Source organism: Microtus oregoni, unplaced genomic scaffold (assembly GCF_018167655.1).
Source record: "Microtus oregoni isolate MIOR12 unplaced genomic scaffold, Mior012 000052F_ref0000163, whole genome shotgun sequence".
NCBI classification, from domain to species: domain Eukaryota; kingdom Metazoa; phylum Chordata; class Mammalia; order Rodentia; family Cricetidae; genus Microtus; species Microtus oregoni.
The window spans coordinates 11879416-12023594 of NW_024543828.1; the positions used below are offsets into that span (position 1 = coordinate 11879416).

Consider the following 144179-nt stretch of genomic DNA (forward strand, 5'->3'; position numbering starts at 1 on the left):
TGAGTAATAAAAACTCAGAGACAGATATTGGGGTTCAATCTGAAGACCAGAAAAGCAAAACAGCCAGCCACTAGCTCTTACCTCTACTTCAGTCTGAAATGGCGATCCTGCCTCCAGGAATCTCAGAATGAGACTGAGAGCTGTCTCTTCCCATTCTATAATCCTCTCTAGTTCTGGGATTAAGGGGGTGCACCACTACTGCCTGGTTTCTATGGCAACTAGTGTGGCTACTGGGACAAAGGTGTGTGTGATTGCTACCTGGTCTGTAAGACTGGCCAGTGTGGCTGTTTTACTTTTCTGATCCTCAGGCAAGCTTTGTTTATTAAAATACAAATGAAATGCCACTACACTTACACATTTTTATGCAAGGTTTTATACTATGCAAGGCCCTTTGGTAGTTTTTATCTCATTTGCTAGTTAACACCATGGAGTCAGCACAATGACTCCTTAGTCACCATCAGTGATAACAGTAGAAAGGGGCAGAAGAAGATCAATAACAAAATAGACCTGGGGACGATGGTAACATGTCTGCAATCCCATCTCTCAGGAGGCTGACATAGGACAATCATGCGAGCCCCAGGGTTTGGAGCCAGACTGAGCAACACAGGGGTACTGTGTCTCAGAAACAAAACAAGATCAAAAAAGGGCAGGGAGACAAAGGCCCTAGAATCAGACAAATTTGATTTATATCATAGATCTGGCACAACTAATCTATGTGACTCTGGGCAAGTTAATTTCCTTCCTCTACCTTTTAATTTTTATTTTATTTAGTGGTATCACAGGTGTGTGTGTGTGTGTGTGTGTGTGTGTGTGTGTGTCCACGTGTGCATGCCTGCACGCAGGGAAGTAAATGTTACAACTTCAGCATGGAGGTCAGAGAACAAGTTTTAGGAGGTCTATGCTCTCCTTTCCCTGTGGCTTCTGGAGACTGAACTCATTGGCAGGCTAGTGTGGTAAGAACTTTTATCAATTAAGCTGGTCTAAGTTACATATCTTTCTAAGCCTCAGTTTCTACCTCCATAAAATGGACCAAAAACGTTCATCCCAAAAGCTATAAAGCTATAAGGAGGACCAAGATGTTATGGACTAGACACTCAAACCTATTATTTGTTACTAAATGAATAATTTGTAAGTGATCGAAGAACTTACCCAAGTCCAATTGCACATAGATCCAGTCAATCTTTTTTAAAAGGGGGTGGGGCTAGGGGTGGAAGAGCGCAGGGCATGGGCATGAGCACATGTCTGTAATCCCAGCACTGAGGCAGCTGAGGCAGGAGAATTGACATGAGTTTGAGCAAGTGTGGACTACACAGTGAGTGCCAAGCTATCCAGGGTTACATGGAGACTCTTTCTTAAAAGAACCAAACCCAAACGGCTACTGAAGAGTGGGGGTAGCTTTAACTACCGCCTGACATTTGGAACCCAAATCACCAGTTTCTATAGGTGAGTACAGAAATAAGTCTCAAGCATTTGATTCAGCAAAGCACAGTAGATGTTCATACTCACCCACGTGTGCTTTCTACCTTGTATTGGTGCTCACACATCCATCCTATTGTGCAAGTTTGTTTCTGTGCCACCATTCTGCACAGAAAAGAGGAAGTCGCAAAAGGGCCAGAAAACTGCGTGGGAGGGTAGAGGACTGGGGAGCAGGAAGTGTCAGCCAAGAACCCTCAGTTCCTTTCTGTGCCTAAAGATCACCTTTGCCCCTTCGCCCTGCCTGTTATCTAATCTCATCCCTGTTGATATGCAGGCACAACAAACTGAGGGAGGGCAATTTAGCTTGAAAGCTCTTTACTACATTCTCCACTCACCCACCCTCCTGTTCCCAAGACCACATTCCAAAGAACAGATCTTAATAAAACAGAGAGTAGAGGGCTGGGAAATTGCCAGGTCAGTCCAAGGCCTACTGTTTTTAATGATGGGAAAACGGGGAGAGAAAGCAATCCTGATGTTCCACAACAGTAACCTAAAAACAGGTAAGACCACATGACATGCTATTTAGGCACTAAGTGCTTTACGTATGCAGACTGTATTAAGTGAAAAATATAAGACTGCAACATAATGTAGCTTCAAACATTGCATCTATGTACAGCTAAAATATATGGACATTAGTACGAAGAGAAAACTGTAGCAATTAGAACAGTTTCACACTGGTTTTGGGTTAGCTACTGTGCATATCACTAGAACTCCTTTATGACTCTGATAATTTCCACACCCCCAAATCCTGCTTGATCTCTCATTTTTATTGCATAGTGTAACTGCAGCATTTTGAAAATGTCAATTTCAAATGAATGGCTCTGCCTTTTACTAGCTGTGAGAGCTTGGACAAATCATTACCTCTCAATTGCTTCTTTTTTAAAATGGGGGAGAAGTTGGTTGGATGTTAAGTCTCAGTGGCTTTGAGGTATCATGCGAATCATACTTAGTTTTCCTGCCTGGGAATTCAGCTCAGTCTACTGACCACAAAAGTGTCAATTAACGGATTTTGAAAAGGACAGTGAAGCCACTCTTGGTGGTGTGTGCCGTTAATCCCAGTACTCTGGAAGCAGAGGCAGATGGATCTCTGTGAGTTCAAGGTCAGTCCAGCCTAGAGAGTGGGTACTAGGACAGCCACTTGTATGTAGAGAGACATTGTCTCAAACAAAGAAAGAAAAGAAAATTGCAAAGTGCCACTGGAGGACACTGTAAGTGACCTCCTACTATGAAGCAGCACACACATGAAGTCTGCTAAGGCAACTGTTCATATTTCCATGACTTTGGAGACTCTACCCATAGCTCTCCCTTTCTACCACCTTCACAGAATTGGCAGTGACTGGGGTGGAGGGTGAGGAATGTAACTGGAAAGAATCGGGGTCAAGGGAGCTGAAGTGAACCGCTGACACTCTGTACTGTGCTATCTCCAAGGCCGAAGGAAAATGCGAGCCTACACTGTTTTCAGTTAGCATTCAAGTAACCTCGCCTTCCAGGGGCCACAGACAAGCTATCCTGAGCGGGCTGGAGGAGTGTGTTCCGTTGCAGGATTGGCCTTAACCTCTGTCTCGTGGCTCTGACCTTCAGCCCAGCCTGTTGCCTTCCTCTCTGCCAGCAACTGCCGAGGCTTTGGACCTCTGGCTCACTTTCCGAACTGCACGCTCTCTCTAGAGAGAGCCTTTCTCCTCTTCCTGTAAGATCTAGTTTCCAGTAAGGCTGCCTCGGTGTGTGAGGCTGCCTCAGTGTGTAAGAAGTTAGGGGAAGAAGGTTCAGATGTCTTGATGGCGGGGGTGCTGGCGGAGAGTCATCTGTTTAGAGTCTGTTTGCTCTGACTTCTGGCTTCTGCACAAGAAGGACAAGCCTGGGGCAGGGGCCGGCTGTGAGAAGGCCCACAGTGCTTTACCACCGCCCCTTGTGAACAGACTCTACCCTGTCCTGTTTCTGAAGGAGGCTTTCTCTTCCCCAGTAGCTGAGGGAAGCACTGGCTCTCTGGGAAGTTCCAACAGTTTTTTTCTTTAAGAAAGATTCCAGCAAGTGAAGGACTCTTATTTGCAATTCCCTCCCCCCCCCCCCCCCCGCGCCGCTGAAAAACAAGCCTGTTTGTTAGAGAGTTACCCACAATTATTATTCTTTGCCTGAAAAACTTGACCTCCTGTCTCCAACTGCAAAAGGTCTCAGCCACTATTTGCATCATAAATGCTTGCTCTCTAGGCCTCACGCTTTTCCTAGCAGATAGCCAGGTGTAGCACCCCCACCACCCAAGGCACACAAGAATATCATTAAGGCCCTGGGGTGTGGGAGCCACAGAAGTCTTGTAGAAACTCCTATCAGGGTAGGGTCGGGAGGTGGAATTACTTATTGCAATCTGAGCTATGTCATGTATTAGCATTAATAACAGTTGTTTTGGGCACGGTGCCCCATCCCTCTCTGAGTGCAAGATCATCCTGGTCTGCCTAGCGAATTCCCGGCTAGTGTCAGGGAGATATGATGAGACCCTGACTCAAATGATAAGTGTAATGGGGGTGTTTCTCCTGACTTCATACTATTATTGGCAAGAACAAGCGAAGCTATGCAAATGAAGTGTGTAGTTCGGTGCCTACCACAAACAGCCTGCTAATAGCTACTGTTTTAGCACTAGCCGTCCCTTCACATGGATTCCGATCTTTTAAATCAACCAATTAGAATTCCAGTGAAAAAGTTATAACCAACTGCCATTACTCTCGTATTACAGAGGAAGAAACTGAGACTGAGGGCCACCTTGTCCTAGGGTGGCTACACCGGGTCCCGCACCCAGAACTGTTAGGTTCTAAAGCCTACACTCTTCATCACCCTGCATTGGATAAATAACACGTTTGGGAGCTTTACAAGCCAGCCAGTGTTACTCCCCTTGCTAGTCTGTTACTAAAATTTGAATGCTTATATAATGACAGCATTTCTCCCTGAACCAATTTCCTCCAAATGTCATTTCCTCCTTCTATAAACAGAACACATCCCTGACTCACATTTGAACAAAGCCATTTCACATCTCAGATTTTCTTTCCCCTGCAGTCAGCCCTATGGCAATTCCACAGGTCCTGGGCCAAGTTCCAGCTCGCAGTGGAGGACATGTGAATCCTGTAGGCTAAGCAAATAGCATGAGAGCAACTGAGAGATCCCCTCCCTCTCCCCCCCCCCCCCGCCGCCCGGTGCTGCCTTACCCAAACTTTTCCCAGCAGGTCAAGGATGAAGACATAAATGAAACATATGGAGATGGGAAAATGCATATGTTAGGCACCCTGGGGCCCATGTTCCTATTGAATACACACGCTGGGTCATTTTAAAATCATGAAAACACCACGAAGCAGGCTACCTAAATATGTCCACAGAATCAGGATTGAAGTCAGTGCTTTGTCTCACACCTCTTCCTTCTGGAAGGGACCCCCATCAACAGGATGCTAGCACACACTTCTCCAGAAGAAATCAAAACCGGGTCTGCCTTTCCCCGCACCCACACCAGGCAAAGAAAAGAGAAATAACTGTTAGTTCCAAAGGCCTGAATGGTTTCCATTGACTTAATTATACTGGCAAATTTCATCATCATCCACAAAACTTTGCTGAACATAAACCACACAGAAAGCGCTGTACTGGCCATTAAGGAAAACTCAGACAAGAAGTTGCCCCCCAGGCCAGTAAAACTCGCAGAAGTCCTATTTCTTTCCTGAAGTCTCTCAGGTGGACTGGTTTTTGGCCATCCCCCCTTCCCACCATGGATAATATAGATTTCGTGGTTCATTTAGCCTTTGGTTTAGGCTGCCAGGCACTGGTTTTAATGCCCTTCTTCCTCTGGTTCCTCAATCTGCTGGAAAAATCCAGAGTTTAGGAGTCAAATCATGCTGACTTTGAATACCTGCTGAGAGGAGGGGGAAGGGAAAGGATCAAGATGCAAAAGCTTTCAGAGCAAGGTGAATGCCTGGGAGGAAGCCTGGAGAAAAGAGTCTAGAATAGCAAGTAAGGGCCAAGCCCTAGGAACCTTCACAGAAAGGCTTGATGGACAGGCAGAAGTGGGGCTTTGACAGCTTTGCTGCTTTTCTTTGAGTCAAGTCATGTCCCCAGTCTCAAATGAAAACGTGAGGATGAAACTTGTAGCCTTGCCAGACGAGTCCTAGCTATGACATTCTGAGATCACTCTCTCCCAGTAACAGCTGAAACTAAAGCAATACTTTTCCCGAGAGCAAAACACGTTTAATTTACCCACTAACTCCCGAGAACAGGAAAATACATTTAGTTTACCCACTAACTCAAAGATAGCCTTTGCCTGTCCTCTTTTCCTTCCTCCTCTGCCTTTGGTCTTCTACAAACTCTCCTTGCAATCTTGGAAGGCTTGAAAGGGTTGGCTGTGGGGCCAGCTTGAGCCTTAGAAGCAATTGCTCCATTTTGTGTTTAGTCCCTCACCCCATATGCACAGAGACCAAGGGTACCTATCAGTGAAACGCGCTTCTGATATTAGCTGCTCATGTGAGCATGACGATGGACCACCAAGTCCTGGGGAGTGTGGGCACAAGTTGATTTATAGTCCTCAGCCTCTTTGTTGTCTCCCCAATTACACGGTCTCAAAATAGATCCTCCAACTGACCCTAGAAAAACAACTCGTTTTCCAGGGAAGTCTTTCAGCGGCAGAATTGGATCCGACCTTTGGCAATTTAAGTTTTGCAAATGGAAATTATCAAAAGCTGGATTTGTAACACTGAAATTAGTTTCAGCTTGTGTCTCAAAGTTTCTTAATGATGACTTTTTAGAACAATTGGATATGTAACTATGGATGGGATTCCTTTCATCCCCATAGCTTCTAAACATCCAGAGCAATGCTTAAAAGTAGTAAGCCACTCCCTTTGCTGTGAAGGCATCAGGCATCTTTGGAACAGATAGCTTAGGAGCAGGGGGTGGCAATAAAGGGGAGCTGAGTTCTGTGGGTGAGGAAGTGTAATCTACTTTCAATCTGACTCAAGGCCTTCCTGGGAAACCTTCCCCTGGAATCTCAGGGAGGAGTCTCTTCGGGCTTTTTTGTTTTTTTTTTTTTGTTTTGTTTTGTTTTGTTTTGTTTTTGTTTTTGTTTTTAGAGACAGGGTTTCTCTGTGGTTTTGGAGCCTGTCCTGGAACTAGCTCTTGTAGACCAGGCTGGTCTCGAACTCCCAGAGATCCGCCTGCCTCTGCCTCCCAAGTGCTGGGATTAAAGGCGTGCACCACCACCGCCCGGCCTTCTCTTCGGGTTTTTGACTTAGTAAGTGTGATATGAATATATTTCCCTTTCCTATTGTTCATTTAGGTATCTCATCTGAAAATGGAGATAGCATGGGATAGCACATGTGATGGGCAAAAATAAGGAAGCCTGTGTGTTGTGTGTGCTAGACCAGACTCTTTCACGGTGATCCTGGGCCTCTCATCTGCCTACTTTGTAATGTGCTACTTTGCTGTATGATGCTCATGGCAGTGATGTCATGGTGACACCTTGGATTTGGATGCACCCCGGGGTGAAGCTTCTGCCAGCTATCAGGAAAAAAACAAATGAAATATTCAGGATATATAAAGCACTAGATATGTATTCGCTTCACGCTTTTAGTATTTCTCCATGCCCAAGTGTCATGGTGAGAAGTACTATGATGTAACTGGCATAACACTAAGCCTTGTTCAGTACCCTTCTTTAGGGATGCGTGTTAAATAAATAATAGCATTCACAACACCGGCAGCTATGAGCATGGAGCCCAGCAATGTGGATCTTAACAAAGCATCTTGATTCTTCATTTTCCTCCATCTGTATTTTACCTAGTTTTAACTCTATTAAAAATTCCAACATGCCTTTAAACGGCATTCCTTGATATTTTATGCTTCTTGGCACCCTATGAACCTTCCTTTATATTTCAGGACTGCTTTTAGAATAACAGTGTTTATTCTACTTTATTTAAAGTCAAGGGGAAAATGGGGGTGGGAAAGGGCCATCTTCTTGCCCCTTAATTTTAAGTCTAGACCTTTTCAACACCCCAAGAGACCATCACAAATATTTTCATTTCTTCCACTTTGGTATCCAAGGCGGCTTTTTCATTTATTCAGCAAATATTCCTGGAAGGATAAACAGTGTGATAAATGTGCTAATTTTCCTTCGTGCACATATTTTGAAATGAGGCCCAATATTAGAGCTAAGCCTTTCTAGAAGGGAGCTCCTTACGAAGAGTCTAACCCATCCTCGTTGCCAGATGGATGCTAAACTCTCGCTTTTAATAATTTCTTATTCAGTAGCTTGAGTTAATTCCATTGCAGGCTTGTGGGACAGCTATGCTGATCACCTGTGTTTGGAGAGGTCGTTGTAGAAGTGGCGACTTTGAATAAGCTCAGGACCCAGAGTTAGGACTGGATCAAGACACACATGGAAGGCATGGCTTAGGAAGCAAGTGTGCCCTCAGACTTACCAACTGAGAAATCTGGAGGCTTGGTAAAAGGAATACTTGCCTCAGAAAGAGATAAATATAGTCGAATCTTGACCTTAAAATTTGAGCAAGTTAGTTATTCTTCTGTGCCTGCTTCCTCGCGTGTCAGATAGGGGTGATGATGGAAGCTAGCTCCTAAGTTCTTGTATGAATTATGAGAACTACTCCATGTCAGACCTGTAGCATTGTGCCACCATCGAGTGCTGCACAACGGGCAGCTGTCTCCTGGTAAGTATGCAAGCCTTTCCTACAGCTCAAGTGGATCTTCACTGCTGCCACACCCTTCCTCTCTGAGCCTATTCTATTCTTCATTTCTATTCGCCCTTGATAGTACTGATGACCAATTCTTCCCCTTCTCGTAACTCCACTCTTCCTACCCCGATGAGCTCGGGTGATGAACATCAGCCCCTCATTTCAGGAACGATCAGGCACTTTCTAAAAGGCATTGGCACAAGAGGAGAGTGGCTGAAATCGGAAACAAGGTCCCCCTGGTAATCCATGCACAGAGAACAGGTTGGAGTTAGGGGTTACAGTTACTGTTGTATTTCTGGGGCCGAGAAAACTGCTATCAACCAAGTGGGAAATGTCCACGTCCAGAGGTAAGTGTGTAACACAGGCAGCAAGGTGGTGTAGATTTGGACAAAGGCAAAAAGTGTGCGGGCAGGTGGGGCAAGAGACAAGGCCATAAGGAGATATCATTTCCTGTGCACCCGATTCAGGGCAAAAATCAGAGATGACAGAGGAAAGAACGCAAAAGCAGAGCCTGGTCCCAACTGTAGATGTCATAGATGAAGCTAACAGGCAGTTAGGATAGCCAGAAAGTGCCACCTTATCTCTGGTAAAGCTTACCGGTCATGCCACAGGACTGAGCTTGTGGCCGCTTTGAGGCAAATGTGTCCGAGTCAATAAGTTGTTCTGGATGTTTATTCGATATAAAGTCATTTTTTTAAAGCTTCACCTTTACTTGGGGAAAAACGTAACAATTCTTAGGCGTATCACATGGTTGTGATTTTCTGAATATATTTCCTGCTAATGCAAGATTAGAGGGGAAGACATTTTTGTAAGAGTCAAAAATGAGCAGGATTCCAGTTTTCTTCTGCTCACAAGGGAATATACACTTTCCAAATTTGGGGAATAAAGGAGAGGCCCTGCCAAGGTTCTTTGCCAGTTCTGAGTCTGTTTTGGCTCCCAAGTAAACTTTGCTCTCCTTAAGCTGGCAGCCTTCAGTTCCAATCTTTTTCTGAGAAATGTACAGCATAGTTGGGGCTCTGTTGGGAACTGTTTCAACCTCAGGAATGAATCATTAGCTAGATTCAGCTTGAGATTCATGGATCCTAGAGGGAAGGGCCTCCTTCCTTGCCTCTAGATCTCCTTTATAGGCAGAGGAGGTGGGCAGTAAAAGTACAATTGAATGATTCACCTCGCTGCATGAAAATCGAATTTCACAGCAGTCTATCAAAGACCGTTAGAGCAAAAGGTTAGATATAAAATAGAACATGCTTAAAAGGCATATCAGCGTCTTGCATGGTGGCACACAACTATATAATCCTAGTACTGAAGAGGCAGAAGCAGGAGGATCACAAGTTCAAGGCCAGCTTGGACTGCAAAGTGAGATCCTACATCAAGAAATAAGAGAGAGGGGGCTGGAGAGATGGCTCAGTGGTTAAGAGCATTGCCTGCTCTTCCAAAGGTCCTGAGTTCAATTCCCGGCAACCACATGGTGGCTCACAACCATCTGGAATGAGGTCTGGTGCCCTCTTCTGGCCTACAGACATACACACAGACAGAATATTGTATACATAATGAATAAATAAATATAAAAAAAGAAATAAGAGAGAGGCATATCAATTAATGAAACATAAAGACCTTGTTTGGATTTCTAGTCAAACATTAAATAATGAGAGGATTGAAAATCCTGAACACTAGTTATAACATTAGATAACTTTATGTGTCCTGTAATGTTTTGAAAAACTGTAAATGTCATCATTTCAAAATAAGGGATTCAGAGCCTGGAGAGCACTGTTTGATTTTTCCAGAGAAGCTGAGTTCAATTCCCAGCATCCAAGTGTCTGTAACTCCAGTCCCAAGGACCCAATATCTTCTTTCTTACCTTTGCAAGCTCTGCACATACATGGTGCACAGACATATATGCAGGGTAAAATCTTCATGCACATAAAAATAAACAGATACTTAAAAATAGATAAGATTTGTTTACATTAAAATCAAGATTCCAAGTAGGGCAATGGTGCCACATGCCTTTAATTCCAGCATCTGGGAGCAGAGGCAAGTGGATCTCTATAAGTTCGAGGCCAGCCTGGTCTACAGTGCTAGTTCCAGGACCACCAGAACTGTTACACAGAGAAATCCTGCCCCAGAAAACAAACAATAAAAAACAGATTCCCTAGATTAGTTTGAAAACTGGGGAGTTTGGGCCACAAATGAACCCATCTCTCACTCAGCTACCATGGGCTTTAATGAAGGCATGTTTACTCTCCATCTCAACCTCAGGACCAAAGTGTCACACTTTTCCTAAAGCCTTTTTTGGTTAACCCAATCACTGCTCATTTCTCATCCATATGTCCTCTGAGAATACATTTTAATTATCCAACTAGCTCTTCACACATTGTCTGCTTGGTTCTTTACAAATGTCTTACCTTCCTTTCAGCATGCTGGCTAGCCTAAGGCCTCAAGAGGCTATAAACACCATAGAATGATGCATTGTGTTGCCCTACAGGTAATTCCCAAATTCAAAGTGGTGATATGGAAAATAAGCTGAAGACAATCTCTAGATTAAATAAAAAAGCAAACTTGGACTGGAGAGACAGTCAGCAGTTCAAAGCACTTGTTGCTCTTACAGAGGAGCCGGGTTCGATTCTCAGCACTTCCGTGATGACTCATAGCCATATGTCACTCCAGTGACTTCTTCTGACCTCTGTGTGCACCAGACACTCGTGTGTTGCACATACATACATGCAGGCAAAACATCTAGACATATGAAATAATGAAATAAGAAAATCTAAAAAAAAAATTAAGAAGCAAACCTACAGAGGAGTTGAGAGAATAGGAAAATTAACTGCATAGATCTGCCTAGACTTTTTTTAAAAAACATTTTGTAGTATTTTGTCATAGTGGATTTTCCCCCCTAAACACTTGACAGTATGTATCTGACATGGAATTGTCACCCCTAAATTCTTTAGCATTTTTTTAAAGAAAAGTGGCATTTTTCTATATGGCTAAAACATTATTTTCACAGCCAAGAAATTTGAGCTTCTTACAGTGTTCAGTTTATATTTGAAGTTTCCTGACTGTCTCGATTATAAATGCCTTTTTGTGCTCAGTGCTGAAGACTGAACATTCCTACTTGTTAGACAAGAACTCTACCACAAAGCTGTGTCTGCAACTTCATAGTGAGCACCGTGAACACTATTCTTAAATCCAGCTCCGCAGCAATGTTCATATATTGTTTTTGGTCTGTTTAGCCTCTTATGATCCAGAATAACTCCCTAAATTTGCAGTCTTTCATTATATTTTATGTCAGCCTAGATTTGTATAAATGTTCCTTCATTGCTAGATTTGGGTTTGGGCTTTTAAAATCAAGAAATGACAAAGATACTTTCATGTTTTGCCAGATGGATTGTGAAGCTTGTATTTGTGCATGCGTGTGCACAAATGTCCTTTATTAATGTCCTCAGCATAGGTGTGTCATATTAATAATCATGGCTACCATAATGCATCTAGTACAAAACACTGTATTTGATGAGAAGCAGATCTTTGATGCTAAAATTGATTTCATGCCCCTCAATAATTATTATCCACTGTGTGTGTGTGTGTGTGTGTGTGTGTGTGTGTATGCACGCGCGCGTGCGTGTGTCAGATTTGGAGGGACACCATGTTGTTTTGTGGCAACTGTCATTTGTGTTGACTGCTGAAGAATTGGAACGGTTGTTTTATATGTTTAGTGGTCATTTGTGTTGTCTGTCATTTGTAGAGGCCTGTACATGTTCTTTGACCACATTTAGAGGCCATAAATCTTTGTGCATTTTAAGTTATAACAGTCTTTAAATTTTTTATTTCTTTCCAAAAGATTTATCTTTGTATTCAAAGTATATGTATTGTTGGGGGAAGGTGTGTATGAGCGCCAGTGCTCGTGAAGGCCAGAAGTGTTGGGTCACCCTGGAGCTGAAGTGGAGCTCAGGTCCTCTGCAGGAGCTGTGTATTCTCCCCCACTGAGTCAGTCATAACCTCCACATCACATTTCTCTTTGCTCTTTGAATTGTATTTCTTCTTTCATGTTATTTATTTATTTTGAGACAGGGTTTCACTACTTAATAGCCCTGGCTGTCATGGAACTATTTCTGTAGACCCGGCTGACCTCGAACTCCTAGAGATCTGCCTGCCTCTGCCTCTGCCTCTGCCTTCCAAGTGCTGGGATTAAAGGCCTGCGCCATTGTTGATCGCCCTGCTCCCTCTCTCGTTTTTCACTCTCATGAAACTAACTCATCTACGAATAAAAACACAAGGCTACTCTAGGGAAATGTTTAGTGTCCAAATTCCAATACTGTCACTTACTGTGTGACATTAGACAAAAGATTCTCTTTAGTTTCTTTGTCGGTATGATGGGGACAGTAGAGGTACATGCTTCAGAAGATAGTAGGGGGACTAGTAATAAGTTTATATTTTATTACAAGTGCTAAGTGTCATGTTACAGAGTTAAACATGGGTGGCCACTATTAGTTTCTTCCCTTTATAGCTCCCATATCATTTCAAGATGCAGTGAGCTCGTCAAAGTGCTTATTTTAGAAAGAGACTCTTGCACCTTACCTACTACCTCAACCCTAACCTGCCTTCCTAGGACCATGAGTCAACATATACATTAGTTGTCTATGACCCCCTCCCATCCTCTCCCCCGAAAACTGGGCTTTTCATGTAGTGTTCAAAGGTGGTAAATTCATAACACAGGAAGATGATTGACAAATAACCGTTAAATGATTCAAATGAACTTAAGGATAGTGAAATACGGACTGTGACAACGTAGAGGTAGAGGTGACAAAAGGAAAGAACGTTCGTTGCTCAAGTAGGCAGCTGATTGGCTGGTGTCCAGAATGCATCACTCTTGAGCCTCAAATATACGAAACAAAGTTAGTCGCTGTCCAGCCAGTGTAGTGACTTGGCAAGTGAAAGCTAATGCTACCTAGATTGAGGGTCTTCGGGCAGAGCGGGGAGTCCCCGAGCCCCGCCCCGCCCCGCCCCCCGGGGTCCCAGCCAGGGCCCCGGCAGAGGCAGAGGCGGCGCCTGCGCCCTGCCTCCCAAGAACCACTAGTGGTTCACAACTCAGCTCCGAAGATGGCCGACCACGCTTTTGCGGGTACCAGTGGCAACACATCTTTGCGGGGTCTACGAGAACGCTTGGGTGAGTGGGCTGGGAACCCTCTAGGGGGATAGGAGCCCTCATAGAGTACTGGGGCTACTGTAGTCCCAGGGACCAGCAGAGTAGCTTGGCTGGGCAACTTTTCAGTGGGGAGTCCGCTCGTCCTATCTGGTCTGTGTCCCCTCATCTCTCTGAACACCCCGGGTTGGGACAACAAAGATTGGAGGACCCGGGCGTGGAGGCGAAAAGGTTGGTCAGTACTGTCGGTGGCCCATTGGCCACTGCTGGGCGGATGCCATCGAACCCGGGCTTCATCCCCGCCTGCCATCAGGCACCAGTGACACCCGCGCAAGGATGAGTGGGCGCTGGCGCGTGCTGGACATAACTGAAGTTGGGGTGGTCCTGCCAAGATAAGGAAGTTTGGGGTTTCCCTGCATCCTAAGATGTTGGTACTTTCCAGGTCAAGGTCAAGGGAGAAGGGAACTGGGACTTAGGGCTTAGAAAGTTGGGAAGAGACTTGTTTCTCTGCAAAGTTGCCCTGCACTAGCACGTGACTTTGTCTCTAGGCTAAACGGAATGAGAATCTGCACCTAGTAATGTTTTCTCCTCAACAGGTCTTATAATCAAAACTTTTTTCCGTCGGGGTGCGGGGGGGGACCTGGCGGGGTATGTTAATCTTACCAATTTTGTCAGTACCTGCTTAATTCAGGAAATTGTGTGAGGAGGTAGTATCTCTTGTTGGCTGCTTTCAGCTTGCTAACAGTCTAGTTCCCCCAGATATGCCTGTGAAGAAGACGCTTTTGATTGCTATTGAAAGCCTAAGGGAATTTTAAATTGTAATCAAAAGGTTAATTCAGATTGGCTGAGATTCAAAGACCATATATTACTGAAGAACACTTTGAATCAAGTCTCCAAAAAGTGTCAGAAGCAAGTACATACATTTTTGCCATTCCAAAGGGGGCAAATAATATCCCTCGAGCCTCTAGCCTATTTTAAACTCTGGAGAGTTTGCAATCAATTGCTATATTGTTTATTGACTTTTATAACTCTCTGATATTAGTTCAAAATAATTGAAATTAGCTAGCGTGTATTCCCATATCTTGAAGGAACTGGGGTCTGATACCCCCTAGCATTATTTATTTATTAAATGTTGGAAAATAGTTAAAGTTTTGAGGTGGTTGTTTACATTTACAGGACTTCAAACTATTAAAGACAACTTTAAGCTATGCAAAGAGGGGGAGGGGATTTAATCCTGATCCATTGTTTACATCCTAGCTACTACATTAGGTTGAAAACACCACATGTTGAATTTGCACAGCTCACCAGTTTAACGGCCCTGCTGGTTCCAGTATTTTCTGTAGGAGTTAATTTCATCTCCTGCTGGAATCCCAACTGCATGAATTAAAAAGGTGTCCTGAATAAATAATCTCTGTGGGTGCACAGTACAATTTACATGCATGTATTTTACAAATGTGTAGGTGTATGTGTTTGTGTGGATTAACACACTATATATATATATATATATATATATATATATATATATGAACTTAATGGTTTTTCTACACATTGTAGTATGCTTATGCTGTGTACTGAAGAATTATATTATTTTAACAACCCAATTCCTATTTTCTACACAACTGTTTTAAATTAAAACTGTTCATCCAGATGAGTATGAAAAACTTGTAACTAACGTGTTACTTTCCTCTTCTTGTTTTTTTTTTTTTTTAATTCACACATGGTTTCTCAGTTGAGTACGGCTTAGTCACAGACTGGGTCCCATAAATGCAGGCAAAGCTACTGAGGCTGTGAGCCAGATTATCAGCATTTTAAAGCTGCAGACACCTTCAAGTTAGTCTAGCAGCCAGAATCCCAACTCAGAAACCCTGAGCAGCTCCCACAGCTTGAATGTGTGCTGTGCTGGACAACCCAATATTTGTGTTACTATTTGGAATGGTAATGTGCTCTTAGCCAGTGTGGTGCTGGGCACGAAGACTGCAGCAGTTTCTCACCAGCCTTTATCTGTATGCTTTCGGTAGCCAGTTGTTCTCCTGGAATCAATTGCTGCAGGCCAAAGAAAGTTTTGAAAATGTGTTCTTCTTTAGAGAACAGTTAAAAAGAATTTGTGCTAGTATGCTTTTCAGAAAGAACGTGGCGACAAAATGCCAGTAGTTTAATTATGAGTAAGGCGAGAAGAATCTAATATTTAAGTTTATTTAACTAGGTCATAGTTTATCCGAACTGCTAGGTCCCCAGGGCGTACAAACAAATCCTTTTTCTTTTTTTGAAATGATGAGCCCTATAGTAGCAATTGCAGGGGCACTTTCAAGGTTACACCCTAAAATGAATCCCAGGTAACTTTTCCCCAATGCAGCCAACATCACAGAACCCATTCATTCTATGACTGCTAAGGCAATCCCGTTAGCACCTTAATTATTTGAGCTGTCTGTTTTGAACTGTAATAGATCTCTTAAGAGTTAATAATCAGACCTGTGAGGTGTGACCTGGAGCATATTTCCTCTGCTTTTGCACAAAGGTAAAAACACTTAACCAGGCAGTGGTAGTATAAGCCTTGAATTCCAGAACATTAGAGGGAGGCAGGCAGAGATCTACAGAGCAAGTTCCAAGGCAACCAAGGCTACACACAGAAACCCTTCCTTGAAAACAAAAAACAAAAGAAAAGCAAAAACAGTTTTTAATGTTCTCCAAGGCCGTTGTCCAGAATTGTGGGGAATTTTAGATGCACCCATGCATTCAAGGTTCAGAATTCTCTAGAATCCTTCTTAATGTATATTATCTTTCACGTTTCCTCTCTTTCCCTCAATTTACCTTATTGATGTTTACTTGCCGCATATATATTTGGTGCGGTTTATATATTTGCCTTACGCGTTTTAAAACTAAATATACATTAAGAATCCTTCTTAATGTATATTATCTTTCACGTTTCCTCTCTTTCCCTCAATTTACCTTATTGATGTTTACTTACTGCATATATATTTGGTGCGGTTTATATATTTGCCTTAAGCGTTTTAAAACTAAACATTGGTTGTCCTTGCATCTTCATAATGCATTAGAATAGAGCCTTAGGGGTGCTGAGGGTATGGGGGTGTGGCTTCATGGGGGAAGGGTACATTGCTTAGCATATTAGAGCCCTGCAGTTCAATCCCAGTTACCACAGAGAAAAGAAAGAAAGAAAATGAGCTACTTTTTAAACCGTTCCATAGGGGAGGTTCAGGCTTGTTTTGAAATCCATTTAGGCAACTAGTGTATCAACAGCCTAGAAAATAGCTGATTGGTCATTTATAAATGTTTTATGATATTTGGCTCAATCTCTGGGTATCTACTTGTTAGTACATTGCTTCTAGATTTGTGTCTATAAATATTGTTTAGAAGATTTTGATTTTATTTATGTGAATGTTGTGTCTGGTATATGTAAATACACCCCACCACTGGCACGCAGTGCCTGTGAAGGCCAGAAGAAGGCATCAGGGCCCCTGGAAATGTGAATTTAAGACAGATGTCAGGTGCCTTGGGTGTGTGCTGAAAACTGAGCCTGAGTCCTCTGCAAGAGCACCGAGTCAGCTCTCCAGCCCAAATTCTTCATTTATTCTTTTGACATATGGTTGAGGGCTGCTGTCCTTGTATTAACTGTTAACTCCAACCTTTTCCCTGTCTTCCTGTGTTTTAGTTGCCGTAGCTCAAGAACTAGCTGAAGAACGGCGACGTAAACGTGGTATTAATTCTTCTGCAGTTACTTCTAAGAGATCGTCGTGTACACCTGGTATACTTTCAATGTTTTGATATATCAGTGTTGTAGTTTTATAAGCCGGGTGGTGGTGGCCATGCCTTTAATCCCAGCACTCAGAAGGTAGAGGCAGGCAGATCTCTGTGAGTTCGAGGCCACCCTGGTCTACAGAGTGAGTTCCAGGACAGCCAAGGCTACACAGAGAAATCCTGTCTCAGAAAACATAAATATTTAATAGAATTAATATCATACTTATGGTTAATTTTTTTTGTAGTTTTAGATGGTTCCGTCCTTAAAAATGACATCAAACAACAATTAGCCAAAGAACGCAGGGAAGAGAGAAAACGCCAACAAGAAGGTAAGCATGTTGGATATTTCCCTTTATGTATAGCTTATATATTTTGGACTTGGGTTTTTACTCACGTTGCTTAATCTGTTTATATGCTAGACTGTAATTTTATTATGTAAAATATTAAGTTAACTCCATTTACTGACCCACACCAAGAAGACCCATGAGGTACTGTGACCAAATTATTTAATTTTTGAAGGAGTAGTTTCAGTTATCTGAAAACGGAGGCCTGGAACTTTCTTCAACAGTTGTAGAAACAAGCTGGATAGGAGTTCAGTGAAAATGGGATTTAGAATAAATTAAGACTTTCTACAACTTGGTTTAAATCAAGTTTATGCAAGTGGGATGCTATAGGTGATCTTCATTGCAGTGGCAGAGATAGGCAGTAATGTTAGAGAGGTGTTTGTTTAATTAATTAATTAATTTATTTATTTATTTAAGGATTTCTGCCTCCTCCCCGCCACTGCCTCCCATTTCCCTCCCCCTCCCCCATCAAGTCCCCCTCCCTCATGAGCCCGAAGAGTAATCAGGGTTCCCTGCCCTGTGGGAAGTCCAAGGACCTCCCACCTCCATCCAGGTCTAGTAAGGTGAGCATCCAAACTGCCTAGGCTCCCACAAAGCCAGAACGTGCAGTAGGATCAAAAACCCATTGCCATTGTTCTTGAGTTCTCAGTAGTCCTCATTATCCGCTATGTTCAGCGAGTCCTGTTTTATCCCAGGCTTTTTCAGACCCAGGCCAGCTGGCCTTGGTGAGTTCCCAATAGAACATCCCCATTGTCTCAGTGTGTGGGTGCACCCCTCGTGGTCCTGAGTTCCTTGCTCGTGCTCTTAGAGAGGTTTTTAAAGCTTTATTTATTTATTATGGATATAGTGTTCTGCCTGCATATCTGCCTGCAGGCCAAAAGAGGGCACCAGGTCCCACTATAGATGGTTGTGAGTCACCATGTGGTTGCTGGGAATTGAACCCATGACCTTTGGAAGGGCAAACAGTACTCTCAACCTCTGAGCCCTCTCTCCAGCCCCTAGGGAGAATATTTTATAACTGCACAGACACGGATCCTCTGCTTGCAGTCAGAGAAGACCTGAATATCGTAAAGCATACTGGGTCGACTTCTAAGTCTATTCATGAAACACCTGCTTATCGAGTAGCATCTGGAGAGCTGAAGACGTTGAAAGAGGTTTCAGAGTAGATTGAAGCAAAATATAGATTCAGCCCATGTGTCCTTTAACTTGTATTTTAAAACACATGTTTCTCTGATGCAGTTTGTTTTTAGCTCAAACTAGCAAACTAACCGCATAGAAGAAAACATTTCTTCCTACTTTGGAAGTTTAGTTTGCATAGGCAAAGAGTCATCTGGCTTAGAAATGCCAGCTCTTCACAGTTCAGTGACCACCTTGTAAAAAGTGGTTCTTTAGTGGCCACATGTGTTTACACACATGAATTGTGCATGTTCTTTACTGCACCTGGTTATGTTGCCTTAAGAATGATAATGAGACAGATTAGCTTTTTTTTTCCTTCTTTGCGTTTAATGTGGAAAACTTTTCTTGGCTTTAACCCCATGAAAATGTACTTGGAATATTTCAGCCAACAAGGAGAAACAACTGCTTGAAAAACAACAGAAAGCGAAGCTACAGTATGAAAAACAGTTGGAAGAAAGACACCGTAAACTGAAGGAACAAAAGGAAAAGGACGAGCGACGCCGAGTATCTGCAGAAGAAAAAAGAAAACAGAAACAGGCGGAAGATAAAGTATGCAACTTCCCAGGCTGTCCATTTAGTGCTGGCATCGTGTGCATCTGAAATATTGTTTAGCCCTTTTCTGTATTTACTGGCCCTGTAGAAACGAAGGGAGCAACCTCATCTTCTCCTATTTGTTTTCCATTTTTCCTTACCTTCAGTCCAAGCGCTTAAACACTAATTTCAAGGAAGAAAGAGGAGGCATGAAGGTCCAGAAACCAAATTCTATTGGCCTTTAGAGTAGTGCACTCCACAGCGTACCTTGGTTTGGGGTTAGCTGAAAACTACTGTCTACCACCTGCATAAGGACTCTAAACATACCACCCCACCTCTCTGGCAGGTCTCATCTGGCAAGCTGATTTCTTCCAAGTTACCCAGTCTTGTGACTTCCTGAGAGAGAATGAATCATTAGAGACAATTTTAAGAATCAACAAACAAAACAGGAAATAATACAGATTGTGTGTGTCCGGGGGGGGGGTGTTGGTGGTCCTTGGTGGACAGAGACAGTCCAGGACAGTGCCATCTTAGTAAAAGAGGAAGTTGAGAGAGAGAGAGAAAAAAAAAACACAGAGCGGAACAGAAGCAAATGTCAGTATAGACAGAAAGGGAACCAGAAACATGGCAGGAAAAAAGATGGCAAAAGGGCATCAACTCCAAAGAGCTAGTGGGTGTGAGCCCAGTCCCAGCCTGGCACATAGACATTGTAAAGTAGGCTAACACGTTTCTCTTTGGCCTAAGAAGAGCAGGGTGGGCACTGGAGAGGTGCTCTTGTTGGGTGACAGTTGCTGCTAGGGGATAAAACAAAACCCTCTGGGCCTGAAGTTGATTTGCTCGCTGGAACATAGTCGGGATATTATAGTACAGGAATGAAAAACCCCCGAAGCAAAGAACTCATTTCTAAACTTGTACTTATTCTGCCACATTATGGCATGTGATTTGTGTGACTGTTATCCTGGCCAGTTCAGGCTGCAGCTGAAGTAGAGATAAATACACTGCTTGCCTTTAAAAAAAATTCTTACTTAGCACCAGGATTTAAGCTCTTATAGAAATGAACGTAATAGACAAGAAAAAACTTTGGCATAGATTTGACATATTACAAACTAGACTACAGCATGTGGTTAAAATAAATGATTAAGGGATCAAGCAGAAGTGGAAATGGAAGTGGGCAAATATAGTGATGCGTAGATTAGCATGCATCAAAGTACACCACTCAGTCTGTCCATTTGCCACACAAGTTTGGCTCTAAGTTTCCTAATGATAGAAGTGAAAAGAGAAGCGTGGTCAATTTCTCCCCCCTCCCCATGGTCAATTTCTTGATGTAGTACCCACAAAATAAAATACGAGTAATTCAGGGGCAGCACTGGTATTCAATGATGAAATTAAAATTTGTCTCCCAATTCTTTTAAACTTTTACGTACTTGATAAAGAAATGCAGCGATGGGATTAGTTTTAGAAACAATAAATAAAATTGTGGTGATATCATAACCATATAAAATGGCTTGGCATTTCTTTTAAACAGGAAAAATTTAAGGCGGTAGTGTCCCGTACAATGGAGAGGTGCAACCGTGCTGATCAGCGACAGAAGAGGTGGTCGTGGGAGGGGAGTGTGATCAACGCTGACAAATCAGGTAAATAACAGTTGTAATTTGGGCAGGGGCGGGGTTTCAAGACAGGGTCTCTCTGTGTAGTCCTGGCTGTCCTAGAACTTGCTCTATAGATCCGGCTGGCCTCAAACTCAGAGATCTGCCTGTCTCTGCCTCCCGAGTGCTGAGATTATAGACATGTGCCACCACTGCCTGGCAATAGTTGCTGGATTTAAGTTCACTGATATCCATTTTAACCATCAGTTACTGTTAGAAGGCTGTAATCTGCGATAGGATCTACTCCCTATGTCCTATCACCTGACAAAGCAGAAGAGATCAGAATACACTAAACTTTATTTAAATTTGCAATCGGCACAAAAATGACAAATACAAGGATTAACCAATGCTTTTTTTTAAATAAACTAAGTCCAAGGCTGGAGAAATAGGTCAGTCAGTAAAGCCACTTGCCTTGCGAGTTATAAGACCTGAGTTCGCTCCCCAGAACCCACTTAAGAATAATCCAGGTGTGGTAGGTATACATGCATATTTCCAGCACTGGAAAGGCAGGGGTTGATTCAAAACAGCTGTTGCCATTACTTTAGTATTATTTCTTGAAGGATGTCAATGGGAAAATTACATGACTTAATCACATGACTTACAACTCTGGGGCTATGTTCATCACATTATCAATGCAAGGTATTTCCACATGGCATAATAGTGCACCTTTAACAACAACAATGTATACTTTATTTTACAAGTCTTAAAGAAAAGGAATTCTTGTTTAATGCCTGTCTCAGTATCCTGAGCTAGAATATTTCAAATAAAATGGGAAGTATTTACACAAAGCCAATTGTTTTCTCTTATTGTTTTGTTCCCTTGTGACATCTATAGCAAATTTAAATGGATTTTCTTTAAAAATAGTTATAATTAAATGATCCATTCAGTATTTTTAGACACCATCATGGATTGTGTTTAAAATTAAAGATTAAATATTCACAATTTAAGATTGATGTTGTCAATATTAGACATTTTCCCTATTAATTTTTATTGGTGTTTGTTTGTTTGTTTGTTTTTCGAGACAGGGTTTCTCTGTGTAATAACCTTGCTTGTCCTGGGACTCACTCTGTAGACCAGGCTGGCCTCCAACTCACAGAGATCCGCCTGCCTCTGCCTCCTGAGTGCTGGGATTAAAGGTGTACACCACTACCTAGCTAATGGTTTTCATCATTTTCTAAGTAACTTATTTTCACCTCAAATAAGATAATGAGTAAATTTTTAAGTTTGGGGTTGTAAACTACATAATACTTGAAATTAGATAAATTCTTGCAAGTAAGAGTTGAAAGAACTTTAAACTGTTTAATAAGATGTGCAATCCACCTGAAAAAATAAAAAGGAAAGTAAGATTCCTATGTACTTGATGTTTAGGGAAAACGGAAAGTAAACGAAGCTCTTCTCTGAATAGAAAAGACAATGAATTACATCCCAATGTTGATGAGGAACACGTGGACACTACGCCTGGTAAGTAGTTAGTTCCAAGGTACTGGTTTAAACCACAACGTGTGTGTGTGAAAGTTAGAGGACAATTTGTGGCAATCGACTTTAACATGCAGGGGTTCCAGAGACTGAACTCAAGTCCTTAGGTTTAGTGGCAAGTGTCTTTACCCACTAAGCCATCTCGCAGCCCCCTCCCACTTCTTATTTTATAGATGTCACACTGCAGTCCTGGCATAGTTCAAATGGCCTTGACCTTATAACAACCCTCCTGTCTCGGCCTCTTGAGAGCTGACATACTGGCATCAGCTAGCAAGCCTAGCTTTAAAGTGGTTTCTCTCTTTTATTTTATTTTTAATTTTATTTATTTATTTATTTATTATCTTTTTTTTTTTGGTTTTTCGAGAAAGGGTTTCTCTGTGGTTTTGGAGCCTGTCCTGGAACTAGCTCTTGTAGACCAGGCTAGTCTCACAGAGATCCGCCTGCCTCTGCCTCCCGAGTGCTGGGATTAAAGGCATGCACCACCGCCCGGCTTTTTTTTTAAATTTTGAGACAGGGTGAGTTTCTCTGTATAGCCCTGGCTGTCCTGGAATTAGCTAGCTCTGTAGACCAGGCTGGCCTCAAACTCAGATCCACCTGCCTCTGCCTCCCGAGTGCAGCACCACCACCTAGCTTTAAAGTGATTTCTCTCTGACAGCTTTTCTCCTCTACCATCTCCTTTGCCTCTTCCTCTTGCCTTTGCTTCATCCTGCCCTAGTTTGCTGCTTTGTTACCCTGATGAAACACTAGCCGACAGCATCTTAGGGAAGACAGGGTTGCTTGCAGCCCATCACTGGAGGAAGCCAAGGCAGGTACCCAGGCAGGAGCTGGAAGCAGAAACCACAAAGGAATACTGTTTACTGGCGCATTCCTGCTCGCTTTCTCCCATATGCTTCTTAAGAAAATCAGACCCTGCATCAATCAGCAATCAAGAAAATGCCCTCCAGACATGCCTACAGGCATGTGCTGGCGGCAATTGTTCAACTGACGTCCATCTTCCCGGGTGTCTCCGGTTCATGTCAAGTGGATGGTAGAAACTAAGCAGAATACATAATGATCCATTCTACGACAGGAGACTTACATTAATTGATTCAGGTGAAATCCTTTGGGAAGAAATGCAATTTGTGTTAGGGATCTTTATAAAGATTTAAACAAAATATTGACCCCCCCCCCAAAAAAAAACCCACTTTTGACAAGACCATTGTGTTCAGTCCCAGGACCTGGGTTAGGTTCTCAACACCCACATGGCAGCTCGCCACTGTTTGCACATCCATTTCTAGAGGATCCAATTTCCTCTTCGGGCCTCTGAGGGCACCAGGCATGCAAGTAAACACTCAGGCACATAGGAGAAAAATAAATAAGTCTTTTTAAAATGTGGTTGAGATTTTGAAACACAGTGTGATTCAAATAGAAACCTTTTGCTACAAGTATCCACTTTCCAGGGACAGCTGATTTTCATTTGTAGTGAACCATTGTGGTTACAGTAACTCTGTTGCTGATGTCCCTTCTGTAATACTATATTTCGAATGGTTCTACTCTCAATGATATACCTCACTGACCAGTTCCTGTACTGTGTAAAATGCCTATAATTTCCTATTAAATAGCGCTTTTCTATTGTCATACTGTGAACATGGAGTGTTTTTATCTAGTCAAATTCCTGCCTTTATGTGGACTTTTACTCTGTCCTCATTCACTTATAGGCATGACCAAATATGTTTTCCGCTATGTTACTGCACCAGTATTTACTACTGAGGGGCTAAAGTCTTCCGCAATATTCTGTAAGTCATCATTAAAAATGCCACTTCCAGCCAAATTAGAAATCACACCCACAAAGAAAATCGCAACATCTCTCAAGGAAAACATGGAAAGACCAGCAAAGGCGAATGCAGAAATGCCACCCAAGATGAACATGGAAGAACCCACACAGGCAAACCTGGACGGACCATCTAAGGCTGATGTGGAAATGGCACTCCGAAACATAGCAGACATCTCTGAAGTTAAGGTGGACATTTCCCCCAAGGTGAATATTGAAGGCCTGGCTGATAGGAACTCGATGAAGCACCCCGAATCAAATGCTGAAGAATTCCCCCAAATGAATGTGGATACTTCTTCAAGTGTTGAACCATCCCCCATTGTGAGCGAGGATTCATCCCCCGTTCTGAGTATCGGATCATCGTCTGTTGTGAGTGTAGAAATATCGCCTGTTGTCAGCATAGATAGCTCACCAGAATTAAGTTTGGGCTCTGCAAGTGCTGTGCCCTTGGAAACACTCATAGAAACATCTCAGACTTCTCTTAAGACCAGCGGGGAATTAAACCTTGAGGCCAGTATGAAAGCACAGCCTGAGACAAATGTTGAAGAACCACCCCAGGTGAGTGTGTGAGCACAGCCTAGACAAGGTGAGTGTGCAAGCATGGCCTAGCTAAAGAGAGAGTAGGAGCATGGACTACGTAAGGTGCTTATAGACATACAGCCTAGACAAGGTGAGTGTGGGCACAGGCTAGACAAGGTGAGTGTGAGCACAGCCTAGATAAGGCGAGTGTGAGCACAGCATAGACAAGGTGAGTGTGAGCACAGGTGAGTGTGTAAGCACAGCCTAGACAAGGCGAGTGTGAGCACAGCATAGACATGGTGAGTGTGAGCACAGCCTAGACAAGGCGAGTGTGAGCACAGCCTAGACAAGGCGAGTGTGAGCACAGGTGAGTGTGAGCACAGCCTAGACAAGGTGAGTGTGAGCACAGCATAGACAAGGTGAGTGTGAGCACAGGCTAGACAAGGTGAGTGTGAGCACAGCATAGACAAGGCGAGTGTGAGCACAGCATAGACAAAGCGAGTGTGAGCACAGGCTAGACAAGGCGAGTGTGAGCACAGGTGAGTGTGAGCACAGCCTAGACAAGGTGAGTGTGAGCACAGCATAGACAAGGTGAGTGTGAGCACAGCCTAGACAAGGCGAGTGTGAGCACAGCATAGACAAGGCGAGTGTGAGCACAGGCTAGACAAGGTGAGTGTGAGCACAGGTGAGTGTGTAAGCACAGCATAGACAAGGTGAGTGTGAGCACAGGCTAGACAAGGTGAGTGTGAACACAGCATAGACAAGGTGAGTGTGAGCACAGGTGAGGGTGTAAGCACAGCATAGACAAGGTGAGTGTGGGGACAGGTGAGTGTGTAAGCACAGCCTAGACAAGGTGAGTGTAAGCACTCCTTGAGGTGATAGTGGGAGTTTCTCGGACAAGTGGAGGAATGCCTCTCATGACGTGAGAACAGCTCCCAAGGCTAAAGGGGCAGACTTCAGAGATTTGTTTAGCAGTTAATGTGAAATATATTGAGGAAAAAGGCTTCTGAGGAATGTTCTGGACTGTTCAATGAGGTCGAGAAATGGAATTAGATTTTGAAATAGAAGATTTTTAAATGCATTTCTGTGATATACTTGCATTGCGTAACTTCTTAGCCTAGAAAAAGAAATATCTAATGTTTCATGAATTAAAAGAAAATTAGAGGTTTCGGGGACTGTGACTCTATAGTATAGTATAATAATTGCTAGTAAGTTTCTTCTTATCTTATTGACTTGGTATGTTCAGAACTCAGAACTGGACAACACACGAAGTGTAAACCTTACCACCAAGAAACAGCAGCCATCACACATACCGTGTTACAGATGGCCGTCATCGCCTGCAGTCGGGTGGCGCCCACCTTCTCCCATGAAGGCTGTGTAAGTAACTTATTTGCAGTTCCTTCTGATAGGCATTTTATTGGAACAAGTGTCATATCAGTGTTTCCTAAAGGAAATAATATAACATGCAAGGTAAGCAATTGCAAATGGGAAAAGTGAAGTAGCTTTACTCTCTCCGTTATAAAAATGTCCAGTTTGTAATTACTTATAGTATCAGTGCATTGCATCACTCATAATTAAATACTGAAAAGTAATCGGGACACATGTGTTACTTTTTCTCAGCAGGCAGAATCAAAAGATTCGACCACCATCGCCTCTACCAGTCTCAAGAATATCATCGAAGACTTCTCTTTCATATAAAATAACCCCAGTTCAGAATATCCTGTATGTGCCGAATGCATTAGGTACAATAACAAAGACAAAAGAACCCGTTCAAAAGCGTATGATCAACAGAGGTAAATTCTTTCCCTAAGTATTTTAGCGACACAAAAATCTTGAAGTACTTGAGAATCATAATTTTATTCCCTAATTGATGGGGCTTTGAGAGTTGTCTTTCTTTTAGATAAAGAGAATTAACCAAGCACTGGTTCACTGGAATGCTGCTTCTCTGCTTGTTTACCCACCCCTCTGTTCAGAAACTTTGTTTTTGGAGCCATTGCTAGAAGCTTAAGTTGGATGAGAGGGTTGGGCTATGATCTTTGTGGGCCCTTCCAGCTCAGATATTGGCTTGTTCTTTGTAGTATGAGGGGGAGTGGGCAGTGTCCCGCTGCCTGGCTAGCTTAACCCCCCCCAAAATAACCACACGGAAATTGTATTAATTAAATTGCTGCCTGGCCCATAAGCTCTAGCCTCTTATTGGCTAACTCTCACATCTTGATTCAACCCATTTCTAATAATCTGTATGTCACCATGAGGTTGTGGCTTACCAGGAAAGATTCAGCATGTCTGGCCTGGCAGCTTCATGGTGGCCCGGCTCTATCTGCTGCTTTCTTCCTCCCAGAATACAGTTCTGTCTTCTCCGCCTAAGTTCTGCCCTATCAGGCCAAGCAGTTTTGTTATTGATTAACCAATGAAAGCAACACAAATACTGAAAGACCTCCTCCACCAGTTCTTAGAGAGTTTATCCAGCGACATGTGCCTGAATAACTTTTCATCAAATGTAGGCCAGTTTCCGTATACATTCATGACTTGTGACATGTCCTGATTCGTGCTGTACCCACGTTCACACTGTTACTTTGCCGGTAACATGCATTTTTACACACGTCAGTGCTATTGGCCTCAGATGTCCTGAGAATTCTGTTTTGAAAAGAAATTCCAGTGAATTATCTATATCAAATGATCTTTTGACGATGAATTAGTCATTCTTAGTGTCGACAAATTTTCATTTCTATATAGTTTATCTAAACAACAAAATTAGTTATATAAACTTAATATTATAATATTCCTCCATGTGGAGCCAGCATGGTAGTGCATCCTTTAATCCCAGAACTCAGGAGGCAGAAGCAAGTGGATCATTGTGAGTTCAAGGCCAGTCTGGTCTACAGAGTGAGTTCCAGGACAGCAAATGGTGAGGAGGGATAGATAGATCCATGTAAAATATACCTTATTTTAATGATAGTGTTGGCTTCTTTTGTTACCTACAGCTACCATTGTATGGTAACCACATGTATATGGGGTTGTCAAAGTTTAGGTAAACATCAATAGAAATGATGTACAAATCCCACACATATACCAAATATTATTTGATTTGTTGAGTATTTTAAAAAGTTTTTACTCTTCATTTGGATCAGGCATAATCTTGGCTTCAGCATATTTTAGTCTTTCATCATAGAGTCCTGGATTTACCTGTCTCTAACCAGTTAAATCAAAGTAGAAGTACATCATTGCATTTTGAATATTTCAATATGCATTTGTTTGAGAGACAACATGCTAATATTTTGTTAGGGATGAGCTGGCATTGTGAACAACTCCCCTAATTAGCTTGTGATTAAATTTTGGTCTGTGCTCGTATGTTTTTAATGTTTGGGAGGGTCTCATTTATTTGTGGGCTTGAGAGGAAATGGGTTCCCTAATCAACTGTTTCACATGTTTCTTTAAACTAGAATCTGGTAATAAAAGTGTGCCAAGCAGTGAAGCAGCTATGAAAGTTTCAATAGAGATACGCCATGCGGATTATGAACAAAAAGGCAAAAAGGAGAAAGAAAGAGACCAGCAAGAAGAGACAAAGCAAAGGTAATTACAGAATAACCATTCTCTCCCTAATCCTTGGTGGGAGTCCAAACTTTTTTTGCTCTCAAATTCTAGGTTTCAAAATGGCAATTAACTGTTTTCTATGGTGAGAAGTCAATCATTGCTTTCTAGTTAGATAAAGAAAGGAAGAAAAGCCAGGTGGTGGTGGTGCATGCCTTTAATCCCAGCACTCAGGAGGCAGAGGCAGGCGGATCTCTGAGTTCGAGGCCAGCCTGGTCTACAAGAGTTAATTCTAGGACAGTCAGGGCTACATAGAGAAACCCTGTCTCAAACCTCTCCCCTTTTTAAAAAAAGAGAGAAAGAAAGAAAAAAGGAAGAAAATAGAAAACACTTAGAAAGCTGTTCTAACTGGCTCAGCGGAGTGGTAACATCTCAGCTCCTAGATATTTCTGTTTGCCTTCACTGGAATGACAGGGGCAGGGGTTGGTGAGGAGACAGATATACTGAGATTCATCTCTATGTCGCCAAGGTCTCATATAGCCAAATGAATTAGTTCTAGAAGGTTGTCCCGGACAACACACAAAGAACATTTGAACTTGAAATGTTCTTGCTTGGTCATCTTGAGACCCATTTTGTGTTGTATCTTGTAAACCCCTGTCCACTGCGGACAAAGGATACTGTAGGGCTGACTCTATTTCCAAGTACCAAGTGTTTCAAGCACAGTTGCTTGGGAAAAAGGGGAAGAAGATAGTTTGGACAGGAAACAGTTTGAAACTTGGGCATTATTGCTCCTTGTCTCTGCAAACAGAGCCGATTTAGCATTTGAAAGCACTGAGTCCTGGCACACCATTAGACCCTCCTCCAGATTACCTGTCATCATCCCTAGGTGAGATTGGGTGTGTTCACATATAAGACCTTAAAGAATCTGTCTCTCCATGACTAAAGGCTATTTCTCTCTTGCATATGTGCACATATGTGAAGTAGTCAGGTACTTCTTAGAAATCAATTAGTACGCCCAAAGGTCTCATTTGTAAAAGGTGACTCTTGAATAGCAAGAAAGCTATCTTCCATAAATGCAATTGTATTATTATATCCAAGCAATTTCGCCATAATGCTTCTATAGTCTTGCAAACTATATATGCTAGCAGCTAAGAAAAATACTATCGTTCTTTAAATACCCTCAGCATTTCTAGAAAATCAGACGGTATGGTAGAGAGAGTGGATAAAATCCCAATAGATGAATCCTCACCCTACAAAGACGAGCAGCAAGAAAAACATCTGACAAGGAGACATTTTGAGCCACTGGAAGACCAGAAAGAACGGCTACAGGTTTGTAGCCTTACCATTGCCACTTCTGCTCAGAGAACCTGCTTAGAAAGTGCAGTTGCCAGTGGGAGGTGGTGGTGCACGCCTTTAATCCCAGCACTCGGGAGGCAGAGGCAGGCAGATCTCTGTGAGTTCGGGGCCAGCCTGGTCTACAAGAGCTAGTTCCAGGACAGGCTCCAAAGCCACAGAGAAACCCTGTCTCGAAAAACAAAACAGAACAAAGAAAAAAAGGAAGGAAGGAAGAAAGAGCAGTTGCAATGCAAAGCCGCCATCGGGGCCACTGAGCAGACCCAGCTTTGTCTGGCTGCACCTCTTTGCAGTCTCCAAAACCTACATGGCCATAGCCAATTTCTGTTCCCAGGTTTAGTAGATCATTCCTCAGAACTGGTTACATCTAAATCTCCTTAAATCATTGTGTATGTTTGTATTGCTTGGCAGGGAACCCTCACAAATTTTCCCATAGCTTTTGAGGAATGTAAGAAACTTGACTCCTTGCTGTGTTAATACCTCAAAACCACACGCTTTGAAAGCAGTGCTTCTCACCGGGCTTTCATCAGAAAACACAGATGTTTACATTGCAATGCACAACAGTAGCAGAGTTACAGTTAAGTAGCAGTGAAAGTAATGTTATGGTTGGGGTCACTGCGACATGAGGACTGTGTTAAAGGGTCGCAGCAGTAGGAAGGTTGAGAACCCTTGAGTTAAGGTAAGGCAGGCACGTGTTCAGATGTCTGAAACATTTCAGACAACATCAGCCTCAATCTGTGTTTTTGAACAGGCTTTGAAAATGGATAATACATGTGAGAAATGACCACCAGCCTTGCAACTGTTTGATTTTTTTTAAGCTAAAAAATTTCTTGTCATCCAGATATTTTGAAATTAATGATATTTTTGTACCAATTTTCTAGAAAGGGGACACCACCAAGATGAAATCTCAGGACAGTGCTCAAAGTGGGGACACCACCATGATGAAATCTCAGGACAGTGCTCAAAGTAGACAGAAGGAACAGGAAAGAATTACGTTACAAAATTTGCAAGAAAGATTAGAGAGGAAAAAGGTAATTCTCTGTTTCATGTGTTTTGTGTTAATGGTGGCTGCAAGCTAGCAACATTTCTCTGAAAATCCTCAACCAGGTATGTGGTAGTCCCTAGCTGTCTGCCCACTGTGGCTGTTTATCCTAAGGTGCTGACTTCTATACAGGAAGTTATCCTCTTACTGGCGGTGTTTTGTACCTCACGGTTGGCATTGTAGCAATGCCTCAATATAATCAAACCTAGAGAATCAACATTTCTTTTAGCAGGATGACTCCAGACTGACAGGTTAGTAGAAGTTTCTTCTAAACTGGGCTGTAGCTGGCACTCCATGTGGTGGGAAGAAGGGGAGGCCTCTTAGAAAGGCCAGTGTTTGAATTATTTATAAGGTAGGACCTGATTTGATGCAACCCCACGTGGTTTATCTAGGAGTCCCTGCCTGCCCTGGACTACTGCCAGGTCTCTGTCACAAGCCACAGCTCTCCTCACCTTATGTCGTGGAGAGAATTCTTATCCCACCCTAGAGTACATCCTTCCTTCCTCAGCCTTCTGTTGCCTTAGGAACATAGCATCGTTGAAGTGCATTATTTTCATTAATGTTTGCTGCAGCCATGGTCTAGGAGTTCTAATTAGTTTGCAGTGATATGTGTTGAGTCTCACTGAAAGTAGTCTGCGTAAAAAAGGGAACACGGAATTACCATTTGAGTCTCTGTTATGATAGGAAGGACAATTGCTGCCGTTCACAGTATATTATAGCTGAGACCAGAGACAGAAGAGAACCCCAGCTGCTGCCCCAAGACTTTCATTAAGTCTGGGGTTTGGGGACAATTCCAGGCATTGCCTGCGATACAGTGGGGGTAATCACTATTTTTTGAAATCTCTTTTACGTTTTCATTTCCCTTTGACTAGAGGGTTGAGGAAATAATGAAGCGGACGAGGAAGACAGATGTGAATACCTCAAAGGTAGTCTCTACCCACCAGCGTGCATATGACTTCCTCTCGCTTCCTGCTCTTGGCATCTCTTCATTTTGACCAGTCTGGTGATAATGAAGTCTGGTGGCACCTTTGCAGTTCCCTGGTCCTTAAAAGCCCAGAGCTTGTCTTTCTAGCTCTAGTTTGCTTTCATGTTCTCAATGTGAAATGCTTGCTTGGGTCTTCTTGCCTAAAACAGCACGGCTGGTTTGTCTTCTAATTTTTTTAGCCAGTTCTTGGAATGTTCTAGACCCTGCTTGTGTTGTTGAATTCGTATCACTCTCCTCCCCCAATCGTCTTATTCTCATTTGCTGCTGGGGAGAAGCTCCCGGTGCTAATGTGGAATTTATCAGCATCTTCTGCTAGCTTAAGCGTTTTTTACACCCTTCCTGAACACTTGGACATCTACTTTGGTGACATGCCTATCTGTCTCTTGTGTCACCTGCCTTTTCTTACTGATTTACAGGAGTTTTTACCTACTCTGAGCAGAAGTCCTTTGGAGGTATGTGTTCCAATCTTTTAATATAAAGCTTTTTGTAAACCAGTGCTCTTCATTTCAGCCAATGAATTCAGGCCACCCCCCCTTTCCGTGACTGCTTTCCGCATCTGTGTTCCCATTGCTTCTCCCAACATGTCTTTTGAGTATGGCACATGCACTCAAGGCTTGCTGTTCTCTCCATTCGGAGCCACTGACATTTGGTTACAAACTGCTCTTTTCCCTGGTCTTAGTTATCCGCACAATGTCTGATAGCAATGCCCCTTCTGAAAACTCTGTAGAGTCACAGGCACAGAGCTCATTCAACTCACTGGCCCAGGGCCTTTGGCGTCAGCCGCTGCTCCTGAGTTCATCTGGCTCATTGCTGACTCTTGCCACTCTGGCTGCACTAGTATTCCGAGCAGAGGATGAGTGGGAGCTGAGGGCTGTAGGCTCTGCACTCTTGGTCCAGGAAAGAGTTCATTCTTGAGTGTCGCCCTAGCTGAAAGACGGAACTAAGGCCAGCAGCCCATCATGAGGCCAGTTAAAGAAACTATTTTTTTTCTACCCTTTATTCAAAATGCCAAAAATTAGCCATCAGTCTAGTCTTTTCTTCTTTGAAATACTAAAATAGGATGGTTAAATGCATATAATCATGATTTTCTGTGCTAACCATAGACTTCAGAAATATCTGATAATTGCCCATCAGAAGAGGATGAAGCAGATGATGAAGGAGAAACAGAAAGTGATGGGGACTCCCTGGAGATGCTTCCATCAGGTTTGCTTGTTCCTCATGGTGACACATAGGCGCAAACACTGGTACTATCAAAATGAGGACTGGGTTTAAGCAGTCTCGTGAGAACCGGGTCAGACACAATGACTAGAGCCCCCAGGCTGCTTCTGAGTCATGGGGGGAGGGGAGGCTGCGGACAGTAAGGATATTTGAAGTAAAAGCAGATTCAGAGGCAACCAAGGGCAGGAAGCAAGGCATAATCCTGACCTTTGACCCATCAACCTTTGCTAGCAAAGAAAAGAGGAATATTCTTTGAAGAATATTCCCTATGGCCGCCACTGAATTAAGAGTTAGGCAAATTAATGTGCATGCTGGACAGCCCCTCAGCTGGCTTGCTCAATCAGGCTTGACTGGGCCTGGTTCCCCAGAGCATTGCCTGCTTGGCCCTTCTTGCCTTAGGCAGGGAGACACACACACTATCACACCAGGATTAGAGGGTTTGATTTCTCTTGTCTTTGTTGATGAAGTTCCAACTTGAATTCTCTTCTCCCCACTCCAGGAATGAATACGGCACTTAGCAAACTGAAAAAGGTTCACAAAAACACCAAGAGGAAGCCTCAAAAGCTAGTGTTTATGCAAGCAGGATCTGATGAGCTTGACTCGGAGAAAAAAGTCTATTTCAATGGGAACAGGAAAGCTTTCAAACAAAACGACCCAAAAGAATCTACAAGTCAAGGAAAGGGCACTAAGTGAGTGACTTAGCACCTTATTTATCCAGACGAATGTGGGAGACATATGAATGCCATCCTTAGAATCCTGAGCAATATTAATTACTGCTTCAGTGCTTAGTTTGCATATACCAAACATTATGTCCAGTACCCTACTTAATCCTAATGGAAACAAAATAGAGCCCACAGCAGTCTTGCTGGGTCAGGATCTTCACCCCCATCTTTTGTTGGTTTGCTTTTCAAGTCAGGGTGTCTCTGTGTGGCCCTGGCTGTCTGGGAACTTACTCTGTAGACCAGGCTGGTCTTGAACTCAAAGAGCTCCACCTGCCTCTGCCTTCTGAGTGCTGGGGTATGCCACCACCAACAAGCACCACCATCTTCTACAGACAAGCCAAGCAAAGCACACAGAGGCTTTCGGCTTTATTCACCAAATTCAAACCCAGATTCATGACACAAAATTGCTTGTGTTTGCATGGTGAATGAATGTGGTTTCGTTTATTGAGGGAATACTCAATATTCGAAACAATGAGAATATGATCTCCTCGTTTTCACTGTTATGCAGAGATTGATAATCCTCTTCTCATTTCACATGAGTAAGTAGGCTCCGAGGTTAAGTTGAGAGAGTAGGAACTGTTTGTTGAAAAGGAACACTGCCCAGATGATAACCTAAAACAGTCTGAACTTCTGATGCCCACTGGAGTCATGGTCTGCTAAGAGACTAAGTTGGTTCAACTCTTGTGCCTGTTCTTTAGTTGCTCCTTACCGTCTGTGTCCTTAACTGTCTTTAAGAAGGGCAACTGGGGGGCTGGAGACATGGCTTAAGAGCACTGACTGCTCTTCCAAAGGTCCTGAGTTCAATTCCCACCAACCACATGGTGGCTCACAATCATCTGTAATGGGGTCTGGTGCCCTCTTCTGGCCTGCAGGCATACACACAGACAGAATATTGTATACATAATAAATAAATAAATTTTTTTTAAAAGAAGGGCAACAGGGATCTGCAGAGATGGTTCATTTGGGTAAGGGCACTTGTGCAAGCATTAGGAACTGAGTTCAAATCCCAGCATCATACCAAAAAAGCCAGGTGTGCCTGGGTAGTGGTGGTGCACACCTTTAATCCCAGCACTCCGGGAGGCAGAAGTAGGTGGATCTTTATGAGTTCAAGGCCAGCCTGGTCTACAGAGCAAGTTCTAGGACAGGCTCCAAAGCCACAAAGGAAAACTTTGCTTGGAGAAACAAAAAATAAAACAAAACAAACAAAAAAGCCAGGTGTGGCCATGCACTCACCTATAACCCCTGAGATGGTATTGGGGGTTAGAGACAGGAGGATCTCTAGGGCTTGCAGGCTGCCAGTTTCCTCCAGGTTCAGGTAGGATACAATTTGAAAGCCAATGTGGTCTGTGATCTACACAGTCCTAGCCTTCTCATTCTAGGATGTGGAAAGTTAGTTTATTATATCCAAGGCATTTCTCAGAAGTTAAATGATCAAAAGCTCCTTTCATGGTTTTGGAAGAGCCAGGATTCTAACTACAAGATTTCATTCCAGGACACTTACCAAAAAGCAACCTACCAGAACAGTGAGAAGCAGAAAAATAAGAGACGCCAACCCCACCATGCGATCTTCAGTGAGTGTCACTACCAATCAGGAGTGGGTCTGTGACAAAGTTATAGACCTTAGTCACACCATCGAATCACCTGTCCCAAAGACCACCACTGAGAGCAACAAACAAGATTCAAAGGATTCGGTGACAGCTCGCCAAGGTCCTCAGGTACCGCTGGATCCTAAGAAACGGAACAAACCTGTTCCTCTGAAGAAAGTGTTCTCAAGCCTCCACTTAGCTGGAAGTTCAACCGAGCTTGAAAACCCCTTTGTCTCCGGTTCCTGGATGGCATTTGGAGGAAGCGAAGAAGACAGTGGTAAGTCTGTAGGAATGATCTAGAAGAATTTTTCATTAAGTTATATTTGAGAGAATATATAACTTGAAAATGATTTCCATGCCCTACATCTCCTGCCACATAAAAAAAATATTAGTTCTTTTCAAACTCTGGCTTCATCGGCTCCCCTGCTCCCCTAGCTGCTGGACAAGTACAGGGCAGGGCAGAGAGCAGACCTTTACAGTTTGTCTTTCATCCTGTGTTTCCCAAACCAGAGGGTATTGTTTTTCTCTTTAAGAAGTTATCGAGGCTGGGAAGATGGTTGTGGGGCAAGCTTTAGGACTTGACTTTGATTCCCGGCACCCATGTAAAAAGTCAGGTGTAATCTCAGCGCTGGGGAGGCAGAGACAAGGTAGTCCCTGAGGTTTGCTGGCCAGCCGGTGTAAGCTGAGGCACTTCCAGATCCAGTGAGGCCCTGTATTTAAAAAAAAAAGAAGAAGAAGAAGAAGAAGCTACTGGACAGCTAACCGTGGCCTCTACACTCACTGGGACATAAGCATGCATATGGGCACATGTGCCGCACACGCATCTGCGTGCATGCACCAAAACCAACTCTCCTTGCCAAAAGCAGTATGGGTTCTTCAGGTGTTGTTGGGGAGAGCATTTAGAGAAGAGCACCAGAATGTTTGGGGGCTTGGTCAAGGAGTCACCTGAAAGGGAGGCTGAGCTGAGTTGCCATGACACTGTGAGCACCTGCTCTATTAATCTTTCTTTTCTTTTCTCCCCTGACTAGATACATAAACCCCTGTGGAGCCTGGGCGGTTGTCATCTTCCACCCCATATTAAAACTCCTAAGGCAAGACTCAAAAAGTGTCTCCTTCATACTTGAAACTGGCAACGGAATTTACAATCAAAAAGAAAGGAAAACAAAGAATCCCATCCAATAGTCACCTCAAGACCTACTTAAGAGAATGTTAATATCACCTTGTTCTCTAGAAAGAATTTTGAGTAAAGAGGTTATTGTTTTCCTTAGAAAACATCTATATTGTCTCTTCGTTGATTTTTTTTCATTAAATGATCATTTTCAGTCCTCCAAAAAATTCTATTAAAGGAATATCTCTATTCCAGGATCTATTTGAAACCCTAAAATAGTGATTCTGGTTAATGGTGACACTACGTCGCCAACTAGAAACAATCTGATCTCACAGAGAGCAGAAGAGGAATTCAGAGTGCTCACTAGAGTTGGGTCAGAGTCTTCCTGATAGACACAGCCCTGCCTGTACATATGTACGTACGTACATAAAATTCAGCTCTCATCCCTGGCCAGTGCTGAGACTTCTAAATGTCTGAACCAGAAGATGTAAGCTTGAAACCATCGATATCTTTCATGCTCTCATCAGTGATTCGTCTCCAAGTACCTAGCAGGGTTCATACACCAAATGCGCATTGTTTGGTCGCAAAGGTACTTGGCTGTTGACTCACCGAGTCCAATTAATTCCTTTAAATACTGTGAGTTTACAGCTTTATCCGCCTTGCTTCCCAGGCCTGTCCTTCAGTATACACTGGGGCCTGGGACCTATCAACAATATGTGTTTGTCTCTTCTAGGCACTTTCAACAAGTGAAGACAAGAGCAGGGCTATTCAGTTCTGGTGACAGGCACATGGACATACACACGTGTGTATTCACACATGTAAGCAGAGGCATTTCAATTGTATTTTAATAAATAAAGACTGCCTGGATATCTGAGAATAAAACAGCCACACTGGCCAACCTTACAGACCAGACAGCAATGACACACACCTTTAGTCCCAGTAGCTACACTAGTTGCCATAGAAATCGGGGGGTGCATGTCTTTAATCCCAGAACTAGAGAGGATTATAAGACAGGGGGAGACAGCTCTCAGACATAGTCTCCTTCTGAGATTCCAGGTTGCAGGATCACCATTTCAGACTGAGGTCGAGGTAAGAGCCAGTGGCTGGCTGTTTTGCTTTTTGGATCTTAAGGTTGAACCCCGGTTTTTATTAATCGTGCTTCATGTATATGTACACACAAAGGTGATGTAATTTCACATTCCTTGTCCTAACACCGAGTTTGGGTGTTTAATCACAAATTGTTTAAAACAGGTTCCTTTGGCCACCAATCTTGAATTCTCAAAAGGAAATAATTATATTATCTGATGCTTGGGCCTTTGCTCCATTTGTTCTGTGTTATGGCAGGGTGCCTTGGGTTTCAAATCTAGTTTTAGATACTTGTTCTTAAATGTAGACAGCAAAAGGCAATCATCCTGAAAGATGAGCTTTTGATATCTTTCTATACAAATGTCGTGTGCCGCAATACATTTTGTAAGTAGGTGCCATATGAAATAAATGTCCTGGATAAAACCAGCTTTGTTTTCGTTATAGTAATAAAACCACACTGGTGGTGGTATAGAGGTGATACCAAATGTCAAGCAAGCTATGAATACAGGCCACTGGCAAGTCTAACCAACAATCCAATCTTCATCTTTCCTAGTCATCTGCTTGGTGATTTAGCAGAGTTCCAGGTTTGGAACAGGAAAATGAAACTTCAAACTGATCTTTTTGTTTGTTTTGGTGTTTTTGAGACAGGGTTTCTCTGTGTAGACTCAAATTGTCCTGGAACTCGCTCTGTAGCCTAGGCTGGTCTTGAACTCACAGAGATCTACCTGCCTCTGTCTCCTGAGTGCTGGGATTAAAGGTGTGCGCCACCACCGCCCAGCAAAGCACTGGTCTTTTTTCTTCCTATGTGAGCTGTTATAGCTGAGGCACACCGGTAAAGTGGGTTTTTTGCTATTATTTTTTTTACTGCAGTAAATAATGTAATAAACATGTATCAATTATATTTTGTTTATTTATTTATTTATTTATTTATTTATTTATTTATTTAGAGTCTGGATCTTGCTGTGTTGCCCAGTCTGGTCATGAGCTTATGAATTCAAGCTGCCTTCTGGCTTAGCCTCCCATGTAGCTGCAGCTACGAGTCACTTCACCGAGTTAGAGAGCACCACTTAACCCAAGTATGTATTCACAAGGTCGTGCAACCATCCCCCATTGTCTTCTTTCTAAGCATTCTCTAGAAAGAAACCCATTCCCTACACCCCTGGCCCTTTTAACCCTTAGATTTAGTATTTTCCTCTGATGAAAACATTTTTACAACAGTTATGGGGAACATATGTATGGCCATGTGTGTGGACATGTGAATGTGGGGGTTTGCACACATATGTATATCTACATGTGGAAGCCGATGGTCAGTTTCCCAGGCCATTCCTCAGGAGCCCTTCCCTTTAGGTTTTGAGATAGGGTCTCTCATTGAGACCCGACAGGCTTACTCATTAGGCTAGTGCACCAAGCTCCAGGGATGTGCTGTCTCCACCTCCCTGGCACAGAAATTACAAGGATGAGTCTAGTCACATCCCAAGGTTTTAGGTGGGAGCCGGGGATCAAATTCAGGTCTTACACTTAAAGAGACAAACACTTTACCAAGTGAGATATCTCCCCATCTTGTAACTCCCTCCCCCTTATCTTCTTTATAGATCTGAGGCAGTTTTTATGCTCATGTACACATTTCTTCATGGCATTATTGTGACTGCCTATGTCCCGATATGCCTGCGTAATTTTTTGGCTTCCACTGTCATCACCATCACCGTGAGTGTGGGAACAGGCATTCTATAGTGTGTTCATCGAGGTCAGAGAACAACTTTTGGGAGTCAGTTCTCTCCTTTCACCTTTACATGCGATCCAAGAACCAAACTCAGATTATCAGGTTCTCATACCAAGCACTTTAGCCAACGGAACATCTTACTGGATCAAGGTTCTACCTTTTTGTTTTGTTTTGAGACACGGTTTCTCTGTGTAGCCCTCTGGAGACCAGGCTGGCCTCAGATTCACAGAGATCCACCTACATCTACCCCCCAAGTGGGAGGATTAAAGGCGTGCACCGCCACCAACTGGCTCCAAGGTCCCAATGCTAAAATCTGGTTTGTGCAGGTGTTGTAGCACAATGCCTGTAATTCTAGCACTCCAGGACACTCAAGCTGGAAGATGGCAATTTCCACTGAACAAATCAATCAGTTAATTCAATCTGTCCATCATGCTTTAACATCACTAAGTTTTGCTTTTAATGAAGCTAGGCCCGTATTTATTCCCTAGTGTTTGTCATCTGGTGTTGATAAAGTAGCGGCAGCCATTCCTTGCTTATCATTCTAGAGCTTTTTTTACATTTCTTTCTTTCCTGTGGCTGGGGTGGGGGGTCTCACAGCAGGCATGTGGAGGTAGATCAGAGGACAAATTGCAGGATTGAGTGCTTCCACCCTGTGGGGTCTGAGAATCCAAGTCAGGCCATCTGGTTTGGTAGCAAAAGTCTTTAGCCACCTGAGCTATCTTTTGGCAACATTCTAGCATTTTCTATGTATATTTGAATCAGCATAATCTAGACATATTTCATTCCTGTCGGCACCAGGTCATATCAGTCCACCTGATCAAACCAGTGTTCCGTTCACAGCTCCAAGGTGACAGACTTCCAAAGATCACTTTCTAGGTTAGCCTCTTCACAGTCCTTCCTACTATTATGTCTTGTCCCCTAAGGGACACAGATTCTCGGCCACATCCAACAGATTCTTCAGGGCAGCACACTTCCTGTGCCCTTGTTACCATGGCCACATCATGCAGAATGATTCTCTGAACACATAAGTACTGTAAGGAATCCTACAAAGGACTCCAAAGACTGAACCCCTAGCTGAGGCGGCTGCCAGTTTGCAATGTGTGGCCCCAAGTTCCCTCCCCTCTGAACCTTTTTCCTTATCAATCAGGTGAAGGGATTGTTACTGCAATCCATGGGCGTTTTCATTCCCAAAAAGCCACATACTCTATGGACTCTGTGGCCAAAGCTAGGGGATTGAGAGATAAGCTTAGCTAGTAGCAAAGGTCAACTGCTCTGTGTGTGTCACTTTCAGTGACTTCCTTAATTAGCCAAAGCAGTAGCCAGGTTCCCTTTCCCAGCATTCTTGTTTCCTCATGGGTCCTAGCCACTCCTGGCCTTCCAACTCCCGCAGCTGCAGTGCAACTGAAGTCTGGGATCTGCATAGGAAGTGCCAGGCTCTAGGGAGGCAGCCCCTGCAGTCCTCACAGCATCTGAGGCACGTGTGGATGTTTCTACCTACAAAGACATGGTAATACATAGACGCTGACGTTCAGTTCAGTCGCCCACCTAGAAAGCAGTGGCGCCAGTGTCCAAATCCAAGTCCGGCTGACTTGGATCCACCCCCTACCACGGTTCATGAGTGCTATAGGGTGACTTGTAGGTAGGGTCGAGCACTATCAGTGTTCAGGACAGAAGCCTTGCTAACACTGATTGTGTATTTACGTGGTACCCGTTACCGCCCTAAGCTCTCCTGTGATCCTATCACATGCATACAATTTTGAAATGAGCCATTCTATCTCATTTTAAGAAACAAGCTTAGTGAGTTGTTGATTGCCCAAGATTTGAACCCAGACAACCTGGCTTCAGGTTATCACCCTGTTAGCAATAGGTTACTGTGTTCTGATCCAGATGGGGCCTGTCTGCAGACAGTGTAGTAACTAGATATGTAACCCCATTTCTCCTGAGCCCTATCATGCAATAAACAAGTGTCTTCTAAAGTCGTGGATATCCTGATCAATTTCCTCATTGATATGCCACTTCTGTGCCGTGCACTGTCCCGACACACTAGTAGTATGCCCAGACCGGCCTCTCCCATGAGCTGTGTAGCTTTAGGAAACCTTCATCTCTCTGAACTTGTATTTTTCTCACCTGGAAAATGGGCCCAGCACTGGTTGAGGCAATTAGGCCTGGTGTGAATGAAGGACGTTTGCTTCTGAAGATCAGTGTTAAGGGCAAACAGCACAGAGGCAGATGCCCAGTAGGCCTGTTCCTTGGGTAAGGAAGGCAGGTTTTTTGGGGAGGTGACTATTGTTACAGACTATGGAGTGAGTGGGAGAAATGGTTCCGGGCATTTTAGGCAACGCAGCTTTTTGTTAGCGTAACTCGAGAGCAGCTAAGGTTTTCCCAGTCAAGGCTTGGTGGAGCCAAGGCCATGGGAGAGGAGCTCAAGTGACAGAAGCCAAGTTCAGTGCAGAATGGGAAGTAAAGGTAGGAAGGGACTGAGAACAATTAGAGAGGCCTTGGACTGGAGGCCACATAACTCATTCTGGGGAGAGACTCTGGAATTCTGGGAAGGGAAGGAATGCTGGGCAGAACAGCAAGACAAAAAGCTTGCAGAGGCGGATGGTGCCGGCATGGAGCAAAGGCAGGACCTTAGAAACCTAGATAGGTTCTCTTCAGTGGTTTCAGGGTGTGGCCACAGGCAATCTCTCTAAAAAGGAGCATACCCAAAGGGGACGTTCACATTCTTGATCATAAGAGGCCTGGGCTCAATCTACAGCAAAATGGAAAAAAGGCTTGAGGTCAATTCTGACAGGCCTCAACCCTTCTCAGATGGCAAATGCTTCAGCTGATGAAGACCACTCTGACCCTAGTATCTCTCAAAATTCTGATACCCACAAAATAGAACCATTTTTTATTCTGCCAGGGGGCTTGTGAAGGCCTAACTGCTACCCCTCCAATCTGCGGTTAGCAGACACGTAGCGTTAGAACAAGAAGTGAGCACAGCTGGCACCCATTGCCACTGCCATTGCTGGTGGCCACTTGGGCCCTCTTTTTTTAAAAATATTTATTATGTATACAATAGTCTGTCTGTGTGTATGCCGAAGGCCAGAAGAGGGCACCAGACCTTATTACAGATGGTTGTGAGCCACCATGTGGTTGCTGGGAATTGAACTCAGGACCTTTGGAAGAGCAGGCGATGCTCTTAACCACTGAGCCATCTCTCCAGCCCCCACTTGGGGCCTCTTAAAATAACCTCTAGGGTAGGCGAAGGGTGGATGGGTAAGAATATGAGCTTCAGGAGTTCCAACTCCACAGAGGCTCAGTATACCAGGCCAGCCTCTCCCTCTGCTCTCCCATCTCTCAAAAGGAGACAATGGCCCAAAGCACTAGGGGGGTGCAGGTAGGAAGGGCAGATGGGAAAGACACAATGGTGCATGGATCCCAGGCTCTAGAGGGCCGAAGGGAAAGGAATGAAGGAATGAGGGGAAAGCAAGATTCCTTCTGAAATGGCCTCATCTGGGAGTCCCTTCCTGCCTATGCTATCCTGCCCATGCAAGCATCATTGGCTCTTGTGAAATGCAGAAATCTGGGAAATACTTTGAGGCTTTTTTTTTAAATACAAAACAAAAGAAAAAAAGAAAAAAACTGGACCGCGGTGGTGCTACATGTTTGTACACTGCACTGAACTAAGTATATCCTTGACGCCAGGAACAAGGTCCCCAAGTTTCTGAGGCTGCAGCATTATTACACACCCGTGCTTGTCTTGGGCATAATAATAAAAAAACAGGAGACGTATTCTTTCTATGCTGCTTTTATTTTTGTAAGGATACACTGAAACGTTAGATGGAAACAGCTAATGACAGTGTGGAAGTGAGCTGGCGGCATCTATGACCACTGCTACAATAATATACGAATATGTATTTTCATTACATGTTTACCTTGATATTGTCTCTTTATATATGTAATATAATGGAAAATACAGTTAAGTAGGTATTCTGTGTTTCAGAGATGCAGGAGGTGGAAAACCAGTCCTGCCTGGGGAGGATGATGACCACCCCCAACAGCCCCCGAGACCCAGCTAAACTCTTGAGGGAACGTTCTAAGAATCACAAGACTTTGTGGTTTTCTTGAACACAGACAAAGAGCAGACAACTATGTCACAAGGGAATCAACTTGTCACGGTTTTGACATGTCATATTCTTGTTGATGACAGACAGCTGTCTGTGCCTGCTCAGCTGCCCCTCTAGAGTTTTTGTCTCTTCTATAGGATGGATCCCAAAACTGCAGGGATGTCTGAGGAGGCTCAAATATTGTCATGCAAGTTTCCAAACCCATAAACTATTTTTACTATTAATTAAAACAAAATTTTAAAAAATGAACAAGGACAGGAGGGTTAGTTTTGTTAAGCTTCCAGAAGTCACTGTGACGATGTCCTGAAACAGGCTCGTTTCCTCAGATCTACTTACACTCTCCAAATCACCTGTGTGCTCCATGCTTCAAAGCAGGAATGATCAGAAAACACGCCACGTGGGGAGTCAAACGTTAGTAGGGGGAAAGTCAGTTGAGAGTTACAGCTAGGTTCAAAATGTTAATTCTCTGCAAATTCGTGTTAGCATTGTGACAGCACAAAAGAACAGAAGGAAGGTCAGAGTTTTGATGAAGTTAAACCATGCATTCTGGCAAGTTCTACTGCTCACAGAAGAAGGTGAGCAGGGAGTTGGAGCAGCCGCTCCAACTCTTGCGCATCAGTCATGTGACAGCATAGAGGGTCCCAGATGAGCCCTGGAAGGCATCTCAGTGGGAGCCTTATCGCCTATGCTTCTTGCTTACATCATGAAGTGGCTACATGGTTAGCACTTTTCTGCTCTATGAGAAACATGCAGAAGAGTCTATCTAAGTTTCTGTTTTTTCCATTGCAGCAAAAGAGAAATTATTTTTGCTGCAAGGTTGCTCTTTGCTAAATCCTAATATGATCACAATATGCCCTTAGTTGAGTAATACTGTAAAATGGGAGAAAGGACAGAAGGAGCAACTTTGAAGGTGGAAACCCACTCCTCCTCTATGGATGGTAACAGAGCGAGTGAGCAAAGGACACAAAGCATGGTTCAAATACCATTTTACAGGACAGGAGCCCCTGTCAAGTTACAGCTTTTTGGCACAGTCGGGGCAATACACCTGCTCATTATGAAACACAAAGCGCTTGTTGGCCAGATTCACGGAGCATTTTTTGCAGTGGAAGCAGTAGTCGTGCCAGGATTGTCCTTCATAGGCCACCACACTGGAGCCTTTACCAAACCCTGTGGGAAAACACAAGAAAACAGAGAGAACAGCTGAATGAAGACAGATGAGGAACCCAGGAGTCAGAGATAAAATGACAACTTGCCCGATCATAGAGTCGACAGGCACACAGTCAGTGTCTGCCGGGCTCTCTGCTCCCCTCTACTCGACCGCGCATTGTCTCCCACCGCGCATTGTCCCCCGCGCCGCCACTGTCCCCCGCGCCGCCGCAACCCTTCTATGGCTGTCAAGGACCTGAAAAGATGCCAGAGCTCAGCCAATGGCTTCCCTGATTTAAAGAACCCCTGTTCCCATGCCACCACCACTATAGCTCTGTGACGCGCACCGACCTCCCAGCATAACCAGTGTCTTTTAAAGTCAGGGCCATGGCATCAAAGTGGCCACCAGGAGGCAAACTTGGGCTGTTTGTGGGGTGTGCACTTACCGGGCCTCGAGGAGGAGCTGCTAAGCTTCGATTTTTTCTATAAAGAACCACCACCCACGAGGGACAAGTCCTCTCTCCACCCGGATGCCTGCCCCGGAGGTTGGCGCTGGGAAACAGGGTGAGAGGCAAGCGTTTCCCGTGGCACACTGGGGGCTTCCTAGCTTTAGAGACTGGGTGGCTCATTCTTGACACAGTCCTTTTCCCTGAGGATGGCAAAAGTCTTCTCAAATGTACATTTCAAGGCTCCCCGGGGAGATGGGAAAATTGGAGGCAAGGGAAAGGGCTCAGGGCACGTGGATCGCGGCCGCAAGATGAGGAATGAAGTGATTAGCTTTGCTTCTGATCACAAAAAGATTAAAAATACTTAAAAATGACCCCGCTAGCAGGTCCCTCTGCACTAGCCTTCCACTATGGAGTGGTATAATGCCAGCTTTTAGTTTTCCAGCCTCCCTAGCCCTCCCCATCCCCTCTTTTCACCCCCTCCCTCTCCTGGCTCTCCCACCACTAACCCCCACCCCTTGTGCCTGCCCCACCCCCACCCAATTTCACCCCTGTGCAGCGCTTGAACTGGCATGGCTAGTTGGTCAATAGTAGTCAGGAAGTGTTCTGCATTGCAAGGGTTAATCTGGCCTGGGAGATAATCAAACTATTTGGGGGAGGCCTTTGGGGCCACCATTGTAGGGGCATTGTCTAGGGGCCTTTGTGGATGAAACCGACGCCAGGAAATGAGAGATGGTTACCATGCACAAAAAAACTAGCCTGGCAGACTTAGCAAGGACTCTTTAGCCTACCAGTGATGGGGTTCTTGCATCCAGCACACTTCTTGGCCACAAAGTTCTTGTAGCAATCCACGCAGTAATGCTGGTCCTCCACAGCGGTGAAACGCTGCCCAGCCAGCTTCTTAGAGCAGGTAACACACACAAAGCACTCGGCATGCCAGGGCTGATCCTGGTAAGTGATTCCTCCAGATGTGATGGCCTAGACCAGGGAGTGGGGCACCGGGATTCAGATTCAACAACCAGGCACTGAGCTGGGTGCTTTGGTATACAGTATCTCATTTAATCACCATTACAGCCATGGGAGGCAGGTGCTATTATTATCCCCAATTTACAGATGAAGACACCAAGGCTTAGAGAAGGTCAGCCTCTTCAGAAGCCAATGAAGTAGAGGAGGCAGGGCCTCCAGAGCCAGGGCTGCCCGACTCAGAATGGAGGGGCACATGCTGATGACTAGAATCAGCTGTGGCACTGCTTTCTAACCCCAGGCTCCTCATCTGTAAAATGGGCACAATAATTCCAACGTCACAGGGCTATCATGAGGATGGAATGAGATAGTGTGTGTGCAGTGCGCTGCAAATTGTCCAACACCAGGGAACGATGCTCGGTGCACAATTACCACAACATACCTTGTTGCACTTCACGCAGTGCTTGGCAAACTTGGTCTCATGGCAAGTCACACAGTAGAAGTCCTCCCCTTTAGGGAAGAAGCTTCCGGTCCCAATGACTTGCTTGCAGTTGCTGCAGGTGAAGCAGTCTTTATGCCAGATGGTGCCCTTGTACTCCACGTTCTGGTCTCCTGCAGAGGGAAGCAATCCAATAGCCACACTGACAGGCTCTGCAGGGTCCTGCATCCGCTCAGCTCCCCAGCCCCTCCCCAGAGGCGAGGGGATGCAGGCCCTGCAGTCAGTGGCCTCCCTCAACCTATCCCCATGTGTTACTTGCAGTCATGCCAACGGAGGGTTCTGTTACAGGTGGGGATGAGGCACCTGAACCCCCACTCCCCCACCTCCACCCTTGCAATAACTGAAGAGCTTTACCTAACCCCAAATGCCTGAGGGAGAAGCATGCACCAGTCACTTAGTACACCCAAAGGAGAAAAAGCTACATACTTTTCACTTCATTCTCTTGCCAGACTGTTCTTGCCAGTGTTCTTTAGTCTCCGAGTGTGTGCGTGTGTGCGAGCATATATGTGTACGCATATATACGTGTATGTATATGTGTACATATATATGCCAAAATCTCAAAAGCAGCTCACAGCAATGTTAGCCCCACCAGGACAAGCAAGCACACACCATGTCTGCCCTCAGGGTAGCAGGGGGCCAGTACCTGCCACAATGGCCTTGAAGCACCCTTTGCACCTGGGGGAGTCCTCCCGAGTGGCGCACTTGTTGCACAGGATCTTGCCATCCTTGGACACAAAGGTCTCGCTGGCCAAGGGGTGAAGGCACTTGGCACAACGGAAGCAGGTGTCATGCCAGTAGCGATTCTTATAGTGCACCTCCTGGACATCAAGCAGAGCAGGGTGGCCACGGTGAGGGGTACTGGGGGCAGTGGCAGTAGCCTTACCATCAGACACCAGGTTCTCCAGGGCCGGGGAACTACTCACTCAGATGTCAGCCCCTTCCATGTGGGGATGCCCTGTGCTTTTAGGAGTAACAGAATACTGAAGTGTAGATGAAAGCCTCAGAGCTCCCAAAGGACATAAGAGGAGAGGTAGGAGAGCCCTCAGCACAAATCTGAAATCCAAACGCTTCAAAATCTGAAGCTTTTAGAGGGTTAATAGATCCCACAAGAAGAAGAAGAAAAGCACATCTGGTCTCGTGCTGGGTCACAGTCACAATGTCAAAGCGCAACACATAGTTTATCCTGCATCTCTGGGGAAAACAAGACCTTTCTGGTACGTTTAGCTATAGCACATAAACGTCATTCCACACACAATTACTTTCAAAAAGTAACAACGATAAAAGAAAAGGAGGCCAGAGGCCATGAATTTGAGAGAAAGGGTGCAGGGGCTAGGGAATGCCCAAAAGGGCTAGAAGGAGAAAAGGGAAAGGGGGAAATGATAGGATTATGTTTAATTAAAAAAAATAAAAAACATTGTATAAAATCACCTTCAAATTATGCACACAGAAGATAAATAGAATGCGAACAAATTTTGTGTTTATACTTGGGTATTGTTATCAAAATCTTTCATTAAAAATGTCCAAGAATTATAAAATAAGAAAATCCAAACTCAAACACTTCTCTTGCCGAGCATTTCGTTAAAAGCCATTCAACCTGTCCAACTCAAGAGCTGCAAAGGCCTTAGTGGGCCATCTAGTCCAAGGCCCATATTACTCTATTTTAAGCTAGGGGGCATGAAAAGTACCCTAGGCAGCATAGAACCTGTCTCAAGTACTTAAGGCTGCTGTGACGAAAACTCAAAACGGTGCGTGGCTGCAAGAAAGCACATGAAGCCCAGCCCGCCCTGTTCCCCCTCGGGGACAAAAGTTACCTTGGCATCCGCGCTTATGGGCTTGCGGCATTCCACGCAGGTGTTGGCACAGAACTTGTTGAAGCACTTCAGGCAGCAGTGGTGGCCATCCTTCTGCACATACTTCTTCCCCTGCAAGGGGTCCCTACAGTAGTGACAGTCGAACTTCTCAGACATGGTGCCCACCTTATAGCTGGAGGGACCTGGAAAGGCAAGCAGGGAGAACAAATGGGCAAAGGGAAATACAAGGGTGCCCTGTCACAGAAGGCTCCGGAGGTTCTTGCGCACTGCTGCCATGGAGCTAGGAAAACCCTCTAGTCCTCAGGGCCTAGCTTCCACTTGAGCTTGGCTAGTTACCAAGTGCCACGACAACTGATACTTCACTACGGCTCCCAGGAAGAAAATACCTCTGATTTGAACACTAAATGCCACATGTCAAGGACCAGCGACTCCCTGCGGACATGTCAGAAATCACTCTGCTGACTCACAGAGGACACTAAGGATGGCAAGAGGACCAGTACTTATTCTAAGGTAGGATTCTGGGAGACCCATCTGTTGTTGAACCAGGAATGGAAAGGTGAGGTGGGACAGTAAAGAAGGAAGACTCCTGGGCAAGGCAACCATGAAGTATCTGTCACAGTGAGGTGACGCTTTGTGACGCAGCAAAATCAAATCTTTTCTCAGGTCAAGCCAGTAAGGACTGGGCTATTCACTGACGTATTACCTTCTGGTATGTTTGCTGCTCTAAACAGCAAAAGTTTCAAGTTGAATCTGGAAAACTGACTTCTGCAAAGATTCAAAATAATTCCAAGGACCTCCTCCCTCCATCCCCTTCCCATGAACAAACTCCCTCAGCTATGGCCCTAGATAACCATATATAAGAGGTCTGCCAAGTACCAGAGCCCTGCTAAGGTCTTCCGTAGCCCCTCTGCCAAGTCATTTAGTAGAGAATCCTGCCACCAGGAAGGCACCAAATTTGGGTTTCTATTAGTTTCCAATTGCTATACACATGTGCTAATTTTTCCTATCACACTTAAAAAGGGGAATTTACAGGAGTAAACAGACAGCAATTATTTGTGTTAGAAGTACAGGAACTGAAACTATCTGAACCCAAACTATTCATCCACCATGTAATTTCGAGAAAGAATGGAGGAAAGAAACGAGCAGTTCTGCTACTCACCGCTGCTCTTCCACCAACTGAATGGCCCACACTCCTGCTTTGGGTTCCATTCCCAGTTTTTTTTTTTAAATACAACCACATGTCCAAGTTGTTTGGATCCTGTTGCCATTCGCAACCAAATAGCAGAGAGTGAGCTAAGGAAACCACACCCTTTGTCTGGGAACCCGCTTGGGCGGCTTGGGCAGAGGCTGATGAACTCTCACTCAGACCTGTCAATCTCTGTAGTCTGTCACTCAACAAGGGAAAGCCGGCCATGGAACACACACAATGCCTGCTGCTTTCCACTGCCACCTCCCAGGCCCCTCATCTCAGAGAGCTGACTCGGGAAGTAAATGAGTGATATTTCTGTACCACAACAGTTGCCTGGCACAGTTCTGTCACTGTCAAATCAATAGGGAAGAGTACCAGGGAAAGTCCCTTGTGTGCCTATGTTAGATACAATGTGCGTCCAACAAGAAAGCCGGGCCCATCTCCTGGAGTTACTCAGCTACTTTGCGCCATCTGTTCAACTTCCTATAGCCTACAGGTACCAGTACCCATGGCCATTAGAGCCTGTGGGAAAATCACTCTCCATTTGTTCTAGCTGGTCTCTCCCATCTCATAGAGACTCTTGTTTTCTTCTCCATGTGGCAACTGTATAACAAAGTTTTCTTGCTAAAGGCTGATTTGAGGAACCAAGTGATTCTTTAGTAAGGGTATATGCCACATCAGCCTGGTGGTACAAACCCGCAACCCCTGTTATAACCTCAGAAGACTGATACAGGACCACAGGCTCAAGGCTTGTTTGCACAATAGAGTGAGTTCAAAGCTAGCCTATGCAATTTAGCGGAACTGTCATCTCATGATTTTTATTTTAAAAAGTTTTAAAAGGCTGAGGATACAGCTTAGTGGCAGGATCCTTGTCTAACACACACAAGTCCCGGCTTTTAATCCTTGGTACCACAAAATAAATAAAATGCAAGAGTTAACTCCAAGGACCTCAAATGATCAGTGGCTCCTTAGTACCAATGGCAAGGAAATAGAATTTGTACAGCACAAGCGCCCTGATGCAATTAGCCTTTCAGATCCTATCACCTAGGGCCACATTTGAAAAGCGATCATTCTCTCTTACTGAGTTGCCTTTTTCTTTTTACTATCGCTCTTTTAATGTCTAGAAAAGCAGTAGTGAATTCTAAATATTTCTATATCCAAGAACTATACTGACCATGCCTAAAAGGAGCTGCCCTACCTTTTGATATTGCTGAGCTCTAATTTTATGGTTAAAATATAGGTGCTGGGGCTGGAGAGATGGCTCAGAGGTTAAGAGCACTGACTGCTGGCTGCTCTTCCAGAGGCCTAGGAGTTCAATCCCCAGTAGCCACATGGTGACTAATAACCATCTGATGCCCTCTTCTGGAGAGTAGGCATACAAACACACATAACACTGTATACATAATAAATTAATCTTTTACAAAAAATACGTGCTGATGTCACACAAAAGGAAAATATACTAGAAAAGACAGAAAATTCCCTTTCTAGCTATCTCTAGGAGTTTTGTTTTGGCTTTTCTTTGAGACAAAGTCTAATTCTGTAGTCCAGGGCTGGTCTTGAACTTGTGGTGAACCTTCTAGTTTGATCTCCTAAATGGTGAAATTTTTATAGGCACGAGCCACCACAGCTAGCTGGTGCCTAGAGGTTTTCAAGAGAAAGCCTACAAAAACTATGGTTTATAGTGCCAGAGATGTACCCACCGAGCCTGCTTACTTTACAAGCATTTATTCTGAGCCAGTCCCACCTTTTGTCACTGCTCAGTCCCATAGCTACAGAACATGACCTGCTCAGCTTCTAGGCGAGCAAACGACCAAAGAATCCACAGCTCACCAATGAACACAGAAGTATTCAGGGGCAGGGTTCCAACCTTTTGACACTGTGATATGATGTTGTCATCTACAAATGTGTTGGGCCCCATTTGTAGCTATCCTGGGATGCTGTGGGTAGTCTGTGCGTAGCAGGCTGGACACGCCTGTACCAAAGTGTATTGAATACACACACACCCATATCATTCCTTTAACACGAGGTCTAAAGCATACCATGGAGACAATAGATGAGCCAACTCTAAGTTAATGGTACCAACAAGGAAGGTTTTGGGTCTCAGTGCTTTCATGTTTTTGCTTTCGGCAGAGTACGACTTTTTTGTTCTTTAAAACCAGGAGGAATCAGGATCACCTCAGATTCCCCAACACAGTATGCTTCAGGCCAGACTCTCCATACAGCTGGAGAAAACAGGTTTCAAAGGGACTATTTTAGGACTGATTTTTAACAGTTGACTTAAGTCATTTCTATGGGTGGAAACACCTATTAATCAAGATAAAATAGCATGTCTAGGAATGTTGGTTTTATTGCCTAATGCACAAACAAGCTGAAATACTTAAAAGTATGTTAGTAATGTCAAATTTGTGAACTTTAATAATTTTTTTTATTTTATGTGCATTGGTGTTTTGCCACGGGTGTCGGATCCCCTGGAACTGGAGTTACAAACAGTTGTGAGCTGCCATGTGGATGCTGGGAATTGAACCCTGGTCCTCTGGAAGAGCAATCAGTGCTTTTAACCACTGAGCCATCTCTTTGGCCCTAGAATAGACAGATTTTTTACGTATGAGAGCTCTGTCTACAGTTATGTCTGTATGCCAGAAGAGAGATCAGATCCCATTATAGAGAGTTGTGAGCTACTATGTGGTTGCTGGGGCTTGAACTCAGGTCCTGTGGAAGAGCAGCTAGAACTCTTAACCACTGAGCCATCTCTCTAGTCCTTAATAATTTTTTGTGATAAATCTAATGGAAACTTTGGGAAACCTGGATTATCCAACCTCATTTGTCTAACTGTGTAATTATAATTACTTGACACAAAACTATCCCAAAGCCTCATAGCATGTGCTTTACTACAAAGCTGGAGAAATATATTCCTATATTCACCACACCAAAACCTCATATAAAATATGGGTAGTGTGCTCAAGACTGGAACATTCACAGGAATTAAGGATGTCAAGAATCTATCTGAAAAAATGGCAATGCCTGCACAGAGGTCCTTAAAGGAGAATACATGTCCTTAGTGGTGGGGACCATGAAAGATGGAGTTACACCAGAATTCATGGGAGGAGAAAATCTTCCAGCCCTGCCCCAGCCTCCATTAGAAATCAGCAGATGAGAAAGAAAAAAATGAACCTCTCTGCGGGGAGAGGGGCTCTCTCTACTCTTGCTGACCTCATACTCTTCAGTGTTTATCTCTTAAGATATCATTTTACCTCTTTAGCAATTTTCAAGTACACGCAATGTTCAACCTTTTATACTCTACAAGTTCCCAGACACATCTGCCTTGACCTAGGGTGGTTTTAACACATTAAATGAAAATTTTGCTGCATGTGATTACAATGCTGCCTCCCTTATTTCCTCTTCTATGAAGGACACTGTGTTCCAGGGTAGCTCCTCTGATGAATTTTAATCTCATGTGGCCTTCATTTGTACATGGTAGTGCGGTTTCTGTCACAGAAACTTCTACCACTGTAATAGAAGCCCAAGGACCTAGTGTGGACCTGTATAGAAATCTTTCAGTGTGCCTTGCTGGTAGACAGGTAGAGAAAGGTTGCCACTGTTAAGCTTCTAAACTTCACTGTGTGGACAGGCATTCACAATGGACTCAGATCCAATGAACTCAGTCTCTATTTCTAAGCAATATTGATTTTCCTTCTGAGAATTTTTTTTCTTTTATGAACCAAATTCTCTTCTGCTTTCACAGATGAAGGAACCTAATACAATGCAAAATACTATGTCCTGATTTCAAACCTCACCTCCCATTATCCTAGGGTCTCCAAATCTAAATTATACCTCCCAGTCATGTGAACTGTGATCTGATTTTTCTAAGATATCTTTCATATAAATGTATTTAAGGTAAGTAACTCTGGATGCTTAGCTTAATCCAGTGGGAAATGTGGCTGGGTGATCAAATGCTACCTATCTATCCTAGGTTGGCAGGCTGATTTTCTTTCTATGCCTGCGTCAAAAGACACATCATTCTTCACTTAATAAGGAAGCTTCCTATCAGGAAAAAAAATATTTATTTCCAGTGTGCCAAGAGGTGACTACAGAAACCTCAATGTCTCAACAACAAAGGATTGAAAGGGGCTGGGGGCGGGGCTCAATCAGTAAAACGCCATTGTGAAAGCATAAGGAGCTGACTTTGGATAGCCAACGCCCAACTAAGAAGACAGGCACAGTGGTGTGTGCCTGAGGAAGAAGTGACAGGAAATCCCTAAAGCTATAATGACCAGCCAGTCTAGCTCAACTTGTCAGCTCCAGGGTCAGTGACAGATCCTGTCTCCAAATATAGGATGGAGAGTGACTGAAACCCCAACACTGACCATGCATGTGCATGAGTGCACACGCGCACGCACACACACACACATCTAAGCACTCTCACACAGAGGTATAAACATACAGAAGAAAAATGAACTAGCTTCAAATTTAATCATATACCCATCCAACTAACCAAGAAACAAGGTAGGAACTTGCATTTGTCCCTCAAACCAAGTAGTTCAAGTTAACATTTCAGGAGAAAGTGGGTGTCATATGGAGGTGACTTTCTTCTGTGCGCTTTGCTGGACTGCTCTAACAGCACAAACACTGAACACCACCCAGTTGGAAAACAAAGCCCAGCTTTTCCCTACTGTTTACGGCTCAGTGCAGCACATCGGTGCCATAGCAATAAAGGCTGGCTTCCAAAGAAAAGGACATACTGCACTCCTGAGGACATTCAACAAATATGGAAGGATGCCTCAGCTGATGAACAGGACACTTGTGTCACAGACATGCTAATACACCCGGAAGTGTCATCAGACATTTGAGAACACAAACCTAAATACCCTCAGGGAGACGGAGTTTATGAGTCATAGCTAAAAAGCAGTCTATCAAATATCATAGAAAAATCAGCAAGGGTTATTTATTTTTGGCTTAAAAATAGAACATGAACACAATGATTCAATGTTCCTAGCAATTTCTCTAGAATGCCACATTTGGTAAAAAAATTAGAAGCTCTTTTGGGTAACTGATGTGCAACTAACACCATTTTAGTTTACGTCTGCTGTCGGGAGGGTTGGCTATGGTATCATTAAATGAAAACGTCTCTGCTATTCTTTCAGCAAAGTCATCCTACGACCACTCTTAATGTTGCGCACGTCGCACGCAGCATGTCATGGGAAGAAAGTTCGTGACCAGTGGCCATGGGACGTGTCTTTTTAATTTTTCCAGCTGGGGAAAAGTGGTAGGCAGTCATTTAGTGGTCATTAAGAATACAAAATGTTCCCCTGGCTTCGCCCAGTGTTTGGCTGTGGGTCTCTGCATCTGCTCCCATCAGCTGCTGGATGAAGCCTCTCTGACAACTGGGCTAAGCACCAATCTATGAGTATAGCAGAATATCATTAGGAATCATTTCATTGACTTTTTTTGCCAGTCATACTTGGTGCTACGAAGCCAGGGGAACCCCACAAAAGATGGGCCCTTGACTTGAAAGCAAAAGGGTAAAAGGAATTGAACTGCTGTTTTAACAGATAAGAATGTTCAATGCTGAATGTGCACATTGTCCTTAAAATGTCTTCTGATGTGTGCATGGACACTAAAAATGAGCCCAAATCCAAACAGCCAAACCTTCATTTTGCTCAAAGGAAGCCCATTTAAGAGCAACATTGATTTTCCTTCTGTGAGAGCTTCTTTCTTTTCTATGGAACTACTTATTCTCTGCTTCTATAGACCAATGAACTTAACACAATGCACACTGTTATTTCTTGATTTGAAAAATCATGTAACAAGTGCAAACAATTGTTCTAACAATTGAGGCATTATTTATTTGTATTATTTCTTATTTTATTACATTATTACTATTATTAACTAACAACTTAGGTATCGTTTTTAGGTATGCCATAAATACCAGCTATTAATCCGACTGTTCTGAGCGTTAATTAGTGATTATGTCTCCCAGCTGATGCGGAGTCAAGTCCGTTAGGACAACTGGTACAGCTGACTGGCAGATAATCACAATCTCAGGCATGTGGCAACCATGTTTGTAAAACTGTCGCTGAGGGTTACAGAGAAATCATCAAAGAGCTTTTAAACACTTAGAAACAAAGCAGGAACTGCACATCAATGAATTAAAGTCAACTCCACTGCTGTATACGTGCTTTAAAACACTGAAAAGGCCATTTCTTCAAAAAGTGTTTCTGTTGTCAAAATATCAACAGGCAATCCCATGTTTCAAAAAATAAAACTCCAAAAAATAAAAAAAAAAGTAAAAGACTACCATTAGTAGTAACTTTGTCCCTTAACCTCCAAGTTGGGAGACCGGACCAAGTTTTTGGTTTCTGCCCATCTATCTTACTTCATCAGCTCCAAGAAAGGGAACTGTTATTTGGGCAGAGGGAAAGAGCGCAAGAGCCACATTCTTGGCTTTGGGAGTGATCCAGACAGCAGGCTAACTTCACAGAACTGACCTTTCATCCTCCAGCACCTATTTCACAGGCATCTTGTTTAGAGCCAAAAGGCTCCCTAATGGCAGACCATAAAACATGAAGAAAATCCTCACTCACTCTTGGTCCTTATCTAGGGGATAGGAAACTTTTCCAGTTAAGAAAAATGAATACCATATTTTTCATAACAAAGAGACCTATAACTGTTTCTTTAGAAAAATTAAGAATATTGTTCAGAAGAAAGACGTGTCAGGTCCTTCATGGATACTTTAAGTTATACATAACCCTTCTTCCCTCGCCCTATTCAATTCGCCTTTCACAAACACCTGAAGTTAGACTTCAAGCATTGTAGAGCTGAAGAGCGCCCTTATAAATGACCCAAAATTCCTAATACTGCCCCCACAAAACAAAGAAAATCAAACTTTCTTCCTCACACCATCTCTTAGTTTCATAAGATAACCTGAAAATGTACAATAAAGTTTAAAAAAGTCAAATGTCTAAACTTACTTGAGAAAGAAAACTTTCATCTTTGAAACAGCATGAGAACAAAATAGGTATCAGCTGGGATTTACTTACCATTTATACAACGCTAAAATCATTCAGTCCAAAATTATCTTTAGACAAATGACAGATTCATTGCCATAAACAACTGTCCTTAAGCTAAGAGAAAGAACAGGGAGTTTTTACCTGAGTGTCTTTGAGAAGCCATGGCTCAGAGGCCAATTTCAGGAGCAGCACCTAGACCAGTCTTCTCTCAACCCCAGATGATAACGCTGTGCCTCATTTGTGAACATACATTTAAGGGGAAGCAGCTCACAAAAATAACCAAGAGCAGATGTCCCACCCCTCCCCTGAGATCACAACCTTAATCCCACTAGAAAATTCTTAACCATTTTAGGTGATCCAAGGGAGAAGAATAGGACCCAGTAAAAATACCACACGCTACATATAAATACCTGTGGGGCTACTCAGCATCCAAATTAGCTTCAGAGCCAGAGAGGCCACATAGAAAGTCATCCCTGTACCGGAATAAAATTTGGACTCAGCTCTGACATAGCTTAATGCTGAGCCAACCTTATTAATTCACTTTACATGCCACAGGAGCTTGCCTTTGGTCCTATAAATCATGCATTTCTGTCCTGCTAATGATAAAAGTAACTGTAAGAGATGGACTTAGGCTACTGGTGTAATTTAAAGGAAGTTAGACACTACAATGAGAGAGATTTAGAGCTTTAAGGACATTTAATGTCTTCCTGGCTATGTACCAGCAAACAGCGGATCACTGAAATGGGGAGCGATTGTGGCTACTCTAACCACAGCACCAGAGAGAATGGTATAGGTCCCACACGTGCAGAGCCTTGCAACATCTACAGTGTAAGATGGTCTCTCTTACTCTTTTTGCTTCCAGGGACAATGATAACACATGAATAGACATCAACTGTCATGCATTATAGTAGCAGCTCCACGGACCATCATTGGCTGGATACTTGGCGATTGTGAACTGGTTCTAAGAAAAGCCTCAAAGTCTGTCTAGGACCTTTCCTTTGCCCTGGCTCCCACTTTACTGGCTTCCTTGCCGTCCCCTGCACTCTCTCAGCACAAAGTCTCTCCCAGATGTTTCTTTTCCCATCTCAAGTCTTCACTCAAGCCACTCAGAGACTGAAGTCACTGACCACCAGCACAGTTCCAACCTGGCCCATCTTGCTCCCATCCTCTCCTGCTACTTTTCCCCAGTTTCCCCAATCTGATGCTCCTTCAGTTCTAAAGCCCTGCTAACAGCAGCCATCAAAGTAACTTGTCTGCTTTTGTTTCTCACTCTTCCCTCTGTTCTATGTTGGTGACGTGATCTAGAATACAACCCAGCTCCTGGGAAGTGTTCAAAAGCTATGCCTTGAGCCGGGCGATGGTGGCGCATGCCTTTAATCCCAGCACTTGGGATGCAGAGGCAGGCGGATCTCTGTGAGTTCGAGACCAGCTTGGTCTAGAAGAGCTAGTTCCAGGACAGGAACCAAAGCCACAGAGAAACCCTGTCTCGAAAAACCAAAAAAAAAAAAAACTATGACAAGCCACCCGTGTCAATTATTCCTCCAAAACACAGTCCCAACTGGAATCTAAAAGGTGGCTTTGTTGCTGGGTGGTGGCGGCGCATGCCTTTAATCCCAGCACTCACTTGGGAGGCAGAAGCAGGCAGATCTCTGAGTTTGAGACCAGCCTGGTCTACACAATGAGTTCCAGGGCAGCCAGGGCTCCACAGAGAATCCCTGTTTCAAAAAGAGTGGCTTTGGCTTTACTATGAACTGTAAGAGAGGTAGCAGAATTTCACTCTGGGACTGACCCTGGGCAAACTAAACTCAACAACCACTAGTGTGTCTGACCACGCATGCTCCAGGCTGGGGGCTAGGGCATTGCTTGCTTTGCTTGTCCTCACATTCCTGCAGCATAGGGCATGCAAATGTGATGTGGACAGATGGGTAAATGAGTTTCCCAGTTTTTTGAACTTTAAGCTTTCAGGTAAAAGTTACTCTCAAAGATAACTAAAATTTCTGCCTACTCTTTGTTATTTAGAGACTGGCATAAGAATAAAAAATTCAGGATGTTTATTTAAAAAAATAAGCCTAAGAGAATAGGTACAAGGCACTGTGCTCTCTTCCACACCCTCCTAGACATTTCCTTGTTCAGGATGATTAAATTATAACAGACTGACCAGTTACAACAATACCACACCCCTAAAATCAACGTACATTTTCCACTTAGAGGAAATGCTCTTACTTTATTAGATGACTAACCTTTACAAGTCCTAAACTTATATTTTAATGAGGCATTCCTTTCAGTAGGGTCAGTGTATTTTTAAATGACCCTCTTAACAGTGCTATGAACAACAAACTTTGTGTATCTTTCTAATGCTGCCTCAGAAGACACCACTTCTAGTTTCAAGCTTGACACTGGGACATAGATTTTATAGTGACTTGGCAGCTCATTTAGGTGTTGGTTCATTTTGAAAGGCAAATAGAAATTAGGGACATATGGCTTCATGAAGTTGGCAAATATACTTGGGTCTATTTTGCCTCAAATATAAGAGAATACACAAAGACAAGAAAGCTACTTTGTGATCACTAGTTAGTCAATAATGACAAGTCTGTGTGATCTGGGTGCTCAACCTACTACTGTACTTGCTCTACTTGCAACACACATCAAGCATGTAACTCAGCTTTCATAAGGCACTTTGTAAGACATGACTAGGGTCTGTTTGGAAACCAGCCTCCAGTGTTAATGTCAAATCTCACAAAATTAGACGTTTTACCAAACTAAAAGCATGATGGGCTATTTATTGTCAATGCTCCTGGTTAACTTACAGAACTTGATGGTTAAGACCCTACTGTAGAAGATGCTGCATACCTGAGTCAGGATATGGAGAAATCAAACTAGTACTCGCCCGGAAGTTCCGTCCCTACTGGCTAGCTTTCACAGTGCTGGGAGAGTACCATAAACACCACCAGAAGAGGAAAGCAGTCATCAGGCTTACCCAGCTATGAACTCTGCAAGCTACAGTGACAACTGGCCTGGTAATTAGCCCCACTGGGGCAACAGTGGTATGATGCTATAGGAGAACCCAACTACTTTAGGATTGTATTTAAGTCCCACTGCACACGATGAAACCCACATTTGGCACCATTACTGGGGCTAAGAACCTGTGGTTAGACAGGTCATAGACGATAGGAGAGAGCATACTCTATTACTCTGCTATACGGTATAGTATTAAACTGACCTCTGATGGCTTATTATTACACCTGTGAATGAGTCCACTTTTGCACCCTCATCAGAGAAACTTCTTTTTGCAGTAGATGATGATTATCATAGAAACCCTGCAACTGGTCAAAGTGTGGAAACTAAAACTGAACAATGATCAGCCCTAAACGAGACATCTCACACCGCATCCCTGTTTCCCAAGGTTCATAGATCATTGTGGAAGATGGAGCAGATTCTAAGAGGCAGAAGCCATAGATGGCCACCAGGAAACAGTGTTTTCTCTGCGCAGTAGGGCATTTTCACACATGAATTCACAGCAGTCAAGACAGTATGCACAAACCCTTCGCAGGCTCTAGCCAGACAAATCCCAGCATGGAGAGGGAAGGGTGGACACCAAATCCAACCACTGACTTAAGAGCTATTGGCAACTGATAGCTGCTGGGAGAGGAAGAGTCAGTTTTCCTTGAGGATGTGGCCCCTGGAAGGTTGACCATGCTTCAGTGGAAGGTCACGCAACTAAGCAGCACAAACTGTATTTAATGGGTTTAAAAAACAGACAACCAAGAGTAAAGGGGGTTGGATTTGGGAGGAGTACAGAGAGAGAGGAGAATATAATCAAGACACATTATATAAAATTCTCAAAGAATTAAAAATGAAGATAAAAAAGAAATAAAAACATTTTTTACTGAGAAAAAAAAGAATTTCTCAGTAAGAACAGTTAATAAATTGTCCCATCTTGGCTCAACTGTTCAGACACTTCAGTGGTTACTTAGCTGACACCCAAACAGTCACTAACTTCACTGGTATTTGTGCTGATCTTGTTATACATTAACTGCATAATATTTAACAATCTCATCAATAATCACTGTACTGTTTTCAAAGCTGTATTGTTTGCACTGTTGGGGAAGCTGGCTGGCAGAGAGTGAACAATTCTCTTCAGAACCTATCCAGGGCTAGTCAGATTAGGATGACTTTTTAGTTTAGTGCTTGGCATCAGATCCCTTCAGTCCCCCCTAGTGGGTAATCCTCTCAAGACCACTGACATCAGAGTTTATTGTAACGGCGTAAATGAATGCAAACAGATTGTAAAATATATACACAGCTTTAATGGGGAAATTAGACTTACAGTACCACGGTTCCCGCGGAGAACAGGAAGCAGAAGGGGCAGCTGCGCATGCCCAGCAGATTTATAGGTAAACATTCGCCTGAGGCGGACACGACCCCTAAGGCTGGGCTTAACCCTACAGTTTATTACTCATCCTTGTCTTCCAACAATCCACGGGTGCATTCTATCTCCTCACTGGGATCTGTTCATCATTCTGCTGCCCCATTTCTCTTACATGACCAACAGCTGGATCGCTGTCCTACTGCTATGTACTACAAAGTGATTTGCTAGGCAGAAAAACTGTTACCTGGATCAATATACAAATTATTTATATGCAAGGCAGAGCATGGTGTTACAGGAAAGATATAGTGTTAACACTACTTATCATTGACAGGAATCTTATCAAGATGGGGCCAGAAAGCACTTGGTATAAACATCGTGGCATCTATACCATGACTGATTCCTGAATAGTGAGGACTGTCCTGTTCAAAGAATGGGAAGGGGTCAGTCAAGACAAAGGCAGAATGTTGGTCAAGTCGTGAGAGGAATGAGGCATGCTCCAGAAGCAGGATAAAGTCTGGCTGGGAGAAGGCTGTTCGGAGCAGAGTGGCAAAGAAGTGATGCAACCAAAGCGAGAAGCAGGAAAATCAGAACACAATTGGTGCAAAGGAAGGGTAAGATTTGAGTGATGTGAGCAGTCTTAAGAGGAGATCTCAAAGGAGGAATCTAAAGGCTGGGAAGTGGCCTTGAAGGGCACTGCATTTGACCAGGTAATATACATGGCAGGGCTAAATGAATATGAATACTAACAATGGGGACAGAAAGACAAGATTAGGTAGAAGGGATGTTAGAGGGCAGGAGAGAGGAGGTATTAGCTGCAGAGGAAGGGATGGAGTCAAAAGCTGACTGCCACTGAAATTCTGGGTGAGCAGGAAAATAGGGGAGACTGTGTGAGGTGGAGCCAGTGTGAAAGAGTGGCACTTCATGCAGCCCTTTACAGTTGAGGTTCTTCTGAGATGGCATGAGCAAACAGACTTTAATGGTACCTAGCATTTCAAGTCAAGAAAGACCAAATGTAAGAATTCTCATACTGCAATATAATCCTAGACTCTACCTCTGAACTACCACTGGGAGGATCACACTTCAAAGTTCAAATGGGTGAAACCCAAGAGTCACACAGCAAATTCAGTGACCCACTTGGCCCATGCATCTCAAGAGCTCCTCTTTCACAGCATGACTTGTGGTCGGCCGGTCTTCTATCTTACTCCATTTTCTTTTTACTCAAGAAATTTTCCAAATTACTGAAAACTCATTAAAACAATTAAAACCACTAGTCATGGCCAAAAGCAAGAACATGATTACAACCTGGAATGGAGGCTTGGTGGTTTCATCTTGAACTTTCATATATTATTTTATTCTTTCCTACTACCAATAAATTAATCCATTGTAAGTTTCTCCCAGAATAATTTTGTCAGGCTACAAGTCCCTCCACCATTTTTCCTGAGTGAGTCTAAACACAAGATTAAAGCATCTCGTCATGTACTATGATATGATGGGATTCAATGATGAACTGTCCAGAGTATTTTTTGCCCTGTGTACTCATGCCAGAAATAAGTCCAGCAGCTTCAGCCATCTCGGGTTCCTGGCAATCTTTAAGGCTGAAGGAACCTTTTGCCAAATGACATGTCCAATTTTGCAATGCCACTTCTTAAATGTCACAATTCCCAGCATACCCATGAAAGAGCAAAATGAAGGAACACTCCGGGATCACACAAGTGCTGCTTCATAACATAAGAGCCAAATGAAAACCCAGAATTCTGCTTGCCCATAGGGCCTCTGAGTCTCAGAGAAAAGACAAGAGTGTCTATGGGAAGGGGAAGACCCATGACAAATGCCATAAGATACACAAAAAGACTATAAATACCAAGGCAACTTGAAAATACCAAGTAAGTCTATTGAAGATAATTTATCTTGCAATTCACCATGGCCTAGGGTTTCTTTATAATACTCACTCAGGGATTACAAATGAAAGTCTATGCCATGCTCTCTGTTATCTGACTTTTAGAAATGTCTTATCATTATTAGTAATAGTTTGTAAAGTTTCTTGTCCCCAAAGTCTGTCCTTTTCCATGTTTTTAAAGACCCTCACCAAGATACAGAAACATCAGAACCACGTCCAACGGCTATTTTTTGTGACTCTCACCAGAAGTCACCATTAGAATAACATTGAACATATGACTATCAAAGGAAGACCCTATGATAATGATATCAGACTTGACAACAAACAAAAATTAGCTAAGAATTTAGATGAGAAATAAAGAGAAAAATGGAACAAAGAAATAAGAATCCATAAAAGTTTTAGAAGAAAATATATAAATATAGATCAAGGGAAATAAATGTCTTTATGAATCTGAGACGCTACTGGTAGGGATAAAGCTTTGTCATATTTTAGGTGTTAAAATTCTCTCCTAGTCTATTTCTACCAGCCACTTGTGATGTATCTGTTTTATTTCCATGTTGCCATGTGCCATGATTCAAAACACCCTTTCAATCATCCCAAGCCCTGGCAATCACTGAGTCCACCTGCTACAGGCCTTCCACGCCCCTGAGATATGAGAGGGCTAAGCGTCCTGTGGCCTTAGTCTACCGTTCACCCAGCTGACGAATATCCTAAACGGCAAGAAGAACAGGCCAAATAAAGCACCCATGCCTTTAGCCTTTCACTGGTAGTGGGGCTGGCATCAGGGCCTTGAACATGCTGGGGATGCACTCTGCCACTGAATTACAACCCTAGCCCTCATACCTTTATCCTTAGTGCTGACAACTATGACTGACTACTTTGATTACAAAGAGCCCACAATTCTTCGTGAGTGCAAAGTATTTAGCCTAGTGACATATAATCCATCTTCCGTTTATTAAAAGACTATGGTGAGTATTTTACAATAATCTGCATTCCTCTGTTCAAACTGTAAGCAGAGCATAGCTGTTAAACTGGATGTTGACATTGAAGAAACTCATGCGTGGTTAAGTAGGTTTGCTCAAAAGAGAATCTGAACTTAATGCGGTGGAGTGTGAGGATGACAGGAAGAAAGACCAAGAAGTCACTCGGGAAGACCCTCTTTTGTTAAGTGCTAGAGTTAACTACTTTGATAATGGAGCCACTCTGGGTTTGTGGCAAACTGAAGAATTGCAGAGGGCTAAAGCTCACTTGGCTTCTTCTATCTGTCTTGTTTGCCCTACAAGTGTCTCAATCTAGACTCCACCCAAGAGAGGTGGCAGCCCACAGTGACTCGTGTTGAGAGCAAACAAGAACAACTCTCTATGAGAAGAGCTTCAGTGCCAGATACTATTTGTGACAACTGATCTACTGGTCTTGGTGTGTGGTCTACCAACAGATTATTGCCCCAATGGGTAGCTTGTCTTCCCTGACAGCCAGTCTATATATGATGAGAACAGAAATTTTGGAAGGATTGTTCCTCGTACCCAGTCAAGATGATTCCAACTAGAGGTCTTACTCATTACAACACAAAGCCTACGAATTAAGTTTGTAGCAAGTGATGATCATGGTCCCTTATCTTTCCTAATTATCAATAGAGACTAATTTGGGTCACTAATCCTGAGCGGGGAATGAAACATGATGGATTCTCTCACGCCACAGCAAGAATCTAGTTGACAAGGCCATAAACTCTAGTTAACTCCAAATTGGTAGTCGACACTAAGTTACAAGATAGAAAGACTAGGCTGAAGGGGGAACAAGAGGAAGCAGACACTTAAGGACAAGAGTAGTTTCAAATCTCCCAGAGTCAAGCACTGTGTTCTCTATGGCAGTTAGCAAGTACATTGAAGAGAAGGAAGAGAACACAAGAGTCAGCACATGGGCCTCACAGAAAGGAGGGCAGCAGAGCTGAAGATAGAACTCAGTAGAACACAGGCAAGGCCCTAGGTACAGTCCATTAGGACATCCCAAAAAGAATCTTAACTAGGTCTACAGTAGCAGAAGCTAGTAAAGGACATACACTTGGGAAGACTGCCACATTAACCTCAATTTCAGCCCATTTGGTTTCCTAAACTTTTGTTTTACATATGTGAATACTTTTTCTGTATGGATGTTATGTTTATCATGTGCTAGTCTGGTACCTGTGGAGATCAGAACATGCCATCAGAACTATGTTCTGATGTTACAGACAGTTGAGAACCACCATGCGGATGCTTGGAATGAGCCCCAGGTCTTCTGCAAAAACAGAACTCTCTCCACTCAAGGATTACCTCTCCAGGCCCATTTCATCTTTACTTTCAAGCAGTGTAACAATGAAAAAGAACAAATATGTGAAATGTGTACCTAATGTTCAAAAACCTGTGTTGCTTAACGTATGAAAAATGAGACAGTAATTAACAGTAATTAGTCTACCGCATCCATGAACTTCAAATAGTTGTGTGGACTGCACAGAACTTCTCAAATCTCTCCATTCAGGGCTTAGTTTTACATGAGATTGGTTCAACAATTAACATTATCTTGAAGATAAATAATTGTGGTTGTCTCCAAATTTAGTATGTGTATACTGATTTTATGAAGTTCAGGTGAGCATAGCACAGTGGCTCACAGAATGGACTCTGGAGCTACAATGTCTGGAGAAGAGTTCTACCTTTATCACTTTCTGGTTGTGTGACATGGGAAAATTTTTATATAATTTCTCTGTAATTCAACTTGCTTGTCTACAAAATGGAAATAATAATACTGTCTATGTGATACCATTCTGATGAAGATCTATGTGATATGATTATGAAAAATAGAGCATGTTTGTAACTCAGGAGAGTGACTGACACACAGCAATCACGATATATTATTTATTTAATGACACTGCAAAAATGTAGCTGTCCCCAAACATCAGCTTCCTGCAGTAGAATTTATTAAGTTCACCAGTTCACAGGAGGTATGTGGAAAGGAGATAAGAGCTCGGGATCTTGGCCAAGAGCCCAGTTTGAAAGACCATGGGCCTGCAAATAACTGGAGAACTTGGAGCAAAGTTGAAAGTCCTCAGGACTGAGAGGAATGGAGGCTGGAACAGAACAGCCCAAAGGAGAGGGCTCCATGCCCAAACATGAGTAAGAAGGGTTTCTGAACAAATGAGAGAACACGGGAGAACAAAGCTCCTTGAATTCTCAAGGGAATGGCTAGGTAGATTAAGGGCACCTGCCTGATCTAGGAGTGAGTAAGGGTTTTTCCTGTATCCTTCCTACAAAAAAAGAACCCAGTTAACAAAGTGGGTGAGGGAGCCTTTCCAAACACAACTTCTGATTATGAACGAATAAGGCAGGTTAACTTTGGGTCACACGCATCTCAGAACTTATGTTCGTTTCTCAGGACCAATAACAAAAAGAGGCTACTCCATAGCCAGGAACCATCTCCAGTCTGCAAAACTACAATTGCATTCTGTAAGCTGATTTTCAGTGCATGCCAGGGATATAGATATGAAAGACCTATTTTATTAAACCAAGTATAGGACAGGCTCTGAAGATCAGGTGAAAGAGTTGCCTTGGATCACAGCTTGGGCAAGGCCTAAGGTCTCAAGTGTTATAAATATTTGCCCTATACATGACCAAATATTCACTGAAGTCAATCCCGCGTATCTATGCCAAGATGAATTTTTGGTTCAAAGGCAAGAAGAATTTTCTAACCAATCTGTGGACAAGACAGATGAAATGGTAGCAATTGTCCTTCTAGACAGCAATCCACAATGAGCCAGTACTTAGAAAAGAAGGTGACTATGGGGAAAAAAGCTATATTCTCAGGCCTCCAGAGATCACCCAAGACTCCTAAAGCTACCCCTTCCCTTCCTTAAACCTGATGACTCAGCTCATCCCAAGAGAACATGAGGAAAGGGACAGGAACAATGCACAGCCCCTGAGAGGTAGTATGATGGAGCAGGGGACAGCTGTGGGGTCAGCTTGGAGGAGAGGGCAGACTGTTCTCAGTGTCTTCCCTAGGCTCCTCTCCAAACTCCCATCGCCGCTCTAGAGGCAGAGCTAGGGAAGACCCACAGTCATAATGTCTCAACCCTTAATTCCAATTAAGAATGCCTTACCTATTTTCCCTATACTTCCACCAATCAGGGATTCATTTGAGTTAATAGTATTCCTCTATAAAATAAAAAAATGACTGGTGAATGGTAGTAAAGGTAGTTAAAAGATATCAAGTCCTCTGGAGTTATCAGTAATAGTACATAAAAATATTTCAGAATGATACTATTTCTTGGGTGGGAACTCAAGAAGCTGTGCATGATTTTACAGGTCACAGTAATTGCTGAAGCTTCCAAGTTCCAGACTTCATCAAGTTGGTCTTTATCTACTCAAATACACTATAAAAAGAACACAAGCTAAGAACCCACCCTGTTAGTGTACTCAATTCAACAGGTCTACAGCATATTTACACAGTTATACAGCCATCCCCACTCTCTAACTTCGGAGCATGTTCACCACTCCCAAAACGGTCTGGCCTTCTAAGCAGTCCCTCTTCTTTCTCCCCACCACCAGCACCCTCCCCACCCTAGGCCAGCCCCTCACAACGACAAGCCTACTTCCTGCCTCTATGGAGTTGCCTATTTCAGACATTTTATATAAATGGAATCATATAATATGTAGTGTCCTGGCTAGTTTTATGTCAACTTGACACAAGCTAAAGACATCTGAGAGGAGGAAACCTCAATTGAGAAAATGCCTCCACAATATCTGACTAGGGCATTTTCTTAAATAACGTTTGATGGGGAAGGGCCCAGCCCACTGCGGGCTGGTGGTCCTGGGTTCTGTAAGAGAGCAGGCTAAGCAAGCCAGTAAGCAGCACCCCTCTAAGGCCTCTGCATCAGTTTCTGCCTCAAAGATCCAGTCCTGCTGGAGTTCCTGTTCTCACTACCTTTGATGATGAACCATGAGCTAAATAAACCCTTTCCTCCACAATGTGCTTTTGGTCATGGTGTTTCATCACAACCATATGGACTCTAAGACAAGTGATATCCTGTGTCTGGTATTGGTCACTGTCTTTCTTCCGTTAGGTATTTTCAAGGATGTTAAACATCAATTACTACTTTGTTTCCCAGCTGAACGCTACCCCAGTGTCCAGATGCACAATGCACTGTTCATCCAGGTGTTGGAGGGCACATGCGAGTCATCTCTACTTTTTGGCCAGTATAAGTAATGCTACTATGAGCATCTTTTTGTGTGAGGGTTTTTTAATATGAGCTTTTAAGTTTTCATACTTTCATTTCTTTATTGGCTGGTGTGTGCACATGCAGAGATCGGAGGACAACTTGAGGGAACTGGTTCTCTCCATGAGTTCCAGGAATTGAAGTCAGGTGGTCAGGCCAGGCAGCAAGCACCTTTACCTGCTAAGCCGTTTCAAGAGCCCACTATATATATATATATATATATATATATATATATATATATATATATGTTTGTTTAAGGCCAGCCTAGTCTACAGAGTGAGTTCTAGGACAAGCTCCAAAGCTACAGAGAAACCCTGTCTTGATACAAAACACAACAAAAACCAAAAAATCTAATTAAACAAAAAGAGGCTATGAATTTGAGAAGGAGTTTGGGGTATCAACATGGGAGGGGCTGCAGTGAAGAGAGGGAGATATTACATATTTTAATTCGTTTTTAAAAGACAAAAGGTAGATTATTATATATTCTACTCTTTACCTTGCTGTTTCTACTTATTCTGTTGGAATTTATATTTGGAGAAATGTCCATGTCAATACATAATGAGCTTTCCCATTTTTCATATGTATATAGTATGTAGCCATGTGGAGATAGATATAGATATGGATATGGATATAGATATAGACAAGTCCATTGTTTATAGTTATGGATTTCTAGGGTTTTCTTTTCATTTTATTTATTTATTCATTTATTTATTTATATCAATCCCAGTTGCCCCTCCCTCCTCTCCTCCCACTCCTCCTACCTTCCACCTACCCCATTCCCTGTGTGCTCCTCAAAGAGGGTAAGGCCTCCTCTGGAGAGTCTGTCCCATCACCTCTTTGAGGCAGGACCAAGACACCCCCCCCACAGTGCCTAGGCTGAGCAAGGTATCTCTCCATAGGGAATGGGCTCCGCTGGTGTTTTGTTATGACAAACAGTGCTGTAAGAAAGCTGGGGTGTACCAACTAAAAATGTAGTGAATCAAGAAGAGCTGGCTGCACCAAATGGATGGCAGTTTTGATCACAGGAAGGAAGAGATGAGCCAGCCGGTGGTGGCGCACACTTCTAAACCCAGCACTCAGGAGGCCGAGGCAGGTGGATCTCGTGAGTTTGAGGCCAGCCTGGTCTACAAAGTTCCAGGACAGCTAGGACTTCATAGAAAAACCCTGTTTCAAAAAACCAAAAGAAAAAAAAGTAATAGAAAAAAAAATAAGATAAGCAAATTGAAATTTCAAATGGATCAAGTAGCTCCCAAAACCTAGTGATGTGGCAGATTTTTTCTGTACATACAGAGAAGATGCCATCTAGAAATCTTATGCCAACTATGCTAAGATCACCTTTAGCTAGTAAGCTATCCAGAGAGTAAGTAGCTTTTGATCCCAAGTCTGCATTCTTTACAGTAAATCAAAGGCAATGAATTTAAAATATCCAACTTAGTAAAACACATCACTAAGCATGTACACACCACATATTCATGCAGAGCCACACCAGGAGGCATTAGTGGCAACTAAGAGCTACTTCTCAATTAAGAAGGTGCCTTGGTGTTCATTAAGTCTTTAGGCTGAGAACCTCTAAAGCACTTGGCTTCCAAATGTTCATGTTGTTTTCTTTATCTATTAAAAAAAAGGAGGCCTCCCAGCTGGGGATTAAAATGTGAGCAACCTGAGCTGGGCACAAGCCCTTCTGGGATGAGACTGGAGACATGTCACTGATGCATACTACCAAGAAAGTGCACAACTCTGAGTCACAGGTCTGACTTTAACCTGCATGCTGGCAAAACAGAGTAGCAGCCCTGTTCATTATGTAAGGCTGTCATGGAATCTTCAACTACATCTACCTCAGAAACTTTTCAGTTCAGCCTGCAATTGTTTCTGCTTCAAAGCCCAAAAGTACCTTGACTTCTAGAGCCTCAACGTTCAATCCTTTCTGAAACAGGCACTGGCTTTTTAAAAGGTCACAGAAGAACTGAAAGAAGGATGGAAGTCCATGACTATCTGTGACTGATTTTTTTTAAAATTTATTTATTTATTAAGGATTTCTGCCTCCTCCCCACAACTGCTTCCCTTTTCCCTCCCCCTCCCCTGATCAAGTCCCCCTCCCTCATCTGCTCGAAGAGCAATCAGGGTTCCCTAACCTGTGGGAAGCCCAAGGACTGCCCACCTCTATCCAGGTCTCATAAGGTGAGCATCCAAACTACCTAGGCTCCCCCAAAGCCAGTACGTGCAGTAGGATCAAAGACCCATTGCCATTGTTCTTGAGTTCTCAGTAGTCCTCATTGTCCGCTATGTTCAGCTAGTCCGGATTTATCCCATGCTTTTTCAGACCTAGGCCAGCTGGCCTTGGTGAGTTCCCGATAGAACATCCCCATTATCTGTGACTGATTAACCCGTTTCTACAGATGCGCAAGGCAAGGAAATGCCACCAGCCCCTTCACTCCAATTTCACAACAAACATTACAAAAAATTAACTGTGGGTGCAAGAGAAGGATTGATGTTTATAAATCAGCGGAACCAAAATTGGGGTGTTTTTGATCAAACACCTCCTCCTCAAGGCTCAAGGATCTATAAGAGGAGGTAGAAAGGTTGTGGGAGTCCAAGACAGTGGGAGACTCTGAGGGAACTCTTTTAAAAGCACACACACTATTTTTTGCTAGACGCTGATGTGGAGTGTTGTAGCAAACCAGGACTATGAAAATACAGGAAAACCTAATTACTCTTATTTCCCTTCAAAGTAGCTCCCCATTTAATGCCACAAATACATATTTAAGCTTATATAGAACATCCCCATTGTCTCAGTGTGTGGGTGCACCCCTCATGGTCCTGAGTTCCTTGCTCGTGCTGGCCTAGGTCTGAAAAAGCATGGGATAAAACTGGACTAACTGAACATAGCGGACAATGAGGACTACTGAGAACTCAAGAACAATCGCAGTGGGTTTCTGATCCTACTGCACATACTGGCTTTGTGGGAGCCTAGGCAGTTTGGATGCTCAACTTACTAGACCTGGATGGAGGTGGGTGGTCCTTGAACTTCCCACAGGGCAGGGAATCCTGATTGCTCTTCGAGCAGATGAGGGAGGGGGACTTGATTGGGGGAGGGAAATGGGAAGCGGTTGCGGGGAGGAGGCAGAAATCCTTAATAAATAAATAAATTTAAAAAAAGCTTATATAAATACATACTTACAACTTATATAAATTACCATTTTGGATCAGGAACTGTACAGGGAAGACATGAATTCAGGAATGTAAAATAAGGTATTTAATTTCCAATCTCTCTGAACAAGTTCACAAATCATAAAAGCAAGGGCTGAGGGCACACACCTATAAATCGAGCACTTGGGAGCCAGGGGCAGGACTGTTACCACAATTTCAAGGATAGCTTAGTATATAGAGCAAGTAACAGGCAAGCTCAGACAACCTCCCAAGACTGTCTCAAAAACCAAACAAAAAAATCAGTTTAAATTTTAGTACAATTAGATTGAGATAACAAGATTGAACTTAAATTCATTTTAAGTTTTTATTTAACAAAATAAGAGTAATGAGCATTTTTTTTCTGGCTTTAGTGTGTTGTACCTAGAGGAGAGACTCCAGTCTTGAAATCAATTTCTCCACAAATGTGATGGTCAAACTACCAAGTTATTTACCAGAAAACTAATTTTCTTTCATAGATGAAATGGTGATATTGATGGCTGTCCTGCTTTCCCTGTATAATTATTTGAGTGAATGGTATGTGCTCAATATTGTGTATCTAATATCAACTCATAAATTAATTAAGCTTTGTTCTAAGTAGATATTCTCATTTTGCACATGACTCACGTGTATCACATGGCACAAACCCTTGAGGTAGATCATTATGAAAAGACCAAGATCTGAAGGAGTTTATGCTATCTCAGGATGCTGAACACAAGCTTCTCTTTGACCTCATTGGGGAAATGTTGGAGTATGATCCAGCCAAGAGGATTACCCTCAGGGAAGCCTTAAAGCGCCCTTTCTTTTACCCCCTTAAAAAAACACACATAGTATCTAGAGTGCTCTGAAAGAGACCTTACAGACTACATTAGTCCAGTTTGAAATACTAAGTTATTTTGTATAGCTTTGAACATTTAAGTTTTTTCGTTGTTTATATGATTTATTAAATACATGGCCAAGCCAAATAACAAGCATCTTTCAGTAATTATAGAATGACTAATTTGGAACAAACTTTGTGCTTATGAATTTAAAAAAAAGGGGGGGGGGAACAAGAATCTCTGTGGTAAGAATCCTCTCCCTCATGCTGGCCCGAACTTTCAAGTCCATTGGATTTAGAAAATAGTAATCTAGTTTTTTTTTAGTTTCAGACAGAGTTGAACTACTCCAATCCTCTTGTACTTAGATAGCATCTGAGTCTTTGCAAAGACTCAAGTAGCTGGGAACAAGTGTATCGAGGCAAGCTCACACAATTTTGATTCTTCGCTTTGATGTACAAATCAAAGCACTCTCCTCTACATACTTGTATAGGGTATTTTTAGCTGCTCTAAGTAATTGACATGCTCCATCCTTCATTCTTTACAAAGACTATAACTTGGAAAGACTTCAACAAGTGAAGAAGTGTAACTACAGTTAGTTGTAAGACTTTTATTTGGGGGAAGAGGCAATAAGTTCTCAGTTGTTTAAAAGGACTAGAGCTTTAGCAACGACTTGAAGAAGTGATTAATCCCTCTGTAACACAGCCAGGACGGGGTTTATTTTCCTACTGTTATGATGGTAACTTAGAACACACAGAACAACAATATCAAATATCAATGCCCTCCAAAGATGTAACTTTCTAAATGTAGTAATTAGTAATTTGTCAAGATTGCCATTAGGCATACAAACAGACACTCACTATCCAGCCATTTGAACTTCTGCACCACCTTCTACGTTAAATCCTCAGATGCTAGCGAATGTAAACCAGGTCCTCTTTTAATGGAACAGCATTGCAGGTGTTACAGATGGATGAACCAAGACATTAGATTAAGTACCTCGCCTTTAGAGAAGTGGGTGAGGTCAAACTAAGAATAGAAGCCCAAGTATTGTCACCTGTTGTAAGCATAAATCCAGAACCCTTACCATCTTCCTACAAGCCCAAATCACATAGTGTAATCAAGTTTTAAATACTTTAAACATATGTCTTATAGATCATATCATTAATCTTTTCAACTCATTTATAGAAATATGGTACTGTACATATGAACTACAGAATACGAAATATTTCTATGCAAACTTTTATTGGTAAAAATAAATCTGACTTGAAAGCTTAATGTACATACATAAATTCTAATGAAATCTTTCATACATTTGACCTATTACAGAAACTAGATATAGGTTAAAACTCAACTCTTACACTATATATAGTAAATCAGTTTTATTATGGGTGATTATGAAGCCATCACAGGACAAGTCAGTCACATTCTGAGATCAAAGGGCAAGTCAGTGGTAGATGAATCAAACATGCTGCAACCTAATAGTCTCTCTCCAGACCTGAGTACACATAATCCCACCATGCCAATGAGTTTTTACAGGCAGGAAAGAGTCATGTGTCTGTTTGAAGTAGTTGGTCAAGTTTATATAGATCTTTATGTATAATTCTTTTAAATTCATGCTCTCCCGACACAACAGAAGCAAGCCTATTTTTCAACCCAAGCAACAGCAGTCGAAACCAAAGAGGAAAGCAGAAGATTAACCCATATAGGAGGTGGGGGGAAAGTACTTAGAAATGCTTTTAAGGGTCTTCCTGCCAGTTCCCTCAAAAGCGCTAGTGAAGACTTCCAGAAGGAAGCATGCCCAGTTAGCCCTATGGGCCAATTGGGGGATGGAATGAGGGACCCACACAGCTTTGGAAGAATAGAGGAAGAGCTCTCTGCATAAACAGGTACAAAACGCCATGCATCGGAACCTTTCATGTCCATCCCGCACTCTCTGCTCAAACTGTAGCAAGTGTTGTTTTAATCATCTGCACTTAACACTCTGACTTTAAGAGCAGGGCTTGGGATTGAATCCAGCACACACCAATCTAGCTGCTCTCCTGCCTTCCAAATGCAACAGGGACGGTGGGAGGTGGGAAGGAACAACATCTGATGACAACAGCTCTTTTAAGGATGATCCTACCTCTCTATAAGAAGTTTTCTAGCTTCTAACTGGAGAAAATGAAACTTGTAAGCACATCCTGCCTCAGTGAGAAGTCAGCAGAGTCTCGGGCACAGAATGAGTTTCAGTTTTAAAATGAGCCAGTGGGGTTTTTATCAACTCTATGCCAGAATTCCAGAAAAACTATTACTTTTAAAAGTAAAGTTGAAGAATATATTTTATTTCATGGCATGCTATGCCTGTTTAGGAACCTTAGTGCAGTGTTCAAAAAGCTAGACTTTGCGTGTATAAAATATCTGAAGTTAACTGCTGAAGAAATCCACTAGCTTTACATTAAACTATAGCCCCAAGTAAAACAGACTGGCCTATAGACATACACAGTATAAACAAGCAGAACACACTGTTGTCACTGGCAGACTACGGATGAAAAATATACAAAATGTTCGCAATCAAATGTTGGGAGAGGTTTATGGTTATATGGTTCTCGGGATGCAGTTAGCAGAGTACTTGCCTCCCAGGCATAAGATCCAATGCCCAGCACAGCCTAAAAGTGCATGTGGTGGCACACACCTGTAAACCCAGCACTGGGCAGGGAAAGGCAGGAAGACCAGAAGTTCAAGGTCATCCTTAACTCTTTTTTTTTTTTAATTTATTTATTTATTAAGGATTTCTGCCTCGTCCCCACAACCGCTTCCTATTTCCCTCCCCCTCCCCCGATCAATTCCCCCTCCCTCATCTGCTCGAAGAGCAATCAGGGTTCCCTGACCTGTGGGAAGCCCAAGGACTGCCCACCTCTATCCAGGTCTCGTAAGGTGAGCATCCAAACTGCCTAGGCACCCACAAAGCCAGTACGTGCAGTAGGATCAAAAACCCACTGCAATTGTTCTTGAATTCTCAGTATTCCTCATTGTCCGCTATGTTCAGCTAGTCCGGATTTATCCCATGCTTTTTCAGACCTAGGCAAGCTGGCCTTGGTGAGATCCCAATAGAACATCCCCATTGTCTCAGTGTGTGGGTGCACCCCTCGTGGTCCTGAGTTCCTTGCTCGTGCTCCGTCTCCTTCTCCTCCTGATTTGGACCTTGAGATTTCTGTCCGGTGCTCCCGTGTGGGTCTCTGTCTCTGTCTCCTTTCATCGCCTGATGAAGGTTAATATTCATGAGGATGCCTATGTGTTTGTCTTTGGATTCACCTTCTTATTTAGCTTCTCTAGGAACATGAATTATAAGCTCAATGTCCTTTATTTATGGCTAGAAACCAAATATGAGTGAGTACATCCCATGTTCCTCTTTTTGGGTCTGGCTTACCTCACTCAGGATAGTGTTTTCTATTTCCATCCATTTGTATGCAAAATTCAAGAAGTCCTTGTTTTTTACTGCTGAGTAATACTCTAATATGTATATATTCCATACTTTCTTCATCCATTCTTCCGTTGAAGGGCATCTAGGTTGTTTCCAGGTTCTGGCTATTACAAACAATGCTGCCATGAACATAGTTGAGCATATACTTTTGTTGTATGATAGGGCCTCTCTTGGGTATATTCCCAAGAGTGGTATTGCTGGATCCAGGGGTAGGTTGATCCCGAATTTCCTGAGAAACCGAAACACTGCTTTCCAGAGTGGTTGCACAAGTTTGCATTCCCACCAGCAATGGGTGAGTGTACCCCTTTCTCCACAACCTCTCCAGCAAAGGCTATCATTGGTGTTTTTTATTTTAGCCATTCTGACAGGTGTAAGGTGGTATCTTAAAGTTGTCTTGATTTGCATTTCCCTGATCGCTAAGGAAGTTGAGCATGACCTTAAGTGTCTTTTGGCCATTTGAAGTTCTTCTGTTGAGAATTCTCTGTTCAGATCAGTGCCCCACTTTATAATTGGGTTGATTAGCCTTTTACGGTCTAGTTTCTTGAGTTCTTTATATATTTTGGAGATCAAACCTTTGTCAGTAGCAGGGTTGGTGAAGATCTTCTCCCAGTCAGTGGGTTGTCTTTTTGTCTTAGTGACAGTGTCCTTTGCTTTACAGAAGCTTCTCAGCCTCAGGGAGTCCCATTTATTCAATGATGCCCTTAGTGTCTGTGCTGCTGGGGTTATACATAGGAAGTGGTCTCCTGTGCCCATGTGCTGTAGAGTACTTCCCACTTTCTCTTCTATCAGGTTCAGTGTGTTCGGACTGATATTGAGGTCTTTAATCCATTTGGATTTGAGTTTTGTGCATGGTGATAGATATGGATCTATTTTCATTCTTCTACAGATTGACATCCAGTTTTGCCAGCACCATTTGTTGAAGATGCTCTCTTTTTTCCATTGTATACTTTTAGCTCCTTTATCGAAGATCAGGTGTTCATAGGTTTGTGGGTTAATGTCAGGGTCTTCTATTCGATTCCATTGGTCGACTTCTCTGTTTTTATGCCAATACCAAGCTGTTTTCAATACTGTAGCTCTGTAATAGAGTTTGAAGTCAGGGATGGTAATGCCTCCAGACAATCCTTTATTGTATAAGATTGTTTTGGCTATCCTGGGTTTTTTGTTTTTCCATATAAAGTTGATTATTGTCTTCTCCAGATCTGTGAAGAATTTTGATGGGATTTTGATGGGGATTGCATTGAATCTATAGATTGCTTTTGGTAGAATTGCCATTTTTACTATGTTGATCCTCCCAATCCAAGAGCAAGGGAGGTCTTTCCATTTTCTGGTGTCTTCTTCAATTTCTTTCTTCAAAGACTTATAGTTCTTGTCAAGTAGATCTTTCACTTCCTTGGTCAGGGTTACCCCAAGGTATTTTATGCTATTTGTGGCTATCGTGAAAGGTGATGCTTCTCTGATTTCCCTCTCTGCTTCCTTATCCTTAGTGTATAGGAAGGCAACTGATTTTTTGGAGTTGATCTTGTATCCTGCCACATTACTAAAGCTGTTTATCAGCTGTAGGAGTTCTTTGGTAGAATTTTTGGGGTCGCTTATGTACACTATCATATCATCTGCAAATAACGAAAGCTTAACTTCTTCCTTTCCAATACGAATCCCCTTGATCTCCTTATGTTGTCTTATTGCTATTGCTAGAATTTCAAGCACTATATTGAAGAGGTATGGAGAGAGTGGACATCCTTGTCGTGTTCCTGATTTAAGTGGGATGGCTTTGAGTTTTTCTCCGTTTAATTTAATGTTAGCTGTTGGCTTGCTGTAAATAGCTTTTATTATATTTAGGTAGGACCCTTGTATCCCTATTCTCTCCAAGACCTTTATCATAAAGGGGTGTTGAATTTTGTCGAATGCTTTTTCAGCATCTAGTGAAATGATCATATGGTTTTTTTCTTTCAGTTTATTTATATGGTGGATTACATTGATAGATTTGCGTATGTTGAACCAGCCCTGCATCTCTGGGATGAAGCCTACTTGATCATAATGGATAATTTTTCTTATGTGTTCTTGGATTCGGTTTGCCAGTATTTTATTGAAAATTTTTGCGTCGATGTTCATGAGTGAGATCAGTCTGTAATTCTCTTTCTTGGTTGGGTCTTTTTGTGGTTTTGGTATCAGGGTAACTGTAGCTTCATAAAAGGAATTTGGCAATGACTCTTCTGATTCTATATTGTGAAATACATTAAGGAGTATAGGTATTAGTTCTTCTTGGAAGTACTGGTAGAATTCTGCATTGAAACCATCTGGTCCTGGGCTTTTTTTCGAAGGGAGATTTTTGATAACCATTTCTAATTCTTCGCGAGAAACCGGTCTATTTAGATCATTCACCTGGTCTTGGTTTAGCTTTGGTATGTGGTACTTATTTAAAAAAATGTCCATTTCTTTTGTATTTTCCAGTTTTGTGGCATACAGGCTTTTGTAGTAAGATCTAATGATTCTCTGAATTTCCTCTGTGTCTGTGGTTATGTCCCCCTTTTCATTTCTGATCTTATTTATTTGCGTGTTCTCTCTCTGTCGTTTAATTAGTTTGGATAGGGGTTTGTCGATCTTGTTGATTTTCTCCAAGAACCAGCTTTTGGTTTCATTGATTCTTTGGACTGTTTTCTGTGTTTCTATTTTGTTGATTTCAGCCCTCAGTTTTATTATTTCCAGTCTTCTACTTCTCCTGGGCGCGTCTGCTTCTTTTTTTTTCTAGAGCTTTCAGGTGTGTTGTTAAGTCCCCAATGTATGCATTCTCCGTTTTCTTTAAGTGGGCACTTAGTGCTATGAACTTTCCTCTTAGCACTGCTTTCATTGTGTCCCATAGGTTTGAGTATGTTGTCCCTTTATTTTCATTAAATTCAAGGAAGACTTTAATTTCTTTCTTGATTTCTTCCTTGACCCAGGTGTGGTTCAGTAGTTGACTGTTCAGTTTCCATGAGTTTGTCGGTTTTTTGGGGGCAGCGTGGTTGTTGCCTTCTAATTTTAATCCGTGATGATCTGATAAGACACAGGTGGACACTGATATTTTTTTGTATCTGTGGAGGTTTCCTTTGTTTCCGAGTATGTGGTCAATTTTTGAGAAGGTTCCATGAGCTGCAGAGAAGAAGGTATATTCTTTCCTATTTGGGTGGAATGTTCTATAGATGTCTGTTAAGTCCATTTGCTTCATTACCTCCAATAATTCTCTTAATTCTCTATTAGGTTTCTGTCTGATTGACCTGTCCCTTGGAGAGAGAGGTGTGTTGAAGTCTCCTACTACTAGTGTGTGTGGTTTGATGTCTGCCTTGAGTTCTAGTAATATTTCTTTTACATAAGTAGGTGCTTTTATATTGGGGGCGTATATATTCAGGATTGAGACCTCCTCCTGATGAATTGTTCCTGTTATGAGTATAAAGTGACCGTCTCGGTCTCTTCTGATTGATTTTAGTTTGAAGTCAGTTTTGTTAGAAATTAGTATGGCCACACCTGCTTTTTTCTTAGGACCATTTGCTTGAAACACCTTTTCCCAACCCTTTACTCTGAGTAGGTGCCTGTCTTTGTGGTTGAGATGTGTTTCTTGCAAACAGCAGAATGTTGGATCCTGTTTTCGTATCCAATCTTTTAGCCTGTGCCTTTTTATAGGTGAATTGAGCCCATTAATATTAAGTGATATTAATGACCAGTGGTTGTTTACTCCGGTTATTCTTATTGCTTTTGGTAGTAGAGATTGTCTCCCTTCTTTGAGATGTGCTCGTGAAGGGTCATTAGATGCCTGGGTTATTGTAGGCAGTGTTGGCAGTGTTGGATTCCTTGGGTTGCGATTTTCCTTCTATTACTTTCTGTAGGGCTGGATTTGTGGCTACGTATTGTTTAAATTTGTTCTTATCCTGGAATGTTTTGTTTTCTCCATTGATAATGAATGATAGCTTGGCTGGGTATAGTAGTTTGGGTTTGCATCCATGGTCTCTTAGCTTCTGCAGAACCTCTATCCAGGACCTTCTGGCTTTCATAGTTTCCATCGAGAAGTCAGGTGTAAGTCTGATCGGTTTACCTTTATAAGTTACTTGCCCTTTTTCTTTTGCAGCTCTTAATATTTTTTCTTTAACCTGTATATTTTGTGTTTTGATTATTATATGGCGAGGAGATGTTTTTCTTTGATCCAGTCTGTTTGGTGTTCTGTATGCTTCTTGAATATTTAAGTGAATATCTTTCTTTAAGTTGGGAAAGTTTTCTTCCATAATTTTGTTGAAAATATTTTCTGGGCCTTTGAGCTGTGACTCTTCTCCTTCTTCTATTCCTATTATTCTTAGGTTTGGTTTTTTTATTGTGTCCCATAGTTCCTGAATGTTTTGTGTTGAGAATTTGTTGGCTTTGCTGTTTTCTTTGATCTGTTCGTTTATTTTCTCTATGGTGTCCTCAGCATCTGAGAGTCTTTCTTCTAGCTCTTGTATTCTATTGATTATGCTTGTTTCTGTAGACTCTGCTCGTTGGCCTAGATTTTCCATATCCAGCTGGTCCTCAGTTTGTATTTTCTTCTTTGCCTTCATTTCAGTTTTCAATTCTTGAACTGTTTCCATTACCTGTTTGATGGTTTTTTCTTGGTTTCCCAGGGTATCATGTACGTATTTACTCATTTCTTCAAACTTTTTGTTATACTTCTCATCCATTTCTATAAGGGCATTTTTTACATGTTGTTTAAGGGACTCTATTATCTTCATAAAGTCGATTTTTTCCATTTCTTCTGTGTTAGGTTGTTCAAATACTTCTGTTGTAAGATCATTGGGTTCTGATGTTTTCATGTTGTTTTTCGGATTATTGGGAGAATTCTTGCCTTGGCGCCTGCCCATCTCCTCCTATTGATCCTATCCAATGGGTCCTTTAAAAACCGGATCAGGTTTCCCTGCTGGCCAAGGGCTCTGCTTACAAAATGCCCTCACTCTCTTTCGTGGTTCCTGCTGCAGGCCAAGAACCCTCTCACCCCTCTGAAGGATCTTCAGGACAGGACCAGGCTCCCCTTGTGCCAGTGACCTGGCCAACCAAAGGCCTACCTCTTTGATTCGATTGTAGTAGGGCGATCTGCTCTCCTTATTGCACGCCTGTTCCCGCCGCTTGGGTCTGCCTCTGCGCCAGTCCCTGAAAGCCTCTTCCTGTATGCGGTGTTGCTCCGCCGCGTCTGGCCGCCGCAGCTCCGCCGCGTCTGGCCGCCGCCGCTCCGCCTCTGTGCGTCTGGCCCCATCCTTAACTCTTAACTGCATAGTAAGGTGAAAGCAAGACTGAGCTATGAGACCTGGATATGGGAGAAAGGGGAAAACTTGAATGCAAGTCGGCACAAGCAGACGGTGGCTTCCAAACGGTATTTAAGACCATGGGCGAGTAATGCCGTGTGGAATGGAAGGAAGCGGAGTGAGTGCCACTGCTTCTAAAGGAAAGGACTCTGCCAAGCCCACCCGAAGCTTCTGCTGGCACAAATGGGGAATCCCTAAAAACCTCATACTGAACAGCAATGCTGCACATATGCATACTCAAACTTTTAATAAAGTCTCCCAATCCATTCATAGCCCCATCTGAGGGATGATGCTGGAGCCAGCCTCCAACCTCTTAACTGTATATCCCTCTTTATGGCTGTTTCAAATTTAAAGTGTATACTCATCCTTTCCTAGATTCCTGACGGCGCTAGACAAGACTAAATATAACAGATGGGTAAGTGCTCACTGTAACTGGAAACCCAAATGTAACATCAGATCTCACAGGCCAATACCTTAACACCAATGGCTTTAGTGTAATGGCCTTTCTGAAGACCTTTGTCTTTCCTCTCCCAACAGAAATGCTACACTGACATTGATGGATGACCAGTAAGTGCCAGGCAAAATTTTTTTAGGCTGACATTAATAACCTTTACTTACTTTATTTTAAAGTCAATCAGTAAGTGTTCCTTCAGAATGCTAAAACAGTACAAAACACAGTCGGATGTGTCTGTTGTTTTAAGGTTTTTAAAATAATACAATGTTCAAAATGTAAGTCAACTATTGGTCCAACCTCTAAAACACTTCTGTAAATTTCAAAGTTCTATGAACTATAATGTAAACATCATCAAACTAGAATGACTTTCTGTACTCTTAGTACTTATTAAATCCATGGAGTGTAGGTACCATAAACCCAACCACATTGCAGACTTCATACAAAAAGTAATACCACACTAGCAAAAAAAAAAAAACAAAAAAAAAACAAAAAACAAAAAAACCCAACTTTCTCATGTGACTTCCTGCCTCAATATCTAACTCTAGCTTCCCCCCACACACACATACATTATGGTACCTAAGACTAACATTGTGTGTTACTCTCCTCAATACCAACTGTCTGATTTCAAATAAAATCACTCACATGAAAAGAACCCTAACTGTATTTCCTAGGTCGGCCTTCCAAGACTCAATAGCAAAAAAAAAAAAAACAAAAACACGAAATCATGAAACATGGTGGGAAAGAGAACAGTATCTGTGTCTGTATACTTGCTGGAGAAATAAAATCCCTAGAATCTGAAAATTGTGCATATTTCCACTCCAGTTAGTACCTCTTCTTAGACACCACCAAAATAAACACCAAGATTTGAGCCAAGTGTGATAGCATCATTAAAATGTCAAAATTGAAGCCATGGAATAAAATCTACAACAGTTTGTTTAGGGTTAAATCATCCAAAAATTTAAGTCAGATGATATGATAAGCCATATGTAGTAAAAGGTTTAATTATAGGATCCAGGTGATATGAACCAGCTTTCGCTGTTGGAATTCTCGTTTCCTCTCTGAAGAACCTAATAAAATCAATGGGGCAGTCATTTGTAATGAGAAAGAAAAGACTGTTTCATGCAACAGAAAGCTACCATGGCGTCAATAATGTGGCTACTGGAGGAAAAGGGAGTGAAACAAAGATCCTTAGACTTTTCTGTGTGGTACCAGGTAACGCCATCATCAGTAAGTGATATAAAGCCTTTGGTTCAGTTTGACACTAGACAATGTTTACCAAAGCCCTGGCACTAGAGAATAAACGATGTAGAGAAACTAAAGTATTACCAGGGGTGTTGTTCCCTGGGAATTTCCAGTTTCCTGTGGAAAGGGGAATGCAATCTAAGACGGTAAATATCAATAAAATCCTTTACTCTTTATGATTTGAACAGTTTCAGAGGGAGAAAGGGGAAACAGAGAGGGGCCAATAGGTCAAGAACCTGTATAATTTTATAAAGATTGACGCAGTACAGAAGATAGGGCTGAGAACACACTTTGGGTTCAAAAATACTGGAGCATGTTGTACTGCCTCCCAGTTCTACCTGTCATGTGAGCCAGTGCAAAGGGTGGAATACATCATCTCCACTTAGTCTGCAGTTGAAACATTAAAAGGAGCTAAGGATACCATTGTACAGGTGGCTGGAGAGATGGCTCAGCAGTTAGGAATGCTGGCTGGTCTTCCAGAAGACCTGAGTTAAATTCCCAGCACCCACATGGTAGCTCACAACTATCTGTAACTCTGTCCCAGGGAATCTGATGCCCTCTTCTGGCCTTTGTGGGCACAAGATACACAGACATACATGCAGGCAAAATAGCACAAGCAAGAATAGCCATCACACAAAAAAAAATTTAAAAAGGCAAAATGGGTTATAAATCTCCTAGGCAATATACACTAGTAATTGCGTATGTAAATGCTCACCATAGTTCACAAAATCTCTACTGGTTCTAGGAAAGAAACCCATGGAATACTTTCAGCAAATTATTTTTCCAAGTCTTGAATAATGTATAGAACTAGTTATATCACACATATAAAACTCATGATTTAAGAGAGGCCCACAAAACTCAATGACGAGCACAAATAAACACTAAATACCTATGTACCATAGCTTTTCTCTTCAGGTAAAGAACAGTTTAAGAAACTATTTAGCCAAGAGTTGGATATCCTCAGTGAGAGATGGTCTATGCCTGGCAAACAGGACAAGAGAATGTGGCTACCCTTCTAAATGTATTCTATAAAGATCATCCATGTCTCCTTAAATTGGCTTCATTCTTAGTGCTGTTTTAAACAGAGCTGAAATACTACCAATGAGAGAAGTAATGAAATACGTAAGTTATAACAATTACCAGCATAGTACACTGGGCTTTCACCATGTGACATAAAGTGATAGAATAATGATAATGAAGATGGCAGAAGTACTGTTCATTTTTAGTGTTACTGAGGGTTTCTGGCCTCAATCTGTGATTTCCCTAAAAGCTTTACCTCAGATACACTTCTCATATGGCCAGAATGACATTTGTAAGATGCACCTATGAACCTGACCTAATATATTTACTGAGTTCATAGTTGTTTCTAAGGTAAGTGAGTCAAGTTTTCAAAACCAGAAACTAGGGAGTATCCAACATTCATCTCACAAGCGTGGATCTTTCCAAGCCTGCATCTGCTGCTGCTTCTCAAGGCTTTGACCTATTAATAGAAGAGCTGATGACAAACAGACAAGGTCTTAAAACAACTTCCACGTCTTGGAGACTTTCTGATATCTCAGAAGAAGTTTTTGTTTTTACCAACATGTACTGGACCTGAGTTAAACTTGATGTTAAATCTGAGCTCTATTATTTAATGCTTGCAGAGCAAGGTCAGACGAACATAGGCTGCTTCCCTTGCTACAGCCCTTGCTGCAAACCTTATCAATCATTTCTGATTCCTGTGTTTGGGTTTTAAGAAAAATTCACGTGAGTTTGTTCTTAGAGAAGGTGAAATGACCTAAAATAGACATTTTTCATGAGTAGAACAACACATTATGTACTAGACATAAATACAGTAATATACTCTGGCTTTATTTTGGATAAATTGTATTTTCCGACACTGGAATGCCTCTGAGGTGCCCTACAACCATATAAAAGAGACTGAAAAGTGCTGTATGATATCTAAAGCGACTGAGGTCCAACATGTTTTGACTCTAGCTTCCTCAGACAGACACTATGTCCTTATGCACATGAGTGAGGTACAGAAGAAATGATGGATTTGAATGTCAGTACCCAAAGATGACTTCTATGGGAATTCTGGTCAAACTAAACTTTTCTTGTGGCATCTATGGTGCAGTTCAACACATTTAAACTCTGAGATATAGTCTAAGCATTTATGAACATGTAAATTTATAATCTTATAATGAGTAAGAAATAATTTTAAAAATAAAGTATGTTCTCTATAATCAATGTTCCCTTTGACTTAGTATTCTTACAATAAGCTCTCTAATAATATGTTCACAAGAATAGTTCATTCATAATAACTAACAGATACTTTATTTCACCGAAAAGAAAATTGCTCTTTGGACACCAGTAGTACTGAATACATATGTGTGCTGTTGAGTGTGATGTGTACTCTGACTGAGGACTGTAAAAATCAAAGATTCTGGAGGCTGAAGAGATGGCCAGCAGTTAAAAGCACTGGCTGCTCTTGAGGACCTGCCTCCAATTCCCAGCATTCACACGGCAACTCAGACTGTAACTCTACTTCCAGAGGCTCTGATTCCCTCTTCTGCTGCCTTCAGTTCCCAGCATTCACACGGCAACTCAGACTGTAACTACTTGCAGAGGCTCTGATTCCCTCTTCTGGTTTCTGCGGACACCAAGCAAACACATGTATACGTACACATGCACACACACACACACACACACTACAGAGGGGAAGCAAACACATGTACACACACACACTACAGAGGGGAAGCAAACACATGTACACACACACTACAGAGGGGAAGCAAACACATGTACACACACACTACAGAGGGGAAGCAAACACATGTACACACACACACACACTACAGAGGGGAAGCAAACACATGTACACACACACACACACTACAGAGGGGAAGCAAACACATGTACACACACACACTACAGAGGGGAAGCAAACACATGTACACACACACTACAGAGGGGAAGCAAACACACGTACACACACACACACACTACAGAGGGGAAGCAAACACATGTACACACACACACTACAGAGGGGAAGCAAACACATGTACACACACACCACAGAGGGGAAGCAAACACACGTACACACACACACACTACAGAGGGGAAGCAAACACATGTACACACACACACTACAGAGGGGAAGCAAACACACGTACATACACACACACTACAGAGGGGAAGCAAACACATGTACACACACACTAGAGGGGAAGCAAACACATGTATACACACACACACACTACAGAGGGGAAGCAAACACATGTACACACACACTACAGAGGGGAAGCAAACACACGTACACACACACACACTACAGAGGGGAAGCAAACACTCATCCACATAAGGCATTCCTTTTAAAAAGAAAAACACAATTTTTAATTTGAAAAAAAAATCGAGAACTCTAGAGAGACCACCTTTGAGAGTTTGGTTAAAAGTCCTTCTGTAAGTGAAGCGCATTTCTTTCTTCAAGTGAAAATGAATTCCTTTTCAGTAAAAGGCTGGGAAAAGTTAGGAGATGTTACAGAAGGTCAAAATTAAGTCCATTAAATCCCAGACTCAGATTTAGTCACCATAGAGACAGGGGAGATAAATAAACCAGTAACCTTAACAAACATGCTGCACCTTTGCCAGACGGATCTGACTTACCATTATTTGTTCGGAAGTATCTTTTAGTCCAAACATAACCAACTGTGAAGACTCCAAAACCAAACAGAACTAGACCCAAAAGAAATAGGAATTGCTCATGCAAGCAAAGGGCAAGCAAGAGAGTCAAGAGTTCCCCTCCCCAGCAATGTGCTCTCCATTCCCCTTGAAAAATGCCTACAACATGAAGCTCTAGAGGCAATGACATGTGGGGAAAATATGTGGTGCCAAGCCAGAGGAAACCATATCAAAAAAGAAAAACAGACATGAAGTAACTGACCTAATTAAAAAGCAAACAAGTTCGTGTGAAACAGAGAGCATGGCAGAAGGGAAGGCAAGGACCATTAGCCATAAAGTGAATTTTGCAGGCTTCTGCAAGGAATGGAGATGATGGGCTACATACCCATCGCCCTCTGGTTAGAACAAAATGAAGATTCTTCTCCAGCGTATACTGGACCTTTAGACATGAAGACTCATCCCCTGCCTGGTACTGGCCTACATCATGAAGCTCTAGAACACAATAAATGTTCTTGGTCATGGAGGTCACCAAGAACACAGAAGAAGAAACAGATACAGGAATTTGAGCTGATGGGGTAAAAATACACAAGGAAGACTTGTACCATTGGAACTCCGTGTTCTAGCCAGGGCCAAAAGGCCATGTTTCATAGTCATTTACTTACTGTATGGTAGTAGGAATAACCAACCTATGAGTTTGTTTCAATCAGTTACCTACTGTGTGATAAAGAGGAATATTCCATGATTCTTAACCCTGAAGTACAAGCTTACATTAAAATAAACAAGCATCATAAACCAGCAATAAAATGGTACTTACATTCATCCACATGCCCTCCAGTTCTTGTCCGTACATCCATATCACCTTGTAGTTATAACCACGATACGTGAGTGTGTGCATGCACACATACATACATACAAACATACATACATACACACACAATTTGCAGCCTGTACCATAGCAAGCTTTTGTTATATTCTTTCGTATTAATAAGCAAACATCAAAACCTAAATTTTTAAGAAATTTATAGCATTCCACTACAGATCCACCAAAATTTACTTAACCAGAAGTTTTTGTTGAGCCTTAGGCCTGCAATCCCAGCTACTTGAGAATAAGGCAGGAGGATCGCAAGTTCAAGGCCTGCCTGGGCTACAGAGTGAGTGCCAAGACCAGTGTGAGCAATTTGTTGAGACTGTCTCAAAATAAAGCAAAAAGAAGGCTGTAGAGTGCTTGCCTAGCATGCACAGAGCCACAGGTTCAATGACTAATGTTGAAAAAGAATGTACCTGTTGAATAAATGAGCCACCTTTCTAATGCTGGACAATTAAATTTGTTCTAATTATTTATTCTTACAAGTAACACTGTGATGGATACCTAAACATGGGTCATTTTTCTCCTGTTCTAGGGATAATCTACTTAGAACACCCTTCCTCAAACAGGATTACAAGATTCAAAGCTACTAATATTTGACTCCTGCCACTTACAAGTTAGTTTGTGTCACTTCTTTCTCTTGTTTTAAGGGTGGGCCTGAGCTTGGTTAGCATTTCAATTGTTTGTCTTTACATTTCACTAAGGCTAGATGGGTTTTCATGCATCTACTCACGTTGTGATATAATGTGAATGAATGGCTTTAGCCATCTACCTCCTGACGAGTTCGGTCAGCCAGTAGTTCTGGAACATGCACCTCATGCCAGGCCTATGAAGACCTCACTACCTGCACGACTTCTGTACGTAATATTGAAATTATCTTTTCCTATGTGCAGCCAATTTTCTGGGCATGATTTCATTTTGTTAAAATTATACCGTTTCACAGTAGAGACGGAGGTATATGAATCTGCTGGTCTATCTTCTTTCTGACTTTTCTACCTCATTACAGCTTACATGGTAATTTCACACCTACAGACTTGATAATTAGCCTATTTCCTGTGGTCTTTGTTCAAAGTATTCCAAAAGTCACATAAATATGTTCTCAGATAATTAAAGTTCCTATCCACAATTCATAATTCTTCTGCTCTAACGTAAGTAATATTTTTACTAGAAGCATGTGATTTAGAATAAAAACTTACACAAGTTTTCTTTATCCTCTACATGTGATATGTTGTATTGAAACTAGTTGTGTTTTTAAATTACCTTGCTGCAATCAGAAGGGACCTCGGGTGTAGCTGAGAAAGACTGACCCGAGGCCTGCCTTTGTAAGAGGATACTGCTCGCCCTCTCTTGAGCCAAAGGAACAACAATGGATCTGCATGAGGCTTTTCATCTCTGGGTCGCTTTAGAGTAAAACCCTTTTGTGACTGAGAGCAGTGGAGGCTCGGACAAGCAGCAGTGTGACAAGCAGCAGTGTGACAAGCAGCAGTGTGACAAGCAGCAGTGTGACAAGCAGCAGTGTGACAAGCAGCAGTGTGACAAGCAGGATCTCCAGTCCTATGTCACAATGTGCACTTTCAAGTTTGAGAAGCCCTGAGAGAGACCACAGGAATCTTCCAGAATAAGATTTAAAAAAAAAAACAACAAAAGTACTCATGTGTTTTGATGCTCCTCTTCATCAGGTACCACCAGATTAGAGTTCACCTGCCACCCGTTTAAAGCACCTCCTTAAAATGAACATGGATGGCTCAGGCCAGAATAATAAGCCAAATGATTTGCAAGAAAGGACAGTCGAAACTTTGCACCCACAATGTTATCTTCAAGTGAAGTTGAAAAGCCAAGTGCCTATGTGAGCAAGGTGTTCTAGTGTGCCAACAGGCCCCCACCATTTGTGTCCCGAAGACTGTAGAGAGAGCTGAAGGCTGTGGCAAGTCTCGCAGCCTGTGCTCTCCCCAAAGGAACAGCAGCAATTTGGCTGCAGCCTATTGTAGCCAAATGGGAACATACGCTTGGCGGTGCCAAAACTTCTGCTATTTCAAGAGACGGCAATGTGGATGTTTAAGAGTGTGAAAGCTCTCGATTTTTCAAGGCTGGCAACGCACATGCATTTTCAAAGAACACCTCTCTGTGCCAGATCCAGCCTACCAGTGTGAGGCTAGGGCTCTAGATGGAAGAGTTCGCAATGCTTTAAGCCTGTGGAGTCCATCTGTGCTGATTTGTACGCAGACTATGTGGGCTCCAAGAAGAGAAATCACATCAAAATCAATGGCACACATCAAATCACTATGACGACTGTCTTCGAAATTTTTGTTTGGTGAATATTTTAAAAAAACCTGCCAGATCAATAATGAAAATAACCATATGGCAGTTATACAAATATTTCCTAAATGTGAAATGTATCCAATTCATTAACAATATCATTTCCACAGTACGAATTAAAGTACTTTATTTAGCCCAGCTCATGTGTCTGCTACAAGTACGTTGTGAGGGTTAGAGAAATGGCTGGGTGGCTAAGCTGCTTTTCTAAAGGACCCAAGTTTGATTAGCACTCACAAGGGACTGCAAATCAAGTTATAGGGAATCCAGCAACCTCTTCTGGTCTCCTCAGGGACTGCACAGACATATATGCAGGTCAAACACCCAAAGCACAAAATTTTTGTCTTTAGAATTTTTCATAAAAGAATTATGTTGTGTTCAACTATATTCCAAATAATTCTGTAAACTGAAGGCAGCCAGAGTAATGTCAAGCCCTAGAATTGCAAATTTTGTGGAAGATAAATGCTGTATAAATCTTAAAAAGGGACATATCATTTTAAAATTTAACCATCCTCTTATGGAACTTGAAAACTCCATTTTCCTGAATGATTTAACTTTCTCCCCACCAAAAAAAATGTTAAAAAAAATAGGGTGTAAAATGCAGAGTTTCCATTGGGCCCTAGACACAGCTGTATCTGCAGCAAGTATCACCCACTTTTTTGCTTATACCTGTTTCCTATGGAGGTAGCAGAAATTCCAGGCATTTTCAGTCTTCTTACGGTAAAGGAAAAATAATCTAGGTATGCCCTACACCTGAAGAATATTGCCTCTAAAATGCTTGACTTCTGTATAACACTCCTGCCTTGGCACACAGTGGAGCTCAGCAGATCAAAGGAAGAACAAGATTCAGCAGTATAACCCTGCGTGTTTCCGTAATGTTCAGAAAGAATATGGGAAAAAGGGACTTTAGCAGGTTTACCTATGTAGAGAAGGCGCCAGCACAGTGACCTTTTCATGTAGAAAACTGGAAATCTCAACAAGTACAGGGCTTGCAAATACCATGTCTCTCCTATAAATACAGAGACTGGGGGACAAGAGGAAGCACTCATTTTTGCCTTGTACCTGGCGTAGATCTCTCTCAGATGTCCCTCCAATTATTTTCAAAGATGAATGTCCCTTCTCTCAAGGGAAGAAATAAGGAAGCCTGAATTGCCACAGAGCATAAATCAGCAACCGGCTAAAGGAAGCAGAGGATATCTCGCCAATGTATGCCAACAGTAAAAAGTCCAGGCCGTGTGGCTACATGCACCACGTTCATGGTGCATGGCTGTTTCTGAACTTGAGGGCAAACTAGAAAACGCATGTTGGCTCACGTTATGGAGACCCAGCAGAAACACTCTACGGTGGTGTTAGCACCGGGTTCTTTTTTTTTTTTTTTTATTGAGAAAAGGAGAAAAAAAAACAAGTTTCCACCTCCTCCTAGCCTCCCATTTCCCTCCCCCTCCTCCCCCCCTCCGCCCCCTCCTCCCACCCTTCTCCCCCTCCCCCCACTCCTTTCCCCCTCCCTCTCCAGTCCAAAGAGCAGTCAGGGTTTTCTGCCCTGTGGTAAGACCTAGGACCTCCCACCTCCGTCCATATCTAGGAAGGTGAACATCCAAACTGGCTGGGCTCCCACAAAGCCATCACATTACGTAGGATCAAACCCCCGTAGCACCGGGTTCTTATAGTGACTTGCCTCCTTCCACCCAGGACAGAAAGCTTCCTGGGCCTGAAGCACTCGGCTGGCACAAAGCACCAGGTTTCCAGCCACCACCAGGAGTCTTCTTCCACTCATCCCAGGGTTTGCTCTCTGCAGCTTTCCTGCTCCCTACTGTTCACCCTGCAATTTGGGCTGCTCTTTCTTTTCAAATTCGGTGGTGCCTGCCGCATTCACTTCTAAGTTCTCAAATTCAAAGCAAATGAGGTTTTTGCTTGAAAAGGCATTCCCCAGAGAGCTAATATTTAGGGTAAGCAGTGATACTGGTTGGGCCAACTAAAATAAACCTTCTTAAACTTCTCAAACAAACAAAGCTCTTTGTATAATTACACAAACTGGAAAATTAGAGATCAGCATAAGAATCTGTAGCAATTAGTAGCTCTTACCTCACACAGGATGTGTTCCGGAAGGGCTGGACACAGCTACTGGTTGCCTAAATTGGAAAAAAAATTAACAAAATTACTTTTTAGAAGAAAAGTCAGAAATAAAGAAAAAATCATCTTCCTTTGAGAAGACGCATGGCAACACATTCTCCTTTGTATTTCTAACCCGAAGAGTCACCGGGAAACAGCCAAGATGGTCTTCATATTTCTCCAAATGTCTGTTTATCATATAACGTTAGCCCTGGCAGTCGATCCAGCTCCCTCATTATCAAGCTGTATTAGCTCAAACTCTCAGCATTGTTAGGGGGGTGAGCTCATGGCCTATTTCAGTTTTAAATGAACATTTGGCAATCACCCGGGTAATCAAAACAAATGATTCAGTCGTTTAGAATACATTTATTAGTTGAGACTTTTTTCCTTTCTCTTTTAACATCTTTAGAATATTTTGCCACAGGAGGGCTCTGATCCAGCCAGAGTATAGAGCACAAGTCACCAGAGGAATATTTAGGTGTTGTCATGGAGATGAAGTACCCTGTGACCACTGAAGTTATCTCCCACCAACAACAGGATTAGGATGCAGGCTAGATAGCAGGCTCTTCCCAATGAGAATGGTGCCCTGATCCTAGGAAACAGGTGTCCCCCGGCTGCTCTACCCATGATAGACATGCACAACACAATGTCCTCCTGGCATACAGGCAGCTGCCCCACCATCCCATAGGCATCCCCTGGTACCTTCTATCACTTGTAAAGGGAACCTGATAAATGACAACTCTCCCTGAGCAGGATCCTGTTTGGGTTTTGTTTATCTGAGAAAGGACCTCACTGTGTAATCCTTACTAGCCTCAATTTCAGGATCACCCTGCTTCCACCTCCCCCACTGTTGGCATCACAGGTATGTGTCACCACAATCGGCTGCCAACTGTTTTGTTCCCACACCCAGAACAGGCTCTCAGGAAGTTTCAATAGGACAAACATAAAGCAGGGATTGCAATCAGGCTTGAAATCCCTCCTATGCTACCACAACCACTTCCAGGCTGATTATCAAACAAGCAGTAAGTACAGATGTCATTTTTTGTGTGTGCCAGACAACAGCTGGTGCACTTAGTTCTATATGCTAATATAGACATTTATAGATCTATCTGTTTACGAGATCTTAATGATGACTGGCACAGTTAAGGACAACTATGAAGTCCAAATGGACACACTGTTAACTTAAAAGAACAGGGTTTTAGTTGGCCAAGTCAAAAGCAAGGTCAATCTGTCTCAGTGGTAAAGAACTAACATTCGAAGAGAGTTGTTTAGAAGTGAACTCAGGTCAGGTGGTGGTGGCGCACGCCTTTAATCCCAGCACTCGGGAGACAGAGGCAGGCAGATTCTGTGAGTTTGAGACCAGCCTGGTCTACAAAGTTGAGTTCCAGGAAAATCACAGCTGTTACACAGAGAAACCCTGTCTCAAAAACGAAACAAAACAAAAAACAACTCAGGGACTGCCCTTTACTCCTCTTCCCACCTACACAAAATATTGCATTATTTATTTCATGTTACATTTTTGTTTGTGCTAACGGACTTTGATATTTCATAATGGCAGGCACAAAAAAACCATTCTTTCTTATTTTTACCTAGGTTGTATAGCATGCATATACAAAAAAAAAAAGAATCTCATCCTTCACCCGCACTTGAAACTTGCTGTTTCTAGAAGGTACCACACCCTTTCATACAGCTGCTAAAGACTACAGCATGTCACAGCTGTTTACAGACAGGCTGCCAGATTCAGACATGCTGAGGTGAAACACTGGCTCTTCCTTCCATTAGCTGCCCAACCTCTCTGAACTTCCTAATAGTAAGCAGCCTCCCAAAGGCAAACAATCAAATGAGCATTACACACACACAGCTCTTCTTCACAGAACATTAGATACACAGCCGTCACTTCTTACATACAGCAGACAAGCAGCTAAAATTCTATCAACTGGGGGAACAATTTATTATGCTCCCACAAATACTTGATACCAAGTATATTCTTCTTTTAGATTCGGCCCAACTTTAATTTCAAACTTGAATTCCTCACACTCTAGTTTCAATATCCTATTTTATCTCACCCTTCCAGAACTGATTATTCCTGGAGACAGATGCAATTTATATGGGGTTCTACTCAAAAAGAATCTGGTTCTCCACTTAAAAGAGTCAAGTAGCTTCCCTCCTAAGATCTTGGCCTTACAAATGCCTTCTTGCTACCTATACAATTTCTTGCTGCGTAGGGAGGGGCTACCAGTTACACAATGCCGAAGACCTTCTATTAAACAGACCAGGACACTGGCTATCCATTTCAGAAGTCCTTGCATCTCATGTTCCCTGACACCCTCCAGAGGGCAGAAGAGAGAAAGACTCAGATTGAGGAAGCAAAAGCTCATATACTGGGGTTCCACTGAGCCCAATGGAGCTATCTTCCATATTTCAGTTTCTCCATCAGTAACAAAGAGAAAGATTACAGTGAGACTTGAACTTCACTTGCATTTTCACTTTCTTCTCTGCACTCGTTCCACTTAACATTAGTTGGGAGCCTGAGGATAAAGATACAGTAGGCATTATCGGTGTGCAGTTTTCAACATGTAGAATAGAACTATGGCTTTGAACAGACATAATGCAGACCGTGTCAACAATATTGTGCGAAACAAAGACTGAAAACTGAATGACAGTCAAGCCCTAGGAGCATCTGATGACAGCAAAGTAACCTTAAAACTGAAATACTTTAGGGTCAGTTATACTTTCAAATAAATCATGCCAATCTTACCCTATTCTGACAAACTTGTAAGTCAAACTAGAAATGCCATTTTGTTATTCTGGAATAAGCCAGACATTTCATCTTTGAGACATTTAAGACACTTCAGGTTTAATCAAAGCATTCTGCTCAGAGACAGCAATGACCCTATCATTACTTCCAGCCAAGCTGAAAGGATCCCCAAGTTGCTAATCAATTGAGTGAATTAAGTGAAAAACCAAAAACCAGAGACAACAGCTGTTTAAATGCACTTAAATGACCAGTTGAATCAATCAAAATGGATGATCTCCATGGGTTCATTGTTTCCTTTCAGTGGCTTTGGATGTGATTGTCATGGCAACCACCCCTTAATCATGTTCTTCAGGATACTTTCTTCCACCTAAAAAAAAAAATCGAGGATGGAATAAACTCTGAGTATTCCCTTAATTAGAAACATCTGTGACGGTAACCAATCGGCTCAGACTTCCCATTCGCCTTGTTACTATTCCCCTACTTGTATTAATATGCGAGTCTGAAGCACTAGCATATGCACCGTTCAAAACTTATTTTCAACATTACCATGAAATGCAATAATAAGTATAGCTGAAATGTCCGCTGGCTCCTTTCCTCTAGAAGAACCGACAACAATTTACTCAGAATGAATGGTTCAGATAATAGATGCCTTATTTTAATAATTTCAGCATAACACCTGCAACATAACTATTCAGTAAAATATTAATTAAATAAGTCATTTAAAGTATATTTTCAGTCATTTAAATGTAACACAGTCTAAGTTTTGTTAAATAAGGTTAGGTATAAAGTATATCTGATAATATACTCATGCTCAGGAAAAATCATTAATTACGTACAGGTTTCTACACTTACTTAGTTCTTTTAGAAATATGGAGCATGTCACAAATTTGCATACCATCATCATGGATGGCCATGCCAATCTTCTCTGTACAGTCTCAGTTTTACTGCGCATGGCATCTAACTGAGCATGTGTTTTAGTTTGGGGGTGTGAGAAGGTGTGCTCACTTGTTAGTGTGCACACGCAAGTTACTACTTGGTGCCTTCCTTAGTCACTCTCTGCTTTAAATCTTTGAGACAGAGTCTCTCACTGAACTCCGAGCTCACCAACTGGCTAGAGCGGCTAGCCTGCAAGACCCAAGGATCCTCCTGCCTCCATTCTCCATAGCACTGGGACTACAGGCAGGCAGCCTTACATAGAGTGTTTACATGGGCTCTGGAGATCCGAACTTGGGCCATCATACTAGTGTGGCAAGAACTTTATCCACTGAGCCATCTCCTCAATCCTTCTACACTTATTTTTCACAGGCTTCTTCACTATTTGGAGATAAGTGTCACTAGACGGTTTTGGGAAAGATCCGTTCTTTTCTTTAAAGGTATCTGTTGTATGGGCTACACATTTAAAGTTGCAATCATTCCACATTTTTCAGCAGATTCCATTTCATTCAAAAACTAAAACGTGCACAGATTTCCCACAGTTGGAGCAATGGGTCATTTGTAGGTTTTAAAGCCAGTTAAGAAGCTGTGCCTTTCCTCTAAAGCAAAGGTGGAAGAATGAGAAGTGCGCCTCGCCCTTCCTCACTCCAAGGCACTCTTGCCACGGCCACAGCTTCCACACAAGTTTCAGGGACCGTTGGCCAAAAGGAAGAAGAAAATGGATTTGTCCACTTTTTACTGAAATGTTAAAATATTAATAATATTTACAAATTCCAAGCACCATTTAAAATAGACTGGAGACCAGACCTATTAGGCACTAGGGGAAATGCCTACAGAAGCACAAGCAAACAGCGAACCCCAGCATGGGAAATGGAGCAACAAATATTTGCTACCAGTCAAAGGTAAGCCCTTGACGTTCTTGTCCTTTGCCCTGGTGTTCAATGATATTTGTGCTGTGCTTTAAAAATATGAAGATTGGTGTGCTTTCAATGACGATTACAGTGGATTCCAAATAAAACAAATGCTGAAATAAAAATTCACTTAATTGACCGAAAGGCTTGAATTAGTTATTGCCAAGTTTACAACTTTCCCATAACTCCAAGCATTCTTTCATATCAAAAAAAAACCAGCATTTTCCCCCTCTAACATGAGGAGTATGGGTAACTTTTCATGCAAGCATAATTTCTATTTTCATAGAACTCTCTGTAGACCACTCCCCAAACTCAAGCTAAATAAAAAGCATGAACGACAAGAGGACTGGATAGAGCCCAGTGACAATTTGGACAGCTGCATTGGAGCATTGGTCCTCCTCAAATTCAGAGACCAATTCCTGCACCAAAGTCTACCACCACTAAACCTGCCTGTTCTTCATAAACAAGTTTGGACCTTTTTCTCATTATTTCCACAGTCCTAGTTTTGTCTGTTAACTGCAGCTTCATTGCATTAACACACTTTTAAGAATTTTAAAATTTACTTTTTGCCAGGCGGTGGTGATTCCAGCACTTGGGAGGCAGACGTAAGCATATCTCTGTGAGTTTAAGGTCAGCCTGGCCTACAGAACAAGTTCCAGAACAGCCAGGGCTACAAAGAGAAATCCTGCCTTGAAAAACCCCCCAAAATATTTTATGTATCTGGGTGTTTTGCCTGCATGTGTGCCTCTGAGCCACCTGTGTACCTAATTCCAGGCCAAAAAATGTCAGCGCCCCTGGCATTGGATTTACAGGTGGTTGTGAACCCCCATGTAGGTGCTGAAAATCTAACTCAGTTTCTTTAAGTTCACTCAGTGTTCTTAACCACTGAACCATTTCTCCAGCTGCTTATCAGCCCAACGTGTGGACAACTGCATCCACAGAAAACCTGAGAGATCTTGGGAAGTAATTCTAGACACAAAATAACAGAGTTAAGCATGGCTTCTTCATAGCAGCAATTTCTCAAGTTTGCTCTGTGCATCTCATTTAAGAGAGGCTGCCTGGCTGAGCTTTAGCTGCAAAGACCTTGCTGCTCTTTTATGAGGCCCCAACACCAAACACTTAAATGGTGTTTATGAGTAGCTGATAGCATGCTTTTTGGTGGTGGCAGGGACCTTGAAACACCATAGAGTTGTGGCAATAAACACGGCTCTGGCCAGTACCTCTGCCACGAGGCTAGACTCTCAGGAAGCTAAGGAATGGGGTGGATCCAGCGGTCAAAGTCCCAGCTTTAATCCTAGCCATATCGCTTAGCAAATTAAAGATTCATGTGGTCAGAAAAAGAGAGATATACAGTGAAGATAGATTCAGACAAAAAAAAACTCTAAACAGTTTAGAGTGTGTTTAAAAATATATATAGGCTTGGGAGTGAAAAAAGGATAAAGTCCTTAAAATAAAAAAGAGAGTAGTTAGGTGTGGTGGCACACACCTTTAATCCCAACACTTGGGAGGCAGTGACAGACAGATCTGTGAGTTCAAGGTGTGGTGGCACACACCTTTAATCCCAACACTCCGGAGGCAGACAGGTGGATCTCTGAGTTTGAGGCCAGCCTAGTCTACAAAGCGAGTTCCAAGACATCTTGGACTGTTGCACAAAGACCCATCTCAAGAAAGAAAGAAGGGAGGGAGGGAGAGAGGGAAAAGAATGAAAAAAAGGAAGAGAAAAAAGAAAACCACTGCTTTAAGGGATTAGATTAGAGCCCAGAGGCTCCTCCCTCCTGGAAGAAATGAAGGCCCTTAGGAAAGTGGTTCCACCGCAGTGTTAAGCCCTCTAGCCTTTCTGCCCTTCCCCATATGTAGTGCCTTTTCCACTGAGCACACCTTCCTAGTGTTCCACATGTGCCAGACTATGTTTCCCAGTAGTAGGGGGCTTGATGACCGCTTCACACTGCACACTAGTCAAGGACACCCTCATGACCTTCCCTTTCTCTCCTCTATTAGCTCTCCTGACCTTCCCTGTGCAAGAGCATGAATATTTCCATAATCTCTGAAATCCATTTTTAAGTGTAAGTAACAAGACAACATCAAGAGGCAAGGTCCTGAGGTGCCTTAATCAAGGAGGATGAAACCCTCGTTAGTTGGATTAGGTTCCTTTACAAAATGGCTGACAGAGTTCATCTCTAGGCCTTTCACTTTCCTTCAGGTGAAGATACATACATACTCCCTTCGTTCCAGAAAATGCGGCATCATGGTGCCATGCTGTAAAGAGCAAGCAGTATTCGCCAGACCAAGACGTGCTCGCACCTTCATTTATCTCAAGGCTGTCACACTTTTGGTGGGTAGCAGAATTACCCTTGTTCTAACACAGGTGGCAAGGCCCCATCCCCAGCTCTCTGATTCAGTCAGCTCATGAACCTGAATTTCTAGAATCTGTACTCTGGGTCTAAGGACCCCACATGATGATTATATGATATACATAGATGTACCATAAAACAATAAGTATATCCATAGACTGAACATCATTCACTTAAATCTGGTTTTGTTTTTTTGTTGTTTTTTTAAAGTTTTTTGTTTTGTTATGTTTTTGAGGTAGGGTCTTGTCAATGGAGCTTTGGCTGCCCTGGAACTCACTATATAGACCATAGGCAGATTTGCCAACCTCTGCCTGAGTGCTGGGATGAAAAGGCATGCATGACCACACCCAGCCCATTCCTTGAAATCTTAAAACTACTGGTATTTAAGAGTTATGATTTTGCCAAGATTTTGGAATATTTGTGTAGACTTCACCACTCAAGAATCCTTAATTTGAAATATGAAATATCCCAAAACCAGGACATTTAGGGATGTTTAACCTTGTATATCTCATTTAGAGAAAAGAAAATGGAACACCTTTTGAAACATCCACAAATATCTTAAGATGATCCAGCGAAACTATCTTTTTATAAACTGGAGGAATTATTTTCTCAGAGAATCAAATGGTCCTCTGGGTAGGGTTCAAATTCCTGACTCTTGGCACTCCCTGCCCTGCCCTGCCCTGCCCAGTTCAATACTCTTTCTGGCACAGCTTTGCCGCACTGCTCACAGCATCTCCAATTAAAATGAGCATTCCTTGCTCAGAGAGATTGATTTTACTAGTCTCCATAATAACAGCGACCTATGCGTGTGTTCTAGAGTGAGCACTGAATAAGCACTTGTTGATCTCGCTCTATGATGTACTCAGACCCATACTTGTCAGAAGTTGGGATTTGCGAGTTGCATACTGGCATACAGGCAGCTCCACTGCAATCAACGAGTCACAAGGTCAATCGCATCCACATGGGTGCTGCCATTATCTCTTATAGGAGCAATGACAGACACATAAAGAAAAATGTATGAGGGTCTGAAACATGGCAGGGACGGTAAAACTAAGTTCACAATGTGACGCAATTTTGCTTTCAAATTCCATGTCAGAAAACATTTACAGAGTGTCGAGCATTTTAATCGGAAGAGACCATGACAGCAGTAAAGTTCTGAGTGCTAGAAAAGTATAACGTGCAATGTTCAGGCAGTTGTGGTACATCCAAGCTTCTTTTCATGCAGGCGTCCTCCCTGTTCTTTAACAGACAATCCCCAAATAACCACAGTAGGATAAAGAGGAACAGAAGAGGGCAAGAAGAAGCAAGTGAGCAAACATCAAGGGGACAAGAAGATACTGTCACATACCTGCCCTGTGGCCACTGCCACTGTCCTCCCCATTCCTTCCGGGTAAAGCTGACCCTCCCTATCCATGGATTGCATATACAGATTCAACCGAATTTGCATGGAAAATATGGAGAATAAGACATTACATGCATGTGGAGTATGTAGATTTTTCTCATGTAATTATTCCAAACAATGTACAATAAGCACGGAGCACTTTATTACCTTAGGTATTGTGAAGAATATAAAGATGGTTTAAAATATACAGAAGCATATGCATAGATCATATGCATGTATATTCTCCATTTTATATAAAGGATTGGGTATTGTAGATTCTTGCATTCAAGAGGTAGGGTCCTGGGACTGAACTTTCAGCATCTACATTTGCCACACTGATGGGACAATATTAATACATTATTATGAACTAAAATCTATCTTATTGACTATAACTTGCACTAGGGTTCATCCTTTGTGCCATACATTTTATAGGCTTTGACTAATGTTGGGACAGTCTGAAAAACAATAAATACCTATACTCCAGAGCATTGTTAAAGGATGCATCACAGGAATACTATAAATCCTTTTAGTTTTATGGATTCATTGTTCCAAAACTGTTGTAACGCAGGACAGGATGTATACTGTTTTGGTTTTCCGAATACCAGCCTTTCACGACTCTACGACCTCCAGTCTGACTCCAAACTTGAAAGGAGACTCAAAGTTTTACTGGATCCCAAAATGAAAAGTCGGAAACACAGACCTAAAGATGCTACGATTCCTGTTTAGTGCCCACTCAGTCTGGAGACATTCATGAAATGCATTTTTTAAGAGATAGCAGAGGCAGTGCAGAAGAAATAGCACGAGGAAACAGGAAAGACATATAAAGAGAAAATCAGGAAGGAAGACAGAGAGGGCAATCACAGGGCAAAACAGGAGTGGCAGGGGAGTGGGCACAGACCAGGGTCACAGCAATCAATAGAGTGGCAGCAAAAACACTTCCTGCCTTCTGAAGTTTTCTGACAGTAAGAAACGGATGATTGCACCTGACTACAGCAGCCCCCAACTTCTTCCAATAATAATTTCATTCAATAATACAGATAAGAGAAAAAGCCTACGCTACACAGAAATGTGTAAACAGGGTATGGAGGCTATGCACAGATAGCCGCGAATCAGTTCCAAATATATTGTTATTCCAAATCATAGGTTATTCCTATAAAAACGACTCTATGTGTATCTATCTGTGTGTACCTGAAGATACAGGTGTACTGTCATGTGCCATAACATTCCAATGCCATGCGGTATGTATTTCAATCCTGATTATACCTGAGCTGGAAAAAACCCAGGATTCTGATTTTTTTCTGGTGTGTGTGTGTGTGTGTGTGTGTGTGTGTGCGTTTGCACGCAGCACGTGCACGCGCACACACATATCCATGCACACACATGGAGACCAGAGAACCTCAGCTCACTAAATAGCACAGACTGCATGGCCAGAAAGCCCTAGGGACCTGCCTGTCTCACCGCCTCCCCTGGCCCTAGTGTTGGAATTATAAGCACGTGCCACCACACACAGCTCTTTTAATTAAAAAAAAAAATAGGTGTTGGTGATCCAAACTCAGATCTTCATGCTTACACAGCAAGCATGTTACCAAGCTATCTCTCCAGCACCCTTTCTATGCCTTTTTTATTTAGATAGACAGGTACCTACCACTCTGTTTCAATTGCCTTCAATATTTAGTATAAGAAGCTCTATAGTTACCCGCTATTACAAGTTATAAACACAAGGCTATGCCATACACAGTACATGTTTAGGAAGCTATGCCTCTAGGTTTCTTCAAGTATATTCTGGTTTGTTTTGTTTTGTTGGTTTCTCGAAACAGGGTTTCTCCGTAGCTTTTTGGTTCCTGTCCTGGAACTAGCTCTTGTAGACCGGGCTAGTCTTGAACTCAGAGATCCTCCTGCCTCTACCCCCTCCCCCCGCCCCGAGTGCTGGGATTAAAGGTGTGCGCCTCCACTGCCCAGTTTATATTCTGATATTTATACAATAGCAAAGTCTTCTGACAAGTTTCTCAGAAAATATGCCTATCATTTAGTAACTCTATAAATATATTTTATTCTTTTATCATTGTTTTTTTTGTTTCATGAATAAATTTGAAGCGAAATTTCAATTGTTTAATTTACTGGGTTTTCTGTCTGTTTTGTGTGTTTGGGAAACTGAATCAGTAGCTTTGTGACCCTAAGGGCTCTCCCACTGAGCAACAGCCCCAGCCACTTTTCCTCCTGTTCCTGAGTATTTGACTTTTCAGGAAAACTATGTAAACATACATGTCTCTTCTATTTAACACAATTACTTCTCTCTTGGCTGTAATTTGCCTTCCATCCAAATATGCAATGAAACTATTACTAAGCAGTTTACTGGAGGTAATCAGGAAAGTGTATCAGAAAAGCCACGCCCAGGATTCCTCTGTAATGTTACTTTGCTTTAAATACAGAGAAAAAGATTGCATTCTGGGCATAATCCGGCTTTTGTGTATAAGATCCATTAACTCCTAAAGCTAATTTGGAAAGGGATTTTCACACGGAAGCCTATTAGTAGGAGTGAGGGGCACAGGAAAATTGGGGGGGGGGTGAAAAATGCATATCCCAACTATAAGAGTAGTTTCACGGGTATATGCATTTGTCACAACTCATCAAATCAGAGCACTTAAATGGCTATCATTTGTCGTATATCAATGCTGCTAAATAAGCAGGCATTTAAGGAGGCCAGTTGCTTTATCTACACATGCAGATAGAAACTTGCATTGCCTCATTTTAATTTGGGGGCCTGACTTCTTTTCTGATTTGGCTTTGAGACTGAGGGGGGCTTACTGTGTAGCCTAAGCTGGTCTCAAACCCATGACCTCCTGCCTCCACCTCTCAAGTGCTAGGATTAAAGGTGTACACCAATACGCCCACCATAGTCTCTTCCCTTGATGAGCTAGCGATCTGCTTCACGAGCAAGGGATGGCGCAGAAGACTAGACCTGGCACAGTTCACTGAGAAGACAACCCTTAAAGTCTTCGGAGAAATCAAATTTCAAAGTGAACAGGGGCCAACAGACATAACCGTACACTCTAAAGCTGAACTGAAAGACGAGCTTTCCCAACTATTCAAGCAGAGCTGGCTGATTCTGACTTATCAAAGCAATGCTCTCAAATAAGTCTACATGAGTCTTCTGTGTACCTTTTATCTATACCGTCTCAGCAGCTTACATTGGAAGGAAAATCCGCTCTCAGATGACAGTCACTGTATTTACTGGTGATGTACCACATTCACTACAGGGCACAGAGATGAGCAAGAGCAAAGGCTATTTGAAAATCCACGCTTAGTTAAAGGGACAATTTGCTCCTTTGCTCCACTCATATCCCTCAGCAGTAAATATCCATATGTATCTTTACACACCCTTTGCCATGTGCTGGTACCCTAGCTATGAAGAAAAATCACTTTGCCTTCACAAGTTGACATGTATAGAGCCCATGCACTCTTACCATATTTGATTTATTCTGCCAATGATATTTCTGTATTGAGTTTCTCACCTCACCTCTACTCTAGAAAGCATCCACAGTGGAGAAAGAGACCTAGCCCGCTCAAGGTAGTGTAAGCACAACAGTGACAAATATAGATAAGAGAAAGGCGGATGGAATGGCTGGAAAATATGCCGCAAGGATGACAGGGAGGAAAAGGAAGTGACATAGGCTGACAAAAGTCACTCTGGTGGTTAAAAGACATGCAGTGGGTACACAGAGAGAGGGAAACCCAACCACAGAAGAAAATGTCTTCATCCAGGCAAAATGGGAGGAACCCTAAAAACTTAAAAATAAAAAGATTCCTTGAGGGGGGAGAGAGAGAGAAAGAGAGAGACAGAGAGAGAGAAAGAAAGAGGGAGAAGGAGAGAGGGAGGGAAGGAGGGAGGGAGAGAGGGAAAGAGGGAGGGAGGGAGGGAGGGAGGGAGGGGAGAGAGAGAAGGAGGGAGAGGGAAAGAGAGGGAGAGAGAGAGGGAGAGAGGCAGAGAGAAAGAAGGAGGGAGAGGGAGAGAGGGAGGGAGGGAAGGAGGGAGGGAGGGGGAGAGAGAGGAGAGGGAAAGAGGGAGAGAGAGGGAGAGAGAAAGGAGGGAGAAAGAGAAAGGAGGGAGGGAGAGGGAAAGAGAGAGGGAGGAGTGTGAGTGTGTGTGTGTGTGTGTGTGTGTGTGTGTGTGTGTAAGTGCATATGAGCTTGGCTGTAGGTCCCCACAGATGTCAGACGAAGCATGCTGGATCTCTTGGAGCTGGAGTTACAGTTGTCAGCCAGGTGCTGGGAATTGAACCTGGATCTACTGGAAGAACTGCAGTGCTCTTAACTGCTAAATCATCTCTCCAGACCCAAGAATATATTTTCATTAAGACTTATTTAATTTATGCATATGATTGATATATATGAACGATATCATACATTCACCTGAACATAAAAGTACTACGTAAGAGTCTGGTGCTTGAGGAGGCCACTAGAGGGCATCCAATCCCCTGGGACTTCAGTCACAGATGGTTATGAGCCACCATGATGTGGGTCCTTGGGACCAAACCCAGGTCTTCTACCAGAGTAGCAAATGTTCTTAACCATTTGGAACCCTCTTTCTAAGCCCACCCCCAGGAACTTGTGTGTCAGATTAAAATAAAGGTGTGTGCCTGTATCTGCATAATCCATTAATGGCTATACTATCAAAAATCTACTATAATTCAATTTTCTACCTAGATCTAAAACAGACAAAAGGTTTCAATTCTCCCACAATTTGAACAGATATCTCATTTTATAAAGGAAGAATACTTTTATGGAGAAGCCTTAATTATGGTCTTCTGGGCTACCATGTCCAAAGTGTCTTGAAGTTGCCTTTCATTTTACATTTTAAGCATACTTGGTAAGCCTTGATCTAGCTATGCAGGCTAGGCTGGCTGGCTGGCCCGTGAGCCCCTCAGGATCCCCCTGCATCCTCCTCCCCAGGAGCTGGGATTATAAGCATGTTCCACTGGAGGCTGAATTCAGGTCCCTGAGCTTGTAGAGCAAGCCCATCGCTAAGTTATCCCACCTGCCCCAAAACTTGATGTGTTGAGGGACAGACTACCAAAAAGTTTAACTCAATTTAGAAAAAAAAATAAAGAATTCAAGTCAGAATTCTTTCATTAGCTGAGCCTCAGTTTCCTCATCTTTAAAATGAAGGGAAGGCTGCCTTTCTGCTATTGAAATCCTACTCATCAAGCGGAAGAAGAAAAACCTGTGCGAGTCACTCTCCCCTTCTTTGCAGAGCAGACTGAAGCAGCCAGAGGCCAACCCCAACTCCCCGCCGCCTGCAATATGATCATGACTGGCTAGCTTTCCAGCAGTGACTCGGATAATCTTCAGAGTAGAAAACCTGAGAGCATGTTAAAGTTAGCAACTTTGCGATGGACTTGAGTCCACCATAAAAAAAAAAGACTGCATTTTTAAAAGATGCACAGAACTCTGTCACTAACTTCTAGATGATATAATTATGGGTGCTTTTTGTTTTCTTCTCAAAGCCTTTCTGTGTTTCTATATTTTCGACAACAGAGAAGTACTAAAGGATTTACAGGAAAAGATTGTGCATCCTTACAAGTTTCCCCAGATCTCCCATCTAGCTGAAATTAGTGGGATGAGTCTGTAGAATGCAGGCTAGTGGCAGTTCACTAGCCTCGCGTGCACAAGGCCTGTTTCCATACCCCACACAGCAAAGATTAAAATAGAGCACGGTCATTGAGGTGTGGAGCAAAACCGGGCAGTATCACCATGCATGCCTGCACACAGTGGGATGATTAGCACTTGGCTGATTGCTGTGCTCAGAATCAGGACATTATTATCATAATCACAATCTATGGCTGACAGTCCTACGTGGAAATCAAAACATGCATTTGATCTAAGTAACAGTTCTTTCTGTCCAGTGTCATGGCTCTGGAGAACCATGGTTAAAATTCTTTTCCAACTTAAAGTAAATGAAGTGAAACACCAGGACCCTTTTCGGCCCACATGCTTGTGCGTATATACGTACACACACATACACACACGTGCACACACACACATTTTCTAGACAAAATATGATTGTTAATGAGCTTTAAAAATTTTTCTCCTCTTCTTCTGCTCTAAAACAAAAGACATCAAAAGTTAAGATAAATACTTAACTGTCAAAACAAAATTCCCTCAGATGGAAAACAGAAGAATAAATCTGATGTTACAAAAACAACTTCCATAGCAAGTGTCAATGTTCAAACTGTACAAAAAGAGAACCAGGTGCCGTCATCAGTGAGGTCTCTAACGAAGGGAAAGCCAAGCTGCTGGATGGATGCCAATGTAGATAATGCCCAGGTTTGTGGCTATCAAAAAAAAAAAAAAGCACTGTCTTGAAAGTTCAGGTACACCAGAAAATAAAGTTCTCCAAAATAAACATTGCAGTCTCTTGGGATAGAGCTCTAAAACAAATTCCATGTTGAATTCAATTCTTATCAGCTGAAGAGAGAGCAGATACTCACCCCACAGAACACCACGATCCATTGGCAACCATCACTGTCTCTAAAATTACTTTTTACCCAACACTCCTCTCCTCTCCTCTCCTCTCCTCTCCTCTCCTCTCCTCTTCTCTCTCTCTCTCTCTCTCTCTCTCTCTCTCTCTCTCTCTCCCAGGAGGTACCTCCACTCACCACAAGCCTTTACGATAGGGACAGTAGCTTAGCCACGGAACTTTAACTCAAATCCCCTCTCTGCCATTTATCAGTTGTGCAGTCTGGAACTCTAATTTTGTTTTTTGTTTTGTTTTTTTTGTTTTGTTTTGTTTTGAGACTGGGTTTCTCTGTGCAACAGCCCTAGCTGTCCTGGAACTTGCTCTTTAGATGAGGCTGACCTTGAACTCACAGAGATCCACCTGCCTCGGCTTCCCAAATGCTGGGATTAAAGGTTTGTGCCACAACTGCCTGGCTCCAGTCTCAGATTCTTCATGAAATGTACACCTTCAAGACTCTGTAGAACGAAGAGGGGCAAACCAGATTATGAGTGTCAATACAACTAGCATAATTCCTAAAATGCATGAAAAAGAATTAATGCTAATTCCCTGGTCCCCTTTTCCTCTTCCCTTGCTACTTACTCCAAGCCTGTCCAAATTTATCATTCCTGGTTTTAATTAATCTCAAGCAAACTCAATGGTACTTAGAACATAGAGTAATTTTCAGTTTTCTCAATACCATGCTCTATTTTTATTATAAAGAATTTGCAAATGAGGTCTCTGTATACTGGTGAACTTCAACAGCATTTAAAATTGTGTTCGCTAAGATTCTTGAATGATGCCCACCATAAGGGGAACCGTGAACATCAGAAGATTTTCATCTCTACTTCCAAGGCAACTTATTTTACCTCTCTGAACCTAGTTCCTCATTTACCAAAGAAGAGAAACATGTAATGTATGCAAGCACCTGGAACAGAGTGCCATAAACACAAGCTGCTATTCTAATTATTCAGTTTGATGGGCAGGAACTAGCCACTTTGAAGTCTAATCAAATGAGCTCAGCCGAGTCCTCTACAGGGTCACATGAACACACTGCTATTGTCCTTTCCTCTCCTGAAGTTATGTGTTCCTGTGTTTGTAGAGGAAATTACATCAACCTCGGTATTACTGAGGCTTCAGGATGGCCACATTTATGCTGGGGTTGCAGCCCTATGAGTTCTAGGATATTTAAGCAACACCCCTGGCCTCTAGTGACTAGATTCCAGGAAGTGCATCTGGGAAAAAACATCTTCTGGGCATTGTCCAGTGACCCCCGTGTGGCAAATTCCCTGGGGATGAAAACCACAGCACATTCCACAAGCAGAATGATTCTCCAGGATCTCAGATGGGACTCTGCAGAAGATCAAAGGTTTATCAAGGCTCTACGGAATACTATTCACTCTTATGAGTCCCATCACCCATGGCCAACCGTAATTCAAAATTGACCACGGAAAAATGACTTGGTCTCAATTTGCCATTAGAAAATGTTTTAAATCACAGGAAGGGAGGCTGGCCATCCATCTCTCACTCCTCTACACCATATGGAAAGATAAGTTTATAGAGACACCTTTAATCCCAGCACTGAGAGGCAGAGGAAGGTGAATCTCTATGTACTCAAGACCATGCTGATGCTGGTCTACACAGTGCGCTCCAGGACAGCCAGCTAAGAAAATAAGAAAGGTGACTTTAAATATCAGTAAATATGATACGCTCCCTTTAATTTATAGAAAATATCTTTACACATTGTATCTATGAATCAGCCTATCACAATGTACCTCATAAATACATGCAATTATATTGACTAATTAAAAAAGGGAAAGATAGGCACGCTAGCACATGCCTCTATTCCCAGCAATCAGGGGGCAGAGGCAGGAGGATTGAGAGTTGAAGGTTGGCCTGAAGTACAGGAGTCTTTGCCTCAAAAATAATAATAAAAAATTTCAAAGAGAAAATCTTTAGCCTATAAGACACAGGCTCTCTGTATCCAAAGGTGGTTGGTTCCATAATCTATCTATAGATAGCAAAATCCACAGATGATCAAGTCTTTCATATAAAATTACATTATATTTGCACATAATCTACATCATTTTCTCATATACTTTAAATCATCTCAAATTACTTAGGATATCCAAGACCATGAGAATGCTATGCAGTTTTCATACAACAAAGGAAAGTCTACAAATGTTTAATCAAGATGTCCATATGTAAATATTTTCAACAATTGATTTATAGTACCACAAATGAAAAATATGTCTCAATTCTCAAAGGCATTGGAAAGAAATGACTTCACTGTTTGCAAGACTAACAAATGTTTAATAGATTCACAACGACTATACGGATAGCCAAAGGACTCCAGACATGTCTTAATTAATCAGAACGGATTAACTATCTATACTTTTCTAGAATCACACCAGAAAGGCAGGAGATATTTCTTATATACTTGGTATCCGGGCACCAGGTACACAGGCCTCCATCAGAGGAGGAGACTCTATAAATGGCTGGTGGAGAAAGGAATGCTCATATATTCTGCTTAATTAGGCGCTGTGCTGGCAAAGAGGAAGGGGAGGGAGGGGGAGGGAGGGGAAGGGAGGGAAACTTTTTTACTGTGTTCGACAGGAGCTGAAAGAAAAAAAAATATCTTAAGAAAAAATAACTACAATATACTCCCATGTATCCCAAATCCAAACAACTGTGTAGTTCAGTTAACAACAGCAACAACAAAATGTGTAGACAAAAGTTAAGGAGGGCAGCCAAGGAGATAACGACTAAAGTTCAAGCAAGCAGGAACATTTGTTCAACTCCTACAAGGTTATAAAAGCCAATGTTGCGGGGGGGGGGGGGGGGGGGGGGGTGAAAATAGGAGAACCAGGAGGAAGAGATTAGGAAAACAGGGCATAGCCTCAGGAGATTAGCTGCCATGCCTTCAACAAATTATTTGTTTTTAATGTCTAAACTTGGGCTAGGGATGGTGGTGTTGCATGATAATGGAGCCTGCTCTGCATGTGTGAGGCCTGGATTCCATCCCCAGTGCTACAACAACTGAATGAATGAATGAATGAATGAATATCCAAACTGAAGGCCTGATGCTGAATTTCTCACACAAAGGCTTAATTTACATGTTACTTTTCCAAGAGATAACTAGCCAAATCTTTAAGATTATTTAGAACATGGGCTGGAGAGATGGCTCAGAGGTTAAGAGCATTGCCTGCTCTTCCAAAGGTCCTGAGTTCAATTCCCAGCAACCACATGGTGGCTCACAACCATCTATAATGGGGTCTGGTGCCCTCTGCTGGCCTGCAGGCATGCACACAGACAGAATATTGTATACATAATAAATAAATAAATAAATATTTTTTAAAAAAAAATAAAAATAAAATAAAAAATAAAAAAAAGATTATTTAGAACAACTATTTCATCAGACTGCTAATTTCTGAAAGTTCTTCATATGCCCCCCCCATCTTACAACAGGTTCTCAAAAAGCCAAGTAAAAGATTCCCTTTGCTCCTTTTGTTTAGAGAGAAGCGAAAGGCCCATTTTCCCACCAACATACTGCTCCTCTTAAGAATTTTTTTCTTTTCACCGCTTTCAGCATTCTTCTCCCTCAGAGGAAAAAACACCAGATTTAAATTAGATTGTGAAAATGCGCTCTTTCTCACCCCCGCCTTGCTGCAGAACACACACGAACACATCACACAAACATTTGAATGGTACACACAATAGCATAAGTAAATATATGTTCGTTAATCACGTAGACCCATGCTCTATTTCCACTTCAACATCTCTAGTTTTAACATTTGCAACAAAATCAATATCTTATTTAAGTAATCCATTCATTTAATGTATATTAAATTATCTCCAAAGAACTCATGCAAGAGGAATTTCTACCAATTTGCATGTTATACTCTTCCTTTCACCCCCAAATCTAGACATGCTAGAAAAAATATTTCCCTTCTCCAAAAAAAAATGAAATATTGGAATGGAAGCCTAGAATTTCAAAAGCCATGCGTGGTTACAGAATCTATATGATACTATTTGAATGCGTACTTACTGTGTGGTGCTTTGTACGAATCGTGGCCTAGCTAACGAATCTCCTGTTGCATGCAGACTCTATTTTGCCCTTAAAAATGTTCACTAAAAATGTTTAAAGACTGAAGGTAGACTAGATGGGAACCTCATGTAACCCAAATGGGAAAGCATTATCGTCCTGGCACACTGAAGATCCACAGCTTTTTAATGCACAATCTTCCTAAGCAAATATGGGCATGAATTACCAACCCCAAGCCCTTGATTTTTTGAAGTATATGGAACGGGGAGCGGCCTGTTCCTGGGGATGGGTGAGGATGGGAACTCTATCCAATTCCATGTGACCCAGAATTTAAACTTGTCCTCTTCCTTAAATGTTCTCATTTCCAATGATCATTCCATTTATATTAAAACAGCCTTAATCAAGATAGCAAAAATATTCCCAGTATTTTATAAACTTGAAATACATTTGATAACATGGAGAATTACAAGCAATTACAAAATGATAGCTCCAATTAGGAAAACTGGATCTGTTCCAAATTCAAATCAAAGGAGGCTCAGCTAGTCCCAATGGCATAATTTAAATGAAGAGTATAGAGGATTTCCAGCAAAGACATTTGTCCCACTCTTGCCCTTCAGGAAATTCAAAAACCAAATCCGAAATCACATTCATATACTGTCTTGCCTCCTCTTCCCAATGTGCCACCTTAGTTGTGGGGGTCGTTGTAATCAGAATGAGCCTGGGAAATTCTAAAGTCCCCAATACAGAAAATAATAGCGCATACGCCGAGTTTGCCTTAGCCTTTCTGATTCAAACCTCTACCTAGCTGTGGAAGGCTAAGCCATGGGAACTTCGGAAGCAGAAACCTTTTTCCCAGTGCCCAAGACAGCATGTAGTGGGAATTTCAAGCTTTTTGAATACAGAAAGGTCACACCCAGCAGTTTTCCTAGCCCACCTTGTCAAGGCTCAACCAAGATTCAACCTAAGTGCTAGAACCTTCTTCTTGCGTCCACGCTAAAGCAGAAATCCAGTCCCCTCTCCCCACCCCCATCCCCCACATGACTGCCCTTCCCCATGGAGGGCAGAACCGCTCCACCAGCCCTCTCCCTCCCTCACCTTCTCCTTGCACTCCCCTCCTTCCACCCTCAGCATCCCCAAAGGGAAAACCACCACGCAGCTTCCTCAACATCTCCGTGGAAGGAACCAAGGCAGGTTCCACCTTCCTCTCCAGCCCAACAGGCTCCATCCTTAATGGATAACCAATGAAGCACCCCCATCATTGTCGTCATCATCACCCCCCCCCCCCGCTACTCTCAACTGCTGCTAGCTAGCTTAAAAAAAAAACAAAAAACAAAAACCAAAGGTGTCCCCACCTCGCCCCACCCCCACTGCCCGCCATCCTGGGTGAGAAAACCAAAAGCCCCCTCTTTTTACCCCCACCCTCAATCCTTTCAGAGGAAAGACCCAGAGCCACCCCCACTGAATCCACCCCCCCACACACACACACACACTCCAGGGAGCGAAGCTCTGGAGAGGAGGCCAAGGCACGCACCCTAAGGGACCTTAGAGCCCCAGGTTCCGCAGCCGCCAGCGTGGGCGAGGCCGCCGAGGCTGGAGCCGCAGGTACCCAAACCCCGCAGGTCGGCTCAGCCCCGGAGTGGCGGCAGCGGAGCAGAGCTGCGGCTCCCCAGGGAGGCGCACACACACACACACACACACACACACACACACACACACACAACACACACGGAGGGAACGCGGGCTTACTGTCTGGGGATGCTCACCCACGCAGCTGTCTAAGCGGCACCGGTGGCCGCTACCAGCTCCGAGGCCAAGCGTGGCGGCGACAGTGACGACTGCGGACTGAGCCCCCTCGGGCGGGCGGTGGATGTAGGGCGCGCGGGGAGGGGCGCACCAGAGTGGGAGGGAAAAAGGGAGGGAGGGAGCACGCGCGGGGGCGGGGGCGGGCGCGGCCCACTCGGGGCGGGGCAGGGCGGAGCCCGCGTTCGCCTGGGCTCTGCTGGTAGCGCAGGGGCTGTGGTGCGGGGAGACTGCAGGCGCGCGCGCGCGGGAGCCGGTTGGGCAAGCGCGGGAAGGGGGCGCGGTTGCGTGGGCCCCGCCTCGGGAGAGGCCAGGATGCCTGCAAGGCGTGTGCGGGTGCGCGCAGGAGGTGGCCGCGAGCCCGCGGTGGGGCAGCTTCCCGGAGCACCCGCTAGCTTTGGAAGGGCACGCGGAGGGCGGGCTGGGGGCGCTCGCCCCCCCCCTTGCGGGCCGGGCTTCGTGGGCTGTCGGGGAGTCACGAGTCACTGCAGGCAGCCGCTGCCAGAGCCCAGGAGGTGGGAGCAACAAAGAGAGGCAGCCAAGGTGGCCTCTCGCCTCTCCAGGGGCCTGGCTGACCTGCACACCCCATTACAGCCCGCGATTGCGGATCTCTTGGTTCTCATGATGCTAAGATACCCACCGACGACATCTCCCTGTACTAACATGCAGGACAGAACGAAAAGAGCCTTTATCCAGGGGTTTTTTCCATCACTCCGAAAGCACTTCGGACAGTGTGTGACTCGATCTTTCACTCCTTCAGTTCAGTGAGCCCTCACCATGTGCCAAGTACTGGGCCAGATGCTGTAGATAGAGTGCAGTTGTTCACGCACGCTGCCTTACTGGTGGAGCAAAAGAGAATATAAGTAAGCGAGAAAATAATCACACTTGGATAGACTGCAGGATAAGATGGAGCTGCAAATAGTGTAAAAAGGTGGCCTTTAATCTAAGCCTTGGATGGTATTAAAGCAGTACCATAAAAAGGAAAACTTTCCAGACAGAAGTAGAGGGGAAAAAAAAAAAGAATCCGACCATGCCCGTGAATGGACTTGATAGAAGAGGATTGAGAGGCCTGCAGGTGAACTAGAGAAAGCTGCTTTGAAATCTTCCCTTGTAAGGGGGAACAGAAAGGGAAAGAACCGGGGGGGGGGGATGAGTAGGGTCGAGGAAAACTTCCATTTTCTGTTGTGAATTTGGAAGGTGGGGGTAGCTAGAGTAGGGACTAACCCTGGTGAGGCAGGAGGAAGGTCCATTAAAGGAGTTCAGAGTCTTGATACAAAATGAAGGCCAGATGGAAGGAGAGAATTGGTGCTTTATGCAGAAGCGGACGTGGCTGAGAGGTGGAGCAGCTGTGGGTTTAGCCAAGCGAACAGTCTAAACATTGCTGTTTCCTCCAAGCTTCACAAACCAGGTGGTGGCCTCTTTCACCAGAGGGCCAGTAGCTATTTTCAAATCACCCTTCCCTCCCTTGCTCCCCAGATCCTACCTTCTTTTTTTTTTTCTTTTTTTCCCCCTCATTCTGAGCCCTTAGAATCACTGAGGTTTTGTATTTCTGGATTAGCAAACTAAGTCTTGCTGCCCATTACTTAGCACAGAAACTGATCTGCCCCAGGCCATCATGGGAAAGCACTGAACAATTAGCCCCACTTCAAGCAGCTCTCCTGCATACCAGTCCCTAGGCTCAACCAAAAAGAAATGGCCAAGAGCGCTCACAATGGAAAGCTCTGGATGGCTCTGGACAGAGAGCCTGTTACTGGAGATTTTAGGATCAAAGCCGGGGCTCTGGCAGTTCTAACAAGATCTGCTCTACCACCTCTCTCTTCTTATTAAAGACACAAGTAAGAGTGAAAAGCAGAGAAAGGAAGGAGATTTACTCTCTGTAGCCACATTGAGAAGAGGAACAAATAAAGAGGTCTAGTGACCCTCAAGTCCATCTCACATGAGGATTAAGACTGAATAATAGAGCGCAAGAGGCATGTGAAGCTAAGCAGTGCTGGCTAAGTTGTTTGTGATCTGGCCTATCTGTGACACAGCACTAGGCTCCAATATGTCTTGCAAGGCGGTCTGAGCACAAATTGTCAAAACAGTGCAATCTCTTCTTGGAAAGCAGGTTCTCCTTCAACCTTCCCCTCCCCCCAGCGTGATTCCTGGGAAGACTGCGATTGTTTCTTTATTCTACTAGCCAAAAGGAGGGGCGCAAGTGTCTGTCTTTAGAATATATCTTTAACCAGGAAGTCTCTCTCTCTCTCTCTCTCTCTCTCTCCCTCTCCTTCTTTCCCTCCGTCCCTCCCTCCCTCCCTTCCTTCCTTCCTTCCTTCCTTTATTTTTTGAGACAGGGTTTCTCTATATAGCAGCCCTGGCTGTCCTGGAACCAGCTTTGTAGAGACCGTGCTGGCCTTAAATTAGCAGAGGTCCTACAGACCCCTTTCTTAGGGAACCTTCCAGTGCTCGATAGGTATTTATTATCCCTTTCCTTCCCTTTCATTCCTTTATCCTTCCTTCTTTCCTGCCTTCCTTCAACCTTCACCACTTCTCTGCTCCACAATTTCCTTCCTGCTTCTTCCTTCCCTACTTTCCTCCCTTTTGTAGATGTACATCAAGCTCTCTGTAGGTCTAAGGCATCTGGCCCCACACCACCCCAGCTAAATCTACACCCAAAGCCAACCCTGCCTTCTTAACACTTCATCTCCTTGCATTGGAATTCCGCTTCTGGAGATCACAGAAACACATTGTTTCACTGAAAGCATCTAAAGAACTGTGCTCGTGTTGCTGAATAAGTAAGCTAGACGGAAAGGGGTTGTTAGAGCATTTTTGTAATGTTCCACTGTGAAGATAAAAAAATAATAGGCTGGATTCAGATAGCATAATCTCAGACCTGAGTGTGCTTGGCTTTTCTTTTTTCTTTCTTTCTTTCTTTCTTTCTTTCTTTTTTTTGAGTAATGTAATAGACATAAGGAAAGGAGTATTCAATTTCAGTAGCACTTAAAGCCCATTGGAAGGAACTATGGAGCATTTACTACCCAAAGCAATCAAGTCCTTTGCCTTGTCTTCAAAAATTACCGATAGAGAGAGGCCTAAGAAAACAGCTCGGGTAAAGTACCTACCTGGTGTGAGGCCTGCACTGGGAAGGAGGGGGAGGGAGAGAGTGAGGGACAGAGGGAGAGAGAAACAAGACGGGGAGAGAGAGAGGATTATAAGGACTGATAATTTTAGGTTCTCAGAAGTATCAGGAGTCTATAGTCAGCATCTGATTAGTCTCAGATTAGATACTATGATTCCTACCTTACAGAGGAAGAGAGAGTGGCTCAGGATTTAAAAAAAAAAAAAAGAACATGGAGGCTCTAGAGCCCACATCCAAACCTATAAATTGTAATTCCAAAGCAACAAAAGAAGAATGCTCATCACTTTTTACCAATCCTGATTCATTTCTGGTAAGCTATTTTCTGAAAATGTCATTCCTGAGCATCAAGTTCCCCTTCCACAAGAGAGCTTAAGATTTAAATCACTTGGTCTGTTTCAGGTTTATCAAGCCCCACGGCAATGATGGAGACCAACATGACCTCATCTACCTCTCCAGCCAACCGTACTCCCACTCAGAGCCTACACTGCATCAACCTGGAGACTCGAGGGACCGTGAAATGTAGTCTGTGTATTTCCTTCACCACATCTTTTATCACTGAAGATTATTCTGCCTAGAACTGTTTCGGTGAATTCCTTACCATCTCTGCATTTCTGGAGTAGCTCAGCCTCTGAAGGTCTAGAGTTGAACTCTATGCCAATCCCCATTCCAACCTATTTCTCCTCCTATGTTTCTCTCCACTGTGGACATGTCACCCCCAGCATTCAAAATCAAATTTCCCGTTACTTTGGATGCCATATTCAATAAATTACAAAGTCTGGTAAATTCACCTTCTGAGATACTAAAACCTCTTCCAAACTGCCTTTAAGCATGTCAGACAGAGCCCACTGATCCATGGCACTTGGATCATGCCATTTGTACAGGATACAACAGTGACATACCAGGTAATTTCATGTGTCTATTCCCACCACAAAATGATGGACAATATAACATGTCTTACCTGATTATATATCCCTCCAGTTTCTTGGAACCTGGAAATTCTTTTAAAGATATTTCTTGGAGGCAAAATAGAAAAAAATAGCATAATAAACTCCCATGCATCAAACAGTTATCTACATATGATTCATTTTATTTTATTTAGACTCCCTCCACCCATTCCCCCCAAACCACACACTCTGGACTACTTAGAATGAAATGCTAAGTATCACTCCATTAAAAAAAAACTCCAGTGTACATTGCTAAAAGGCAAAGACTTCCTTCCTTTTTAGCAAAAGCATGATATCATCACACCTAAGAGGAATTAACTTTAAAAAAAGCCTTACCATCAACCAATAGCTAGATTTCAGAATTCCCAAATGTCTCACATGTTTTCATCAGTTATTTCTTCCAAACATGGCATGTGTAAAGACCCATTTAATTACACATATTACTCTGTTTTTAGCTAATGTTTCATTGATGAATGAGTGGATAGGTGTGTGAACAAATAAATTCTCATTACCATCTCCCTTTTCTCCAACAGTCCAAATTCACCCATTTTACAAAGAACCCACAGAAACTCTTCCATGCTGACCCAGTGCAAAACAATATCGCCCTTTTCCCACTGACGTTGTCATCAAGACCTCTTGCCCTTATTACACAAAACTTACATTAAGATTATAAAGAAGTTTACGTCCCCTATAAAGTTCCATCTCCTAAAAAGTAAGTAACATATTTTACTCGTCTGTGTATACATCTTGGCACCAAGAACAAGGCCTTGCTAATACTGGACAACCAAATAATTTATTTTTAAACTGAATAGAATTAATAATCAAAATTAACATCCATAGATTTAGGTGTCCTTCAAGTATAGTAGAAAAACTATTGCAGACATGGGCTCAAGTGTGAGTATGACCTCCTGTTGGTTATGTGGTCCAGGGAAATTTATAAACTCATGTATCTTCAAACATTTTTGCTGGCATGCTTTATACAATGAACTCAACAACTGTATATATCCTTCCCTATATATTATAAATTGATATATAGAAACCTTTCACTCTATTTTCAAATAGCAACAAACAAGAATTTATTTTTGATCTATTATAAGTATTTTCATTCTATGGTAAAATTGCTACATCACTTTATTGTATCCATCCAGATGAATGTAAATACTACAGCCCATACCCAGCAGTAGAGTTTCTAACTCACTAAAGAACTGAGGATAACTTTAAACTTCTGATCATTCTGCTTTCACTTCCCACGTGCTGAGAAAATAAGCATATGGCATCATACCTGGTTTATTGATATATTTCTCTGTAAAAATAAACATAAATTAAAAGTAACCTTTGTTTTAGCATAAGGCTATATATATTTTTTGTGTTACTGGGGATTTTAGGGTCAAAGCCTGGGATTTGTCATTCCCAATAAGCTAGGCTCAAACTTTCCTTCCCATAAGCAAGTTCAAGAGACAGGTAATTAGTAAAAGTAGAAAAGTAAGAATGATTCAATGTAGCCACACATAAAGAGGCGCAGTGACCCCACATTTGTCTTTGTGGTACTACAATGAGATCATGGTTTAAACAGAAGACAAGAAATATACATAGCTGAGCAGTCCTTGCCAACATGTCGTCCTGGCCATTGTTGACTCCCCATTTCCTAGGCTCCAGTCTGTCCTTCATTGTTAAAACCACGTGAAATTTCTTCCTCTGTCAGGCACGAGGCTCCAGCATTTCCCTCTCTCAACATGAGAATCCTGGGGCAAGTTGAATCTTTAGAGTCCTTTGTTCCAGTAGTCAGATAGTTTAGTGTGTCCCTTTAAACTATCTTCCTCATTACCAATATGATTACAGATGGAGTATCTTTAGTTAAAAAAGAACTTTGTTTTTAGAAAATAGTTCAAATATGCTATTACAATCTTTTTTGGCGATATACTCCTAGAGAATGATGTATTTTTTTTATCTAGTTCATATATTTGTGGATCCATTTCTTTATTACTAGGTAAGGCAAGCCTCACATATTTTTTCTTTCCTAACTTTACCAAATGTAGATGCTAAGCTCTGTCCCAATAACTGAATGGAAGGATGGAGATTGTTCTTACAGCATTTTCTCACACAATCTCTTCTTTCTTTTTTTTTGTTTTTTGTTGTTATTGTTTTTAGATTTTTTTCTCTATTTTATTTGTGGTTTGCCTTCATGTATGTCTGGGTGAGGGTGTTGGATCCCTTGGAACTTGAGCTACAGACAGTTGTGAGCTGCCATGTGGGTTCTGGAAACTGAACCCAGGTCCTCTTTAAGAGCAGTCAGTGTTCTTAACCGCTGAGCCATCTCTCCAGCCTGCTCAGTTTCTTTTAGTTATATATTATGACAATCTACCATCAAAAGTCATTATAATGGCATATTGACTCACCATTCCATAAAATCCTTCAGCAACTTTGTTGAAAGCAAAGAATCTGTAACCACCAGTGATGTAAAAGGTCCTGTTAGGCAGCTGAGGATTCAGGCTCCAACATCAACACCAGGAAGTTCCTCTCCCCTGGGAGATGCACCAGAGTCCCAGTGGCTGGGGAAGAGGACTTTCTTCCTTTGTAAAGTGGGAAAAGGTTTGTGGAGGAAGCAGAAAAGGAAAGCCGCTTGCCTGAGCCAATATTTTCAGGCCGCTCAGTTGTGGTCAGTACAGTGACTGTCTGTCTCATTGTTCCTCGCTAGTGAATGCACCTGTCGTGTCCTGACACTCCTTTGTGGACACCAGTGTGATTTTCATTTATCCCAATTTCCACATGTGCAACGGAGGGTACTTATGTCACAGGATTATTTGTCGATGGCATTACGGATCATGCATAAAGCCTTCTAGAACAACATTAGACAAATAGGTGCGTAGAAAATGTGAATGTCGTGGGGCTGATCTAATGGGAGCTCACCAAGGCCAGCTGGACTGGGACTGATGGATCATGTGATCGAACCGGACTCTCTGAACGTGGCGGACAATGTGGGCTGACTGAGAAGCCAAGGACAATAGCATTGGGTTTTGATTCTACTGCATGTACTGGCTTTGTGGGAGCCTAGTCTGTTTGGATGCTCACCTTACTAGACCTGGATGGAGGGGGGAGGACCTTAGACTTCCCACAGGGCAGGGAACCCTGACTGCTCTTTGGACTGGAGAGGGAGGGGAAGGGGAGTGGGGGGAGGGGAGGGAAATGGGAGGAGGGGAGGAGGTGAAAATTTTTAATAATAATAATAAAATAAAGAAAAAAAATGTGAGCGTCCCTCCCCAACTTGCTGTTTTTCCCCTCGTGCTTTTACACAAGTGTAGTTATCTTTTGTCTTATTTGACTGGTATAGTGTAAACAGCATGCTTTTTTCCAAAAAAGGAATGCAATTTGGCTAAGATAACACATTAAAATCAATTAAAGTTCGTTGAAAATACGATCAGAACATTTCCACACACATTTTAAAGCCTTCATTCCTCTAATACAAATAAAAATCATATTTACATATACATATATGTTCAAATAATTGTATGTCAGACATCGATACTTCTCAAATTTATCAATAAGTCAACACAATTCCTATCAAAATCCCAGCTGTTTTTTTCTCCAGAAACTAATATATGATTCTTCAGTTGACCCGGAACAGTCAAAGCCACCTTGAAAGTAAAGAACGAAGCTGGAGGATTATTCTTTAATTGCAAAAGTAAATGTAATGCTGTAGTAATCAAAATTGTCTGCTGCTGGCATATGAATAAATATAAATCCATGCTGGGAATTAAAATGGACTTTTCAGAGCAAACCTTACACTGGGAAATTGCTTTTTAACAAGAGTGCCAAGACAGGGTAGGGTGAAAGGGGAGCTGAAGAGATGGCTCAGAGGTTAAGAGCCCTGGCTGCTCGACAGAGGACCCAGGTTCAGTTCCTAGGACTCATCCAACAGCTTACAAGTCTAACATCTTTAACTCCAAAGGTTCAAAGCCCCCCTCTGGCTTCTGCAGGCACAAGGCACACATGTAGTATAACATATGCAGACAAACACACACACATAATAAATATGTTTAGGATAGCTTTATATTATTTTCCTTTTAAATTTATTTTAAATTTTATTATGAAAATGTTGCAAATAAAAAATTAACACACCAAAATTAAGCAGGCCCAGCTCAATGAACTTCTATACAGTTAGAGTAGCCATCAAAATGGAAGCTGTGAAGCTTCACATTGGATTTTATACTTTCACTATTGAATACACTTTTATGTACATATCTACAACCAGAGGCAATGTCTATGACAGAATTAAAGCTAGAAAATCAATTAACTTTATATCCTCTTCCTTCCTCATCCCCTAATATAAATCTTTAAGAGAGAGAATGATAAGGCAGATCAATAGTTGTGGTAGGATCTAATTGAATATATATATACTTAAAAATGAAACTGGACCTCTTCTTCTTGGCAAGCACATAAATTAATTCAAAAAGGATCAAGGGGCTGGAGAGATGGCTCAGTGGCTAAGAGTACCAATTGCTCTTGCAAAGGACCGAGGGTCAGTTCACAGCACTCACATGGCAGCTCACAACTGTCTGCAACTCCATTCCCAGGGGCTCCAAGCCCCTCTTCTGGCCTCTATGGACACAACCGGACTCACATGCGGTGCACAGACATACGTATAGGTAAATCCCCCATCTGCCAAAAAGTGAAAACAGAGCAACCACAATAACAAAAAAAAAAGCCACAAAAGGGACAAAGGATGTAACAAATCTAAGATGTGAAACAATGAAATTCATAGACAACCATAAAAGCTAGGCTGCAGAGCAGTGTGTGTTTGTTGTTTCAGTATACAGGAAGACTACAACATAAGGATCTTGACTTTGAGGCTAACCTCGGATGGGCTACGTAGTAAGGTTCTGCCTCAAAGTGTTAAAAACAAACAAAGAGCTATGAAATATGTTGCTGAATTGATTTATATGAAATATCAAGAATAGGCAAGCCCATGGAGACAAGAACTAAGGAGAAGACGGAATATGGAGAACGAGGGGAAGAGTGAGTAGCCTCGGCATTCCTCCTAGGGCAATGAATATGTCCTGGAGTTAGATGACGGGGTTGTCTGTACCACTTTGCCACCATACTAAACTTCTATCAACTATGCATTTTTACAGTGGGTGAAGTGTATCTCAGCTAAAAACAAAGTGGCAATTAACAAAAACCTGGGTGCAGAGAGACAAACTCCTTGTCTGACTCAGTCACTACTATGGTGCCTACACACCAATTCCTACGATTTCTCCCACATTCAGACTCAGTCACTGGGATTCTTCAATAAAGAACTAATTTTTGGAGTCTATCTATCTATCTATCTATCTATCATCTATCTCTATTTATTTATTTATTTATTTATTTCACAGGTTTTCTCTATTTGGCCTTGGCTGTCCTGAAACTCACTCTGTAGACCAGGCTGACCTCAGACTCAGAGATCTACCTGCCTCTGCCTCCCTAGTGCCGGGATTAAAGATATGTGCCATCGTTGCCCAATCTGACTGACTCTTTTTAGTCTCTATATATGTATCACTGAATATTCTCAATGAAATCACTGTGTAACGAGTTATTGTGTTACATTTTATTTTGATGCATAGTGTATTTTTAGTGTGATATAATAAATAAATAAATAAATAAATGTATTTATGTGGGATTAACTTTTTATATTTAATTTTATTTGATATGTAAATATTAATTTAATCATAAAACAAAATATGCAAAATAAAGAGATTCATCCCTTGAATCCCATTAGCATCTACTACCTTTAGGAAAGCAATTTCCTTAATTTCTGATTCATTCTATCTATAAAACATATTCTGAAAATAATAGCAGTTACATAGCTATACACTTTCCCTTTTTTCTTATCTAAATGTCAATATATTTGCCCTGGTTGGATTTTTATGTTAACTTGACACAAGCGAGAGTCATCTGAGAGGAGGGAACCTTAACTGAGGAAATGCCTCCATAAGATCAAGCTGTTGGGCCTTTTCTTAATTAGTGATTGATGAGGGCGGGCCCAGATCATTCCTGTCCCGACTTCCTTCGGTGATGAACAGTGATGTGGAAGTGTAAGCCAAATAAACCATTTCCTCCTTCCTCCCCAACATGCTTTTGGTCATGGTGTCTCCATCTTGCAAACACAAGATGTATGTTTTTATTCAAACCATACTTTAAAATTGAGAGAAAGTCAAGTACTCTTTAGATTTTTCTGTTTGGTTCTTTTACTCAGATGCTGGGTTGTAGGTTTCTCTTCATGGTAGCCACCATGCTTAGAAACTCTGTCATTTTGTTGAGAACCAGTTTTTTATGTCGATTTTCCTGTATGTGACCATGTTCAGGAAAGTAGGTTTTCAATGGCCTCAGTTCTGACCCATCAATCTATCAATAGCTTAGATCATTGCTCCCCCCCCCCGAAAAGATTTAGCAGTTCTTGTGCCCATACATATGCGACACAAAACTAGGTGGAGATGTCACAACAGCTAGAGTCTGAACCTGAAATTCTAGCCAAATCCTGGTGCACAGGGAGAAGAGCGGGAAGTAGTTAGTGCTGGGGCCCGGCTTCTCACTGCAAGGGAAATTCTCATGGATTTGCAGTCCTACCCGAAGCTGCTCCTCGCCTACTGCTTTCTCTGTTTGGATCCGTGAAAACTTTCCTCAATCGTTAGACAATCAGGGACTTCTAAAGAATTCTGAAAGATCTCTTGGATCATTGCTGCACTATTGGGAGAGTCAGGCATCTGTTTATCTAAATGTGGTTTGACCAGGAAGCCATTTGTTTATTTCTTCAGTATTCTTTTTCTTTCTTTTGTACCGGAGGTGAGATCCAGAGCTGATTGCTAGGCAAGGGTTCTACCACTGAGCTATGTTCCCTACAATCAAGAAATACTTACTGAAGGCACACTTTGTACCAATCCAGGTTCTTGAGATGCTAAAATTTCGAAATGCATTATCACACCTGATCAAAGCTCAAGATTCTTTCTATGCTCTGTTAAAGAATGAGAAATTTACCTTCATAATATAGTAGAAGCCTTTCAAATATACCAGGAGGGCTAGATTCAACGAGATCTGCATCTAGCCCTCCTCCTCCTCCTTTCTCCCTGGATTTACCTGCTTGTACTCTCTTAAAATAAAAGACTCAAGGAAGAGAAAGCTCACCCTGGAAAGAAATCTTGTCATTTCTCTCATCTTTCCCTTCCATTGTACTGATGAAGTCATTAGTACTGCTGAAATCACTTCTAGGAAAAAATCCCTGCCACCTACTCAATATTCAGCATTATTCCCTAGGACCTGAAGCCTTGTTTTGTTGTGTTTTTAAGTTACTGTAAAGAATTCACTCATGGTGATGAATTCCAGCTTCTGGGCAGACCTCTTCTGTTGCCACCCTCTCAGCCTTTCTTCCCTGACGAATGTCTGCTTAGGCTGCATGTGACATTTCTCCTGATTATTGTGTTTTGCATCGTTTATCCTGATCTGAAAATGCTAAAATTAGATGCATTTTCAGTCTCTTGTTCAGTGAAAAGACAAAAAGCGTCCCCTGCTCTTTGCTATTTAACAGGCGGATGTGCTAATTCTGCAGCAGCTTTCACCATTAGTTCGGTTGCTAAATATAGCTTTTGACATGGAGTCTGATAAAAGCTCATTAATTAAACAGTATTTTCATCCATTAATATTTCCATTGTTGACTGTTTAAACACAAACATATCACTGTAGTAAAAGCAACTCAAAACAAGGGCTACACATATTAGTGTTATTTTCAGTCATTTTTTTTTTGTTACTTCAGAAATGAAAGCAGTTGAGAAATGTCAGCAATGGTTTGTTTTTTTTTTTTTCAAAATAAGGTCGCAGACAGTACAGGCTGATATTACCTTTGTGGAATTATGGGAGTGGAGAGAAGCCACGAGAGATCTACTGAGGCAGAGCCAACTAGGGATTTAGAGATTTTTGCCTTGTGAGGTTAAAACCTATGTCATGTCCAGACTGTTGCACGAAGACCTCTGCCCTACAAGCTTATGATAAAATATGCCTAGCTCTTCTCAGCCTGGGGTGAAATTACACTGAGAGGTGGCTGGATGCTAACAGCCTTTGAACTCTCAAGCTTTAGAGAATTTATGGCTCAGATCATATAAACATAAATGGATGAAAATTAATTCTTAACTTGTTTTCTAGGGTAGAAAGATTTAGGAGAGTGAATCATTTTTTGGTCAAGATTCAGCCTATATTTGGGAATTGCTCAGAGGTACTTCCCTGTTCAGTCATGATGTGAAATGGCCATCAGTTGAAGGAGTCTAGTTTTTTTCCTTTTCTTGCTTCTCCATAAAACTCAACTCGTATGCTGTACTGTTAATTGCTGTAAATGCAATGAAAATCTCAACTAGCTTATTTCTGTGGTTTTCGAAAAACAAACCAGGAATGAAGATACAAACAACAGATATTCTTTGTTGGTGCCTCCGATAGTATTTAAAATGCTAGAGGTAAATAATCCCATTTACTCCTTACAGTGATCACAGGGGTTGGTTACTGGTATTTAGGCCCAATCTTATTCCACTACACTTGAATGAGCAGACCTTACATATGTGTTCCTATCCACGACACTGAAATTTTTGTAGAGGTGTTGAATTGTGCTTTACTATTGGCTTACACGATCATGTCACAGACAGACATGATTCCCTTTTCCCTGCCACTTTAGAAAAGTCAGTAATTGGAGATGTGACTCTCATTGACTGCTCTCACCTCCGTTGTGAAGTTTCTGCATTAACTGATGTGGTATTTCAAGGCTTTGGACAGGCTCTGAAAACCAACACATACTCCTGTGTCCATGTCTCCACTCACCCCCTGCAACCACCGTCACCCACAGTCCTTTCTGAGTCAGGCACTGATCTTGCCCAGAGTCAAAAATTGGTATCCCATCTGATCCCACTCCTCTTCCTTCTATCTTGTCTGCTCTAGGGAAGAGAGATGAATGATAATGGTGCCATCGTTTTCTTATCTTTATTTTCTGTAGAGTGTCATATGTCCCCACAGATACATATTGACTGAAGAAGTTCCTTTACTGTATAGAAACTGCCACTTGCAAATGGGGCTTTCCTGAACCCTGCCAACCTAGGGTCTTCCAGTAACAGCCTGTTTCCAGAGGACTGTCCAGGGCCTCGAACTTGAAGAGTACAGATTTGGACTCACTACTGCACGCCTGGGAGCACTGTGGAAGACTCGAGAAAGATAAGATATGGGCTATATAATAGAATCCTGGGACGGCAGTGGTTTCTAAAGCAGAATAAAACCATGGGCTATGGCCCACAGGCCTTGTATGCTTCCCTGCGTGACCCTCTTTCCTATTTCAACTCCTACCTGCTCCACTCTCTCCCCTGCCCCACTACACTGGTCCACCTCCAAGCTTTTGTATTCATTCTCCTAGCTACCTAGATCAATCTTTGGCCCACACCATTATGGCTCCTCTATCATCATTGTCCTCTCAAAATAACTCTCCCAAACCTAGGTCACACTCACAGTGACTCGTGTTTGCATCTTAACTCTGACTCCGACTTTCAGAACCCATCTGTTTGCCTTCTCCTCTCTCACCCCAGCATGGTGCCCTGTAAGGGATTTTTGTCTCTTTGGAGTGCTGTGCAATCCCAAGTACCTACAACAGCCCCTGCTATCTAATAAGTGCTCAGACGTGTACTTCTTTTGATGGCGTGGTTGCAGTGCTGGGTATGGGACCCAGGGTCTTCTCCCTGCTAGATACACGTTCCACCACCTAACTGCAGCCATAGCCCCATCCCACAAATACCGACTAGACTGAGGATTACTTACAAGCTCGTTTGTAACCTGGATGTACAGGAAAGCACTGGTGTTTGAAAGAGGAGAGATTTAAAGAAAGGGAAATTTGGAGAAGCCAGATAAAAGCTGGGAATCCAGGTTAAAATAATGACTCATTGCGTGTAGATGTGACCAGTCTTGATTACCTGTGGCTTCTTTAGAACTTCTGTCAATGAATTACATAAAAAAACCTAAATGCATCCATAAGAATTCCATCCAAGCAAGCAAATCCTTTGAAAATGTAGAATAATTAGCCAGCCATTCCTTAAAATGATCTGTTAAATAAATAGCATTCTTGGCATCAGAGTTCAAACAAATATTGTGAAACTGATAAGTAATTAGCTATTGACTAACCCTGAGCCGTAATGATGCCTCTGAACTTCAGAAGGGGACTAATGAATCAGCTCAGAAATCAGAGTCTCCGTAGCCTCCTGCAGCCACCATTTCAAACTCTGGAATGTAATGGGGCAGAGGGGGACCTTGGCAAAATGCAGCCTGGGACCTCAGAACGCCACATGTTGAAATGAATAAGGGCTAGAGATCGTAAGAAAAAAATCACAAGTTCCAATTTAAGCGAAACAACCTGATTTAAAAAAAAATGTTGGCAACTAATCTGACTATTTTTAAAAACACCAGAATGGCCAAATAAAACATGTCTACAGACTGAACTTGGCTCACAGACCCCTGCCCTGGCTTCTAAGGTCCCTTACAACGTCTCAAATGCCTCCAGCCTGTCAAATTTCTTTTTATAAGTTGGCACAAAAATGTGCATAAACAGTTTAAACTCCTGATTAGCATAGAAACTTTTTTTAAGAACAAAAGAAAATATTGCTTCAAGTAAAAGAAAATGTATTTACCACATACTTGAATTTTGATCAGTATACTGGATGTTTCAATAAAATTGTTTATCCTCTAATTAAGAGTAAAATAAGAGAACTGGAAATTTGAAGAAGAGAATGCTAGCTGGGATGTTTTAAGGCCAGGATGAAGAAAAATGAAGGAGTAAACTTCTTCTCAAGAGTTGAGAGATTGGTATGAATTCATGTCTACCCCTGAAACCCAAATTCACCCCGAACAGCAACAGCTGAATCCTGATCGTGGCCCTTATGGACATTTTCATCTCATTGGATTCAATGTTTCAGTCCATTAGGAAGAGGGAGAGGATAACACTAGTACGCAGGAATTTTCCATGTCCTGTAAAAAAGGATTGGAATTCCAGCAAAACCCACTCACCCAAGGAGCATATTAAATATTCAAAGTACAAGCAGACAAGTTCTAGAGACAACCAAAGTTTTACATCCACCTTCCTCTAATAGGATGGGATTGGTTTGGAATCTTTATGATAATGTTAAGTTCATTAGTGAAGTGGATTGTTTACACATTACCAAACATAGTAATTGGGATAATTTTATTTTTTAGGTTTCATTACTGTGTGGGCCATTGGAAAAGAATGGAATCTCTGAAAACAACAACCTGAAAAGAGTTGCAGGTTTTGATTGTAAATTCGGAGGTTGATCACAGTGGTTTCTTATTAAAAACTACTTATTCCAAAGGTTACAGTAACAATACAAAAACCACATAAAGATAATGAAATCATTATCCTTTGCCGTATTCTGAGGAATGGATTTACCAGGAAAGATGCAAAGCCCGTGCTCTAAAGGTTCATTATGTTCTAAGGAGATTAAAGACCTAAACCCATATGCAAAGGCATCTGAGTTCAAAGCGCAAAAGATTTACTGGTGTTAAGATGGGAGCAACTTCGGAACTGATCTACAATTCAATGCAACCTCCGGCAAAATTTCAATACCCCTCTTCTGCAGGCGTGCAGAGCTGGTCCTCAGATACACACAGGATTGCAGCTGCTGTGTGCGGTACCAAGAGCAGCTGTATTCATAAAGAGCAGAGAATGATGGTTGGCAGGGGTGGAGGAGGGAGATTTACTTACTGAGTACAGTGTCGGTCTGGCGTGCTGAAAGGAGTCCTGGGGATGAGCTCTGATTGCTGCACAGTGATGTGAAGGCCCACTGGACTGCACCCTTGGGATGCTTGGAATGATAACCTCTAGTTCTGTATATTTTACTCTGGAAATAGTTTTGGTTAGCAAAGGAACTGGATAGATAATTCTCCAAAGATCATAAGCAAAAGGCCAGTCAGTAATCACACGAGAAGATGTTCAATATCATCAGTCACGGAGGAAGCATATTAAAAACAGGAGTCTCCTTCACACCTACTAAGATAACACAAGACACAGGCAATGACACTTGGGGACAATGTAGAAACTGGGACATGTGCTGAATTGATGAAACTGCAACATGGTACAGCTGCTGTGGAAAACTCTTTGGTGGGCCCTCAAAATGTTGATCATGGGCCAGAAGTGGGCACTTAACCCTGTAACTTCAACTATGTATCGAAACCCTGTCTCAAAACAAAGTGTTGCCCATGGAGTTACTATATGAAGAATCAATTTATGTCTAACTACATAGATATAAGAAAAGTGAAAAATATGTCTGATGGAGTAATGATGAGAACAACATTGTAATAATTGTTCCAAAGTGAAAACACCAACAATATCTTTCAACGGATTAATATGTAAAGTATGGAATACCTCATATGATCCGAGCAGTGTTTATTAGCACTGCCCATGGTGGTGTATGCTTATAATCCCAACACTAGGAAGTTGTAAGCAGAAGGATAAAGGTGTACAGTTATCCTCAACCGCAAGGACAGCCTAGGCTATGCGAATGACAAGTAGGCTGGACGTCTCTGGCCACAGATGCCATTTTTACACTTTCTTTTTTTTGTCTTTTTTTTTTAATTTATTTATTTATTAAGGATTTCTGCCTCGTCTCCACACCGGTTCCCATTTCCCTCCCCCTCCCCCCGATCAAGTCCCCCCCCCCTCATCTGCTCGAAGAGCAATCAGGGTTCCCTGACCTGTGGGAAGCCCAAGGACTGCCCACCTCTATCCAGGTCTCATAAGGTGAGCATTCAAACTGCCTAGGCTCCCACAAAGCCAGTACGTGCAGTAGGATCAAAAACCCACTGCAATTGTTCTTGAATTCTCAGTATTCCTCATTGTCCGCTATGTTCAGCTAGTCCGGATTTATCCCATGCTTTTTCAGACCTAGGCCAGCTGGCCTTGGTGAGATCCCAATAGAACATCCCCATTGTCTTAGTGTGTGGGTGCACCCCTTGTGGTCCTGAGTTCCTTGCTCGTGCTCCGTCTCCTTCTGCTCCTGATTTGGAACTTGAGATTTCTGTCCGGTGCTCCCGTGTGGGTCTCTGTCTCTGTCTCCTTTCATCGCCTGATGAAGGTTAATATTCCTGAGGATGCCTATGTGTTTGTCTTTGGATTCGCCTTATTTAGCTTCTCTAGGAACATGAATTATAAGCTCAATGTCCTTTATTTATGGCTAGAAACCAAATATGAGTGAGTACATCCCATGTTCCTCTTTTTGGGTCTGGCTTACCTCACTCAGGATAGTGTTTTCTATTTCCATCCATTTGTATGCAAAATTCAAGAAGTCCTTGTTTTTTACTGCTGAGTAATACTCTAATATGTATATATTCCATACTTTCTTCATCCATTCTTCCGTTGAAGGGCATCTAGGTTGTTTCCAGGTTCTGGCTATTACAAACAATGCTGCCATGAACATAGTTGAGCATATACTTTTGTTGTATGATAGGGCCTCTCTTGGGTATATTCCCAAGAGTGGTATTGCTGGATCCAGGGGTAGGTTGATCCCGAATTTCCTGAGAAACCGAAACACTGCTTTCCAGAGTGGTTGTACAAGTTTGCATTCCCACCAGCAATGGGTGAGTGTACCCCTTTCTCCACAACCTCTCCAGCAAAGGCTATCATTGGTGTTTTTTATTTTAGCCATTCTGACAGGTGTAAGGTGGTATCTTAAAGTTGTCTTGATTTGCATTTCCCTGATCGCTAAGGAAGTTGAGCATGACCTTAAGTATCTTTTGGCCATTTGAAGTTCTTCTGTTGAGAATTCTCTGTTCAGCTCAGTGCCCCATTTTATAATTGGGTTGATTAGCCTTTTACGGTCTAGTTTCTTGAGTTCTTTATATATTTTGGAGATCAAACCTTTGTCAGTTGCAGGGTTGGTGAAGATCTTCTCCCAGTCAGTGGGTTGTCTTTTTGTCTTAGTGACAGTGTCTTTGCTTTACAGAAGCTTCTCAGCCTCAGGAAGTCCCATTTATTCAATGATGCCCTTAGTGTCTGTGCTGCTGGGGTTATACATAGGAAGTGGTCTCCTGTGCCCATTTGCTGTAGAGTACTTCCCACTTTCTCTTCTATCAGGTTCAGTGTGTTCGGACTGATATTGAGGTCTTTAATCCATTTGGATTTGAGTTTTGTGCATGGTGATAGATATGGATCTATTTTCATTCTTCTACAGATTGACATCCAGTTTTGCCAGCACCATTTGTTAAAGATGCTCTCTTTTTTCCATTGTATACTTTTAGCTCCTTTATCGAAGATCAGGTGTTCATAGGTTTGTGGGTTAATGTCAGGGTCTTCTATTCGATTCCATTGGTCGACTTCTCTGTTTTTATGCCAATACCAAGCTGTTTTCAATACTGTAGCTCTGTAATAGAGTTTGAAGTCAGGGATGGTAATGCCTCCAGACAATCCTTTATTGTATAAGATTGTTTTGGCTATCCTGGGTTTTTTGTTTTTCCATATAAAGTTAATTATTGTCTTCTCCAGATCTGTGAAGAATTTTGATGGGATTTTGATGGGGATTGCATTGAATCTATAGATTGCTTTTGGTAGAATTGCCATTTTTACTATGTTGATCCTCCCGATCCAAGAGCAAGGGAGGTCTTTCCATTTTCTGGTGTCTTCTTCAATTTCTTTCTTCAAAGACTTATAGTTCTTGTCAAGTAGATCTTTCACTTCCTTGGTCAGGGTTACCCCAAGGTATTTTATGCTATTTGTGGCTATCGTGAAAGGTGATGCTTCTCTGATTTCCCTCTCTGCTTCCTTATCCTTGGTGTATAGGAAGGCAACTGATTTTTTGGAGTTGATCTTGTATCCTGCCACGTTACTAAAGCTGTTTATCAGCTGTAGGAGTTCTTTGGTAGAATTTTTGGGGTCGCTTATGTACACTATCATATCATCTGCAAATAACGAAAGCTTAACTTCTTCCTTTCCCATACGAATCCCCTTGATCTCCTTATGTTGTCTTATTGCTATTGCTAGAATTTCAAGCACTATATTGAAGAGGTATGGCGAGAGTGGACATCCTTGTCGTGTTCCTGATTTTAGTGGGATGGCTTTGAGTTTTTCTCCGTTTAATTTAATGTTAGCTGTTGGCTTGCTGTAAATAGCTTTTATTATATTTAGGTAGGACCCTTGTATCCCTATTCTCTCCAAGACCTTTATCATAAAGGGGTGTTGAATTTTGTCGAATGCTTTTTCCGCATCTAGTGAAATGATCATATGGTTTTTTTCTTTCAGTTTATTTATATGGTGGATTACATTGATAGATTTGCGTATGTTGAACCAGCCCTGCATCTCTGGGATGAAGCCTACTTGATCATAATGGATAATTTTTCTTATGTGTTCTTGGATTCGGTTTGCCAGTATTTTATTGAAGATTTTTGCGTCGATGTTCATGAGTGAGATCGGTCTGTAATTCTCTTTCTTGGTTGGGTCTTTTTGTGGTTTTGGTATCAGGGTAACTGTAGCTTCATAAAAGGAATTTGGCAATGACTCTTCTGATTCTATATTGTGAAATACCTTAAGGAGTATAGGTATTAATTCTTCTTGGAAGTTCTGGTAGAATTCTGCATTGAAACCATCTGGTCCTGGGCTTTTTTTCGAAGGGAGATTTTTGATAACCATTTCTAATTCTTCGCGAGAAACCGGTCTATTTAGATCATTCACCTGGTCTTGGTTTAGCTTTGGTATATGATACTTATTTAAAAAAATGTCCATTTCTTTTGTATTTTCCAGTTTTGTGGCATACAGGCTTTTGTAGTAAGATCTAATGATTCTCTGAATTTCCTCTGTGTCTGTGGTTATGTCCCCCTTTTCATTTCTGATCTTATTTATTTGCGTGTTCTCTCTCTGTCGTTTAATTAGTTTGGATAGGGGTTTGTCGATCTTGTTGATTTCTCCAAGAACCAGCTTTTGGTTTCATTGATTCTTTGGACTGTTTTCTGTGTTTCTATTTTGTTGATTTCAGCCCTCAGTTTTATTATTTCCAGTCTTCTACTTCTCCTGGGCGCGTCTGCTTCTTTTTTTTCTAGAGCTTTCAGGTGTGTTTTTAAGTCCCCAATGTATGCATTCTCCGTTTTCTTTAAGTGGGCACTTAGTGCTATGAACTTTCCTCTTAGCACTGCTTTCATTGTGTCCCATAGGTTTGAGTATGTTGTCCCTTTATTTTCATTAAATTCAAGGAAGACTTTAATTTCTTTCTTGATTTCTTCCTTGACCCAGGTGTGGTTCAGTAGTTGACTGTTCAGTTTCCATGAGTTTGTCGGTTTTTTGGGGGCAGCGTGGTTGTTGCCTTCTAACTTTAATCCGTGATGATCTGATAAGACACAGGTGGACACTGATATTTTTTTGTATCTGTGGAGGTTTCCTTTGTTACCAAGTATGTGGTCAATTTTTGAGAAGGTTCCATGAGCTGCAGAGAAGAAGGTATATTCTTTCCTATTTGGGTGGAATGTTCTATAGATGTCTGTTAAGTCCATTTGCTTCATTACCTCCAATAATTCTCTTAATTCTCTATTAGGTTTCTGTCTGATTGACCTGTCCCTTGGAGAGAGAGGTGTGTTGAAGTCTCCTACTACTAGTGTGTGTGGTTTGATGTCTGCCTTGAGTTCTAGTAATATTTCTTTTACATAAGTAGGTGCTTTTATATTGGGGGCGTATATATTCAGGATTGAGACGTCCTCCTGATGAATTGTTCCTGTTATGAGTATAAAGTGACCGTCTCGGTCTCTTCTGATTGATTTTACTTTGAAGTCAGTTTTGTTAGAAATTAGTATGGCCACACCTGCTTTTTTCTTAGGACCATTTGCTTGAAACACCTTTTCCCAACCCTTTACTCTGAGTAGGTGCCTGTCTTTGTGGTTGAGATGTGTTTCTTGCAGACAGCAGAATGTTGGATCCTGTTTTCGTATCCAATCTCTTAGCCTGTGCCTTTTTATAGGTGAATTGAGCCCATTAATATTAAGTGATATTAATGACCAGTGGTTGTTTACTCCGGTTATTCTTATTGCTTTTGGTAGTAGAGATTGTGTGTCTCCCTTCTTTGAGATGTGCTCGTGAAGGGTCATTAGATGCCTGGGTTATTGTAGGCAGTGTTGGCAGTGTTGGATTCCTTGGGTTGCGATTTTCCTTCTATTACTTTCTGTAGGGCTGGATTTGTGGCTACGTATTGTTTAAATTTGTTCTTATCCTGGAATGTCTTGTTTTCTCCGTTGATAGTGAATGATAGCTTGGCTGGGTATAGTAGTTTGGGTTTGCATCCATGGTCTCTTAGCTTCTGCAGAACCTCTATCCAGGACCTTCTGGCTTTCATAGTTTCCATCGAGAAGTCAGGTGTAAGTCTGATCGGTTTTCCTTTATAAGTTACTTGCCCTTTTTCTTTTGCAGCTCTTAATATTCTTTCTTTAACCTGTATATTTTGTGTTTTGATTATTATATGGCGAGGAGATGTTTTTCTTTGATCCAGTCTGTTTGGTGTTCTGTATGCTTCTTGAATATTTAAATGAATATCTTTCTTTAAGTTGGGAAAGTTTTCTTCCATAATTTTGTTGAAAATATTTTCTGGGCCTTTGAGCTGTGACTCTTCTCCTTCTTCTATTCCTATTATTCTTAGGTTTGGTTTTTTTATTGTGTCCCATAGTTCCTGAATGTTTTGTGTTGAGAATTTGTTGGCTTTGCTGTTTTCTTTGATCTGTTTGTTTATTTTCTCTATGGTGTCCTCAGCATCTGAGAGTCTTTCTTCTAGCTCTTGTATTCTATTGATTATGCTTGTTTCTGTAGACTCTGCTCGTTGGCCTAGATTTTCCATATCCAGCTGGTCCTCAGTTTGTATTTTCTTCTTTGCCTTCATTTCAGTTTTCAATTCTTGAACTGTTTCCATTACCTGCTTGATGGTTTTTTCTTGGTTTCCCAGGGTATCATGTACGTACTTACTCATTTCTTCAAACTTTTTGTTATACTTCTCATCCATTTCTATAAGGGCATTTTTTACATGTTGTTTAAGGGACTCTATTATCTTCATAAAGTCGATTTTTTCCATTTCTTCTGTGTTAGGTTGTTCAAATACTTCTGTTGTAAGATCATTGGGTTCTGATGTTTTCATGTTGTTTTTCGGATTATTGGGTGAATTCTTGCCTTGGCGCCTGCCCATTTCCTCCTATTGATCCTATCCAATGGGTCCTTTAAAAGCCGGATCAGGTTTCCCTGCTGGCCAAGGGCTCCGCTTACAAAATGCCCTCACTCTCTTTCGTGGTTCCTGCTGCAGGCCAAGAACCCTCTCACCCCTCCGAAGGATCTTCAGGACAGGACCAGGCTCCCCTTGTGCCAGTGACCTGGCCAACCAAAAGCCTACCTCTTTGATTCAATTGTAGTAGGGCGAACTGCTCTCCTTATTGCACGCCTGTCCCCGCCGCTTGGGTCTGCAGCTGCGCTGGTCCCTGAAAGCCTCTTCCTGTGTGCCGTGCCGCTCCGCCTCTGCGCGTCTGGCCTCCGCGCCGCTCCGCCTCTGCGCGTCTGGCCGCCGCGCCGCTCCGCCTCTCCATTTTTACACTTTCTTAGCTGTGGATGTGTATGCATGTTTGTATACCCATGCAACAGGGCACATGTGGAGGTCAAAGGGCAACTTGTTACAGGAATCACTTCTCTCCTTCCACCATGTAGGACCCAGGGATTGATGGAAGATGCCAGGCTTGGTGGCAGGTGCCTTTACCCCCCTTATTTCATCAGCCCTACTTACCATTTTATTCAGGACAAATAATATGAGAGTTAGCACATCAGTGGGGAGTGGGGAAGAAGATGAATACAGAAACAAATATGATAAGTCATTTTGGGTTCCACATGCCACTGAAATGAATGGCAGAAACACATTTGGGAGTATGACATCATTGGCTTCACTGTGGGACTGGAGATCTTTTAGTAACACAACCACCTACTGTTCATAAATTCATTTGGCAAACCATAATTTCACTGTGAGTGGCACATTGCACCTTATTGCACCACTAGAAAGAACATTTAAGTATGGGGCCCAGCTTCAACACTTTAAGAGTAAAGAGAGTGATGACCAGTTTCAACCTGTAAAATCCAGGACTTTGCATGGAATTACAGTTTAACTGGGGATCATGTACTTGATTAAAATTATTTGACCAAGCAAAACATATTAAAAAGGAATGACAGACTGATATATACTGCCCCATGGATGGAATTTCTTTCCCATTGTGCTAAGTGAAAGAAATCATGGAAAACAGTCACATACTAGGTATCTAGGAGAAGCAAATCTATAGAAATGGAGTGCACATTAGTCTTTTCCAGGGAAAAAAGAAAGGGAGGAGTGGGAAGTATCTACTAATGACTTCAGGGCTTCGTTAAGGAGAGTGGATTTCAAAAATGTTTTCCATTTGAGCATAGCAATGAATGCAAGTGGATGATGCGTTCCAAATGAGATCATTGTCTGGTGTATACATATCTCTAGGAAGCGATTCAAATGTGATGGGATTTTGAGGATTTCTCTACTTCACAGACATTGAAAAAGCACATACATGTTGTGTACTGTGCACAGTGGTAGAAACAAGACCTGAATTTTGCAAGTCTACCGTGTCAAGTTTTTAGTAAGGTCAGGTATGTGTTTCTCGATGGTTACTGTCCATGGAGGAAGGTAAGAACAAGTCAATGAGGCATCAGAAGAGGAAGGAGAAAACCAACTTCCGCATGTTGTCCTCTGACTCCCATTCATAAACCATGACATATGCATTCACATGCACACACACACACACAACATGCACAATAACTATCTAAATGTGACGGAGGGCTGGAAAATAGATCAGCAAGTAAAAGCACTCAGCACACAAGCCTGATGGCACAAATTCAATTCCCAGATAACTCTTAAAGGCAGAAGATGAGAACCAACTCCATGAAGCTGTCCTTTGTTCTCCATATATGTGCAATGACATGTGTGAACGCACACACATACCATATACTCACATGATGAATAAAAATAAATAAATCTTTAAAAAATGGGGGAAATAGTAGTAAATCCAGAATTCTATTTCCAGTTACAATATTAACCAAATATGAGGCTAGATCACATTTTAGAAATACAAAGGACTCGGTGACTTTTGAAATCTTTATTACTAAACCAACCTACTTATATGGAGTACAGAAAGAAAGAGCAAAATCATTTTCCAAACAAAATGAGTCTGACGTTTGGTAAGCTAAGATGCTCGTGGCCTTGCTACAGTAGAAATCTGTGCAGCATCCTGCAAGCAATTCCTGACAGCCCCATTGTTCTTCTCAGAGTTGTACCCAATGTCCTTACAATTTTTCACTGAAATCTACTGGAATATGGGTTAGTTTGGGGTTTGTTGCCTGGCTCGGAATTTTTTAATTCTTAAAGTCTTGTGAGAAGTCATGACGAGGAATGTAAGGCATGCAAGCCATAACCATGAGAAAAGGGAAGGGGACTCAGGTCCCCTTCTTAGAGGTTGCTGGAGGATATGTGCTGCAAAACAAGGACTAACACAAGAACAGGGAAGACATGTGACTGAAGCAAATGGATCCAATAGACTTACTGGAGCATGGTCTACTCCCAGTGGCTAGCCCCAGAAAGAAAACGGAATCCTTCCCAGCCCCACCTGGGAGGACTGAGCAGTGAGAATGATCTGGGTGCATTATGTGAAATTCCTAGATAATCAATAAAATAGTACATTTGATAAAACAGAAAGAAACAATCCCATTTGAGTGTCATGGGGAAGGTTCAGAGTGGCAATTGCACAGCTGGCTTGGAGAACAAGCAGGCAAGATTTGCATAAAAAGCTGGCTGGTCCTAGAAAAGTGATGCTTGAGAAAAAGAGGGGGCCTTGTGAGCATATCTAATAGTATAGAGAAGTCATTACATGACTTCATTCCGTGATGCATAATATTCACACAGTTCTAACTGGGCAAATGTTTGTATTCTTTCAAAACACAGTAAAAATGGCAGTGCAACTAACAAGACTACAATTCTTAGATTTCCATCTAGCTAATGCTTCTCTAGCTTAATAGGAATCTGATAGATGATATCTGAAATGGAGTGTAGCAATCCCAGGAAAACCCCACTGTAGAGGAATGTGGCCTTAACTAGAAAAGAGAGATACAGTATTTCAGTGGCTGCTTCTATAGGGCTTCTAGGGTGTGGTAAGGATGGGCAGGAGGACTGAGGACTTCCATTATATAAATGTTAATTCTGAATCACTTCTGTGATGTTAAATCCTGATAGATGGTTTTAGTTTTTAAAATTAATTCTAGACATACTAAAGACTGATGTGGGAGTGTCATATATCAATCTTTTGATTTCATTGGTTAAGCAATAAAGAAACTGCTTTGGCCCTCATAGGTTAAAACATAGGTGGGAGAAGTAAACAGAACAGAATGTTGGGAGAGAGAAGCTGAGTCAAGGAGTCGCCATGATTCTCCCACTCCAGGCAGACGCAGGTTAAGATCATTCCTGGTAAGCCAGCTCATGAGCTACACGGATATTAGAAATGGGCTAGTCCAGGTGTGAGAGTTAGCCGAGAAAAGGCTAGATGTAATGGGCCAAGCGGTGTTTAAAAGAATACAGTTTATGTGTAATTATTTCGGGGCATAAGCTAGAGCTAGCCATGTGGGCAGCCAGGTGCCGGGGACGCAGCCCCGCTGCTCCTATTTCAACAAAAGACTGTGAACTTGTAAAGTAAAGAGGGTCAAGATTTAACTGAAGGATGGTATCATAATCCTAATCAGAAATATGAGGGGCTGCCTCAGTTTAACAAGGAAATTCAATAAAATTTATTCAACTCATTTTCAGTTTAAAAAATTTCCTACTCATGAAAACCTTTTTCCATTAGGAGTATCCTTAAAATGTAATGACAGAATAGGGACTTTGTTTTGTTTGCTGCTCTATCACAAGCATCTATCTGGTTGAGTGAATAAAGCAATATATCTTAACCCATGTCCACAAAGTCAAACTGCATTCTTTCTGGTTCCTAAGGTTATACATATATATAAAACCACTGTTTCCTTAGATGGCAAAAGACTAATAGTCACATCACTGTTGTCTCTCCTGTCTTCATGAAGAAAAGACAGAATAGAGAAACCTCGTTATTCTCATGGGAAGCAGGCTGTATATGCCTCTAAGGCACAGATAAGATCTATGGCACTGATGTGCAGACCATCAGGTCAGAGGGACAGTGACTAGAGCTCAGTTCGCTTTGACCTAAGACTTCAATTTCTACTATTCCATTTTATCTTCAACAAAGAGACCAAATCAAATTCATAACTGCAAAATCTGGATCTGAATACTTTCCATACAAGATGTTTTACTAGAATTTGGTCCAGAATCACAATTCTTAGTTGGAATTTGAGAAAGTAATAATTCAAAAGGCAAAGTGCCCACAAAGTAAACTATTACATTATACAACCATCTATAAGAGGTGCCAGAGGAATTCTGTATCAATATAATAGGAAATAAGAACAAAAACTTGATTTCTTTCTAGCTGAAAACCAGTGACCATATAATTTAGTCTGCATACTCCCCGCCTGATTTTTCTTGGAAATCTGCAGGCCAAATTTTCTACACATGTAGGAGCCAGGCTAAGTTTAGGTTTTTGTTTTGTTCTTGCAATTCTGAGAATGGAACCCAGGGCCTTGCACAGCTAGACAAATGTTGTACCATTGAGCTACATCCCATCCCATGGCTAAGCTTTTAAATAAACCCAACCATTGAAATCGTTGGCAGAGGTCATACCTACAATGCATGAAGCTCTGGGTTTGATTCCCAGCATGACACAGAAAAGGTGAAGTGATACATGCCTGCTATCATAGTACCCAGAATGTGGAAGTAGGAGGATCAGGAGTTCAAGATCATGCTCAGCTATAAAAGGATTTCAAGGCAAGCTTGGGCTGTATGAGATCTTCGTTCCCCCACACCCTCAATTAAGCAGTGTTCACTCAGGAACAGTTGTGGGTGGCAAGTATTTAGTCCTAAATGTAAATGCTAAGCCAGTGTAAAAACCTTTGCTGAGTATTGGGAATATGGAAATGAAAGACAGACCTACTCTTTGCACTCATAGAGCTTGCAGTCTGGTAGGGAGAGCCAGACCATAGTCAAGAATACAAAGACCATTTGGAACGGTGATTAGAGCTATGGGGATACAAACAGTGGCATATATGAGTCATTTGTGGAGGAATTACTGTATAGTAACTGTATATTTTTTATTGAAATAACAACCTAGGCCTAAGACATTTGTCATCTACTGAATAACACAATAAACACAAACAGACAAATAGAAAACTTCTGTTGTAGGATAATATTTTTTAAAAAAAAGAAAGAAAGAAAAGAAACAATGAGATGGGAGAGATGTAGCAGATGTTTCAGTAGAACACTGGTTGCTATTGTAGATGACCAGGGCACAATTCCCAGTACACACATGGAAGCTCACAACTACCTATAACTCTAATCGCAAAAGAAGTGATGTCTTCTGTCCTCCATGGGTGCTGCATGCATTTGGTACAGATACATACATTCAGGCAAAACATTCATACACACAAAACACATTTAAAAAAGAAACAAATGAAGGTACATAGTATGACCAGAAAAGGTCTTTTCTTTTGGAGTTGTGGACTGTAGGCTGATTTTTCTTAGCTTTATATCTAAAAGCCACTTATGAGTGAGTACTTATGATATATGTCTTTCTGGGTCTGGGTTACCTCACTCAATATAATGTTTTCTAAATTCATCCATTTGCCCACAAAGTTCAAGATGTCATTATTTTCTGTTGTATAGTACTCCATTGTATAAATGTACCACATTTTCCTTATCAATTCCTCGGTCTAGGGGCATTTAGGTTGTTTCAGGTTCTGGCTATGACAAACAATGCTGCTTTGAACAGAGTTGAGCACATGTCTTTGTGGTATGATTGAGCATCCTTTGGGTATATACCCAAAAGTGGTATTGCTGAGTCTTGAGGTAGGTTGTTTCATAATTTTCAGAGAAATCGCCACACTGACATCCAAAGGGGTTGTACCAGCTTGCATTCCCACCAGCAATGCAGAAGTGTTCCCTTTTCCCCATAACCTCTCCAGCATAAGTTGTCACCAGTATTTTGATCTTGGCCATTCCTACAGGTGTAAGATGGAATCTCAGTGTTGTTTTGATTTGCATTTCTCTGATGACTAAGGATGATGAACATTTCCTTAAGTGTCTTTCAGCCATTTTATATTCCTCTGTTAAGAGTTCTCTGTTTAGGTCTGTACTCCATTTTTTTATTGGATTATGTGATCTTTTGGTGTCCAATTTCTTGAGTTTTTTGTATATTTTGGAGATCAGACCTCTGTCTGATGTGGGATTGGTGAAGATCTTTTCCCATTCTGTATGTAGGCTGTCATTTTGTCTTGTTGACCGTGTCCTTTGCTTTACATAAGCTTTTCAGTTTCAGCAGGTCCCGTTTATTAATTGTTTCTCTCAGTGTCTATGCTGCTGGGGTTATATTTAGGAAGTAGTCTCCTGTACCAATGTGTTCAAGTGTACTTCCCACTTTCTCTTCCATAATGTTCAGTGTGGTTGGCTTTATGTTGAGGTCTTTGATTCATTTGGACTTCACTTTTGTGCATAGTGATAGATATGGGTCTATTTTCATTCTTCTACATGTTGATATCCAGTCATGCCAGCACCACTTGTTAAATATGCTTTCTTTTTTCATTTGATATTTTTTGCTTCTTTATCAAAGATCAGGTGTTCAAAGACGTGTGGATTGATATCTGGGTCTTCTATTTGGTTCCATTGGTCCTCCTGGCTGTTCTTATGCCAATACCAGGCTTTTTTCAGTACTGTAGCTCTCTACTAGAGTTTGAAGTCAGGGATTGTGATGCCTCCAGAAGTTCTTTTATTGCACAGGATTGCTTTGGCTATCCTGGGTTTTTTGCTTTTCTATATGAAGTTGAGTACTGCTCTTTCGAGGTCTTTGAAGAATTTTGCTGGGATTTTGATGGGCATTGCATTGAATCTGTCTATGATTTTGTTAAATATATTTTCTCTGATTTTGAGTTGGACTTCTTCTTCTTCTATACCTATTATTCTTAGGTTTGGTCTTTTCATGGTGTCCCATATTTCCTGAATACTTTATGGTAAGCTTTTGTTAGATTTAGTGTTTCCTTTGACCAATGAGTCTATTTCCTCTATTGTATCTTCAGTGATTGAGATTCTCTCTTCCATTTCTTGTATTCTGCTGTTTATGTTTGCACTTGTGGTTCCTGATCATTTGCTCAAATTTTCTGTTTCTATGATTCCCTCAGCTTGCATTTTCTTTACTGTCTCTATTTCTGATTTCAAGTCTTGATTTTTTTCATATATTTGACTGATTTTTCTTGGTTTTCCTTATGGAATTTGTTGATTTCTTCCAATTTTTTGTTTGTCTTTTCCTCCATTTCTTTGAGGGAATTTTTCATTTCCTTTCTAAAGGGCCTCACACATTCTGCTAATGTTATTTTTTAGGTCATTTTCTTCTGCTTCATCTATATTTGGTTGTTCAAGTCTTGCTGTTGTAGGGCCACTAGTTTTTGTTGGTGTCGTGTTGCTCTTTGTGGTGTTGAGTGTGTTCTTACCTTGTCTACCCATCTTTTCTTCTGATTGGTGTAGTTGGAGCTGTGTACTCTGTTGATCAATCTTCCAGGTACCAGTGGATCCAAGGTTCAGATGGCTGCTCCTCGTGGTGTAGTCAGGGCCACAGTTCCATTCATCCTGGAGGTCACTCGGTATTCCCAGGGGTTGCTCAGCGCTCCCAGGGGTTGCTATGCATGGGAGGTTGCTTGCTTGAGGCTCTTCCTGCTGAGGTCACTTCCTTGGGCCTACTCTGGTAGAGGTCCCTGGCTCGGGCCTGCATTGGTGGAGGTCAGTCCCTGCTTCTGTGGAGGTCATTGCCTTGGGCCTGCTCTGGCAGAGGTCACTGGCTCAAGCCTGCTCCTGTGGAGGTCACTGCCTAGAGCCTGCTCTGGCAGAAGTCGGTGGCTCAGGCCTTTCCCCACAGATGTCCTGGGCTTGGGTCAGGTCCTGCAGAGGTCTCTTGGCTCAGACCTGCTCCCTTGAAGGTCCCTGATTTGTATCTTATCTGCAGCATCTATGACTTGGGCCTGCTCCCTCAGAGGTCACTCCCTTGTACTTCCTCCTATGGAGGTCACTGGCTCAGGCCTGCTCTGTGGAGTTCACTGGCTCAGGCCTCGAAAAGGTCTTTTGTAGAAGGTGCTATTTCAGGTGAGGTTTCATGAATGAAAAGGGTCTCTGCCTGACCAGTGCAGAGCAAAGAATCTTCCAAGCAGTAGAAAGAAAAAGTTCTGAAGTCTCTGAAATGGGAAAAGATAAGATGTAAGGAGGCCAATGTGGCCTATAGAGCAAGAGAGCCAGTGAAAGGAAATGGGCTTAAAGAAATGAAGACCAACCTTTTCAACCATAGTGAGAAGTTCAAGTCCTTTTCCAAGGGCATAACTCTTTTGTTCTTTGACCTCGGTTCCTCAACACTCATTTCTGTCAACTTTCAATAGGCATGGGGTGTAAGGGAGAAATGAAAAATGGCTGAAAGAATTATACATTATCTTTTTTTCTTTAACTATTTCAAAGATACTCAGCTAGATATGTGAATCTAGTGGCTAAATGCAGACCTCTTCTTGTAGAGCCTTATGGCCAAGTTACCTAGTGTTCTAGTTTCATTTCTGTTGCTGTGATAAAACACTCAGGCCAAACGCAACTTGGGGGAAGAAAGGATTTACTTTCTCTTACACTGAGGGAGGTCAGGGCAGGAATTCAAGTGGGATCTTAAAACCAAAATGGAGGAGGAACACTGGCTCACTCAAAGCTTAACTAGCTTTCTTATACATGCCAGGACCACCTGCCCAGGGAATGGTGCTGCCAACAGTGGGCTGGGCCCTCCTACATCAATTGATAGTCTAGACAATTCCCCACAGACACAGACATGCCCATAGGCTAGTCTGACTTTGGGTAACCCCTCAATTGAGACATCCTTCGCAGATCACTCTAAATTGTTTCAAGTTGTCAGTTAAAACTAACTAGGACACCCACCTAGTAGACCAAGAGGAAACTAAGTCCATTTCCTTTTTGGTCTCTTTTTACTGGGAGAAAGAGTACTTCTATCTCTTGGGTTTATACTGTTTTCCTTTTAGTTAATGAATAACCGAGGTGGTGGCTCAATCAGTTATATCCTGCCTTTGTTCAAATAAGACATGAGGTAAGTCACATGAAGCCAGGTAATATTATCGAATAAAAAGCCATGAATAGATTGGCTATGACCAAGAGAAAATATGGATAGGAAAATAAATGTAACTGAAAATAAAGTTAAAACAGCATACTAAAATGCCAGCACAGAGGATCACAAATCTGTCTAGAGGTTTCCTGGTGAACCTTGAAAAGAAGGAAGCAAGACTAAGTTTACCTTGGTGATAAAGATAAACCATAGCTTCTCCAGGCATAGGAACCTACAAGAAAATTCTTTAGTGGTTCCTACTAGATTAAGAATATTGCATTCAATTTACATAATTTTTAGAATGCATCTTGGTTAAGAAAGATCACATCTGACCCTTTTGCCTGCTATTGGGACCCTTTTCCTCCTATTGGGTTGCCTCATCCAGCCTGAATATGAGGGGAGGTACCTAGTCTTATTGCAGTTTGATATGCCATGTTTGGTTGATATTTCTGGAATGCCAGCCCTTTCCTGAAGGGAAAGGAGGAGGAGTGGTTGGGGAGGGAGGGTGTTTGGGAGGGGATGAGGGAGGAGAAACTGCAACCCAGATACAGTATATGAAAAATGATTTTTAAAAAGATATATACTATAAGATTCATGTGTTCTAAATGTTCAATTTTATTTATCTTTTTAAAACATTTTCCATAAAAACACCTGAGGAGGCTTTGTAACAGAAAGACAGAATTTTCTTTGCTTCAAATAAAGTGATTCCATGAGCTAAAATGTACCTGAGTGGAAACGTGTGTGAGGTGTTACATTCAGCCTCCAGGATCAGAGTGCGGGGGGGGGGGGAACAAATAGTGATTCATGCGAGCCATGACACAGCCTCTTATTGGAAAGCTGTCTATTTGTTAGAGTATTTCATCTAATAGATAATCTTAAAGATGATATGGATTCCATTTTATAAGATGGAGTGCCCCAAAATCAGGGAGGTTGAGTAGTTCAGCTGGAGTCAGGAATCTAACTGGAACTAGAGTTCCAAACCAGGATGTTACCCAACCCATATTCTACAATTGCTTAATATGGGTTGATTGTGCGTGTTTACAGATTGCTGCTTTGGTAATGTGTTCATCTCCCTCAGCTGAAGTCTGAAATGTGAGAGAAGCCCAGGAATGCAAACACTCTTATGGCCCTATTTCAGTT

General features: G+C 42.3%; 2 protein-coding genes, 1 long non-coding RNA gene and 1 other non-coding gene across 4 annotated transcripts; 1 reads left to right on the plus strand and 3 right to left on the minus strand.

Annotated features, from left to right (window-relative positions):
* The first annotated feature begins 13271 nt into the window (after positions 1-13271).
* On the plus strand, positions 13272-36861 carry LOC121437490 (MAP7 domain-containing protein 3-like). The gene is made up of 18 exons (XM_041637357.1): positions 13272-13338; positions 16982-17074; positions 17313-17396; positions 18973-19136; positions 20644-20752; positions 22133-22225; positions 23938-24608; positions 25816-25946; positions 26190-26362; positions 28010-28139; positions 29282-29426; positions 30332-30481; positions 31365-31418; positions 31894-31929; positions 32581-32680; positions 33195-33384; positions 34910-35280; positions 36845-36861. The coding sequence occupies exons 1-18, from the start codon at positions 13272-13274 to the stop codon at positions 36859-36861; spliced, it is 2778 nt and encodes a 925-aa protein (XP_041493291.1).
* A 7137-nt stretch (positions 36862-43998) lies between these two features.
* On the minus strand, positions 43999-47902 carry LOC121437491 (four and a half LIM domains protein 1-like). Its single transcript, XM_041637358.1, has 5 exons — positions 47895-47902; positions 46727-46941; positions 46027-46196; positions 45413-45599; positions 43999-44196 (listed from the first exon to the last, which is right to left on the minus strand). Exons 1-5 carry the CDS (start codon positions 47900-47902, stop codon positions 44042-44044), a joined length of 735 nt encoding a protein of 244 aa, XP_041493292.1. The 3' UTR covers positions 43999-44041.
* Positions 47903-47954: 52 nt separating this feature from the next.
* On the minus strand, positions 47955-111777 carry LOC121437550. Its single transcript, XR_005972972.1, has 3 exons — positions 111629-111777; positions 90967-91013; positions 47955-48076 (listed from the first exon to the last, which is right to left on the minus strand). It is a non-coding gene; the product is annotated as an uncharacterized LOC121437550 (long non-coding RNA).
* LOC121437575 lies at positions 94615-94720 on the minus strand. The gene has a single exon (XR_005972978.1). It is a non-coding gene; the product is annotated as a U6 spliceosomal RNA (small nuclear RNA).
* Positions 111778-144179: the final 32402 nt, after the last annotated feature.

Excerpts from the sequence above, each read along its gene's own strand:
- LOC121437490 (XM_041637357.1), top strand. The coding sequence starts at position 13,272 with ATGGCCGACCACGCTTTTGCGGGTACCAGTGGCAACACATCTTTGCGG. Across the intron at positions 20,753-22,132 it reads GATCAACGCTGACAAATCAG|GGAAAACGGAAAGTAAACGA; the intron begins GTAAATAACAGT and ends CTTGATGTTTAG. Across the intron at positions 22,226-23,937 it reads ACACGTGGACACTACGCCTG|GCATGACCAAATATGTTTTC; the intron begins GTAAGTAGTTAG and ends ATTCACTTATAG.
- LOC121437491 (XM_041637358.1), bottom strand. Across the intron at positions 46,197-46,726 it reads CTTCAAGGCCATTGTGGCAG|GAGACCAGAACGTGGAGTAC; the intron begins GTACTGGCCCCC and ends TTCCCTCTGCAG. Across the intron at positions 44,197-45,412 it reads ATGCAAGAACCCCATCACTG|GGTTTGGTAAAGGCTCCAGT; the intron begins GTAGGCTAAAGA and ends GTTTTCCCACAG.